The sequence below is a fragment of the Wolffia australiana genome, chromosome 2 (genome assembly GCF_029677425.1).
Source record: "Wolffia australiana isolate 7733 chromosome 2, ASM2967742v1".
NCBI lineage: Eukaryota > Viridiplantae > Streptophyta > Magnoliopsida > Alismatales > Araceae > Wolffia > Wolffia australiana.
Window position 1 is genome coordinate 11,690,648 of NC_135836.1, and position 141,401 is coordinate 11,832,048.

General features: G+C 40.1%; 13 protein-coding genes and 3 long non-coding RNA genes across 24 annotated transcripts; 6 read left to right on the forward strand and 10 right to left on the reverse strand.

Moving 5' to 3' along the window:
* Positions 1-23,958: 23,958 nt before the first annotated feature.
* Positions 23,959-25,450, reverse strand: LOC144716849 (NEP1-interacting protein 1-like). 2 transcript variants are annotated; one of them, XM_078592107.1, is made up of 5 exons: positions 25,169-25,447; positions 24,896-25,074; positions 24,686-24,769; positions 24,440-24,607; positions 23,959-24,315 (listed from the first exon to the last, which is right to left on the reverse strand). In XM_078592107.1, the coding sequence occupies exons 1-5, from the start codon at positions 25,380-25,382 to the stop codon at positions 24,193-24,195; spliced, it is 768 nt and encodes a 255-aa protein (XP_078448233.1). In that variant the 5' UTR covers positions 25,383-25,447; the 3' UTR covers positions 23,959-24,192. The 2 variants fall into 2 exon arrangements, with proteins under 2 accessions (XP_078448233.1, XP_078448232.1); XM_078592106.1 differs by having other exon boundaries at positions 24,440-24,769; positions 25,169-25,450.
* A 1,216-nt stretch (positions 25,451-26,666) lies between these two features.
* LOC144716848 (putative prolyl 4-hydroxylase 3) lies at positions 26,667-31,163 on the reverse strand. Of its 2 annotated transcripts, XM_078592104.1 has the most exons (8): positions 30,982-31,163; positions 30,816-30,897; positions 30,230-30,327; positions 28,992-29,089; positions 28,200-28,341; positions 27,922-28,109; positions 27,432-27,509; positions 26,667-26,878 (listed from the first exon to the last, which is right to left on the reverse strand). In XM_078592104.1, exons 1-7 carry the CDS (start codon positions 31,161-31,163, stop codon positions 27,436-27,438), a joined length of 864 nt encoding a protein of 287 aa, XP_078448230.1. In that variant the 3' UTR covers positions 26,667-26,878; positions 27,432-27,435. The 2 variants fall into 2 exon arrangements, with proteins under 2 accessions (XP_078448230.1, XP_078448231.1); XM_078592105.1 differs by lacking the exon at positions 26,667-26,878 and having other exon boundaries at positions 27,331-27,509; positions 28,200-28,329.
* A 93-nt stretch (positions 31,164-31,256) lies between these two features.
* Positions 31,257-33,231, reverse strand: LOC144716847 (Pentatricopeptide repeat (PPR) superfamily protein). Of its 2 annotated transcripts, none has more exons than XM_078592103.1 (2): positions 31,577-33,231; positions 31,257-31,396 (listed from the first exon to the last, which is right to left on the reverse strand). In XM_078592103.1, the coding sequence occupies exon 1, from the start codon at positions 33,180-33,182 to the stop codon at positions 31,611-31,613; it is 1,572 nt and encodes a 523-aa protein (XP_078448229.1). In that variant the 5' UTR covers positions 33,183-33,231; the 3' UTR covers positions 31,257-31,396; positions 31,577-31,610. The 2 variants fall into 2 exon arrangements, with proteins under 2 accessions (XP_078448229.1, XP_078448228.1); XM_078592102.1 differs by having other exon boundaries at positions 31,299-31,438.
* A 4,984-nt stretch (positions 33,232-38,215) lies between these two features.
* On the reverse strand, positions 38,216-40,907 carry LOC144716851 (putative mitochondrial-processing peptidase subunit beta, mitochondrial). Of its 4 annotated transcripts, none has more exons than XR_013585011.1 (5): positions 40,394-40,907; positions 39,443-39,538; positions 38,797-38,961; positions 38,456-38,722; positions 38,216-38,390 (listed from the first exon to the last, which is right to left on the reverse strand). XR_013585011.1 is itself a non-coding variant. In XM_078592109.1 (3 exons), the coding sequence occupies exons 1-3, from the start codon at positions 39,482-39,484 to the stop codon at positions 38,546-38,548; spliced, it is 384 nt and encodes a 127-aa protein (XP_078448235.1). In that variant the 5' UTR covers positions 39,485-40,906; the 3' UTR covers positions 38,216-38,545. The 4 variants fall into 4 exon arrangements, 1 of the variants encoding a protein (XP_078448235.1); XR_013585010.1 differs by having other exon boundaries at positions 39,443-39,986; positions 40,394-40,906; XR_013585012.1 differs by having other exon boundaries at positions 38,836-38,961; positions 39,443-40,895.
* A 349-nt stretch (positions 40,908-41,256) lies between these two features.
* Positions 41,257-42,377, forward strand: LOC144716850 (Big1). The gene is made up of 3 exons (XM_078592108.1): positions 41,257-41,552; positions 41,843-41,928; positions 42,174-42,377. The coding sequence occupies exons 1-3, from the start codon at positions 41,322-41,324 to the stop codon at positions 42,259-42,261; spliced, it is 405 nt and encodes a 134-aa protein (XP_078448234.1). The 5' UTR covers positions 41,257-41,321; the 3' UTR covers positions 42,262-42,377.
* A 391-nt stretch (positions 42,378-42,768) lies between these two features.
* Positions 42,769-43,562, reverse strand: LOC144716852 (methionine-S-oxide reductase). Its single transcript, XM_078592110.1, has 2 exons — positions 43,449-43,562; positions 42,769-43,370 (listed from the first exon to the last, which is right to left on the reverse strand). Exons 1-2 carry the CDS (start codon positions 43,463-43,465, stop codon positions 43,016-43,018), a joined length of 372 nt encoding a protein of 123 aa, XP_078448236.1. The 5' UTR covers positions 43,466-43,562; the 3' UTR covers positions 42,769-43,015.
* A 342-nt stretch (positions 43,563-43,904) lies between these two features.
* On the forward strand, positions 43,905-44,991 carry LOC144716856 (uncharacterized). Its single transcript, XR_013585014.1, has 2 exons — positions 43,905-43,954; positions 44,025-44,991. It is a non-coding gene; the product is annotated as an uncharacterized LOC144716856 (long non-coding RNA).
* On the reverse strand, positions 44,090-44,557 carry LOC144716853 (LYR family of Fe/S cluster biogenesis protein). Its single transcript, XM_078592111.1, has 2 exons — positions 44,417-44,557; positions 44,090-44,345 (listed from the first exon to the last, which is right to left on the reverse strand). Exons 1-2 carry the CDS (start codon positions 44,520-44,522, stop codon positions 44,203-44,205), a joined length of 249 nt encoding a protein of 82 aa, XP_078448237.1. The 5' UTR covers positions 44,523-44,557; the 3' UTR covers positions 44,090-44,202.
* Positions 44,992-49,512: 4,521 nt separating the features above from the next.
* On the forward strand, positions 49,513-50,792 carry LOC144716855 (uncharacterized). Its single transcript, XR_013585013.1, has 2 exons — positions 49,513-50,431; positions 50,525-50,792. It is a non-coding gene; the product is annotated as an uncharacterized LOC144716855 (long non-coding RNA).
* A 22,524-nt stretch (positions 50,793-73,316) lies between these two features.
* Positions 73,317-74,462, reverse strand: CDSP32 (chloroplastic drought-induced stress protein of 32 kD). The gene has a single exon (XM_078592113.1). It carries the CDS (start codon positions 74,307-74,309, stop codon positions 73,419-73,421), a length of 891 nt encoding a protein of 296 aa, XP_078448239.1. The 5' UTR covers positions 74,310-74,462; the 3' UTR covers positions 73,317-73,418.
* A 150-nt stretch (positions 74,463-74,612) lies between these two features.
* Positions 74,613-75,931, forward strand: SMT3 (sterol methyltransferase 3). Its single transcript, XM_078592112.1, has one exon. It carries the CDS (start codon positions 74,767-74,769, stop codon positions 75,844-75,846), a length of 1,080 nt encoding a protein of 359 aa, XP_078448238.1. The 5' UTR covers positions 74,613-74,766; the 3' UTR covers positions 75,847-75,931.
* Positions 75,932-89,754: 13,823 nt separating this feature from the next.
* On the reverse strand, positions 89,755-92,511 carry LOC144716859 (early-responsive to dehydration stress protein (ERD4)). Its single transcript, XM_078592114.1, has one exon. The coding sequence runs from the start codon at positions 92,297-92,299 to the stop codon at positions 89,906-89,908; it is 2,394 nt and encodes a 797-aa protein (XP_078448240.1). The 5' UTR covers positions 92,300-92,511; the 3' UTR covers positions 89,755-89,905.
* Positions 92,512-117,227: 24,716 nt separating this feature from the next.
* On the forward strand, positions 117,228-119,995 carry LOC144716861 (putative protein phosphatase 2C 60). Of its 3 annotated transcripts, XM_078592118.1 has the most exons (6): positions 117,228-117,533; positions 117,677-117,740; positions 117,835-118,168; positions 118,854-119,221; positions 119,283-119,519; positions 119,667-119,995. In XM_078592118.1, the coding sequence occupies exons 3-6, from the start codon at positions 117,850-117,852 to the stop codon at positions 119,922-119,924; spliced, it is 1,182 nt and encodes a 393-aa protein (XP_078448244.1). In that variant the 5' UTR covers positions 117,228-117,533; positions 117,677-117,740; positions 117,835-117,849; the 3' UTR covers positions 119,925-119,995. The 3 variants fall into 3 exon arrangements, with proteins under 3 accessions (XP_078448244.1, XP_078448243.1, XP_078448242.1); XM_078592117.1 differs by lacking the exon at positions 117,677-117,740 and having other exon boundaries at positions 117,229-117,533; positions 117,798-118,168; XM_078592116.1 differs by lacking the exon at positions 117,677-117,740 and having other exon boundaries at positions 117,229-117,533.
* A 125-nt stretch (positions 119,996-120,120) lies between these two features.
* LOC144716860 (protein ALTERED PHOSPHATE STARVATION RESPONSE 1-like) lies at positions 120,121-123,815 on the forward strand. The gene is made up of 4 exons (XM_078592115.1): positions 120,121-121,195; positions 121,294-121,526; positions 121,593-121,816; positions 122,993-123,815. The coding sequence occupies exons 1-4, from the start codon at positions 120,355-120,357 to the stop codon at positions 123,741-123,743; spliced, it is 2,049 nt and encodes a 682-aa protein (XP_078448241.1). The 5' UTR covers positions 120,121-120,354; the 3' UTR covers positions 123,744-123,815.
* LOC144716863 (chaperone (DUF3353)) lies at positions 123,790-126,188 on the reverse strand. The gene is made up of 3 exons (XM_078592119.1): positions 125,748-126,188; positions 124,542-124,896; positions 123,790-124,071 (listed from the first exon to the last, which is right to left on the reverse strand). The coding sequence occupies exons 1-3, from the start codon at positions 126,108-126,110 to the stop codon at positions 123,896-123,898; spliced, it is 894 nt and encodes a 297-aa protein (XP_078448245.1). The 5' UTR covers positions 126,111-126,188; the 3' UTR covers positions 123,790-123,895.
* A 12,752-nt stretch (positions 126,189-138,940) lies between these two features.
* Positions 138,941-139,933, reverse strand: LOC144715276 (uncharacterized). The gene is made up of 2 exons (XR_013584568.1): positions 139,789-139,933; positions 138,941-139,063 (listed from the first exon to the last, which is right to left on the reverse strand). It is a non-coding gene; the product is annotated as an uncharacterized LOC144715276 (long non-coding RNA).
* Between the last annotated feature and the right edge of the window lie 1,468 nt (positions 139,934-141,401).

Genomic DNA, 141,401 nt, shown 5'->3' on the forward strand with positions numbered 1-141,401 from the left:
TATATTTCAAGAGTTACGATCATATATTAAGGAAGTGGATTTCAGCAAATTTGGGTGAGAAATATACATATATACAGAGATTAAAGGTAGTACGATATTAGAAACACTCAAACATGGAAAATCCAGATGCAAGGTGGATAACTTTAATGCATTAATTAATATCCTAGAATAAATAAATACGTTTTATCCACAAAGTTCAAGATTTTCTTCTCCATCATTAATGCACTACTTTTTGAAGATCAACATACTTAAACATAAAAATTAATTGACTCAATGTGATTACATTGTTTATATTTGAATAAATCACATGGGGCTTTAAATAATTTCTAAATTGAGAGGATAGAGACTGTGTTAGAATATGTCAGAGCATAAGTGAACTTGCTCTGATTACATTGTCTAAAAAAACTTAAACTTGTTATAGTAAATAGTTCAATTTATAATATGATTTGAGATGTTGCTTTCTTTATTAAGTTCATATTTCAATATTTATTACAGATTTTTACTAAATAAATTTTCATGAATTACCACCAAAATAAATTACAAAATAAATAATTATAAGTGTGATCAAATAACTGTTTTCATTCTTCATTTTGAAAATTTTAATTTCATTTGTTATGAAGTAACAACGAGGATAGTATAAATAAAATTTTAGTCACTGACTTTAGGTATAAGTTTCTATGTTATATAATTTTATTATGTTTTTTCATTCAATCATTAATGTTTAAATACCCTATTTTTTACATTTCTCAACCATAATACCGTATTTTTGAGGTGACTACCAAAATCTCATGAATTAAATTTGTTTGGATCTCTCTCAATTGGAATGTTGTGGGAATGTGAATTTTGGGCTAATGTAATGTATTTGTGTTTTTTTGTTTTTTTTTACCTTCTTGTGTCACTGTTTTTTTATTAGAATGGGAAAATTGAAACAGTAGTGATACATTACTAAAAGTATCCAATTGTTTGTTCATCATACATCACTTATACATAAAATTTGGGATGAAGCATTATCAAGAGCCACCTATTTCATAATTTACATAGTTTATCATCTTCTCAATTTTGAAATACATTTGAATCATTTAGTGGCATGCTCCTGATTATTTATTTTTGAATTTTAGTATGTTTGTAATTTTCCAACAAACATGCATAAATTCCAAATGTACTTACTCATCTTTTAGAAGATTGTACTGTCCTCATTTATGCTAACAGCCATGTTGGGTTTCGGGGTCTATGGTTCCTTTCAGAAAAGAAATATACATATCCCATTCCGTGATATTCGATGAACAGTAGTTTTGTGATCTTCCCTAAATAACATTGTCAGCTCCCCTACTTTTACTTCCTTCCATGGCACTTTGGGGTTAAATCAATTTGCTTCCGTATGATCTCCTACAACCAAGACTTGTTCACCTCTAACCACACAGATTAAATTATTTTGCCCCTAATGCAATAACACATTCTACATAATGCTCAAAATTCATTAATAAAAATAATATTCATTCTAATTTAGGTGCAATGTTTTATGTGAAATTGTGAATGAATTAAGATGATGTCATAATATGTTGATTGATCATCTTTTATTGTGTATCCTATCCATTCATATACATGTGATGGCAGAAGAAATCCTTATAGAATATCATTATCTACTCTTTATAATATGATGACGATGGTTGATCCTATAGCCCTTTGTATGAAGACATTTAGTACAAAGAGTGGGTTCTCTTGAGCGAAAGAGTTCATTGAATTCATCTGTATGTATATCTGAATGTTTTAGATGTAATAGACAGCTAGATCAATCCATGCCATAGCTGTTATAGTAAACCTTAGACCTCAAACACCAAAGATATATTTTGGATGAAATATTGCGCTTTGACTCTGATCTAAGAGTTCCTAATCATGTGATGCGAAACAATCCTAGTTCTGATGCCAAATCAAGATCATGAAGTTGATTAAGATGATACAACACAATGGATATAATGCAATGGAGTACTTGGACAAGGTAATGTAAATGTCAAAAAATAAGGTTTTTTAAGATTCTCCCAAACGCATCATCACCAACTCTGACATGCTACTAGAGTTTGACTGTTGAACATGCCCTAAGTTCTATGTGTCATGAATATTAGGGGAAAATAAGTATAGGGGAACTGATGACAAACATGTTCCATGAAAGAGTAGATGAATCCCTTTGTGCCTAATAGCACAGAGTAAATTAGGTGAATATTGTATTGCGAATCATGTTAGATAACCTAATAAAAATTATTTTTATTTAACTTTCTCAGAGAAGGCCCCCCACCAGTTTTGGTGTTCCAAGATGGAAGACCCCTAAAATTCATGAAGAAACTCATTTAAAGGCCTGGGATAACCCTCTATCAATAGTTGATGGCATAAGCTGCCTGACAACACTTTTCTTAGTGATGTTGGATCACTAGCTGCTCTTCCCTTGTAAGAATCCATTGTTCAGCTGCAGGGTCAATGTCTAGGAGTAGATAAGGATGGCTTTACCCATGACCATTCAGTCTCCCTAACAGGAGGAGACAATGGCTACAATTAAAATTCAGCCATGGACCCTATCTTCTCAGTGCTCCTTTGTCCTCGGTAGCATCCATTGTGGGCTTCTGATTTGTCAATCGTGTGGGCCCGACTATCATCGTCAGTGGCTGGCACCAAATCACCAGCCTGCAAAGAAAAGTGAAATGACGTAAATTAGATACTTTTAATTTTTGTATCTAATATTTCTTTAAAATATCAGATGGCTGAGATTTCAATGCTCCAATTTAAAATTGGCATGTTATGATGCCTACTATGTTTTGGGTCAGATCAAAGCTAGTATTTACCTTTTGTCTTGTCTCATCAATGTTGCAGCCAAATGAGCCACAATCGTGGATTATTATATTCCTTGTCCTGACCCATTCTAAGGAAAAAAGTTTTGGTTAATCCCACATATGATAAAAAGTATAATTTGGTCACTCTATAAATATATCTCATCACACAAAATTGAATTTGAGACTCTTCTTGTTCATGAGCGGTCTCCATTCTCGGCCTCTTAGATCTTTGAGGAACTTTCGTGCTATGCGAGTGCCGTGATGATCACTTGATGCCACGCATGATTGAGCTCATGACTGGCTTGACTTGATTCTTAAGGGCATCTGGACGTACTGAAGCACTGTATTTGTTGGCTGATGTGCCCTTGTTGCTCCTATTTATTTGTCATACCATTTTTCAATGTCTCCCATGTGTACTACATTTTAAGTTTGTATATATTGAAGCATGATTGTAAATTGAAGTTTCTTTGGGTATTGGGAGGTGTTAACTATTTCTCTAATTTTATTTTATAAAATTATGTTTTGTTACATGTTAAATTTGTATATTTTTTGTACTACATTCTAAGTTTGTATATATTGTCTTAATGAATAATGAAACTGTTAGAATATGCTTGGTCTTAAAAGACCTAATACCTTACCAAAAAATATTTTACATAGAAATAATTTTACATGCCTAAACTTTTATCACTAGCTCAAGAACCCAAAGAAGATTCCCAGGTCTGAATAGTTAGCAAATGACCTTAGAATGATGCTCATGATGAGCCAACATTGGATGGTGCTAATGGGATGTGATTAAGTGTCAGAAGTGAAAGCCTTTCTATGATATGGTTCAATGCTTTACATTATCCTAAACTAGGAATGGGCTACTAAGTTAATGTGAATACATAAAACCAAAGATCATGAAACATCACATAATAAAGGTGATGAGCAGAGTGGGAATCAAATATATGAAGTAGCAAAAAGTATATTTAACGCTCACAAGGCTAATAGGTTTTAGTATAAGATAATGTACTAAAGATGATTTAATGGACTAGGAAGCTGCAGATGCTTAGAAAAATAATATTTAATTCAACAAAACCTTAACCGTGACATTTGCCTTTTCCTAACTCATGAATAATTCATTGTTAATTTTAACATGTACAAGATTTAGGTCACCCTAGATGAAGTACTTAACATGCTGATTGAGTAAAATTAGATCAAGAAAATTATGCTTGTAAACTTCTTTTTTACCACATATTTTTAGATTTGCACTAGCATTATTCACCATTTAAGGATACAATGAGAAATGTACGATTTATTTTCATAAGCTCTATTTTTTATTTTTTATTGATTTTATGGACCAACCCCACTTGACTCTCTAGGGTAAAGTGGATTTCTCACATCTTCTTAGAGTTTATTTGAAAAACAGGACTTAGTTGAATACAAAAGTGAATTTGAGATACAAATGAGAGGAAAGTAGAAACCTAATCCATGTAAGAGATAATAAAGGAGGCCCAATACACAAGAACCCCATTCTAGGACTCCATTCAAACTTCTTAAAGACCGGGTCAACTAAAAGCAAGAATTTGAATTTGAAATGTCTATTTTCACATCTGAGAAGGAGGGCATGTGGGTGCAGGCTGAAAATCAAAAAATCCTAGCCCTCCAAGCCCTTGGACTTAAATCCAATGGCTGGGCGAGTTAGGGCACTTCTATTTATTCTCTTCTCCCCTGTCTTTGTATCTCATCTTGGATTTCTGCTCCTAACTTGTTGTTGGAGGCCTAGTGCATCATATTTCTTTAATCCATTATTTTTGTATGAGAGTGTGGGAGAGAGAGTAGAAGGGTGATCAAGATTCCTGAAGAAAGAGTTAGGTATATATCACAATCATTAATTTTATTCCTACCTAATGAATGTGGTAGAAGACAAGTCTGAATGTAGGTTAGTTTAGAAGATCTGTTCAACCCTTTGTCTATAAGAAACACCTACCCAATGAACTTAGAGTCCACAATTGATACTAAGCTGATCAACTTGGATGCCACAATTGACACCAACCCAATCAACCCTTGACTAAGGTGCAGATTTATCTTGTCACATTTTTTTTTACCATGTTCAACCCAGAATCCACTACAACCTATGACCATGGTCATTGATTTGATCTTGAATGCTCAGGCCAACACCATTAAGTCAACTACGGCTTGTTAGGCCAATGTTAACACAGCTGATGAAGTTAAGGACGACACCACAAATCTCTCCATAGTATTGACTGTTGTGATATCTTTGGACCACAGTCTAAGAAATTGATGCTTCCATGTCCAACAGTTCTACGTGCTAAAAATACTCACCATGCATTAACTCAATACAAGTATGACTTTACTGAGAATGATTGCATGAGAATTGTTTCATTCAGATGTAAGAAAGTCTCATACATGGCTGTGCCCTTCAAACTTACCCCAGATGGATGATTTTTTATCAAATATACTCAGAAGAAGACATGAAAACACATATCATATGCCAAGAAACTTCAAGGGCCAGGAGGTTATCAATGCCCTTGATTTTTCAGGTGTCGATCCGGTTTGAAATTGAAAAGAACAATGCAATTATGAACCCCATATTGATGCATGACTAAGATACTTGGGGAGCTATTAGATCACAAATGATACCTGTATGGATATAACCCCTATTTGAAACCCTTATCGATGCTTGCATGCCCAAAACACATTAGTGGGACACAACTACGGTTTTGTTCTTTTTTAAAGAATATTGGCACCAACAGATGGATGCACCAACTTTGTTTCCCCCATCTCCTACAATCAAAACATTCTAGATATGAAGAACATAGCCCAAGGCCTTAGGCCTGATTAGACATGCTCATGTCAGGATTCATGGAGATTGGTCATACTTATCACACGAGAGAGACTAGATAGTGCAACTCTATTTGGAAACTTTAATGTCATTCTAGAGTATCCTTCAAAGAGGGATATTTTGAACACATGATTAAAGACTAAGTTATGTCCATATTATGACCTCATCATGATTCACTAAGGTAGATCATGTATTCATGGACTTCATTTTAAGCATTACACGTGCACTGTAATTAACACATCATATTAATGAACACTTTCTTGTCAGCCACATAATATCCATCACCTTCTTCATTTTTTGGTTAAAGCAATAAGTTACATAATAGTCTAGATGTCTAGAAATGAATTGAAGTTGGTTGAAAAAGCAGGGCAGCTGGCTGGTTTGGGTGCTACACCATTAGTAGTCTTTGAGTTAGTGTGTGTTGAGCACTATAAGGATGGATAATGGATGATGTTTAGATAAAAGTGTTCAGTGAATTGGTCCCCATGAATCCCAAAATGATATTACACCAAACTTTTGATCAGTTTGATTCATGCCATTGTTGTATAACGGGTCCTTAGACTTGAGACACCAAAGACACCTTGTAGCCTGACAATTGCACTTTGACTATAACCTACAAGTCCCTATTCATGGAATTCCAAATTGTCTCAGCTGAAGTGCATCAAGAAGTTTATGAAGATGATTTAATGGTCAATATGGGATTGTTTTATCTTGGCTTAAGAAGAGGCAGCTAACGGAAGATGTCATGATAACTTTTGTAATTTTTTATTTAAAAAAATTAGTTATCTGATGATTTCCCAAATGTATAGGACTAACTAAGATGATCGATAAGCATTTGATAGTTGACCATAGAGGTAGAATAACATGGTTCATCAAGATCAAGGAGGATATTCTAAGCAACAAGGATCGTGCGGATACATCTTGAGGATGGAAAAATGAGTAGGTCAACTATCTAACTCGAGAAACTGAGAAATCACATATCTGATCTGTGTCTTTGGGATTATTAGTGTTGTTACAATTCTGTTTTTCATCTCCCATTTTTTAATTCATTAAGTTTCATCTCAAGCAAGGCCCTAGTATCCAACAGATAGGAAACTTAACATATTGGATAATGTCAATTGATCCTTAACTAATATATATGCTGATAAAATTAATTAATAAGGTGCACAAAAAATGTTATTGAAATATTGAAGTTGTTAAATACACTGATACATGGGCGTAGAAGATCAGATGAAAGGATTTTGAAAATTTGAAGGATATATTATAATGTCGGGAACTTTTATTAATTGCGCCAAAACGTGGGAACTTATCCAAAAAATTTCCCCGGATTTTTATTATAATTTCCCCAAAGATTATAAATAAAAGGGCGTGCCGTAATTATATACCCATTCCAGTCATTTTAGACTGCTCCCACTTTTGAATCTAGAAGCATCTCTGTTTTTCTTGGAAAACTAGGTGGGAATTCTCTTCCAAGGGTGCTAAAATCTGGATGGCTGTAGGATGAAAAGACAAGACTTCCTTCAAAATTCAGACCCAATTTCATAGTTGGATCTCCAGATATCCCAATTTTAAATCCAGTACTGTGGCACAATTTTATGCAGAGCAGATTCCATTTCTCATTAGGTAATGATTCTAATCATAGTTGACTTCCGAAGAGAAATTGACTTTGATAAATTTTACTCTAATCATATTGTAATTTATCATCTCAATTTAAAAGAAGAAATCCATTGTGATTAGTCTTTGGCTCTGATCATATTGTTTTGATTAGAAATTGGATCTAACATTAATTTATGATCAGAGTTTATTTCTAGTTTGAAATTCTGATTGTATTCTTTTTTTTTTGAAAAAAAAGTTTGAAATCAACTCTGATCAAAGTTTTATTGATTATCACACATGGAAGCTAATTTATGATTGCACATTTTATCAACATCAAACATAAAGTAATCCAATCAGAGATTTACCTTGGGATGACGCAATGACTCCATCTTCACCACTTGACTCTCTAATAATGATGATGTTCCTGTTGGGATTTTACTTGGCCTTAATTAATCATTTAAATAATAAATGCATCATAATAATTCTAAATCATATCAGATTCAAGCACCTTGCGTGGTACTAGTTTCACTCTCACTTTGTTCCTTGGAAGAGTCTCTTCAAGGCATTCATGTGCTCAACTCTTGAAGTATCCTCACGATCAATGCAATGTTGAATCTCCACTTCAACTCATCCTACTCTTTGTGAAGATAATGTAGATATTCTCAATAGTGGAATGAATAGTTTTAGAGGAAGGGAAGATACATGTTTCCAAGGTCTGCAAGCATGGGATCTTAAAATGGGTGCCCCACATTATTAAAACTAATTTTTGGAACATTTCTCACAAGGCCTTGTAACTTTAGCGTATCCACTAATGTCATTAGATCTTATGTGTATGACCTTCTAGACCCATATATCAGTTTATTTATTAACTCTACTGCTCCAATAAGCCTTATGAGCCAACATTATTAATTAGCTATGTCAACATGTAGATTAAATCATGGATCAATTTGACCCAATCGATAGGTTTATATTCCAGCCCATGGGTGCCCTAAGCTACACCTTGTGCACTATTAGATACGAACTAGTAAATAAAATATCTACGGAAATATTTTATCATCAGTTATTAAAAAGAATTATAATATTTCATCAATGAAAAACTCCAAAATGACTTATAAGACACAAATTATTGGTTGAATTTTATGATATACACATACTTTTATGCATTGAAATGATAAAATGTGTGTGCATCAAGCTTTAGAGGTCTAAATCTAATTTTAGACTGATATTCTAATTTTTGTGTATTTAAATGATTTTTAAGGATTTTTTTGACATTGTATTTGTACAGATCTTAATTTCAGGATTCAGAATATTTTTTAAAAAAAAATTTGAACTTATATTTATGGAGATATGAATTTGTTAAGCCTAAATGTATATATTTATTATATTTTTATGAATTTGTATTTATTTTATAATAATTTATTAATCAAATTTTCAGATTTAAAATGCACCTGCCACGTGATGCCATTTGATTTGATGAATGGCAACCAAACACACTCTTACAAAATGATTAGCACAGTTAATCATTGGGAAAATGTGCAATTATGGCATCACAATGCCATAATGCACCAATCATCAGCTGACATTCGATGTACATTTTTGCAGGAGGTGACGTGGACCAGTTATAAAAAATAAGTCATTTAAATTGCAATAAATGTGATTGAGAATAGAGAAAAAAAAGAATAAAAAGAAAAGTCAAACATTGATGCGGTACCCGCCGCACCCACGTACCACCGCAAATGATTAAAAAAGAAAAACTGCAAATGCGGCATGCAGAAACATGTGACTCATCAGACACTAACAAGGGAATATCCCCTTTTCTGTAACATGAATGATGTGTGTCAGTGCGTCATTCACTAAAAAAAAGAAAGAAAAAGGAGAATATTCCAGAATGTGGTGCATGGCAACGCTACACCACATCATGCAATAACTAATAAATAAATAAGTATTTGTTTTCCTTTTCCCCTACAAGTAGACATGGTGGGTTTAAAGTGTGTGGACGTAGAAGATGAGGCGACATGGAATCTTTCACGATTTGACTGCTCAACCGAGGTGGAAAAAGAGGAAGCGTCAGCTGCAATGATGATGAGAGAGAAAAATCAAGGTCTATGATTGCTCCAAATTCATATCGCAATTTGTGACGACCCACACGTCTGATTGAGCTGAAATTTTCAGGGTTGCTTCATCTCCCCTCCTCTTTCCATCCATGTCTCCTGATCTACAAATAGAGGCCTGGACCACTGTGAAAATCATCCTTAGAATTACTTCATAATTATGTGGGATGATTCAAAGATAGTGAGTTTTTGGGATCCATCAAGTGTGTTATTGGTAAGCTTACCGGCATTAGAGAAGAGGGGGAGCTTACCGACAGTCACAAGTGTCGTTATCCTAGCGTAACACAAGGATCTATGGTAAGCGTATTCTCCTCATGTGGCTCTTTCTCGATATTACTAATAGCGTAGTTTGATTCCACGATCATCTTTCACCATCAGACCACTTCCATATGTCCGCATAATATCATTTCACAATCATCATTCCATTCACTTACTTGGTCATTATCATATATGACGTACTCTCTACCCTACTCATGTCACGCCTCTCGTCATTATAATTTCATTTCCACTTTTTGTTCATTTTAAGTTTGTAATATACTTTTTATGATCCTTGACTCTATATCATCATCTCACCTAATATTTTCTCATCATTTCACTTCACATTAAGAATTATATCTTCTCATCCTGATAATCACCATAGTAAGCATACTAATTCCTTAATCATCGTTGCATGTGGAGACAATCCGTTCACATCACTAGCTAAAAATTACTAAGTACTGGTTTAAATATTTATTTAACTATCTCAATTACCGACGATGAATTAAAACCCAAAATTTGAGATTATCAATGACTTTGGGGATGGTTAATTGTAAAACTCTAAATTGTCATTCTAGTCAGTACTAGTGTCTAATAGAGATCATTAGATAGCCTATTCTCTAATATCTCTACTACCCTCCCCATGAAATTTAGTGCATCTTCTTCCTATAATAAATATCCCCTTATACCGAGGGAGGACTATCTAATCTTGACCACTCCATCACCTTTGTGTACTATCTGATATATCCTAGCTAAGACTTGGTTTAATCCCATGATAAGGATGTTTTAAGTCATAGTCAAATCATAACTTCCTATCCATAGACTATCCTTGGTTTGTCTTATCAACAGACCACTCATAAAAACATAACAGAAGCCAACTTGATTAACTTTTAGATGGAATACCGTTCAGGATTAATATGGATCACTTTTGTGAACTCTTTCGCTAGGGATAAGTAATAACTAGTCCTTAGTGTCTCAACACTAGTGACAACATGATAAACCATACTTATCGTATAATAAGATTGATAGTTATATTCTATACTGATAACTCAATGTTAATCTCAAGTATCCACCATATTAAAATATTTAGATTACACTCTTGAAGACTAATAACTACTTTATCACGATGTCATCATAATTCACTATGGTATTTCACGTACTTCAGGACATCATAATAAACATCACACGAGAATCATAAGGAATAATATTAACTAATAATTCTTGGAAGTGTGATTAGCTTGACAACCACATACTATCTATCATTAAGGTGAGCCTTGTACTTTGACTGTCATCTTATTCTCAACGCATCCATATAGTTAGATCCATTCATCTCGTCCATCAAAATGTAATATACATCTGATTTACCCCAGTACATTTTATCCATCCCATCCTTCCAAATCCATTTTATCAATCTCATCCATCCAAATCTATTTTATCCATTTCATCATAATATATATCATTCATTCACAGATATACTTCTTATACCTTAATAAACAACTATTTACACATAGTTCATCATTCATATTCTCATCTATCCACCATTCATACACTCTCTTTCACATTCTTCTTTCGTGTACTTCTACCTACCCACAATTATTTGTCTTCCATTGCTACATTTAATACCCCATATCCTCTCTATAATTAGTTAATTAATGACACTTGGGTCATCACATAAGACAAGGTTTTTTCATAAATGAACTCCATACTCTTTTAACTGATTTCTTTTCACAAAGCTTGAGAAACACATAATCCATTTTCATTGTATTCTTCCGCTTCAGTCGATAAAGCAATTGTGCATTATATTTTAAAAACTCAAGGAAATTAGACATCCTCCAAAGAATATTGATGAGCTATTGGATATTTTCCTTTACATACTCTATCCAGATAAATTAGCATCACAATATCCTAATAAATTCTTATGAGATTTAATTCAGATACCTTGAACTATCGATTTTATTTCTTGTAAGATAATTTGTTTCTTAGATGTGATTAAAATAGCTTCTTTATGGTTATTTTGAAATATCTTACAACATGATATCAGGCCAACTTAAAGTAAGGTGAAGAAGTGATCTAATCAGTCCTCGAACATTTTCTGATCCACATCTTTTGTCCCATTTTCCAAATCCAATTTTACCCCATTAGATGTTAGATTAAGTTAGCTTTTAAATATTTCACGACACTTCTTTTCTATGGTATATTTCTCTTGATAAACAAACAATCATCTTGATGTTTTTTTATAGTGAGACCTAAATCATACATTTAGGGTTTACCCTTTTGATCCTTTCCTCTAAAATCTTGGGAGTAGGCTACTTGATGTAATATTTCCCTTTTGGTCCATGTCTTCTTTTTGTATCCAACTTATCACACTTCTATTGTGACATTCCACCTTTCTCTTCTCTCTTTTACCTATTATCGGCGTTGTTTATCCTCATCATACATTTTGTTTCGTGGTACACATTTGATATTGGTGTAAAATAATGACCTCATTCGACTTTTAGGTGAGATGATAGCTAGTGGAGATTTGTAGACTTTGAGTTAGCCACACCCAGTGAGATAGAGACCTTGCAAGTAAGAGATAAGAGTTTCACTTTTGGTTGAGAGGGTGTAATCTTTTCATGATGAGAGTATCAAACCTAGCGAGTAAGTAAGCTTCCGTCCTCATGACCACTAGCTCTTTCACACACCACAAGGACAATGGTCATTAGTGCTTTAGTATTTCATGGGTGTAATCATACTTAGAGGTGCTGTTGATATTTCTGACACTCCATTTGTGTTTATTTTTAGTTCAAGGATAGATTTATGACTCAAGGATAGATTTATGACTCAAGGAGACCATGAGGGCATTGCTAAGGGAGTAGCAATGAATTAAGTTGGGGTGTTGATAACAACATTAAAATGTCTATAACTACACACATTTTATATGAATTTAATCATTTAAATATTTAATTTTTCATTTAATTTTCTAGATTATTTGAATATTTTGAAATTTCACCATAAGTACCACTTTATGCATATTTTGGACATTTAACTAATCTTGTGTAACTTTCGTGCCAAGAATGTTTTTATTACTGATGAATATTTTCAAGTTCCATGTGTTCAAAGACTTATATATAGTAAATTGAATGTTGACCAATGGGCTAGAACATCCTTGATGATTTTTAGAGCCATTTATTCGGGCTATTAGGCCAAATTGGAGAAACTACAATTTTGGGCTTCAAAGGAGAAGTTAGAGAGGTGTGGGCCACATCCTGGATCCCTCCACAATACTCTCTAAATCTCTAACTTTTCTTTTAAAGAGGATCATGAATTTCACATGAAAGAGTTCCATAGTTCAAATTCAGCCAATGGGAAAAGAGGAAGGAATGGCAAAGAGAAAATAAGCAAAAAATATAAGGGCATTTTACATCATGCCTACTGTATAAATATTATCTTCCTATCTCTCTCTCTACCTCATTCTGGAAGCTCCCAAGAAATGGCTAGCCATGAGGACTAGGATCTCCAGGATCCTAGTTGTTCAACCTGGTTGAACAAAGTGTTTTGAAGTGTTCTTCATTTGCTCATCCTTTTCCTGCATAGAAAAATGGCTGATCCTGGATAAATAAAAAAATACATGTCTAAAAAAGGCATTGGTCTCAAGACACAAGCACCAACACTTTAGGATCCTGGATCTAACGTTTCATCATCGCCACCATCCATTTCCCTTACATTTCCTTCATTTTATACCACTTTCTCGCTCTATACTCCCATTTTCTATAATTTTCTCTCTCTAAAATCAAAATGTTTATCTCTCTAAACCTTAAACAGTATCTCTAATTTATTTTCTCATAATTACATATGAGAAAAATTCCATTTACCTTAACAAAATTGCATTTTATTTCATACATATTCAAATCTTGTTCAAATCCCATTCTATTTATAGTCTGTTTTAGGGGTTTCCCCTTCCAGATTTTTATCCCACCTTGGCCAAAATTTGGTCAAGTCTGGGTCTCTTTGGTGGATCCCTATGACCAAGGTAACCCTATGACTGAGAGCCCACATCTGCGGGTCAACCTAAAATTATAAATAAATATATATATTGTTCCTAGGCCTTTTATTATTAAATAAACTCTATAAAAATATTTAAAATTAGTATTTACCATTTTTAGTCGTTTCACCTTTGAATGTAATTCTACAAAATTATAAATTCAAAAAATCTGTACTTCTCTTTTACAAAATTAAATAAATTTATGATAAATTATATTTAACTATTTTTCATTATTTTCTTACCTTTCTGCTTGAAACTTAATTCTATAAAATCTGAGAAAGAAATTAAAATATCATTTTGGGTAGCTAGCTTATTTCTTAAATTTTATATATTAGAAAAAATCTGTTTAATTACTGCTTCCCTATGGATTGACCCCTTACTTAGCCTACATTATTTAGATTTTTAAGTGGAAAATCATTATAACTAACAGTACTCAAGTCTAAATTAGAAAATTGACATAAAACCCTAATTTTGGCTGCAAAGGGAAATATTTTATAATATTGTTGATAATTAAATGACAGGAATTTAAAAGTTCAAGGAGCTAAGTTACTGTAATTTTTTTTTGCAATAAGATAGTTACTTTCAGTGCTTGTTGATAAGAGAGAGAGAGAGAGAGCAAGGGAGGGCAAGGGAGAGTGAGAGAAAAAGGGAGTCTAAGAGAGCAAGTGAGAGAGAGAGAGGTCGAGGGAGAGCGAGAGAAAGAGGGAGTCTAAGAGAGCAAGTGAGAGATAGAGAGAGAGAGAGAGAGAGAAAGAAGGATATTGATAGCGAGAGGGAGTGTGAGAGAGGGAGAGGGAGAGAAGGATATTGATAGAGAGAGGGAGTATGAGAGAGGGAGAGGGAGAGAAGGATATTGATAGAGAGAGGGAGCATGAGAGTGGGATAGGGAGAGAAGGATATTGATAGAGAGAGGGAGTATGAGAGAGGGAGAAGGAGAGAAGGATATTGATAGAGAGAGGGAGTATGAGAGAGGGAGAGGGAGAGAAGGATATTGATAGAGAGAGGGAGTATGAGAGAGGGAGAGGGAGAGAAGGATATTGATAGAGAGAGGGAGTATGAGAGAGGGAGAGGGAGAGAAGGATATTGACAGAGAGAGGCAGTATGAGAGAGGGATAGGGAGAGAAGGATATTGATAGAGAGAGGGAGAGGGACAGAAGGATATTGATAGAGAGAGGGAGTATGAAAGAGGGAGAGGGAGACAGATAGAGAGAGGGAGCACAAGAGAGGGAGAGGGAGTCTGAGAGGGAGAGGAGACTGAGAGAGAGGGAGAGAGACAAAATGTTTGAAATATTTAGAAGTAAACAATGAAAACATTTAATTGTGTATGTGTCCTTTCTTCTTTTTTGACAGGGACGGCGTCTAGTGACAGGACGAGGACGGGATGACAGCTCAAGTGACCGTGATGAAAATTTGACAGAATTTTTAGAAATCTTGGGACCCATGACAGGATGGAAGATGTGATTAACTCTACATCATACTCTTTTATTTCACCAGTCATCATTTGTCCCGTCATGTGCGAGCTATCATGTCCCAGTGGTGTCGTTCCCTAGTATGAAGATACAGAAAACAGTAGTGTCCAATAAATTTTAGTATTTATTTTTGAATGAAATGACTTCAGTAAATGCTTGAACAAATATTCTATGATTGGATGAACTATTCAGAAATAAAGATAGAGAGAGAGAGATACCAAGTACCCTGAATGGCATTCAGATAGAGCTGGAGGATGGATGACGAAACGTCATCCATCCGTTCAAAAAAAGTCATCTGTCATCGTCCAGAGCGTCGGACGGATGACTGAACAGAGAGCTTTTAGTCATCCGTCATCTGTGACGAATGATAGATGATGGAAATGACAATCGGATGGCAGAACGGATGGATGACTTTTGGTGGTGACAGAAATATTTCTATCTCGCTCTCTCTCTCTCTCTCATCTCGAGTCTCGAGTCTCGATCACTCCCTCTCCCTCTCCCTCTCTCTCTCTCTCTCATCTCGAGTCTCGATCGCTCCCTCTCCCTCTCCCTCTCACTCTTTCTCTTGATAACTCCCTCTCCCTCTCTCAATCGCTCCCTCTCCTTCTCCATCACTTTCTCTTAATCGCTCCTTCTCCTTCTCTCTCTCTCAATCGCTCCCTCTCCTTCTCCCTCACTCTCTTAATCGCTCCTTCTCCTTCTCCCTCTCTCTCCCCCTCTCCCTCATCCTCTCTATCTCTCTCGATGGCTCCCTCTCTCTTCCTCTCTCTCTCTCTCTCTTTCTTTTTCTGTCGATCGCTACCTCTCCTTCTCCCTCCCTTTCAATAGATCACTCCCTCATCCTCTCTCTCTCTCTCAATCATTCCCTCTTCCTCTCTCTCATTATTTTTCTCTCGATCGCTGACAAAGCAAAAATAGGGGTGTTAATTTTTTCATTGTTATTTTTTTCACTTTAATCAAATAAAATTTATATATATAATCTTACTCAGATATGATTAAGGTTGTCGCCTCAGGGATTGACTGTTAGAGTGGAATTAACTAATGAGTATGAGAGCAAACAAACACCACTAGGTGTTTGTTGTAATGTCTAAGAGAGAACAAGAAACAAGTTCACAGTGATTTATAAACGAAGTCCTCTCAAAAGATTTTATTTAAACCTCAACTTTTATATATTTTTCTTAGAGGTATATTAGTGATTTTAGGAATTTTTAAAGAAGTTTTAGAAATCGTTTGGTAGGAGAATTTCGAGAATGAAATCTTGCACATAAGCTGTTCGATAAAATGCCTAGTGTGGATTTATATGTATTTTTTATAAGGAACGAGAGTAAATTTTACTGTATTTTATCTTAAGATGCATATAGAATAGGAAGTATATCTTCCTAGATTTTATTATATTTTTTTTATTTTTAATTGGTTTAAAAATATTAAAAATGATTTTTAAAAGATCAATTTGAGGATTTGCATGAAGGGTGTTCGTAGAAAGGCCTTAATGGAGATTTTTTATAGCTGGGCTTTTGCTCAAAATTGAATCATTTTGGTTTTGATTTCGAGGAGATGGATTGAGAATGACTCCTCAATCCTCGGTTAATGTTCTCTTGATACTATTAACTAGAAAATTTTATTACTTACCAGATTATGCAGCAGCTCGGGGTCGCTAATGGCTCTAGATCCCGTTCCGGCCACATCGTCCTTCAGGTAAGTCTTCTTCTCCATCTTCCACTCTTCTCCCTCGATAATCCCCTGTCGGATCATGGCTCTATCAGCGTCGTTGACTGAGAGACCGAGGAGAAAGGAGAAGAACACGGAGGTTCTTCCCCTCCATCGTTTTTATTTCAAAAGGTTAATTCAGAGTTTCGGCGGCAAAAGATGCCTTCTCTGGTGATCTAAAGCGGTTTTATAGGTGAGGAACGGTCCAATGACCTTTCTGACTAGTATGGAACCATTCTGCTGCCGTCTCTGGTAATGAATCAGCAGAAATACCTATTCTTCCGGAATAATGGCTCCGGTGATAGAGCCGGTGGGAGGAGGAAAATGTCGATGATGCCCATGGACCGTTAGATCCAAGTGTTGGGGATTCAACGGCTATGATTAAATCATAGTCATGGACCCTTCTAAGTTTGATAGTCCTCTCCCAGTCAGCACCGTCCTCGTCAGCTCCACCCGCCACATGCTCACGCATTATTTGTCCATGTCTGTGTTCCTAGCTGAGCTGTCGCCTGAAAAGAAAATAAAATAAAAGAAGAAAATCAGAACCTGATCTTGACCATTCGATCTTCAAAAAGAGGATCAACGGTCAAGATTATGTTGTTTCCATATTTAAATTGTACATCCAGTGGCTCACGGGCTTTGCGAAGACTTATCAATCCTGATCTGGCCCGACCCAATCCTCTCTGAAAAGCAGAGAGTACTAATCCCATATTGCTTTTTCTAGAAACTATAAGTGGTATATAAATTCTGAAATAGATAATGATATGAATTAAAATCACATGCACAAACTCACCTTGGGCGCAGGCAGGCGCAGACTTACCTGTTGGGCCTCTTTGAGTAGCTGCGACCTGGCTATGACTATGGGTGGTGCCTGCGGTGCGGCCTTGGCTGTGCTCCTGGCGGCTAAATTTCCACCTTTTATTTATTTTAATATTGGTTTATATATATATATATAAATATATATATATATATTCTTTTATTTTCTTCCTACTTGATCAACACGTATCATAATATTTTTAGTAATGCAAAAACTCATTACAAATAGGACATTTTACATAATGAATGATTGCATAAATATGGAATTTAACATAAAAGACATCTTCATTTCATTATATCATTTCATAAACCCTTAAAAAATGTTGACTTGCAAGCATGATTTGTGGTTCATCAATTGCTCCCTCTCCTTCTCCCTCTCTCCCTCTCCCTCTATTTCTTTCTCTCGATCGCTCCCTCTCCCTCTATTTCTTTCTCTTGATGGCTTCCTCTCCTTCTCCCTCTCTCCCTCTCCCTCTGTTTCTTTCACTCGATTGCTCTCTCTCTCTCTCTCCACTTCGTCATCCATTCGTCCATTATCCATTCTGTTTTCTGTAACGGACAAATAAAGGAATGGGACTGATGGCAGACTTGTGACAATGACAAAACCCAGATGAATATTGAATCAGACGAACCAAAAGGCCCCCGACGGATAACTGAACGGAAGTCCGTTCAGTCGCGTTCTGTCCGGCCAAGATCGTCATCAGTTTACATCCAACAGCTCTACATTCAGAAATAGTTAGAAAGCTCTTCTATAATATTGCACTAACTTGGTTTAGAACTTCATCAAATTGCTTCCTTGAGCTATTTCCTCTGATACCAACGATCCCGTATTAACCACTCAATCATCTTCTTCAACTTCTTGGTGCACCCAAGCTGTGATGGTTTGTAATTCCATGAATAGAAACCCACAGGTCATCAACAACATTGAGTGACTGTAAGAGAGCTAGGCTTTGAATTAACACGAGAGGTTGATGATAGAGAGATATGTAACGTCGTTACAGTACTAGAGAGAAATGTGGTGAACTTAAATGAAACATAAAAGAGGCAATTATGATATATATTATCTATGGAGAGATTCAAACCGTCGCTCTATCCCCATTTTTGGAGCCTAGGCCAGGTGATCTCACTCCAATGATGATCCTCTCCTTGATCTTACTCCCACAATGAGCTTTAACACTAGACAACTTCGAACTTGAGTCAGAACCTCTCAGTTTCTGTATGGTATCTCTATGCTACGAGAGATAAAAAGTCAAATCATTTTTACTCCCAGAAATTTTTTTCCTGGAATTAAGCATCCTTTTGATTTCCACCAGATGAAAAGAGGACATTAAATCTAGGAGTCACAGCTGCACCACCTAAATGATGATGTGTTCATTTCCTTCATTTTCTTCTTTTAGTTTCCCTCCATGCTCTCATAAAATTTTTTGATTCCAAATCCTTGCATCCACATAAACTCAAGAAGATGTAAAAAGCTCACCATTTGACTTAAAAGAAGCCAAATTGGTTAGCTACATGAAATTAAGCATAGATAGTCTAAAATGATGCATGGTAGGATGAAAATGGCAAAATCATGTTCATACCGTATTCAGTCATAAGAGAATGGTATTTAAATGATTTAGGTAAAATTTAATATCTAAATTTAGAAATTTGTTGCGAGGATGCAACTCTTAATACTTGTTTATCATGGCCATAACATGTTTATGGGGAGCCCTTATCGACCATATGAGATATTTCAATAGGGAGCGAATAGTAGCCATAAACAGATTAGAGGATTCATCAAAATTAGCATATTGAAGATTGAAGGATAAGGAGTTTTACCTGAAGTGCCAATCTCGGTTTTTATATGAATGTTCAAAATGCCTAAACTCTTAAATAGACAGTTCAGTTTGACCTGGGCCAACTTGTGTTAAAATTTTCAAATAATCTAATAAATGCGAACAATAAAGAAACAAATGAACTCAGATTCTGAGTTCATTTGTTTATTCATGAAGAAAGCTTACCCTTCAGGAAATTAAGAGCAGTATGTTTTGTATCAGGCGCAAGAGGGATATTTTACAAGGTTTAATAAAATAAAATAATATCACGCTCGCAACAGGTACTGTCTCATACTCTCAGGCACAAAACACCAGACTGTCTATCGAATAATTTCCTGTTAGTTTATTCAGCAGAGGTTTTAAAACATACAAAAGAGAATTGATCGAATTCTGGGGATTGATTTCAAAGGTGAGATGTTAAAATTTTATCGGTGAAAAGGATCAACAGATGGAAGGCCGATACCTTGCAGCCTCTAAGGTTTGGCGATTGACCCAAGTTGATAGATCCGATGACAGTTTGGGTAATCTTATGGGTCAAAGATCTTGTTGGAAGATCGAATTAATCAAACTGATGATGAGTCGACTAAGTATATTTGTCACAATCCGGCCTTTAACCTTGACAACTATGTTTTCCTTTATTCTTTTTAAAATTGAGCTCGTTGGCCTATTAAATGAAAGTGGACTTATCACCAACTAGGATAAAAGGATAGGTGGAACTAAAATGGTCAAAGAGATACAACAGTAATTCATCGAAAATCTTCGTCATATTCATAAAATATATTCCTTACGTTCGACGGTACACAAATATAGAATTGAGTATTAAGTTTATGAGAGAAGAATACTCGACCTAGTCAAGTATAAGACTGGTAGTCTTTGACTGGACCACGACAACATCAACCAATTTAATGATGGTTGGCCCAAACTACCGTTTTGCAGAATCTCTATCCCTCTACTGATTTATAGAATATAAAATCCACCAAAAATTTCTTCTCGACAGAGAACAACGAAACCCATGATCAGAAAGGTAAAATAGGACCAAGAAAAATCAAAACGGTGCAGGCATTAAGATTTTGATCTTGCAATGCCCAAAAACTGCATGATTTTTTTTTTCCTGCTAGACTGATTTCTAAATGACGAGAACACAACAAACAATTTTTATCCCGGGAAATAGTCCAGTATCTTTAAAAAGACTCCTCGGGTCATTTTTCATGCGTCTGACCAACTTGAAATATCGTCTTTAGTTCAGTGAAGAACACAGTCTCCTTATCTACAACTTCTTTCATTATGATACCAGATGGGCGGAAAAAAAGATGCCTACGCACATAATCTTTTCTTTTAAGGCAAGTCTTTTCCAGGAAGCTGCGGATGGAAAATCTGTCGGCAGAAACTTGTGGAGAACGAGAAGTGCCACAATCGTAGTCTTCAGATTTTTTGAAATCTTCCTCCTCCACGCAATGATCAGTCGGAAAGTTAATCTCTCTGTATCTGTCCGGCTTATTGATTCAGCTTTCGTGGGGTCAAGATAGATCTAAACATGTCACAGGCACAAATATCTCCATCATGCTAAATGCTGAATGTCATTCGCGTGAACTATCTGGACAAGACAGGTTCGTAGATCTTTCTTGAAAATTTACCCGTATTCTAGTTTTTTTACTGCGTGAACTTTTCTGTATCTCAATTTACTCTCAGAAAATACGTTTCGTTCCATCGTTGATAATAAAAAAGATATGTCATTAATACCTTACTATTCAGATTCCTTGAGTTCAACATGATTTTAAAAATTTTATAAAAGAGAAATCCATGTTAGATGCATTCTAATGGTGTTTAACTATCCAAATCACGAATTTCTACAACGTTTTTAGAATGTAATGTATAATCTCATCATGAGTCAAATTAGAAAAGTGGAACAATAATTTCTAAAACGTACGGAGGAAGAGGAAAAATTCCATTCAGTTATCTTAGTCATATATTTTTGTCCTTCATCAGTTTGGAAAAATCTGAAAAGTTATTAAAATGCAAAAAGATATTTCTCTAGTTACAAGAGTTTAATTAATTGATAAAGTGGTTCTTGAGGATTAAAAAGTTCATAAAATAGCATGTATATGAAATTATGAGAATTTGAGGGACCCATATATTTTTGGCATTTACATTACAAGTAAATAGATACTCGAATTCCATATTGTTTTTATACATAAAAAATAGACTCAAATAGCTTTTGCAGTTGTGGTGACATTTTTTAGTCATAACCTAGTGAAGTGAAATAGTCAGAATATATCTAATAATCATGTTAAAAAATATTACTTTTTATTGATTCATATGCATGATGCTACTGTGATTATTAAAATTGTAAATCCAAAAAATAAAATAATTCATATTTTAAAAGGTATTCGTATTCTTTAAAAAGAAATGTCATCAAATGAAATAAACATATATATATATATGTTTAACTTCTTATGCCAAATTCGAAAGTAGAATTTTGGTTCTTAAAAATTGGTATATTATGATGCCTAGCTCAAGCAGGGATTTTCAATAATAGAATACATCATAGTAAGTATTCACCGGCACAAACGTTTAATCCGAATACAACATGAGTATAAGTTATCTTAATATATTACTCAAAACTAAATTGAATGCGACACTGAATAAAAACAATAAAAAACAAAGGCAAAAAATATATATGTGAGTGATATATTCAAACATGCAAATGTCAAAATATATATGCATATGTTACAGAATATTTTGATTCAAGATACTGAAATTTAATGGCCTAGGAACTGGAGCTATGAACGAACTGGAACATTTGGAATTCAATGGATATTTTTGAATGCAAATTTTAGCATACTTATCTATAAGAAAATATTAACAAATTTTTTTCTTATATTTCAAAGTAAATTGTTTTCCATATCGATCAGAAAATTGCTGACATCATTAACATGATTAGTACACCTAAGAAAAAGTATATCTAATAAATGTTTGTTGCAATCAGATTTCAATGACAAAACGAAGAGAGAAAAAAGGGTTTGTGATGTCGTAAGCATTCAATTTGGCCAGCGATGAAGATGTTTGGAAACATTAAAGTAATTGAATGGTTATCAATACCCGTGGTACAAATTGCTGAATGATGCCAGAAACCATTGAACACTTCTGTTAAATGCAATGTCCCGCATACTGTTGATGTTCCGCGCACTGCCAGTTGAGGGTCAAGAAACGACTACACCGCAAGAATACCATCCTGCCAATGGGTAGAGAATTTTCGGATAATACTGCAGTGAAGTTGTTGGCATTTATGGAGAACTGCCAGACGTTAGCGCAAAAGCCACTTAGGTAAGAATCTTGACCCAACCCCGTCCTAAGAGTTTAATTCAAGAGGGGGGGATCTTCTCTTCCTAGTGCAACAGAAAGCGCTTCCCCTACACACTTTTTCCACCATCTTCTTTGAAATCTCATAGTGGATTTCTTCAAACTCACATTTCTCAACATCAATTTGTATTTCCATACATCTATCTCAGATCCCTCTCTTCATTCTATGATTTAGCTCCTATTTTAATAGTCAATATTCACTTCAAATTCAGATTAAAAATAGGGGTCTTACTCGAATTTCTTCTATCTTTGGTGTCTCTCGCATTCCTACTCCTTCCGTTGCGAACGGCGCATGCTCAAGAGTCACGACGAATGCTGTCATCTTCCGCTTCCTTTCACACTAAACTTATCATTCATTTTGTCTCTAGAGCGACAAATGAGGATCCAACGCAGAGTCCGCATAGATGACCGGTCATCTCTCTCTCTTTAAGGCCAATGTACTTTAGCCTCAGATGGGAACGACGAGGAGCCAGAGAGGAGTCCACATAGATGATCCTTCATCTCTCTCTCTACAAGACTCATGTAATTCAGCGTCAAGTAGCAACGATGAGGAGACAGACAGGAGTCCCCATAGATGGCCGTTCATCTCTGTACGAGGCCCAAGTAATTTTGCGTAGGGTAAGAACGACGTGGGGCCAGAGTAGAGTTGACATAGATGCCCGTTCATATCTTACTCGCAGTTCTTTGAAAGCGGACGGCAAATTATGTGGGTCTTGTAGAGAGAGAAACGGAGATCCAGCGAAGAGTCCCGTGAGATGCCAACTCTCTCTCTCTCTCTCTCTAACTCTCTCTCGCTCTTTCTAGCTCTATCTAGCTCTATCCAGCCCTATCTAGTTTTCTCTCTCCCTCTCTCTCTCTCTCTCTCTCTCTCTCTCTCTCTCTCTCTCTCTCTCTCTCTCTCTCTCTCTCTCTCTCTCTCTCTCTCTCTCTCTCTCTCTCTCTCTCTCTCTCTCTCTCTCTCTCTCTCTCACACACAATCTTACCACGCCCTCATGAAGAGACTCAAAAAATATCTCGGCAAACTTACCCTCCCCACGCTGACGAGGACAGTTTTACTCGCGTCTCGGATTGGAATATGACGCGCAGAGGGGCCGGCGATCTGCAGAAGTGCAGAGTTTGACCACCCATCAGAACCCTCCTGGTGAAAACAACTTTCCCAGTTTATAAATTTTCATCTCTCCCGTGACGAGGGCCTGCTATCATCCATGCGACGAAGCAACGTGCTCCTTTCCAGATTGTCCATCCATTCAATGCCCCGAACAAATTTACACTTCCTTTCTCTCTCCATGGTGGGTGGTCCAACCATAAATTATCGAACCCAAGGAAGACCCCCGCGTTATCGTCGTATTCATCGTCGTCCGAGGGAGCTCGCCGCCCTACAAATCGCGACGGCAGAGCGGGCAGGAGCCATGCCTGATGAGCCAGTCATCAATGCACGGCAGGTGGAACATGTGCCCGCAGTGGGGCAAGCTCCGCACCGTCTCCCCGTATTGAAGATCCTGCAAATTTACCGGCGTCTCGTAAGGGAGAAGAAGAACCCCATAATAATGGCGGCAAAACAAGAAGAAACTTAATAAGAAAACAAAAAAAAAGAAAAATAATAATGGCCACGACGTCGGTCACCTGGAGACACACCGAGCAGCTCTTCTTCTCCCCCGACGCGTCAACGAGCTTCTCCGCGGTCAATCTCACCTTGCAGATCTTCTCCACGGCGACTCTCGCCATGCCCTTCGTCCCCCCCGTCTCGAATATGTCCGTCGCCTCGCGAAACGGCGCGTTCATCGCGCTCATCTGATCGGACAAACAACCGAATGAACGATCGAGCCAAGACACGTAACGAAGAAGAGCGGAAGAGTTTGTAGGATTTACCTGGCTCTGCACAGCGCTCTGGACAGCCGGGCCGACCTCGTCTCTCACCACTCTCCCCGTGAACAGACCCGCGATCACATCGATCTGAGATAATCGCGATGGTGAGGACGGCGAGCGAGATAGAGTGAGAGACAGAGACAGAGATAGAGATAGAGATAGAGATAGAGATAGAGATAGAGATAGAGATAGAGATAGAGAGAAAGGGCGAACCAGGAAGAGGAGGCTGCGGATGCCGGAGCCGCGGGAGCGCCAGATGGCGAGACATGATTCGACGACGTCCATGGAGAAGACGGCCCCGGAGACGGCGCCGATCCCGGCGCCGCAGAAGAAGCCGCTCTCCGACGCGAGCCCCAGAATCGCGCCCGTTATCGCTCCGATCAAGGACCCGACTGCAGCACGAAGAAGAACACCAAGCCTTCTCTTCTTCAGCCTTTGAAGAGAGAAAGAAAGAAAGAAAGATAGATAGATAGAGAGAAGACGGACCGATGGCGAAGACGCAGGTGAGAAGCCCGTAAGCGAAGCTCCGGGCCAATTCAGACAAGGCGGAGCCGCTCCTCCGCCGCTCGCCCCCCACCGCCTCGCCATCGCGCATGGGCAACAACGACGACGAAGAAGAAGAAGAGGAGGAAGAAGAAGAGAGAAGAGAAAGCGTGGGGGGGCTCGCGCAGCCGGCTCGCAGTGAGTGGACAAACTCCATCTTCTCAGGATATTTTCTCCGGCACAAAAGAGAAGGCAGGCTCGTTAGAGGGAGATAGAAAATCTTTCGGTAGCTCCGTAGAGCGCTATTTATAGATCAATCAATATACAGAGAGAGAGAGAGAGAGAGAGAGAGAGAGAGAGAGAGAGAGAGAGAGAGAGAGAGAGAGTGAGAGAGAGTGAGAGAGCAAAGTGGGCAACTACCACACGAGGATGAAGTTAGTGCAGTGGGCCGCGAGTAGCATTAAACAGCGGTACAGACAGGGAGAGGTGATGAAGGTTGGAAGGAAGCTCATCGGTCGGACCATGGCTGGTCCGTAGACGAGGCAAGAATAACGGCGAAGACGACCCGCAGGGCCACTCGGCGAGCCCAGGGCGTGCCGTGTGTCCGAGCCGCCGCGCAGCCGGTCCGAGCCCAGGCAGACCCACCTGTCCCCATTAACTCCGCGCCACACCGCGTGTCGTGGCGCGCGGCTGCGCCTTCCGTGGCGCGGCATCTTGAGGCTGACCTGACCATTAAAGACCCGCTTCCTTCCACAACAAGACGTCAATGATTTGGATAGAAAAATACACCGCATATGATAGTATACTGAGTATATAGATTGAATTTAGAAGTCAAGTTAAAATTCGGGCCATGACTGTACGAAAACCGTCCCGTCCACTCCTTCCGGGACGATTTTTCATCTTGTCCGGGGAAAAACCGTCCCGTCCCTCGTCCCTGCACTGACTCCGGACGTCAGACGGGATGAAATCCGTCCCGTTCCATCCATCATCCTAGTCCGGGACGAAAAAAACCAATTTTATTTTTTAAAATTAAATAGAAAGAAGAAACCTCTCCCGTCCCGTGGATAAGTGGTTATCTGGCCCTCCCCCTCGTCATCCGCTTACGGTGCCACCTCTCCTGGCTCCTACTTTCTTCCCTCTCCTATGCCACCTCGCTTCCCCTACGGACACCATACCTCCTTCCCCTCCGGTGCCACCTCTCCCGTCCTCGTCCCCGGCATACGCTTCCCCGACGTCCACCACGCCCGTCCTCATCGTCAGAGATCGCGTGGCTAGCGAGGCCGCGTGGCTACATCTCAACCATCAGATGTGAATCCGGCGGTTTTTCGCCCAGATTCGTCAGTCCATTGTCCGAGACCTCCGGACAGATGTGGGACAAAAACCGTCCCGTCCGATCGTCCCCGGGAAGAATTTTTGTCCCGAATTTCGTACAAACCGTTCTGACAGGATATTTTTTTGTCCCGGGACGAAAAAACCGTTCTGTCCGTGTCCATGCACTATATAGGTGGAGCAAGGTTTCATTCATGGAAAGATAATTTAACAAAAACAGGATGCCCAAGTATTTTTAAAATATTTTTTTTTGTATCAATAGTCAACAACAGCTAGTTATAGTATCCGTAGCTCTCCTCTATGTCAGCGCGCGGAGACGGGATGCAGAGATGGATGATGACTTGAAGGGTTTCCTTGAGTTGTAAGACTGTCTGTCCCCGGAATCTGTTCAGAAGTTAATTATAATTACGCCTGAGAGTTGGTGGAAATTAGTACGACTATAATGGTTTGATTAAATTTCGGTTAATATGTGATGGCCCACCAACTTGGTTGTAATGAAGTGAGGGGTTTTGACTTGCCAACAGTTTCTAGAATAATATTATCGGACGTTTATTTGTAAACTAGTAACGGAATTCCAGCCAAGTTTGTTGAAAATGCCTAAACTATGAGAACATCAGGTGATTAAATGAGCCAGCGAAGAGAAAACGATTAGCTGTACAGATTGCTAAAGAACATGGAGTTGTTAGGGACACTAAATGTTAAAGATTTTCAGATCATTATGGGCCCAACTCAAAACTTAAGTCTAAGATACAGCTTCACTGCGCTAATATCCGATTTAAAATTTGAGCTATATATTGTTTTACCGATATTCTCTACCTAAAATTGGACAAAGGAAGTGTTTAAATTTTTAATGAACTAATCAAACGCTTTTAGTGCAAAACACCAAGTGGGAAAACGTTCATTTACAGCAGAGAAAACGATGGTTACGTCTTCTGACCAGATTAAGCTGCATATTCGTGAATGCGCATCCACTTCGTGCATGACCACTTGATACCCTTGATGACCGGGCATGCTTCTACAGAAGAAAGTGGAGTAGTTGAAAAAAAAGGTAGTCCGAACATAGACAAGAAATTTAATAGTGAAAACTAACTACACGAGGATTGTCCAAACCTCAGTCCGAGGAAACCGTGAATAGACAAAACGACATAAGAAGGAGCTGATTTTTTAGATTAAAAAGGGAAATGTAAAGCCAATGTTAAAAAAAAAAATAGACGGATGAAAAGTGCTGAGGATCGAGCAAAAAGGAAAAAAAAAAAAAAAACTGCCACACGACCTTTCACGAGAACAGGAAGAACTAAATATATAAGTTATTACAGAGGCTATTTAGAGAGCAAGTACGACTGTTTGATCCGCGACGAGCGAATATGATTAAAGATTCTTCAATCAGGCTCCATAAAAAAAAAAAAAAGTAGGCAGAGACTTCTCACCGTGCAAGCTGAGAGGGTCAAGAGATGCGTCTGGCTTCATGCTGAAGAAAAGCAAGGCATCCCCCTTCCTCGGTTTTACAGCAAGGCCCTTCCTCCCACACTCGGAAAGTTCGTTGTACTTTGACTGAGAGGTGATGTTGACTTTGACCGAGGGGAAGACAGTCTCACCGCCCTCTTCGATATCCGAGCTGCAAAAATCACAGATAATTATTCTTATGATTTTATCCTTTCCAAAGAATAGATCATGACATCAGAACATGAGGATCTAAAGGACCTACAGGTACATGAGAAGAGTGGCCATCCGTTGACCGCCGTTCTTTGTGTTGACTTCATCGTTGAAGTAGTCAAAGTGCGCATCATACTTTTGCCCAACATCATACTGAAGAACATGCAGGCCCTCTCCATGATCTGTCAACGTGGCTATGATCATTTTTTTTTGAAACATGGATATGATCAATTTTAATTTGACGGCAGAATGGAGGTAACACGAGGGGAAACATTATCCAAACGGGCTTTGCTCATTAAGTTTGAAGAAGATAAAATCCGAGAGAAAATGAAGAAAGAGCGTTTTGGCTTTAGCCAATTTGAAAAGAAAATAAATGCTCGTCTGTCAGCCGTTTAATGTTAATGAAAAGGCTTAAGTGAATATATTTTCATTTGACGCAAACGAGTGATTCCGTCAAAAAGGAAGAGTAGGAAATCTCGAAACATCTTTGAAGGGAGAATGATTGTTGTACGATTGGCGCCTGACAATGGACAGATGGATTGAGGGATAAAAGTTTATCGATATATTTTTCGTGTTTTAATGAATTGAAAACGAAGGCAGTTGCTTTTGAGTTTGCGAAAAAACTAATGGTGTTTGCCTGTGCCCATCAAATTACGGCAGTGTTACCTAGTGGCCAAACGCAGATAAAACTACCCAATGGACATAAACAAAGACCAAGGCGTGCGGCATAAATCAAAGGATATTGCCTATATAATGTTAAAATTACGGAATAAAGACGCGACTTGGGAGATTTAGTAATGTTACAAATGAAAAAGATGCCATATACAGTTGTCTCAGGGTTTACCGGCAGGAATGAAGGTGAAATCTGCAATTCTCTTTTCAATCGCACGTATAACCCTATCTTGACCCCTACTCAAGAATGCCCCAGAGCTGGTGCGAACACTGGCAAATGAAGAGTCTCATAACTTGTCAGTAATTAATCCTAAACTCAAATTTTAAATAATTTTAATTCAAGATGTTTTGAAGGAAAAATATTTTATTTTAAAAATACTTTTGAAATACTTCTCTTTTTTAATTTAAAATATGGCTTAAATTTAACACGTCATAAATTTAAAGTTCTCAAATCCTCAATCACTGCCTGGACGTTCTGATATCTAACCCCAAGTAGAAATTGGACTACTTGAACGGATAGAATTGCAGATGGATCCATCATTGAACCCCCCCCTATCGATCTGATCAGCTCATGATCAGGATTCCCGGACCGTGTAATCTTTTTTATCAGATTTTTAATAGGACCGATGGACTTATTGAATCTTTGGATCGTATTTGATCCGGTCGAAACCCTAGTTGGGCCAAGGTTCGACGATTCAATTCAATCTGATAGGCCGGATCAAGATTTGAACAACAAATTGATCCACCGACCCGGTCAATCCAGTCTGACCGAAAGAAACCGTCTAATTCAATCTGATCGGCCCAATTTGGGACAGACTGGCAAGTCCAATTTGAGCACTGCCACGGGTAACCCCTGGAAGTAAAAAACTAATCTTTCAATCTTTTGCCGTTAACCTAGAATTTGTTGGCAATGAGTGACTGACACAGGTACATATATGAACCTGACCGAGTCAGACGGAGAGCGTGAGACTATTGAGACAGACTGAGATAGAGAGGTAGGGTTTGTTGCCCCATCGATTTACATGCCTGATCAAGGATTGGATCAATCCTCAATTGATACAGAAGATCGATCCTCTATGCCCCATTGATGATATAGGCTGATTGAAAATTGGATCGGATGTCAATGAAATTGATTATTTGATCTCGATTACTGATCTAGAAATCTTAGTTGAGCCTATCGTATGGGCCTGATAGGCAGGCCAAATAGCTACGCCCTTATCAGATCCCCCCCAAGCATGAAATTCAATAATTTAATAGGCGGATTCGAATGCAAAACTAAAAAGTGTAACAGACATCAAGAATTGAGTTTTAGAAAGCCGCATAGAACACTAGGAACAACACAGGAAGAAGGGCACTAAAAGGAGAACAGGCTCAAAAACGAAACAGCCTCAAGAAAAGGGAAATGAGAACCTGCTATCCACGCTGTTTCCAGTTTTGCTGTCGACAACCATCGACTTCACCATGTGAGGCTTCGCTGTCTCAATTAGATAGTCACACTCCTCCGCCGACTGCATAGAAACAGATCCAAGATCATCCGATCTATTTGGTTATACTTGACACGCGGAAAAAGAAACTTGATAACAACTATCAGCCCACTCAGAGTAAATCAAATATTGTTGATATTTGTTGATATGATTATTACGTTTCTTTATTTTTTCTCTCTCCTGTTAGCCCATTAAGGGCCCTATCTCTAGTCAGCCCATTAGGGCTCCCTATAAAACCCTGTAATCTCTTTCATTTCATGATAGAGAAGTATTGTTTTCTTGTTCACAATATTAAATTGTGATCGACGGCAACAAATTGGAATTCCAGTATATAACCAGCATACCAATTGTTACCGTCGAAAAGAAATAAGAATCTAATGGCCGAGAATTTTTTTTTAAGGAAAAGAGGGAAGATCACCCAAAAATGGGGATCAACCCATTACTGTCAAAAAATTTACAGAAGATTTTGCCTAAATTAAGATGCAAGTGAAATCCACATACGGAGGACAAACCAGAAAGTTGTGAAAGACGAACGCTCTCGGCTCCCACGAAACGATTTCCGTCCACTGTCTCCCTCTCTTACTCAATCCGGCACTGAAACAGAAGAGCCACATTAGATTTAATTTCAACAGCAAAGTACTTAATCTGTTATTCCTAGAAGAACACCCCCTGGCTTACCTCTCGACCACGCGACTGTGCTTGGGAAGCTTCCGATCAACTGGGAGGGAGAAAATGCTGATGGCGAGACGAAGCACGAGGACGACGGTCATCAGCAGGAGCAGCGCCGTCAGGCTATGAAGCGGCGACGATGACTTCCGGGACGTAAACACCCGAGCCTTCCGCATCAGATCCTTAGACATTTCTCTAGCCACTGAAGAGCAGATCGTTGCATAGAACAGAAGAAGATGAACAGCTCTTATCGGACAAGTTCCAGATAAATAGCAAGAACAGGAGGTTGACAGAGTGGGAGCGGGAAGAAGCTGTTCATGCTGTGGGCGCTTGCTGTATGAAAGTGAAATGACCGAACACCCAGTCACCCATTCGCAACGGTTCCCCACAGCACTCGCCAGAAGTCAACGGTCCGGGTGTAAATCTGTCATTGTACACATTTCAATTCCCGGACCGCGTAGAGAAACTGGAGGCAGAACAAGGTTTAGACCAAAACTGCTTCAGAAAAGTCTTCCCCGAATACAAAGAGATCATAAACACCCATCTCGCTGAGAATTCTAGCCCGAGAAAGAATCAAAATAGGAAAATAAGATTCGATTTTTACCTGACCCAGATGAGAATAAGGATGAAGAATTCGATTAGGGGGCGTTTAGGCGGAAGCCCCGGTGGGCGAGCTTGGCGGCGAGCTCGTCGTGCTTGGTGAGCTGCCCGGCCCTGCGCAGCAACGAGAGGACGGAGTCCGCCACGGCGGGGGAGGGCTCAATCCCCTTCTCCTCCGTCATCTCTCTGAACAGCCGGTACGCCCTGTTCCAGTGACCCATACCGCAGAAAACGGAAATAAGCACCTTGTAAGTGTTCACGTTCGCCTCCACCCCTTCCTCCTCCATCTCCCTCCTCATCCTCAGCACCATGTCCGTAGACCTCGCCTTCCCAAACAACTGCATCAGCAAGTTATAAGTGACGGTGTTCCCCCGGCAGCCCACCTCCTTCATTCTATCGAACAGCTTGTGCGCAGCATTCACATCGCCCAGGCCCATAACGGAACGGAGGATGAGATTGAAGGTCGCGGCGTTCGGCTTGCACCCCGTCCGAACCATCTGGTTGAGAAGCCTGATCGCGCCGTCGAGGTCTTCCCCGCCCCGGCAATGGACCTCGATCAGATAGTTGAAGGTGAGCTCGTCGGCGGGGCAGCCCAGCCGCTTCATCTGGTTGTAGACCTCCAAAGCCTTGTGCTTTCTCCCGGCCTTGGCGTGGACCCTCATCAGGCTGTTGAAGGTGGCCGCGTTGGGCGAACACCCGCCGTCGATCATCTCGATCAGGAGCTCCTGCGCGCCGTTGATCCGCCCCGCCCTGCACAGCGCGTCGATCATCACGCTGTAGGTGTACACGTTGGGGGGGACTCCTTTGGCCTTCATCTCCTTCACCAGCTTCTCCGCCGCGTCGAGCCGCCCGGCCCGGCACCAGGCGTGGACCAGGCTCGTGTAGGCGACCACGTCGGGCTCGAACCGGTGGCTCGCCGCGTCGAACAAGGCCTGCGCGTCGGCGGCGCGGCGCTTCTTCGAGAGGACGGCGACGACGACGGAGAACGCGACCAGGTCGGGCTCACAGCCGTAGTCTTCCATCCTGTGGAAGGCGTGGGCGGCCTCGGCGGCGAGGCCGGCTCTGGCGTAGCGCCGGATGACGGACGAGAAGGTGCGGAGGCTGGGCGGGACGCCGCGCGACCGCATTGCGTCCAGGAGTCGCCAGACCAGATCGAACCGCCGGAGCTTCCCGGCGAGGTCGATCATGGCGTCGAACGGCTCCGCCGCGGGGGGATCGGCCGCGGAGGAGAGCCACCAGTTGAAGAGGGTGATGATCTGCGGGAAGGGGACGCCGTGGCGCGGCCCGGCGCAGAGACGGATGACGCGGTGGATTAGGGCCGGGGAGACGGCCGCGGGGGCGGAGATTTGGGTCAGGCTCGCGGACAATGACGGGATGACGAAATCGAGAGGGATCGCGGTCGCCGGCGCCATGGCGTTGTTCCTCGCGTGGTCGTTGATCAGCGCGTGGAATCTGATCGCCAAGGAATAGTCGTCGGCGGAGATGGCGGAGACGGCGGATGGCTCCGCCGAGGACGGCGAGGAAGCGGAGAACGATCGGAGGAGAGGAATCTTCGAGAAATTAGGATCGAAGAAGGAGATGCGACGTGGAAAGGCTCGGCGCGACGCCATGGCTGATCTCCGAGGTCTCTTCTTCGTCGTCGTGGGGTTTTACCTCGAACTAGGGTTCGTCCGCCGGGTCGAGTCGGTCGGTTAAGACGAGCCGACCAAGGATCGGGTCGTCCGGTCCGTTTTTTTTTCCTTAGGCTGATGAAGATGGGAAGAGAGAAAAATTAAGGAGAAAGGTCAAATGTCAAAGGTATGGTGACCAGGGATGACTTTTTTAGTTTTACTTAAAAAATTTATGAATATATTAATAATTTGCTTCTGGTCCAGGTCTAGTTTGACCCTTGGATGACCGGTATGGATAGGGCTGGACATTTAGGACCGAGGACTGGTCAGACTGGATGTAGGGTGGAGCAGTTGGTCTGGCAGGTTTATGTCCAAGGGTCAAACCGCATCGTGACCAGAACCGGGCTTAAAATATTAAACATTTATTTAATATTTTTTATCTAAAATTATAAAAAAACTAAACCCAACTTGCCGGATAGGCTTCTATTCCGCCATATATTTGCCCATCTACGACACCCACTTGATGTAGAGGAACTCTTCTTTAAAAGTGGTCTTCAAGAACCCATCACATCTTATTTTCCTATTGAACCTCTTTCTCAATTCACCTAGAGTGGGAAAAAGACCTAGAGAGGGAGATTCATAGAGAAATAGGAAAATAAGGGAAGGGAGGAGGAAGGCATTAATTACGAGTGGCTCTAATGCTCTAGGTAAGATTTAGGTATTTGCTAAAAACCTGACCAGACCCAGACCATCAAACCCTAAGTATGGAGATGACGAGAGAGAAATGGAGAAAGAAAGCGACATGGGAGAGAAAGATGAGATAGAGATGAAGAGAGAGAGTGATGCCGGACGTCGTGGAGACGTCATCCGGTCGATACCGAGGGTAGCGGCTCGGTACCGAATTCGAGATTTCAATCGGACAACAAGGATCAGCGTCGTCCGATGATGCTAGTGAACATGTATAAATGATGACGTGCAATGTGAGAGGTCCTACGTGTCGTACTTGCGTGCGCCGACGGGCGGAAATGCCGTTCCAGAGATTGACGGGATCGCTCTAAGTGAGGTCAGACGGACCCCCTGAATCTCGCCCGAGAGGGTCGAGGGCGAGTACGTCGCCCAACGGGGACAACTTGCTACTGTGCTCACACGCGTCGGGAGGACTTGACTCGTACCGGGCAGGTAAGACTCTCGAAGAACATCCGTCGTTTTCTCAACCTGTCTCGCTCTCACCTTTCTAACCCAAGCACGGAGGAGGCAATACGAAAGTATACTGAAGAAAGTAAGAGACGTAAAGGGTGCAGGGTAAGGGGAGTACCTTCGTCGCGCTGGCGACGGATAATTGGTTGCTAGCGTTCAGGAGATAATAGGACCCGATGGCGTCGTCAGCTGCAAGCGTGGGAGCGTGGGATGTTGACGGTGGTGGCAGTGCTGCGAGAGGCATCCCGGTACGGTGCTGAGGGGTGAGACACGCGAGGGCGTGGGCGCTCCACTGCGAGCGCGGTGCGCGGGCGAGCGCAACGCGCATGAGCACGTGCGCAGGAGGCGCTACGCGCAGGTGAGGCGCCCAGATAGACATGGTCGTTCTGTTCTGTTCGTTTGAAACAAACACAAATTTCGAACAAAAGAACCGCACAGGCCCTTGTCCTTTGTTCTGTTCTTTTTCTTTTTCAAAAACGAACAAAATTCGCACATTCGCACAAATTCGCACATTCGCACAAATTTAGACTAAAATTTGCACAAAGCGAACAGAAGAACAGAACACGGGTCTGTTCGATGTTCTGTTTGAATTCGTTTTTGTTCTGTTCGGAAAACCGAACAGAACGAACAATTCGCACAAATTCGCACCAAAAGAACAGAACGACCATGTCTACGCCCAGGTAGCGCGCGCGGCGTGTGGACGTCAAAGGCGCGAAGGCGAGCTGACGGTGTTCGAGCAGGCGGGTAGCGACGCAGACGGTCGGCGGGCGGCAGAGATGCCGACGGTCGGCGTCGACGTGGGAGGATGGCTGCCGGCTGAGTGGACGACGGCGGGAGCGTGGGCAGAACCCAGCGATCGGTGGAGCCGTCGCGCGCAGTCTCCGCACGCGCGACACGTGCGGGCGTCGTTTCTTGCTGCGCCCGGCAGCGGCGGCCGCTCAGCAAAGGGACCCGCCGGACAGAGACGTGCGCGGGCTGACGGTAACATGTTCCGACGGGTGGGACGATGCGCGAGCGTCGGCAGGACGGCAGTTCGACGAGCGGCGGCGCGAAGACGTCGAGCCGACGGAGCTGTCGACGGCGGCCCGGACGGCGAATGATGGCGGGTCGGCGGTTGGCGTGAACGGCGGCGGTGTCGGCTTGGCAGCGACGGCAATGCCCTCTTCCTCTTTCTCTCCTTCTTCTTCCTCTCCTCCTTCCGCTTCTTCTTCCTCCTTATTCCTTCTTCTTCTTTTTCTTCTTTCTTCTTCCTTCTTCTTTCTTCTTCCTTCTCCTCTCACGGTCGTGACTCTTGGTCTTCCCACAAAATGATAACTTTCAAAATGGAAATTCAAGAGTAAGAGTCTTGGGCGCCCACCCCTCCTTATATAGGATGGATGAAGATGGGCCCCCTTTAAGCAACAAAGAGAAATAGAAGATAAGGGGAAAATAAGGCTTGTTAGGCCCATGGGAGGGGAAGATGTCCTCATATGAGCTCTTCCCCTCACTACAATTGGCTCCTGGTATTATTAAAAAAATATTATGATTCAGAAATTAAATTTATGATTATTTGATTCCACCGTCAACTAGATAATAATTATAATTTTATTCAAACTTATGGTCATATGTTAAATATTTAAGAACATTAGGTGTTACGTGGGTTCCTGGTATTATAAGAAAATATAATGATTCAGAGATTAAATTTATGATTATTCATTCCACCTATAACTAGATGATAATTATAATCTTGTTCAAACTTAGGGTATTATGTTCAATATTTCTAGGAACATTAGGTGTTACGTGGGCTCTTGGTATAATAAAAATATATTATAATTCAGAGATTAAATTTATGATTATTCAATTCCACCTCTAACTAGATGATAATTATAATCTTGTGCAAACTTAGGGCATTATGTTCTATATTTTAGTAACATTAGGTGTTATGTGGTCTCTTTGTATTATAAAAAGGATTATGATTCATAAATTAAAATTCATGATTATTTGATTCCACCTCTAACTACATAATAAATATAATGTTGTTAAAACTTAGGGCATTATGTTCAATATCTTAGGAACATTAGGTGTTACATGGGCTCTTTGTATTATGAAAAATATTATGGTTCAGAGATTAAATTTATGATTATTTGATTCCACGTCTGATCAGATAATGGTTATAGTGTTGGTAAAACTTAGGGCATTCTATAATATACTATGGAGAAAAAATTCAATAATCCCATGCGAGTTGAATGAATTAAAGAATTCCATAATGGCCAACCAATGAAGTGAGTGAGACGGAGAGAGAAAAAGCAAGTTTTGCAAAGTTGAGGATATCTATATGGAAATAGATGGAGTTTAAGCAACCAAATGTACTGAAGAGAAGATAAGAGAAGAACAGAGCAGAGAAGAGGAGGATAAGGAAAGAGAATCTCGGGAGAGAAGAGAAGAGAAGCTTGTGAGAGAAGATAAGAGAAGAAAAGAGAATAGAAGGAAGAGAAGAGAAGCTTGTGAGAGAAGAGAAGAGAATAGAAGCTCGTAAGAGAAGACAAGACAAGAAAAGAGAAGCTTGGGAGAGAAGAGAAGATAATGTAAGCTCGTAAGAGAAGACAAGACAAGAAAAGAGAAGCTCATAGGAGAAAAGAGAAGAAAAGAGAACATAAGAGCATAGGATGACATTAATGAATTCCAAAAACTGCTAGAGCATAACATAACTGAAACTGAAGCTATGGATACTTGAAAGAGAAAAGAGGCCATTCTTGAATGTAATAAGATTAATGTATTCCATTTATCCTGATACAGTCCAGAGATTTGACATTAGCCATCTTGTTGGATGAAATTAGCCATCTTGTTGCAGTTAAGAGATCTGATTAAAATCAGATCTCTTGACTGTAATAGTATTTATAGATTCCATTGATGTTGTTTCAGTCCAGAGATCTGATTTTAATCAGATCTTTGGACTGCAACATGATAAATGAGGCATTGGTTATAAGACAAGTACATCAAAAAATTTGAAGCATTGGTTAAGAAAAAAACCATTTTAGACTGAAATAATTCCAGGAGGGTAAAAGCTCTTACTGATATAAATTAAACACAGAATGAGCCATGAAAAATTCTATGAAAAATGCATATTAAGCGCACCATACTAGACCAATAGAGCTTATCTACTGATCACTGAAATTGCTTTGAAATATTCAGCTGAAGTGCAAAAAAAATCATATACATTCAGTTTGACAATAATAGAAGCACATCTACAGCAGAACTATCAGGACATACTTCTTTAAAAGGTCCCAACCAGGGCATATTTGGAAGGTTATAGAAAGATAAAAACAAGGACAACCCGAATCATTCCCTTATCTCAACCAATCTAAATTCTACAAGCTGGACGAAGTAGAGGATTGAGAGCAATATATTTTATTCTTTTCTTCTTAATTGACACCATTTTTGTTGCATTATGTTATTCGATTTTAGAATTTTCTGCCCAGCAGGATAGAAAGGACAATTAAGCAGACAATCGAACATAATGCCATTATTCAAAACGACACAAAAAATTAATCATCAATGTAACGTGAAAATGGCAGCAATAATCAAACCTGGTTCAATCGGCGGAAGAAGAGGCTTAGGGATTAGTCAGTGTAGTACACTTCGCGAGGCTGTTCAGTCTGCACAATCGCACAAAGTTGCACAATCCCACCGCACATGGCCATGCTCGATGTGCGGAAAGAGAGGAGAAAATCTCGGAACTGGTTTCTCTTTTGGGGGTTACTTTTCTTTACTGTATGCCTATTTTTTTTAGACATACTAGTTCTAGTTCTGACCATATTGCACTATGTATCATTTGATCACCCAAGAAAAGATTCCTATCTCTTGTTCAACTATAAATTTCCACACAATAATTCAAAGGATATTTACAAAAAGGTGGATTGAAACAACAACAATTGCTATATCCGCTTCTCTTTCAAGAGTACTAGTGGGGCCCGCTCGCAATGCTCGCCTGGGCTAGAGAGAGAAGAGAGAGAAAGCAGGGACATTCTCATCCTGGGAGAGAAGGAAATTAGTATCTCGAATTCTTTCAATCAGAAATGTTAACAATAAATCATCACCATATTTTGAAAAACTTCAAAAATCCGTCGGAGGAAAGTGGATTGCTCCTCCGCTCCACCCTTACAAAACGCCGCCGGACATTTCCTCCATCAGCTGCAATCGTGGTCAATAAAAAATCCCATCTTCAAACACTCAGAGAAACCACTCAGAGCAATCGTGGTCAAAAAATCCCATGCTATCGTGGGATTATCAGAATGTTTGGTAAATAGCTTCTCCACTTGAGCCACAATGTCTTGATGTTTGGCAGCGCCCACCGCAGAGATGACCTGAAGATGGAAAATTGAATTATAAAAAAACATGTTCATGTCTTCGTAATTTTAATTGAAGGAATTAAAAATACAATTCTAGGGGCGGTGTAATGAGTTGCTATGTAGTCCACCAGATGTTGTTGAGTAATGGTCTTGAAATTCTGGGCTGAGCCCAGTATTGTCCGGCCCAATGGTGTGTATTGGAAAGCCGTCGCGTGTAAATGGTCAATGATAACTTCCTCAGCCTGACCTTCCACCTGAAAGGAAGGAAAGAACAACGAATTATTAGGATGAAATTGAATAAAAATTGTTCAGTTGCCTTTAAAAACTGTATTATTTCAATCAAATCGTGTGATGTGGCTGTTTTGAAAGAAATACAGGTTTCAAAAAAGCAACCGAAGATCAGGAAAGAATCGCATAAAAAATATAAACTTTGCCTCGATTTTGACATCAAAAAATGAGATGAGTTGTCTGAGTCGACTGAATTGGGAGAAATACTGATTTCAGAAAGAAAAAGAAGCAAGATCAAGATGACATTGATTTAAAAATGTGATTTTCGAGCAACTCCTAGCTAAAAAAAATGAAATTAAGACAGTTTGATTTCAATCAGACAGTTTTTAATCAAAATACTGGAATAGAAGAGAAGTGTCACCTACCGGGAGACAATTTGAGAGCCAAAAGAAGACATAAATCCCAAAAAATGAGCAGAATTAGAAGCGGAAAATAAGAAGATTCAACCTCCTCCATCTCGCGGAGAATGACGTCGCGCTCCCGATTCATGCGGGCTTAGCTGAACCTCGAATTCTGAAGAATATCTGCAAGAATCTCCATCGCCTTGGGCACATCCTCGGAATTAGAAGCAAAAAGACGATGAATACATCTACTTGACTACAGCGATAGGGTGGAATGGACAATAAAGTTGTTGTCAAGAATGAGAAAAAAGATAAAAACTTCTGCTTGATCAAAATGGCAGGGTGGACTGAAAATTTATACGTGATCACAATAGCAGGGTGGAATGAAAATTTATACTGGATCACAATGGATGGGTGGAATAAAAAAATCATAGTTAATGCCCAGAATAAGCGGCAAGACGATGGAAAAAAAGTGTCTACTTGATCAGAAGACGGGACAGATTGAAAGAAAAAGTTCTTCGGTCACCGTTGATTAGCAAAAGAAAATTGGGTCTTGATGAATCACAGCTATTCTCCAGGCCGGAGTGATCTTCTTATGATGCAGTGCCATTCAGGGGAAGAGAACCGCTGCACGGTTTGTGGATTCCTCTCTTCATAGAAATGATATAATAAATCAAACTCTGGGTTTTCTTCTTGTTTTATTCGGAAAATATCTAACAATAGCAAGAAAATGGAAACTATGGCGCGCCACTGATGTTGATTCTTTGCCATTATCGAGCGAGCCGATGACGAATGTACTGGCAACGGGAAAGATGAACTGGGTCGCTGGAACCCTAGTTCTCATTTTTTACAAAACCATATCCGTGAACGATTCAACCGGCTAAAATCTCTGCATCATTTGCCCCGATGATCCCCCATCTTCTACCAACATCTTAAGCCATGATTTTTCCTTCGCATATCACCACTGCAATTTTTCCTTCCAGTGGAAATGGATAATCATAGAGAAATTAGATAGATGGATGGGATGATGATGGGTGTGCACATCCCCAGAAGCAACCTTGGCATAATACGTTGTCTGCTCCCTAGAAGTGTAAGCATTCAAATGCCCACCCATGTTCTCAATCTCCTCTTTCAGCTGCCTCGCGGTCCGATTCTCAGTCCTCTTGAATATCATATGCTCCAAGAAATGGGCAGTCCTGTTGCTCTCGTCACTCTCAAGCCGGCTTCTGGTGTTGATCCAGACCCCGACGGTGGCCGTCCAGGAAGCGAGAGTCAACTCCGTGGCGGCGCTCAATCCATCGCTGAGAGTGGCGACCTGCGTTTCTGGCACAGAGAGGATGGTGGAGTGATCGATCAGAGCGGGGTGGGGAGATCCGTAGCAGAGAAATCAGGGGTCGGGATCTGCCAATCGCTTGATCTTGGAGCTGAGGGTCTCTGCCAGGCGATCATAGGGCAGGAGAACGCGGCGGGGAGCAGGAGAAAAGGAGATTTGGGGATCGTAGAGCAGGACAAATGGTTCTCGGTCTCTCTTCTCTCTCACTCTCTTTTCAGCCAATCAGAGGCCAGAAGGGTACACCAATTCATATTATAGTAGTATAGATATTTATGCAAAATCAAATCGGACCACACCTGTCTCAACCCAATCAAATCGAAAGGACCATCCCTCAACCCAATCAAATCGATAGTGTGGGAACATGCTCAGAAAAAGCAGGTGGGACATCAATCAATAATGTCGGCGAAAAAGACAATGCAAACATTCGCTTCCAGCATAATTGCAAACAGGCCAGGCCCGTCAGCCCCGACCCAACTCCCCGAATCCGAAACCCGAACTACTCCGGAGGTCACACTCATAGACTCTCCCACAGTAGGCCAAGGTAACGTGAGAGCGGCGAGTCTCTGAGAGAATATAAGATAAGAGTGGAAGGGTAGGAGAAAGATAGATTCGTCAGAAATAGGACTGGTAGGTTTTGCGCTTTGCAGCGATCATGTCAAAGAGAAGGCACGAGACGTCGGAGACGAAGCCGATCCACTCTTGGAAGATGAAGACGGAGAGAGCGAAATCCGCTCTGCCATGGCCGCCCCCGAGAAAAACACAAGTCACCAGCGTGACAAGGGCCGAGATTGAAAGCTTCTGGCGGAGGAAGAAGATGGAAGAAGAAGACCATCTTCTCGCCGCCCTCAAGGCCGCCGCCAGGATCAGAGCTCGCAACCTCAAGGTCACTCAAAACTATCTAAACTTTCCTCAGCTATAATCGAGAATTTTAATTTCCAAACTCCCCGTAAAACCCGCTTAAGATCGAGCTAAAAAGATGTAGTTATCTTCTTCTTTCTTTTGTTTTTGTATATCTTTTTGTGTATCTGATCCAAGATCTCTTTGGCTTAGCATTTGTTTTTTTTCTTGTTGGTTCTGATTCTCTAATTCAAGATATTATTTTTTATTAGATCGTAGATTAAGATCATTTCCGTTGATGTTTATAACGCCTTCGTTCTTCGATGGTTATCGCAGAAGGAGGATTACGAGCTCTTCGAGAAGTCCCTGGCCGGGATTATCTCCGATCGCGAACCAGAGCCCGGAGCGAATTCCAGAACTTGGTAAGTTGTTCTTCTCAAAGGAGCCGTCTTCCCTCCCACTTCCTCAGTCTTTCGCTGCTTCAAGCAATACTACCGATCACGATAACGACGTAAACGTCGATTATTTAAATAATTTCCGTTTACGTCATCGCCAACGTCTACGGCAGTGACCAACGTAAATAATTAAGTTTAGTTTGTCAACGTTACCGTCGTCCAAACTTCGGCTTCGTCAACGATTATGATGGGTGTTGGTGGAGATGACGCAGGTGGACGAAGAGCAAGTACGCGTACTTGAACCAGCCACCAGCGGCGGCGGGGCCGCCAAGGAGGGCCCGTCTTCTCGGAGTTTCGTGAGTTGATTACGCTTATCTCTTCGTTTGTAGCGTGGCTGAATTATCATTCAGAATAAGTTGTACAGAATTGCAAGGTTTTCAGGCAAAGTATGGAAGTGAGTTACTAGGGATGGGAAATTCCTTGTTCGGCATCTGAACGAATTTGGTAGGGAACGGTTCGGCTTTTCGCATGTTTGTGTTTGTGTTTGCATGTTCCCGAACGAACGAAATTTTTTTCCATCCCCAGAGAGTATCTGGGGCACGGGGGATAACCTGGTTGGGGCCAAAGCCAAATTGGCCGGTGCCGTGCATCGGCAGCGGGCTGCCGTGTTTACATGTTTGCGATCGTGAACAAACGAAACTTTTTTTCCCATCCCTAGAGAGGTCGGAGAGCTTTGGTCTTGAAGCGGTATCTGGAGGCGCGGGGATGGCCTGGCCGGGGCCGCAGCCGAAATGGCCGGTGCCGTACATCAGCAGCGGGCCGTAGTGTTTGCATGTTCGCAATCCTGTTCGGGGACATGCAAACACGTTTAGAAAAATCCCTGTTCCCAATCCCATTTGGATGGGAATTTTAAAATTCGTGTTTGCATGTTCGCGAATGAACGAAACTTTTTTACCCATCCCTAGAGAGGTTGGAGAGCTTTGGTCTTGAAGCGGTATCTCGGGGCGCGGGGATGACCTGGCTAGGGCCGAAGCTGAATTGGCCGGTGCCGTACAGCAGCGGCATGCCGTCATGTTTGCATGTTCGCGAACGAACTAAACATTTTTTCCCATCCCTAGAGGAGACGGAGAGCTTTGGTCTTGAAGCGGTATCTCGGGGCACGGGGGATAACCTGGCTGGGGCCAAAGCCCAACTGGCCGGTGCCGTGCATCAGCGGCGGGCCGTCGTCGTAGATGTGCCCGAGGACGGCGGCACAGGCGGCGCACTGCAGGCATGTCCGCCGGCGTTGGATTCCCCAGTAGTTGACGGTCTCGAAGAAGGGACGTAGCTTGTCCTCCACCGTCATCCGTAGCTTCGATTCGTCAACCCATGAGAAGGACGTCGTCCCCTTGTCCCCCGCCTCGAAGTACGTCCCCGGCGGATAGATGTAGGCCGCGCTTAGATTCAGATCCGCCCCGCACGCTGCGCACCTGCTCCCAAAAATTTCCATTTCGCAATTATAATCTTATTGAAACGATTAAAACTATGCTCAATATAAGAGAAATTACCCGTAGGCTACGGCCATGGCAGTATCTTCTTCTTCTCCTTCTTTTCCTTCTCTTTCTCCTCCTCCTCCCTTGCCCGGTTGAAGGCGGTAATATAAAACTAAGACAACGCGGTTTGACGGCCTGCGTGGCAGAAGATTGAGCAGATTTGGAAATTTCCACGAAAGTGTTAAGATATTAAGAAGAGAACTTCAGGAAAAAGGCAGGACCTTTCTAAGAATATGCACATCTAATTCTTTTTAGACAGGTACTTCAACCAAAATATCAAAATCTGCGGAGAAAAACTGAAACTTTAATTGCCTGTCGTTAAGCTACAATTTACCGATCCCAATGATATAATCCCAGTGATGGGATTAACATTGACTGAGTATTGTCCAAGTCCATATTAATTATAATGATGGGATAAATTAATATTAGAATAAAGAGGATAAAGTATATCATCTTCTTATTAGTGGGTCATAAGCTTGTTGAATGTTCTCCTGGGCATCCCATTACCCAGACGAACAGAGGTATAAATTCTTTAATCCTTCCGAATTGGCACAATTACTCCTTTTATGTTCTAACCTTAAGTCTTTTCAGACATCTAATTACCACGAAAATAGCGATATCTATTTCTGATCAGACATCAAATTTCCACGAAGGTGAGCAAAACGGCAAGAGTTTTCAAAAGAATAAGATCACCTAATTGTTGTAAGACATCAAAGATTGGGAGCGCCAAACTCGCAAGATATCAATCTTTATTCGGATATCGTCGAATTCAGGCGTGGCCCTGCATCTCCAGCATCTCCTTCAGGCCTTTTAGCCTCTGTTTCCCCTCGCTGAGCAAGAAACGGATCTTTTGCGGGTCGTCGAGTCGCCGATTACACTCCATCTCTTCCCTGATCGTGCTAGCAAGTTCAGCTGAAATCACAAAATTAGGCGTCTTCTCCACGAGTAAGAAGAAATCAAGCGAAATCGGAGATGTTGTTCACCTCTGGCGTGCGGAGGAGCCATGCGGGCTGCTCGAAGGGCTTCTCTGTACAACTTCAGAACCTTTGCGCGCAGAAGAAAGTGTCGCAGATCCAAGGCGACAACCATTGACAAAGAAAAACCCTAATTTGGTTTCCTAGGCATCAATCTCACTGAGATTTAACCGTATCAACTCCGGAATCATAGAGGGAAATGGTGCTAGGGTACGCTTTGGACAACAATTTTAAAGTAGAAGCGGCGTAATGGGATTTTGAATGAGAACGGATTGCCATTTAACACATGGCCGAGAGATAGGGGGCGTGCTGAACCAGATCATGGAAATTAGCTCTGTGCCGATACTCAGATACCAGATGATGACGTCGGGTTGGATGTCCAGATATCAATATACGGGTCGGATATAGGTTTTTTGATGTCAGACATATGGATAGATATATATTTTACAATAAAATTTGTCGTGTAATTAAAGTATTGGGAGCCATATATAATGGTTTTTTTAAGCATTTTTTTCAATCTTAAAGGTTTGCAATTATTATTTCGCTTGTTAATTAGATCTTAGTCCGGCCTAAAACAAAATGGGTCAAGTTGCTCGCATTGTGGGGCCCAATATGAGCCCATCTCACAATCAGTGATTTCTATGTGTAGAGAGCAAAGGTTTTTCAACCATTGAAATAATCAAAGGTATTTATACGGGACAATATAAGCTCGTTTTTAAACGGGCATCCGGATGTAGGATATAATTATCCAGATACCGGAGTTTGATAACGAATTTGACATCCGGCATCAGCATCCGTGACGATGAGTGAATAATGATTTTTGTGATTACATCCGTCACAATGTGTACAATATCTGTTCCGATATCCAGCATCGGATGGATATTTGACATCTGTTTGATATCCGGGATCATAAACCGCCTCGATTACTACCAGATATCAGATATCGGTTGTCCAATATCAGATAACGGACGGATATCGGACGGGCAAAGCCTAGCTCCCATCTCCATTGATTTAGTTAGATCCCTCTTGAGAGCTGTATTATTATAACTTAGGGGCACACAAATGTAATCATCCAAGTTTTAAGAATGTGAGTAAATAGTGCATAGCTCATTTTTTCTCCAAGGTACATACTCTTAATAGTTTTATGTCCTATGGCACAAATATCCCTTACTGATGGAAGCAAAAAGGTTCAATGTGTGTGCAACATATGGACTCCAACAGCTTCATACAAGCTTTATAGTTGTTATAATACCTTCAGCGTATGAAACCCTAGTGTGAATCACCTAAGCCAACGTGATTTGACCTAATAAAAATAATAATAACATCTGATATTACCAAAAACATAACCTAGGCCATAGTCCATCAGAACTTCAGTTTCAAAAGAGAAACAAGAAAATAAGATCAAATATAGATTGAAACTCAACTAAGTAGCTAGGGGTACATAACGTCAAATGTTTTAAATTTTACGTTATCGTCAAATGTCTCTACAATAGGCAAGATTCTACTCAGATAAGTAATCAAAGATTCATGCTTATTGGAGGTCATGTTTTTGTCAATATTAAAACCCTTTATTTAGTATAATCTTTGATAAAGTTATTAGAATCTTTGTTTAGTAGACTCTTTTGACATGACTAGAATCACTTATTATGGTTCCACATTTTAGTATTCCTTAAGTTATTTCTAGGAGTGTTGTGCATACGAGGGATTATTTGTACATTACAACTTATGGCAAACCACTCCCATGAAACATTTGATGAACTCCTTCTGTACCTTTTGGAGCACATTGTTGGTTTCTCGAGGCCTAGATCTGGATAAAGAATTCAAGATGATTTGTGGCAGAAGTCTCTAAAAAAATTTTAATGACATCATTAAAAACATTAAAACACAAAACTTGTGCACAGATCACATCTGTGATTTCTTGGATCTTGAAGCGAGACGAGTCGAGCTACTCAAGTGTGCAGCTTCTAGATGTATCCATGCGATCCTTGGCATGTCAAATCTTCTCTTTCACCTTGATGAGCTCTGTTCACTCTTTGTTATTGTCGTTACAATGTCCGATCACATCGCGAGTGGAAAGGAGGTGTGGGAGTAGAGAGAAGAAGGGGAAGGCCCCTAAACAATTCTAGCATGGGTAATTTTTGTTCAAGCCCTTCCCCTATTTACACTAAGTTAGTGTTTTTCATAAAACCCCCTCAAACTTAAGTATATCTTCCAACGTCCAAAGACTATTTGGGTGTGACCCTCTAAGATCATGTATCAGTCTAGTTAACGACTCGAGTGACCCAATAACCTTTATTGACCTTCCAAATTAATTAAATATATCAACATATAAATTAAGCAGGATCAATTAAACCCAATTGCTAGGTTGAGTCTCCAACATGTGGGGCGCCAAGCTAAACCTCGTGCTCGAGAACATATAAAGGATTGTGTGTCTACTCACTCATGGAACCTATTATTTATTGTGATTGTATAGTCCTTCATTCATTTGATGCCCCAAGGATGACTTAAGATTTGGTCAGCTTTCAAACCATCGGACTTAAGATTCCCTCATTCATCGGTCATTCAAGTTAGTACTGATGCATTCTAAAATCATCGGAGAACTCTTCTTTGATATTTCATTGTCTTGGCCAAGGACTTCATTGCATCATCTTCCTTGAGCTGTAACCTCTTATACCGAGAGTGGACGATCCCATCTTGACCACTCAATCATCTTCGTGAACTTCTTGATGTACCCGAACTAGACTATTTAGAATCCAATGATTAGAGACTCGTATGTCATAGTCAAAGTACAATTGTCCATCCACAAAATGTCGTTGGTGTCTTAGGTCTAAGGACCACTTACACAACCTTGACGGGAATCAACATGATTGACTTTTTGGTACAATACCATTCATGGATTCATATAGATCAATTCAGTGAACTCTGTCCACTAAAGAGCACCACTTACACAACCTTGACGTGAATCAACTTGATTGATTCTTTGGGTATAATACCATTCAAGGATTCATACGGCTCAATTCAGTGAACTCTTTCCACTAAAGAACACCCACTATCTATCCTTAGTGTCTCAACACTAATGGCCATGGGAACAACCATACTCATTATATGAGTGAGGCTAAACAATGCTATTCTATTTAGATACTTCGATGCCCTTCTTGAGTATCCTTCGAATAGGAATGCTCAGAACACATGTTGGAAAGAACTAGTGATCTTCGTATTATGATCTCATCATAATTCACTAAGTTCATGGACTTTATTATAAGCATGACACGTTCTTTATAATGAATATGTTCTATTAATGATCATGGAATAAGATATGAGATGTATGATTGGCTTGCGGGCCACATATATTTTCATCACACAGTGTAACTTGACACCTCATATGTTTGAAACTTGACCTATTGATTGGGCTAAAATTTCAATGTATTAAGTTTGATGGTCATTTAGTATAAAGTAATTGAGATCGTGGATGGATTAACTAGATTGGTGCAAGGGCGTATAAGGTGACATGACTAATGCTTCATTAATTATATGAACAATAAAATTAAGTCTCAAAGAATACAAACTATTAAATCAGAAACAACCATGTAAGTTTCTCTTTGGGCGTGTGTTGGCCCCCCCCCCCCCCCCACCCCCCACTTGGAAAATCCTAATAGATATATGGTGGGCCTTATTAACTTAAAAGACAAGAAAATTAGACATGTCTAGAATCATTTGGATATGTCTAGAGGGTGGGTATTTATGATGTTTGAGATGAACCAAATGGGAGTATATTTGATTTCATTTAAGGTGATTCAAACCTCAATATGATATAATTAATTGATTAGATTATCAATAAAAAGTTATAAAGCTAATGAAGCTGGAAAATAGCCTTTCATTGGCCTAGTTGGTCACACCTTTAAGATTAATTGGACGTAGGAGGATATACTTAAGGTGTATGGGTTTTTATAAAAAATTATATATAGTATGAACATACCATAATTCCTAAGTGAGAGATGCCTATGAAAGTCTTTCCTGTGGTGCCCCCTTAATCTCTCTCCTGCCTAGTGTAACTAGAACGGTGAGATAATCCTCAAGGATCTCTGGTGGCAATGGTTGATAAGGAGAAGAGAAGATTAAACACGCCAATGATTTCATTGATACATCTAGGTATTATACACTTGTTTTGCTAAAGATGACTCGTTTGTGGAACCAAATGGTACTACATTTAAATCCACACAATGTGATTTGATAAGCAATGTGTTTTTATTTTATTTATAAAATTATAATTTGAGGATTTTTTCATCTTGCATCATTGATTGTGTTAGAAACTTACATACATATATAATCTTTTTATCATATAATAAATGAAAATTTGATTCCAAACATGCATTACTTAATTTTCTACTTAGTTAAATACACATATGTATACAAAGAAAAGATTATCTTAATTGGCTTCCTCTAATATTGTATATAAATACCTCTGATTATGTGACTACCGTTGACTAAACCTCTTAAAAACTACTGACTCTTCAAACTGTAGTCACTCTAATCTATTTAACTGTGAGATGTATGGTGTGCCTATCTATGGAATGCGATAGATGACAGGGTAGAATCAGTATATCTTGTATACAGCTTAGGCTTGTCCTTAATTCTGTTCAAGGTAATCCAGACTGAGATGATGATGAGTCATTATCAAGTTTGTGAGAATGCTCCCAAGCAAACCAGATGGAGGACCAACCAGCTGATCGCGTCAAGACTCGTCGCCAGCCGTTACGCGGAGCCAGAGCCGACGTGAAGAACCAACACTTCCACTATCAAGCTTGAAGAAACAGTCGCGTCATCTTGGAGAGTGCCGAGACGTCTTCCTGTACTTCCGTTTTTCATCATTTTTGCATTGTTGGAGACCCCTCCTGCGTGAGTACCGTCCTCCCCCCCCCTGTTGTTCGTGTTTATTTTAGTCGTGTTTAAGTGTCATCTTTAGGGGGGAAGAAATCCATAATGGGCTTCTTCTCCCCCTAAAGAATCCCTTTTAAGGGGAGGCCCAATTGGCCTTCCCCTAAAAGGGGGCCCAATTTGGGCTTTCCATAACTGCCACTTCCCCCACCTTTTAAGAAGGGGAGAAGTGGAAGTTAAGGAAGAAGTCAATGGTGAAAAAGAAATTCAGATCTCGTTCATGGTACTTTGGCAGTTATTTTTTTTTCTTCTTTCCTTTGTTCATCCTTTGTTCTCTGAAAAAAGAAGAAGAAGAAATCAGAAGATCGTCAAAGAAGAAGAGAAGCATCGTTGTTGTTACTCTTGATTTCTAAAGAACCCTTTCCCTCTCCCTTGGAGAGATTTTCTTGCGCCTTGGAGTCCCAATCGACACGATTCTCATTCGACGAGGCAAATTCTCGCCGTGGCCGTAGATTTCTCCGCGGCGAAGGAGCGGGAATTCCCAGTCTTCTCTTTTCCTGTTTAATTCGAGCCTGCCCGCGGAGCAGATTCCTCAAGAAGGAGACAGCGGGGTCGACCCGAACAGAATAAACTTTCACGGACCGCGCCCCTCCATTTCCCTTGTTCTTCTGGATGGCTGAAATAATCTGCGCCGAGGAATTTTTTTTTTGAAGTCCGAACACCCTTGTGAAGCGGCAAGAGAGGGTGGATTTGGATTGCTCGGGCCCTCCACCGTCTACACGACGAGGAAGAAATCGAAAGTGCCATTCCGACAACGTTTACATTCTGCTGAACCATTTGATTTTGGCGCCATCTTTTGATCTACGTTGGTCGGTGGATTCTGAGCGATCTTGGCCGATTGGCCCGGATTATCCTCCAGGGAGTAACGCCAGTCGTCAGGAGTGATCACACCAGTGCATCGATCTTCAAGATCTTCTCACTTGACCCCCTCAGCCTGCTACACGAGTCTGGCAAGAGTACTCCTCTAGTTACGATTTGACCACTATTTGCAGTCAAGCGCATTCGGTTAACACGTTCTGAACCATCGAGTTTCGGATTTCCTGCTCGACCTGTCGTGAAACAACTCAGGATCTTCCTCCGTCAAGCCAGGTCGGCTCCTCTTCCCTTTCCTCCTAAAGTGTTATTTTATCTCTTTCAATACCGATCTCCAGATTGCTTATGGCCTTTAAATGTGAATTTTAGGAATAGCCACCATACTTGTGTTAGCGATCTTATTGAAGGTGTCGGATCTTATCGATTACGTTGGTGGTGTGGACGCTCTTGGACGAGAACATCCCCCACCACGTCGGTCTCTTCTATCTGGTTACGTGGATCATTGGGAGCTCGATCGTGACTAATCCGTCTTGTGTCGTATAGTTGATCTGTGTCTCGGATCATTCGATGATCAACGTACTTCTCGTTATTATTTTCTCGAATCATCTTAATATTCCATGTCATTAACATTGCATTTTGTGTTTGTCAATTCCGATCATCGTGTTACATCAAAACCACTTGAAAATAAGACAACAAGGATACCAATAAAATCAAATATCGAGGAAGCTTTGCCCTCCATGACCCCAAAGTCTTCCATGAAGGGATGGTGCTTGACCTCCTCCAACTCAGCCCCCCAAAACCTTCAACTGGTTGATCCCCAAAGTCGACTAGGATTCATTCAAATTTTATATATTTATTTAATATAAATACTGAGACATATGCATATAATTTCAACCAAAAGATTTTTAAGGATATTCAATAAGAAGTACTCACTGAATTTTTTGAAAATGAAATACTTTGAATATTCATTCAATTATAACAAGATGGTCCAGTTATAAATTTATTTTGCATATATCCATATGCAAAATTATAACCTTCTCTTCTTTTTATCTCTGTCTCTTTCTGTATTTAATGTATATTTAATATTTCTCAGGATAAATTCACCACCAGTGGAAGATATGTGGAAATTAGGATTCTTTGGTTGAAATCTCTTTAGAGAACTTTTGGATGTTTCCTCCTCTTTCTAGTAACAATCAAAATTTTGGATTTTTTTTTTGAATAGACTATCCGAAGAAAACCTGAGGAATCATCATAAATTTATTTTTTAATGACCCTTTTAGTGAATCTCCCATAAATTATCTCAAAATTTGGTTATTTCCTTTTCTCTACATCTTTTATTTAATTCTGAATCAAAGGTGACAGTTCTGGATGATATCGATATTTATAACTGTAATAAGAAACCCTTATTTTTAATAAAGCTACAAAAAATAGCAGAAATCTCCAAGGGATGATCTTTAATCACTGAAAATATGAATCTTGGGTCACAATATTGTCTTCGTGATTGCTCCAATCATACATCAAATGGTGCATGATTCCAAATTATTGTCTTCAGACTGTTATTGATGATGCATATTCTAGGGCATATTCATGTTATCCTTCTAACTTCTTAAAAAAGGAACCAAAAAGTGATATTCCAAATCTTATGGACCTGGCAGGATGTGAAAAATACTCATTTTTAGAAAAATTAGCGAAAAAGCCCATAAATTTCTCCAAAAGGCCAGATCTGATGCTTGCTCTCTACATTGGGATTTTTCATTGGGAGATAAAGAAAATGTATTTCTAAATGAGGGTCAGATCTTTCTATATGGACCTCAAAAGTGAAAGGGGAAGTATGTCAATTTCATAAATCTAATAATAAAATTCATAAAATATGGGATTTAGAATAAGACACAATAGATGCTTTAATTTGAATTAGCATAATTAAAAATTTTCCATTCACTTCATTAACCATAAAAGGTAAAAAAATTACATTTCCTCCCTCAATTTAACATCAAACTTTTTAAAAGAAATCAGAATTTTGTAATCATCTTCTTCAAAATATTATAAATACTTCAGTTTACTTGTCTATATTTAAGGTCTTATAAAATAATCCATTTAGCTGACATATAAACATATAAGTCCATGCTGATCATTCTTTTTCAAACAAAATTTGGTGTCTCACTAAGAAAAAAATCTAGAGTCCTAATTTGATGACTTGTGTTGTAGACCCGATGGTCTAACTATGTCTTCATGTACATGAAGGTAGTTGTCCAATGCATGTGTGAGTTGCATGGTTTAAACCATATGAAACATGTTATCTTCATATGCATAATTTCTGATCTCAATAAATATGTTTGAACTGATGTAAACCCATTTACTTAAGATTGACTTGGCATAATCCACTTTGAACATTCATCAAAACACATGCTTAGGCATTTTACTAAAATCTACTGAGCCCTAATCCTCATTTATCCTCTAACTATTAGTCAAAAAAGTGATTGGCTTAAGTGGGGTCAATTTATGCAGATTTAAGGTTATGGACTTTAAGTCCATGTGTGAATTTTGATGAATTTGTAAATATAATTTAGTCAACTCATTAATTGAATGCATGTGTGATCTTAGATCCACGGAGATGCAATGAGCTGTTGAATTTGCAGGCAAGGTCAATGAGTCAAAATCTAGAATGAAGGTTTGACCAAATTCCAGAATTTTGTATTAAGTCAAAAAATTTTGGCTGGTAAAACACATTAACCAATCTCTGGTTTCTGGTTTCAGGTAAACTATGTTTGATTTAATAATTATTTTCTGCAGATGAATATAAATCAAACTAATGTCTGAACTTGGAGTTAATTTTTCTATATTTTTAATGAAGTCCCAGAGAAAATTTATCTCTAAATTTCATGACCAGTAATTTGATAAGTAGTGATGCTGAAAGTGTCGATTGACCTTGCAGTCCTGTTGTCGATTGAAAGTGTAAAGTAACTATTTAAATGAGTAGGTTTCATAGGAAACTACAAAGAGTGATTATTTTAAAATTTAAATTCTATATTTAAAATATTTCCAAAAAAATATGTTGTATGACTTTCTGATTCTTACAGTGGTTTAGAGGAGATGAAACAATAGATGATGATACACACATTACCGCTTTGTCATGAGACTTCACACAGATTATGTTAAATATTTCTTTATAATATATTTATTGCTGATATGGACAGCATGAAATTATCTGGGGAACTTCAGAAGTCTTCTAAGGCTATCATAATGGCCCTCATTAATTTTGAATTTGATGAGGAGAAAAATGGTTAGAATCATAAGCATATCGTTTAATTCAAATTTCTTTCATTAAATGCTTGCCATCTACCTGTATCATTAAAAGAGCACCTGACTCACTCTCATAATGGTATTCACATTTTTGAACCATTTAAGAAATTATTTAATGATTATTTATGCAGATTAAATCAGGGACGTCCTCCAAAAGGATGATTTTGATTGAAATTAATCTTGTAGCATCCTTAATGATGTTCTCATCTGAATATTTCTCTGCCACACCAAATGCCATATTTAAGGAGCTTCTTTGGATGTCCTATGTCATCCAGTCTTATTCTGATCATTGAGCTGAAGGTTCCTCCATCTATAAGATAAAGGAAAATCCCATTGTGTACTTCCAAAGCTTCTCTTTCATTCTCTCACTCGAGCATTCCTCAAGAGGAGAAACAAGATCTGGGATCATCTTCCAAGATCCATTCCTCTTTCTGTTACATTTTCTTTTCTTTGTTTTTAGCATCTACTGCAGTTCATCCACAAGATAGCTGGCCGTGAGAAAAACTGAAGGACAGATGATCATTCATCAAAGGAAAGGGAGAAGGAGAAGGTAAGGTTTCAACACACATACAATGTGCACCACTCGTACTCATTCATCGCTTAACGCATAGATTGAGTCACCTGTTGGGATAGAATCATTGATGAAGAATTCAGAGGGTTTGATTTAGAAGATTTGAGTTCATTGAAGACTTGAGAATTGAGAGTCAGCATTAAAGTGAACCTACATAGAGGAACTTCATTTCAGATTTGAAGATTGAGAGTAAGCATTAAAGTGAACCTAAAGAGAGTAAATTTTGTGCACCTAGAGAGAGAGGAAACTTCAGTGATTGAGATTGAGTTTAAGTGTGAATCTAGAAAGAATGAAGGGCAAGGCATTACATGCATTGATTGATTTTTGGTGATTGAGATTCTGGATTTGAGTAGGATCAAAGGAGAAGGTAAGAGGGCACTATTTTAAATTCTATTGTGCTAAATCTGAAATAATTTTTGGGAACTTATTGGGCTTAATTCACAGAGGATTTTTGGTGGATTGATTAAAGGTTGTATTCTGGCATTTTGAGGAAATATTATCACATTAATTTGAGGAGTCATATAGGGGTCAATTTAAGGGACATTGAAATATAATCTGGATTAATTTTAAGGAATACTATTGATTAATTGTATGTCATTGTTATTAGATTAGGCTGATTGGAGCTTGGTGAGTCACTCTTAGATCCTAATGGGGTCGAGTTGGCAAATCAAGTGGAATCTTGGTGAGTGATTAGATTTGAGAAAGCAAGGGGTACATTGACTTATAGAACAAAAGTAAAACATCTCAAAATGATCTTATATTTTTATCTGAACTCTTACTATTTTTATTTGATTAAACTATCTCAAGTAGTTTAGGAAATTGAGAAAATATTCCAAATAGGTTAAGGGGTTGATCTAGTGAGCTGTGGTGTCAACACTAAGGTTCCGGTAACCTCTCTCACTATGACTAAAGGGGCCAAGTTAAGTGATTTGTGTGGTCCAAAGAGAAGGAGATGGAATATATGCGCATCCTATATAGCAAAGGGGACAAAAGGAGTGGCAGAGTCTTCATCAATTATTTCTTTATTTGATATCCATATATAACCCCATTTTCAAGCATTTACTTGGGGGCTTTGAACTGGGGTTAGGTTTTTGTTGGACCCCGGACAAGGATAACATATAGACAAGAGCAAGTAACTAGCCCTAACCAATATAAAAACATTGTGTCAAGCCTTCATCTCCATTCCACGAGATTGACAAACAATCCTCTAGGAATTAAATTACAAAACTAAAAAGAAAATGTTAAAATATCTAATTCATCTTCCCTCTTAGGTATAAACCTATCCCTATAAACTAACAACTAATAATGGAAATAAGCACCTCTCATGATGTGACACACATTGACTAAACCTCTATACAATTTTATTTCAGATTTCCTCTCATTAGAAAAGTTGAAAATGTAGAGCATCCATGACCCCTATCTCATTTTAGTTATAAATAATAGGAGCATATACAATGAAACACTATATGCGAAGGTAATATATGTGGCCGACAAGCCAATCACATATTCCATATCTCATTCCATGTTCATTAATTTATTATAGTACACGTGTGATTCTTATAATGAAGTCCATGAATACATGATCCGACTTAGTCAATTACGATAAGCCTCTAATATGAAGATTATTAATCTTCAAGCAAGTATTCTAAATATTCCTATTCCAAGGATCTTATGAGAACATCAAAGTATCTGGAAAGAATACCATATCTAACCTCACTCATATGATGAGTATGGCCAGTTACGTAGCCATAAGAGTGGAGACATTAAAGATAGAAATTGGGTGCTCACTAGTTGAAAGAGTTCACTAAATTGATCCATCCAAATCCTTGAATGATGTTATACTAGAATGTCAATCAGATTTATTCACATCATGGTTGTATAAGTGGTCCTTAGACTTGAGACACCAAACACGTCTTGTGGATGTACAATTGTACTTTGTCTATGGCCTACAAGTTCTAAATAGTCTTCATTCGGATGTAGCAAGAAGATCACAAACATGATTGAGTGGGCAACATGAGATTTTCTGCCCTCCTTATAAGAGGAGAAAATTCAAGGCATATGATGGGATAGACTCCATGGCCAAGGTAGTGGAATGTAAGATAGGAGTTCTCTAATAGTTTTTGAATAGATTAGTACTACTTTGAATGACCTTGTAGAGTTTGATGGTAGACCATACAATAAGTAATCTTAAGAGTAATAAGCAGAAAATGACTACACAGTAATGACACCACACAGGTTTTATGAGTGATGGGGGACCATCTCACCAACCAGGCCATGAACGCCAACAACCTCACCGTGCAGCTCGAGCCGTCGTCTGCAACCCCGACTTCAAGTACTTGGCATAACAATGGATGTGAGCAATCAATCTTATTTTCTTGTACTTTGATTTTCGAAACGATTGGGATGGGCCATTGATGTTGGACGCCGTCGATGGCATCGTCCGACGGGTAATTCACTAAGTGAATATAACTACGTGATGCAAATCACCTAGCTGAAGTGTACGTTCAGGGCCGACGAGTGGGGATTCACCAAGTTTCGAGCTCCGGAGCTGGCGACCGATGACGATGACGGTGACCTTCTGACCCTCGTCAGAGCGATGATGGCGACTATGGCGCCGAACAAAACAATTCTATAGGGCTCGCACGTTACGTGCGGGCTCGGCCTGTACCTAGAAGATGCTCAAATTGTAGTTTTCTCAATAATTTTATCTCACCCAATCTAACCTGGCACGGTGGAGCACAGTCAAAAATATACTGAAAGGCATAATGTAACTGACGAGCAAGGGAATGATATACCTCATCGGGAGCGGCGTTCGTCATCGGCGTCTTCATCGGTGCAAAGGGGCTGGTGCGGGCAGGTCAGTGGAAGTGCCGAGGATGGACATGGCTTAGCTCGACTGGCGGTGGTGTAGTGGCGCATGAGCGATAACCATAGCGGAGGCATGGCCGAAGACTATATAGATCCGATGATGTGGTAGCACAAATGAATACCCGACCCTGGCGATGCATCCGGAAGGTAGTCGACGCTAGCAGGGGGGAGAATCAATGTTGTTTGTGGAGCCACACCATCAGATAGTGTCGAGGCCTAGAGATGATGCGATCTCAGAGCCTAGGGAGGCATGCGTGAGCTTGCATAGGAGCGCAGATGTAGCGGCCGCGGCGCAAGAGCAATGGGAGCGGTGCACAATCGCAACGCGAATGAGAGCAGGAATGTGCTAATCGGCGTGTTGAGCAACGAGCCCACGGTCGAGCACGGGCGTAAATCAGGAGCGGTGGCTTCGGTGCAGTCGAGGACCAAAAGGCCACTCTATGATGCAACAAGTCGGCAACGATGATCGCGTTGAGTGGTGCTAACACAGGCGGTCCATGGTTCGTTTGGCTCTCCGATACGATGATTAATTTCAGATGTCCTCTACCGCTTGGGCTTGAGCGTCCCTCGGCCAACGGGTCATTGGATGGGCGGGAGAACACCAGTGTGGCAGCCGTTCACTCAGCTTTGCGAGTCAAGGTGTCTAGAGACGCCAGCCAAATCACATCGCTGGAAGACTGCAGCGAGCTGACCGCATGAAATACACACGAGGCACACGACTCATCAACAAGTGTGTAGAGTCGTGGGTCTCTTACCAAGTGCAAGAACGAGACGCGCGTACGACGTGACAGTTTGGTCACACAAGGCAAGATGTTGATCGTGCTGCAACCACGGCTGGGTGCGGATGTTCGCACGATGCCTGACGTCCATGGCGACGGCCAACCGTTACATGACAGTGGCTCCCGATCTTCCTCCTCTTCCCCTTCCCCTTCCCCTTCTCCTTTTTTTTCCCTTCTTCTTCCTCCTCCCTTCTCTTCTCCTTGGGTGAGATCTGAAAATGTAGAATAACTGAAACAAAACACTTCCAAATCTGGGGAGAACGTGGGGCTCATCATGGCCTTATATAGGGCCATGATGGGCCCCTTACAAGGAGTCCACTAGGGAGGCCCATTAGATGACCCCCCCCTTTTACACAAAGACAAAACTAGAGAATTCAAACGATGAGAAAATGATACAGATTGACATGGAAAAACATAACGATACGGACAGGTCAAAGCAAGTACAATGTGCTCACCATGAAGAACACGAAACATGAAATCGAAAGAACGAAAAGTGGAGAATTAAAACATGAGCACGTGCGCAGACGTGCATTACCCGGGGTATTTAAACCCGGGCATCTTCACGGATGCCTTGGCATGTCTGTTGGCTGGGCATGATGATGGGAAATCGTCGACGGTGACGGCGGTTCGGATGACGGCTTTGACAGTTCCAGATGGCGTGCACCATCTTCTGTCGTGCTTGGGCCTCGTCCCTTGTTATTTTTTTTATTTGCTTGATGTATGTTTAAGGGGAAATCACTTGTCTTGAGATGGTTTCCCCTAATTCGGCCCAATTGGGCATCCTCCCAACTCTATATAAAGGGATGGCATGCCCAAGGAAAGCCCTGGAGTTCATTTTGAAAATTTGAGTTGAAGTTTCTTCATCTTAGGCTCCCGCCTTCCTTCCCTTTGGGAGTTATCATTTACCTCTTTCTAGCTAGAATGTGGGGAGCCACCATCAACACGTCGCTAGTTCACCACGTTGAGATCTCTCCGTGGAAGAACCGTCAGTCATCGCCGCTACCACCACATTAGACATCCCATCTTGGAGCACAGCCAAAAAGCGACTTCTTGATTGGCCCCCCCCAGCAAGAAGACTTGTGCTCACGCTCTTCTTGATAGTCGCCTTGGAGTCGTCAACCCCAGATATCGGCCTTCTCGACTTGCCTTGTCAAGAATCAGATTCATTAGTCTTTAACACCCAAGATTGTTGTTCTTGGGTGGATTATTGGCGTTACTTGCAAAGATCGTGTGCCGCCGCCAGCCAGCGCCCCTCCACTTGCAGCGTGCACGCACGCCACTCTGCCCCCGGAGCGCTGAGCATCGCTAGCCACCCTTTGGCCTTGGGCGTGCAAGCGTTCCGCACATCCATTCTTGCCCGTGCCATACACGCTAGTGCAGCGCGCGTCCATGCCCAGCACTATGCGCTAGCTGCGCGGTCCTGTGCCTAGTACCGCGCGCTACCGCTTTACATTCGTCAGCCGCCACCGGTCGCCAAACATGTTACCCAGGATGAGCGCTATACATGCTCTGTTGTATCTGCCCTATCAGGTTCTTCCGAATTTTCCCTCTTTTAATTGCAGTATTATTACCTCTTTCACTGTCATCTTGAATTGCTACACTGCCACGTGAAACATACGTTAATAGGAATAGCCGTTATTCGTCGAGTGGTAGGATTTTCTTGTGATAACAACTAGGTCTCCTAGTAGTAGAGGGCGTGGACGACTCTGGACACATCGTGTCCCTCACTTCCTAGATCATTTTGTTAGTCTAATTGGGTCATTGGAGTTTCACTGTGAAACGTCCACTCTGGATTCTCTAATTGATCACCCGTTTAGTCAGCATTTGGCACTCCTTTCTCATTTATTTATTAATGAGACTCATTTAGTATATCCATCATAATAGTTGCATCTCATCTAGCGTCTTCCTTGTGTTGTAACATGAGCCGACCAATCCCGGCGCTCTTTGTGTTATATCAATGAGTGAGTTGATACATATTCTTTTTTTTCTTCTAGAGCACGAGGTGTAGCTTGGCACCCTACGAGTTGGAGACTCTACCTATTTATTGGGTTAAATAAATTCAACATTAACTAATCTATATGATGACATAGTTAATTAATTTGGAATTTCAATAAAGGTCATTAACTAGACTGATACATGGGCGGCCTAGAGGACCACATGCAAATAATATTTTGAATGTTGGAAGATATACTTAAAGATTGTGAGTTTTATGAAATATACCCATTTAGTATAAATACCTGAAGGCCTGAAACAAAATTTACCTAATCTTTATAGGCCTTCTCCTTCTTCTCTCTTCTCCTTGTAGCTCTTCTTCATTCCCAATGTGATCAAGGCGTCGTAACGACGATGATGGAGGGTGAACAGAGCTCATCAAGGAGAAGGAGGAGATTCAACATGCCATGGAACATGTGGATATGTCTATTCAATTTATGTTGTTCATAGTCACCTCAATGGGATTGAAATCGATCAATCACTTTTTTCACAAATTCCCATAAATCAACTGATAAAGTTATTAATTTTATAAATTTTAATCATTTCATATATTTTCTTAAACTCCACATCTGAAATGATTTCAAATCATATAGTTTTGGGACCTCATCACACAAATTTCATAAACACCACACATATTATTCTTTATTAATTATAGAGAAAATTAACAAAATAAAATTGAAAAATCAATTCATGAAACCATTACTATAAAGAACTTAAAACTCTGAAAGAGTTGTCTATGGGCATAAATTTTGACATAGAAAATGGAAGATGTATTTTCGAGTCAACTTCCATATGAATTGGTTGTAAACTATATAAATATTGGGTCATGAGGAGATACCTCAAAGAAAATTCTTAGGTCAAGTCCCACATGTGCAGAAATTTAAGAGGAATTGAGTTGGACGATGATCAATGGGCCGGAACATTGAGATACGGTTTTGAATGATCAATAAGAAGGGTGTGTGATGGCGTGACGCAGCCCGAGCCCCCAGGATCGTCTTCGGAGACATCAACCTCATCACCGACATCACCGCCAGTTCGCGTCCAGCCCGCACGGCAAGCTAAAGCAACGACGCACACGCCCGATTTTAAATATCACAGGTAATGGGCTCGTTATCTTTTCTTTTCCTTCGTTGTTTCGTTCGGACTTCATCCGTACTTCTTTCCGTTCCATCATTTTTATCTCTCGTTCCCCGTCTCTTTATCTCGCCTTACTCGTTGTAGTGAGGGGAATCCAGCCTATAAGAATTTCCCCTCCACCACCACTAAAGGGGTAGACAATTCCCTCTTCTCCCCCTTTTCTTTCTATTCCTTTCTTTTTCTTTCCCTTATCTCTTCCTTTTTCTTCTTTTTCCTTTTATTTTTTGGTATTGGGCGTGTTGTGTTAAGGCCCATCCAACCCCCCTATAAAAGGGACAGGATCGAGGAGGAGAAGTTTGTTCAGAGAAAGTTTGTTTAGTGTTTTCTTTCAAAGAAAGTTTGTTCAGAAACGAGAGGGCCACCGCTCACGATCGAGGAGGAGAAGAAGAAAGGAGAAGAAGGAAGGAGAAGGGAAGAGGAGAGAAGGAGGGAGAAGGGAGAAGAGAAGAAGGGAAAGGGGGGAGTTCGCACTTGCACTGGACGGGCGGAGCTGCCTTCCCGCCGCCGAACGAACCGCTCGTGCGCCGGCGCTAGCAACCTGCGTGCGCCGCCGCTGCAGGAGTACACGCGGTTGCCGTTTGCACCTGACGTCCCCGCGCGCCGCTGCGCCGCTCTCGCGCAGGCCAATGCCACTTGTGTGCGCGCGGTTTTCTTGCACCTGCCATTTTCCCTGTCCGCACTCATCACCGACCGCACGCGTCGACACCCTCTGTCCGCCCTTGTAGCGTGCAGGCACCACCCTTGCGCGTGTTTGACCGCCCACAGAAACCCTTTGGTGGTCGCTGTCCTTGGCGTGCTTGCACCGTTGTCCATCATGTGTGCCAACCACCGTTGCGCCGCACTTGCGCCGAGTCAAGTCCGCTCGCGCAGCACTACTCGCACCCGCCGCCCGAGGACACCACTCCTTGCCGTTCGGGCCGACGCGGCAGCACCGGGTTGCAACATGCCGTCGCGTCCGTAGAAGCTTACCATGCCTTCCCCTCGTTCCCGTGAGCCGTCGGGTGCTCGACCCGTCATCTCAGCTGCCCCTTGCACTCGCCGCCACCGTCGTCTCTGCGCCCGACACCCGCCGGCCCGTGCGTGGTACCCGGCGCCCGCCGCGTCCATCCCACCGCTCGGTTTGCCACATGCCTGTGCTTTCCGCGAGACCGCCGGCGCCAGCAACCATCGCTCCCATGATCGTCAGCCCGGCCACTGCCCTCTTTTGTGTCCGGCGACGTCGGCGTCACTGCCGCTCGAATGCATCACCGACCACTCACTGAGTTCCTGCTCGATTGCGTGCCAGCTACCCCATCACCCCATTACCGTGCCAGGCCGAATGCACAAAGCCAAGGACGACGGACAGTGGATACTGACGAGGTATGCCTACTCTTCCCCGTCTCTTATTTATTTCAATGCATAATCGTGTTGCCTCCACCGCGCTCGGGTTAGACGTAGGTGAGCGGGACAGGACGAGTGAAAACAAGCGAAGTCTTGAGTCTCTTACCTGTTTGGTGCGAGTCGGGCTTGCCCGTCCCGAGCGAGCAACACCCGGCGGAGAATACCCCGTTCGGCGCCGTAGCATCCTCGACCCCTCGGACGAGGCTCAGGAGGTCTAATCACCCACCACCGGGCGACTCCGTCGATTTCCTGGGAATCAGACTTCATTGTTTGTCGGCACTTGCACGTATCATAATTAGACACACTTCGCATTTCACCCTAGTTCTTAGCCGTTAGAATTCACTGTCGGACGATGCCCCGGTCGTAGTCCGATACCGTCTTCTTACTGACACCGAGTCAACACGCTCGGTGGCGACCGGACGACGTCATGACAACGTCCTGCATCAGTGTGGGTCACATCCTACATCCCTCTGCAATTTCCTCTAACACACATTCTGAAAAGTAGAATAAAATTCAAATGTAGGAGCTTGAAAAATTCAACCAATGAGAAAAGAGGAAGGAATATCAAAGAGAGCCAAGAGAAAAATTAGAATGGTATTTTAAATCATGCTCTATGTAAAAGTATTTTATTTCTCTCTTTAGTTTGGTCATACTAGATGTGCTATAACAGTGGCCAGCTGATAACATTCTAATTGCTAAATTAATATCATGATTTTTTTATAATTAATTTTATTTGAATGATTATACAGAAATTTATCAATATTAAATGATTAAATCTATTTTTAGACTGATATTCTGTGTTTTCTGGATTTTTTGGTAATTCGTATTTAATTTAATGATATCATATTTGTATATTAAATATTTTCTAAGTTTGATATTTTTAAGAGTATATTTTATGAAATATAATATAATTTTCAAGAATTTTTAAAACGGGTTTATGAGTTCTTCTAGATTTTATTTCAAGTCTGCCACTTGTTGCCATCTGATATATTAGATGTGACCAATAAGTATTTTTTGAAATAAAATTTAATATAATTTTCCAGAGTTTCATGTGCCACAGCCAAGAAATTTACCAATTTGAATCATTATATTGCAGTTTTGAAGCCCTGAAAAATACATACAACTATATGTTTATCTGTTGAAGGAGAATCAACATAGAGAATGAAGCTCATATTTTGCTGAGGTTGCACTTGTAGTCAACATACACACGTCAAATCAGCATTCTAAAGAAAAATCCAATGGCAGAATCATTGACGAACTTGAACATTTTTTACAGGCTAGCAATCTGAAATGTAGACCTATCAAGAGAGGTATAAATCCAACAGTTGAGAATGATCTATCTTTACAATATGATATCTGAAAATCCAAAAAGGAGATTTTGGGTGAAATATAAAAGACATCTTCATCTCTATCTGTCTTATCTCTATCCACTCATACCCTCTCATCTATAATAGGCCCCTCAATCCATGCGGAAATCATCTTGGAATTGATCTTAAACCCATAATATGTTCCCTACGTAGATGACCCTTGCTCATCACTGTCTTATCATTTTGTTGTAGAGAAACATTCATGATCATGGATAAATTAAAGGACACAATTTATCAAGAGGTATTTGGGGATCAAGAAAATTATTGTAACTATAGAAAGCTAGATTCAAAATCTCGCCATCATTCCCATCCTTTTTCTCAACATTTCCTTGATTTTATGTCACTTTCTCTATCCATTTTCTACCACTTTATCTCCCTAAAATCCATATTTTTAACTCTCGAAAAATTAAAATTTATCTCTATTTTATCCACCTAAATATTCATAAAAACAGTCACCCATTTAGCTTTCCAAGTTCTTATCCAGTCTTGTCTTTGTTGAAAAATTTGTCTATTCTTATTGGATCCCATTTCAATCATTTCTCAAGTCTTAAACCTATTTTATTTTAAATCAAACTTCCTCATAGGTGATGCATGACCTGCTCAGGTCACCTTGACCCAGGCGCCCACAACTATGTCAATGTGCCTGAATCTGCTGCCTGCCATCACCAACTGCCACCACCAACTGTTGGAAGGTATTATTACATTTTTAACATTTAAAATTTTTAAAAATATTGGAAAATTTATAAAGTTCACTTTTAATATTTCTATTCATTTAACCTTTAAATAATCTCTGTACAAATTCTAAAAATAGTCGTATCATTTCTGGTCATTTTTTCTTTGAATTTATTTTTAAAATAATTGAAATACGAATTTATCCTTAATAATATAAAGTAAAATTTGGATAAATTATTTTAAAATTTTCTTACCTTTGTGCTCAAATATAAATTTTAAAAACTTTTATAAAAACTCCTTAAGGTCTATTTTTTGTACTCGTTAACTTATTTATTTCATTTCTAAGTTTAGAAAATTTCCAAATGTGAATTTCTGTCTCCCCAAATATCGATCCCTTACTTCCCCGATATTATTTATATAGTATAATATCTAAAGTTATTATAAATATTTCTGAAACAAATACATAAGACCCATAAATATGTTATTATCAGATATGAGATTGAAACTCAGATAGATAGTCACACCGACTTTGGGCACCATTACAAGTGCTATCATTTGATGTGATGAGGATGTAGTGCATTCAATACAGTCAATGTCAACACAACACACTAGACATAGGCTCATGTTGATGTGGTGAACATTAACGGGTAGCATTAGAGACACTTTACACCATGCTGTTTTTCCTTCATTTCTTGTTGCATGTGCTTGTGTGAACTTCACAAGTGCCAGAAAATAAGCATGCACATCCCTTCACCCCCATGTCCATCCAAGGATCAAAAGGGTGTCTGCCAGTCCAAAGGGAGCATCCTTTTAGAGTTACCAAAATTTTATTGAGTACAAAACCAGGTGAATCAGTTGAACTTGGCTAAACTGGTTCAATCAGATTGAACCATACCAGCTAACTGAAATGCTCAAGTCCTCATGCCAACTGTCACCACCACTATGGACCGCCAAAGAGGCATAAGAATTTTAAATTTCAAATTTTTTAAATAAATGAAGACAAAATCCTTAAAAATAGTATTCATTCTAGTCTTTTCGCCTACTTTTCATGCATTTCAAGGTTTTATATTCATTAAATTTAAGTATCGTCTAGGTGAGAATGGACTTCAAGGCAGAATAAGTAGGAAGGGAGAGTATGCTCACCTCTTTGGAGGCTTGAGTGGTGTAGGTGAAGGTGAGGTTAATTGCAAAGACATGAGAAGTGGTTGCCTAGCTGAGGTCACCCGTTTCCCCTTTTTTAAAGAGAGAAGAGTTATGTTTTGGATTAGTTTTAGAATAGGGCAATATGGAAAAGCAAGATTTGCTGTTGTTCTGGACTTGAAAGCAGAAATCTGTTTAAAGTTAAGGATGCATGAATCTTTTTTCTTTTTCATATTTGGATTTGGGGTGACTCTTATTCAAAGAAAATTTTTTCTTCCCCACGAGAGGGATTTAGGGGGTCGCGTCTATCTGTCTTCTCTTTATTTTCTGTTTTATAGATTTTTAGATCATTTAGTTGGAAGGTAACTCATTTAATGGACACAAAGCTTCTCTCAAAGCTGGATTTTTTATGCAAATTTATGAGCATAAGTGACGTGCTACTTTAGGAGCAAGAGCAAAAGTGATTTCAGGAGTGAAAGTTATCCAGCAGCTAAATACAGGTAGTACCTTTCAAAGAATGACTAAAAACCATTGTAGGACTGGTGATGAAAAAACGTTTTGTTCTATCGAAATGATTCAAACATGAGATATAATTTCATCATGGTTCCTAGGACACATTCTGAAATAAAGATATGGAAATGCTAAATTTGTGAAGAATGGCCCCTATAGGAAGCACACTGAAAGAAAACTCTAGTGGCCGTGCACTTTCAATGATTTTATGGTAAGATACATATCTAGTATTAAATATAAGCTTTATTGCGCACACCCTCAAATAAAATAAAAATGTTATGAGCTGGGTTTTTTATGCTCCACAGGCATCAGTGTCAAAAAATGAATGTTAAACAAACTTTCTTCGATCATTCATTTGATAGGAACCCTAAGACAGGGCACATGAAATGCACTTGGCCTATTCCACCATACGTGACAAAAATCAATTTGTTTATGAGTGCTCTATAAAACTCAGGGCTAAAAAAGTGATGTTTACCTGAAGTTGAAACCATATAAGCCATTTGAGCTGAGGATCTGCGAGATGATGCAAGGACCACTTTCTTCAACCTTGGTTCGATACCAAGGGCATGTTAAAATTTTTAATTTATTTTACTAAGGTTTTAGGTGTACATAACTAAGAAATACAATTCAATCTCTTGTCTCAATATATATTAACGAATTATTGATATTAAATTGCAAATGAATAGGATCAATATCAATCAATAAGCTTTCAATAATCAATTTCAAATAAGATAAACTTATCTTATATTAAGTAACAGATATATCATATGAACACAATATTCCAATTACGACAATGACATCACTTGATATAAGTTATCTCTTCATTGTGATATTCTCAAATTATCAATTATAAATACACACACATATATCAGTCAACAAATATGTCTCAAGGAAAAAATATTAGTGATTTAAATCAGCCCCAAATATTTAGAGTAATCAAAGCTAATATTATTAATACATGATCAATCAATAATCAATTCAATGGATAAAAATAAATTTCTGTAATATGATTTATGTAAATTATAATGTGATAATTGAAAATATTGATCATGTCAAATTTAGTTCGTCCAATAAAAATGCGAGCGATTTTTCTAAATAGGAAGATAAGTTATAAATTAGCCGGTGCCAGTTTTATTTGATTGACAATCGATTTTTTTCTTCACACTTATAGTTGATTTAACAAATTAATTAATTGTATGGATCAAATATCAGTAACTTCATTTTTATTCACCTAATTTCAGAGTACTGATTTATTTCACTTAAATTCCAAACTCAAATAATTTGGGAGTTTTATACATTGTGTATTAGAAAGTACCCTAAAAATGATGATCAATTACAAAACGTTAAAATATTATTATTCTACCAAATTTTTTTTTAATGTTTAATATTCCAAGATAAATTTAATGAGGATAATCTAGTTTAAACTTCAAACATTATGATTATTTTTTCACTATGGATCATTGCTTCTTGAAAAAGGAAAAATAATTTTGTTGAAAATATTTGAAGATAGTCGATGAAACTTAAGTACTCCTTCAAATAAAGCTTTACAGACAAACTTTCAGAAATTCATTTTTAAAATTTTCATGAATTAGGATAAAACATAAGATAGTGTGATTTAATATTTGACGACATAAGTTGTTTACCTATTCAAAAAGAGAAATACTTTTCTGAGAGTCACACGAAATTCCAAAGTGTTCATGAAGAATTTATGATTAGTGAATTTTATGAAAAACAGAAACTTGGGATCCAAATTATTTTTATTCAATTATCAAATATTTTTTATTTTAATATTATGAATTTTTGCAGATTCTAGCAATTAGATATTCAATAATTCACATCATTATGTTTACCAATCATTAACAAAGTTAGATTTATGAAATAAATGTTTTAAAAAATCACAAATTTTACATACAGTCCTTTGGTAGGAGAATACAAAATATTAATAAGTTCTTAAAGGTTTTAATTATTCTTAATTTAATTGTAGTGATCAAAACACTCATTGAGTATTTAGAACACAGGTTTCACTAGAAAAATAGAAATTTTGGTTGTGGTGAATCTGAGGCCAGACTCAGATTAATTGGCCAAGTTTTGTATTTATTATTCTTTCACATATGACTTTTGTCTCAATACAGTTGGGAAAAAAACCAATGAATTAAACAAAATCTAATCATCAAAGGTCTTTCAATCATCTCAAATCCATAAATTTTGTAATGATTAAAATCTGAATTTTTTTATTTTAAATCTTATCTATTTTCTTATAGATAAATTATACATATCATAAGTGTGGTAAGAATAAATTATTGAACTAGTTATTGTTTAAAGAGTGATAGATTTTTTTCGTGGCATGACTTCTCACTAATTTCTCTCTACAATTCAGCCCTTGATTCATGGTTATATTTTATATGTAACTGGAATCCATCAAATTATCTTGTCTTTTAAACGAATCCAAAAGCACACTTTAACATGATGTAAAATTTTGAGGTTAACATGACAGTGTGAGGAGAGAGATACTTTAATATGATGTATTACAGTTACTTGGGAGAATTTTCAAGCAAATGTGCATTTGCCACGTTTTTGGATCAAATAGACAAAACATGCTTTTTATCTTTTGATATCTCTGAAATGATGAATCTAATTTTTAGGGTTGGGTGGGTAGATACTCGAAATTTGAGAATGTTGGTTCTGAGTAGGAGGAGACAAAAGAAAGAGAGAAAACAAGGAAAGAAAAAGGAAAATGAACATATAGGAATATCAGAAACTTGGGATAGCATTATATTTGCTCAAGCAATAAGGGGTTCGATGTTAGTAACCCAATAAATTCTTAGAAAATACATTTTATTGCCTTCATTGATAATAGCTAAAAATAATTCAATTGAAAAAAACTTGCGATCTGTCAAAAAAAATATTTTATGTCATGATCTTGGAAATTAAATCAATGCATTCAAAAACATATTGTGGAAATTAACAGAAGTCTAACATGCATAGAAAGCAGATATGGTGGCTGGGAGACATCAAGAGCCAAACTACCCAAGATGGGAGCACCACCATGGGAAAATCCTAGGGATAATAGGGACGAGACAACACAAAGGAATAGACTATATTGATAAAAATGAGACTTTACATACCCTTATGTAGGCAAAGGTATAAAATAGATAGAGATATCCCATTTGTGATATATATATATATATATATATATATATATATATATATCGGCCCAAGTGGATGCATTAGGCTTGTTAAGAATTCTCACGCATTAAAGAAATTTAATAAATATTTCATTGAATTCCATAAAAGACACATCGAGTCATATAAAAACCACCCAATTAACATTATTAACCATCAAGACATACCCATTCTCTAACAGAGAGAGAATATAGACTGCCCACATAGGCCAAAACCCATACAAATGAACTTACATAACATAGTTGTCAAATGGTTCCAAATATCATATACCATTGTATTGATCTAATTCATTGGCTAGGAGGGAGCTAGATCTCTCACTTATCATTAATGTTAATAGGGAATTTGAGGATACTCTGGGGTCATGTGACCTTATAATTGGATTGAAGTCACATGATATTTGTAGAACATCATTGTCAGGGAAACAACTTCTTTTTTGGGTGAAAGGTTGCTTATGACCTATTTGATTGCGACTAAGCAATTTGGTGATGAAACTTTGAGTCATAATTCGATGATGTACTTTTTTGCACAAGGCTCGATTTGTGCAATTAGAGTCATTTAGTGGTTGTGTGAATTCAGATCACCTACTCAACCCCGAGGACATGGAGAATTGCTTTTAAATTATCATGTATGAACTGAAGTTTGTGTTGTTTGCCTCTAGCCTCTTGTCATCTGTGTGTATTATGTCATACTTGTTGGATATTTCTGAACACCATGAGGATAGGTTTTTATGACAAGAAAAATCTGACTGCTTCATACATGAGCCATGTAACTGCTACAACATGTCCTGATTTTGATAGAATCCAGGAAAATGAGTCTCAGCTATCTTATTCTTCTGCCAATCATGGCTGATAGATCTTTGTATAAAACCATTAAACTAATATTAAAAAATATAATAAAATAAAATAAAATAAATAAATAAATTTTAATTTAAGAAATTATAAACAAGTGATATCTTGCTACAATGTAAATTCATAATTAATGTAAATGTGTATGAAGTGTGCTATTGAAAGAAAATATATGTAGACACCACTTGAATGATTTACTCGATGGAAAAAACTGTTAAAATTTTATCAAGAGATTAATTTTTTTTGTTTGATGGTGTATTATTGATTGGAAAGTTTGAAAAGTATGTTTTCACAATTTCTAAATGCAAACATTCTAAATATTGAAATATTAAATATTATGGTTGTTCAATTACATAATTTAGCTTCACACATCCTGACAACTGAAAGAAAAGTTCTAAAATTTTAATTTATGATTAATATCTAATCAATAATTTTCATACATAAAATAATGACATAGGGACCGGTTATGAATTTATGAATTTTATTTGACAAAAAGTTTAATATCCTTGTGTAAAGTGATCGTTAATGATTGAACTCTTGCATGGTGAAGGGTGAGATGTTCCAGTATGATATATCTCCCTTATGCGATGTCGGACAACTGATAACCGATATCCTGATGAAATCACCATGGTTTCGGATAACAATTATCTAAAGAAAAATATTGAATATCAATCAGATGTCAGATATTAGGATGGATGTCGTAGGATTCAGGGTGTGGTGGATGCTGGTACCAGATATAGGATTCTAATATTTGGATATGAGATATCAAAATACACACAAAAAATTGGGATATGTGAATCAATATCTAATATTCAGACATATCTATAAATTTTAATGGATAAAATTTTTTCACAATGATTAATAAGCCTTCTATCGCTTTACGTGTTAGGCCCCTAACTAGGCAATATTCCCTACCCAGAGTCCTACGTGCTTATTGGGAGGGCGTGTTCGCATTGAGACTCACGATACTTAATGACTGAGTCATCTATGGGTAGAGATGCCCAAACCTGATCTTTTAGGCCATCGCCCCCGCATGTGGTGATACACCGTGGATGGTGCGCGTGCCCGTTCCCGCCTAAGGCGGAAAGGATTAGGTAAAGTCCGCGCGTGCTGGGCACATGGGCCGACATGCGTGAGTGTGCGCGCGCCAGTGCCAAGCACTACGCGCGGACGCCAACACCTCGCGTGAGCGCCAAGCACTGCGTGGAAGCAGAAAGCGTTGCGCGCGAGCGCAGGATGCGCAAGCTAGGCGACGAGCCGCAGGTGCAGCGCGCGGAGTCGTGCCGCGCAGCGGCTGCGGAGGCAGCGCGCACATTGCATTTGGAGACATCCTGCCAGGAGACTAAGACATGTGGCGCACTGGGAGCGCCAAGGTGGCATGGGGCGTGTGGCGTTCCTGCGGGAAGTGTTGGGCGTGTAGCGCCCAACTTGAGGCACTGAATGCGGCGGCATCGCGCAGGCTGCGCACGCGTGCTGGTGGCGTGTTCGATCGTCAAGGCAGGGGTGGTGTGTGTGATCACCACGCCTGCGGGCACGCGGCGCCGGGCTCGGGGTCACATGAGTAGCGGCAGAGCGGGCACGCGCGTGGAGCGGCAGCCTCGAGGCGGAGTGGCGACACTACCCTGGCACAAGGCGCCTCGTCTCGTTCGTTGTATCACCCCTCGTCTTCCCCCATGTTATTGTCCAAACTACGATGTAATCTTTTATGATATGAATGCAATGACCCTATTTCCCGACGGGGCTGCATCCCTACCATCTCCTCTAACCCTTTCTATGCGATCTTAAGCAATTGCCAAGACTTCCGCCGCAAGAGATCAAGGCTGCTCAGTGTTTTGCTCCGAGCACTGGGGCCGGTACACGTCAGACTCGAGCAAGAGACCTAGCTCAGGATTTGACCGTGTGACTTAAGTACACAAAAAACCAGATATTCAAGTCCAACCTCAGATATAGGCATAATGGCCTCCATCCCGTGTTGGGCTGGGGACGGGGGAAAACTAGTCAAGATGATGATAAAAGCCAGGAGAATAGTCAGTGTTAGTTTGTACAGTAGTTGGATGAGAAGGGGAAGAGTCAAAATTGGAATTATGAATGTTGTTGGCCACCCCCCCATTCCTCATCAACCCAGATCAAGCGCAAGAATAACATCTTAAGTTCAAATAGACTCTCCACGCAAAGGAATTTTTCTCTTGGGAAGGTTCTCTGTATCTAACCCAGATCTGTAACGCGCACCACGGATTCCAGGAATCCGGTTTCGGTGGCGGCGGATGAAGTTAAAGAATTCATGTGGCGGAAGAGGAAGAACATGGGTCTAGTCTGTTGGGCACGTGACCACGTAAGTGTCTCATGCCCCACATTTCCTTATGCGAGAATGTGCATTTAGATCGTCTAGCCTTCCTTTATCTACAGACTTATTAGATGAATTTTTCAGCAAAAACAACAGCTAGAGGCCAATACCTACGAGAAGAGGACGCTGGCTACTCCCAGAACCTACCCAAAGCTCTAAAGTGCTCAATAACCCATCCTTATTAGTTATTACCTTATTGCTTTGCAAGAACAAAGTGCTTGTAAAGGGGACATCTTTGGCCCTCTCAATGGTAAACAGAAGCGATTAAGGCATCGATATCCAGGCCATGCAGAATTATCGGAAAGAAGCACGAGGAGAGGATATATCTTGGGCACCTAATCTCTTCAGAAGATCAAGAACAGCATTGTCTTGGGCTTAGATCACATTGATCTCCGGTTTATTTCAGCGTTGAAGTCAGTTCGCTTCTAATTGAATCTATAACTCGGTATTCTGTAATGCAACTACGAAACTGAGATCCGTTTTGGTTGGTGAGACGTAGAAGAGACTCTAGTCACTACTCATTTACAGAGTGAAGCGCGTCGACAGAGCTGAGCGCCGGGGTTTTCGTCAAGCCCTTCGTCGCCATGGCGGCCCTCGTCTTCTCGACCTCGTCCCATCTCCCTTGTCTGGCCAGCGCGTTGGAGATCTCCACTGAGAACTCGCCTTCTTCCAGCAAAACTTCACACCCCCGTCCGCGCTATCGAGCGGCGACCGGCGAAGAGCAGCGAGAACGACTCGGTTCGGGGCAAGTCTGTATATAAAGGAAGCGGCGTCTGATGGCCGCCTGCTGGCCGCGTACATGTGCAAGAGCGACGTCTGGACGTGAAGATCTCGGCCGAGGCCATGCCTTAGAAGCAGATAGTGAAGCCGCGCGCCGTCGCCGGCGTCGTTTCTCGCGGCGAGATAGAGCACGCCGGCGGTGGCGCAGAAACTGATCGCCCCCGCCGCGACGAACTCGTCCCTCCACAAGCCCGTCGTCTCCGCAAGCGCGAGTACCTTCCTAAACTCGGCCAACCCCGCATCCCTCTCTCTCTCTCTCTCTCTCAAGCTCGCTCTCTCCTTCTCGCATCATGTGAGAGTCACTACGTGACGAGTTTTTCTTTCACACGGATCGATCAGCACCGTAATCTATGGTAGCGCACGTAGCGAACGGCAAGGAGGAGGAGGAAAAGAATTTAGGTGATTCTGACGCCCTGGTATCTGAGGATTTCGCCGACGAGCTCGCCCTTGCCGGAGCCGACATATCTCCCGGCGATCTTGCCGTCGCGGATGAAGAGGAAGGTGGGCACCTGCACCACGTCCATGTCCTTGAGGAACTGCATGCAGCTCTCGTTCTCGTCGCCGTTCATGCGGGCGAAGACGACGACGTCGGACATGGACCTCGAGAGCCGGACCACGGTGGGATAGACCTTGACGCAAGGGCCGCAGTGCTTGAGACCCACGTCGAGGACCAGCAGCTTGCCTTCTTCCTTGCTCCGCGCCATTAGCGCCTCGACGTCCTCGCGGCTGTGGAGCTGCTCCACCAGCGAGTGGCTGTCCCCGTAGTAGAGCACGTCGCCAATGAGCTCGTCCGGGCCTATTCCCTCCTCCTCGTGGATCTTCTCCATGGCCTTGTAGAAGTTGAAGTGCGGGACCTTGTCGATCCCCTCGCGGCGTAAGAGGTCTCTCATCTCCTCCGACTCGTCCCCCATCACCAGGATGAAGACCACGTCCCCGCACTTGTAGCTCAGATCCACCATCGCCGGGTAGATCTGACGGCTCTGGTCGCTGTTGCTCTCCGCGAACTCCACCACCACCAGCTTGTTCTTCGCGGCCTGCAAAGCCGCTTCGAACTCCGCGATAGTGTGCACCTTCTGGACCAGCTCGTCGCTCCGCAGGCCGCCCGCGGCGGGCGTGGCCGCCATTGCCGGGCGGACGCGCCGCCGGTCCGGCGCGGACCGGAGCAGCGGCAGGGCGGGGTTGGCCGTGGGCGGCATCCGGCCGCTGAGGAAGCCCGCCGCGCGGGCCGGGGTGGAAGGAAGGGACTGCGTCAAAGGGCAGAGCAAGGACCCGGAAAGGGCGGCCATGTCGAGGAGAGTCTCCTCCTTCCTTCCTTCCTCCGCGGCCTTGGCGGGGTCAAAGAGCGGCGAGCTCGTGGGGGGGTTGAACTGGTGAAGAAGACGTAGGAGATATCCCCGGCCTGGATATCCATCCACCCACTCGTTATCCTTTGGCTGTCGTCTTCGTCCGCTCCGATTTTTCAGACCCCCCCACCTCGGAAAGATCTCGGCTTTCCTATTTGGGCCTGCCCATTCTCCCTAGTCCCGCTCTCCCAGCCCAGAAAACCCCGGAGAAATTAAGAATTTATGAGGTCAAAGAGGAGGCTGGCGTCGACAACTCAGCCCCCCACCCAAAGTCATTAAAGCAGTGCTTCTCTTGCCTTAAGACCCGCGATCCACATCTCTCCGGGCTCCCTCTCGCTATCTTTCCTTGTTTCTCTCGTTCCGGCTGTGTCTCTCTCGGTGGGTGGAGGAGGGTAGGGCGATGGAGCCGGCGGCGATGTTGTGCACGGCGGCGGTGGCGGGGCTGGGGCTGTACTGGTTCGTGTGGGTGATGGGGTCGGCGGAGCAGAAGGGGAAGCGGGCGGTGGAGCTGAAGATGGGTTCCATCTCGAGAGACAAGGTGCAGGACAAGTACCGGCAGTACTGGTCCTTCTTCCAGCGGCCCCAGGAGATCAGCGAGACGGCGGACAAGGAGAAGGTGCCGGCCTTCGTGGACACCTTCTACAACCTCGTGACGGACATCTACGAGTGGGGCTGGGGCCAGTCCTTCCACTTCTCCCCCGCCATACCGGGCCGCTCGCACCGCGACGCGACCCGGATCCACGAGGAGCGCGCGGCGGACCTCATCGGCGCCGCGCCGGGGCAGCGCATCCTCGACGCGGGCTGCGGCGTGGGCGGGCCGATGCGCGCCATCGCCGCGCACTCGCGCGCCAACGTGGTGGGCATCACCATCAACGAGTACCAGGTGAGCCGCGCGCGCGCGCACAACCGCAAGGCCGGGCTCGACGGGCTCTGCGAGGTGGTCTGCGGCAACTTCCTGGACATGCCCTTCGAGGACGCGTCCTTCGACGGCGCCTACTCGATCGAGGCCACCTGCCACGCGCCCAAGCTGGAGGACGTCTACGCCGAGATCTTCCGCGTGCTCAAGCCCGGCGCGCTCTACGTCTCCTACGAGTGGGTGACCACGGCGCTCTACCGCCCCGATGACCCGGAACAGGTCGAGGTGATCCAGGGCATCGAGCGCGGCGACGCGCTCCCCGGGCTGCGCCGCCAGGACGAGATCGCCGCCATCGCGCGCCGGGTCGGGTTCGAGGTGGTTCGGGAGGAGGACCTGGCGCGGGCCCCTGCTGGGCCCTGGTGGGCTCGCCTCAAGATGGGCCGCCTCGCCTACTGGCGCAACCACCTGGTCATCAAGGCTCTCTCTCTTCTCGGCATCGCCCCCAAGGGCGTCGCCGACGTCCACGAGATGCTCTACTCCACCGCCGGCCATCTCAGCCGCGGCGGCGAGACCGGCATCTTCACCCCCATGCACATGATCCTCTGCCGCAAACCCGCCGCCTGAGAGAGACCCCCCCCCCTTCGCTTCTCAATTTTCTTTCTTCTTCTTCTTCTTTTCTTTCTCTGTTAGGGTTTGCTTGATTTGCTTCTGTTCTCCTGTTTCGCCTTCTTTCTCTGGTTTAGGGTTTCTTTCGACGCAGCGGGCAGCGGTTTCCCGTGACGCTCCTGCGCCAAAGCGCGAGAGGTCGGGTGCGTGTCCGCTTGTGGCCCGATGCTCTTGTCGCGTCCCCTCCTTCCTGTTTACGCGCTGGCATACCCAAAGCTACGATCTTTGCGGCCATTTCTTTACCCTCTCTTTCGCTCCATGTCCCTACACATCTCTCCCTCTCTATCTGTCTGTCTATCTCTCTATCTCTCCGTCTGTCTCTCTTTCTGCCTATCTACTTACGCGCTGGCATGGCCAAAGCTATGACCTTTCCGGCCATTTCTTTACCCTCTGTTTCTCTCTATCTCCCTATCTATCTCTCTCTCTCTATATATATCTCTCTCTATCTGTCTATCTATCTCTCTATATCTTCATCTGTCTTTCTTTCTACCTCTCTATCTGTTTATCTATCTATGCTCTCTATATAGTATTCACTGTTCGCAGAGGTTTGGCCTGCGGTCCACATGCACGGCGTGCCGAGTGTGGGCTGCGTCAGCGGGCTATCGTTATCGGAAATTCTGATTGTGTGGTTCGCGTGATCCCTTCAAGTGAGCTGTGTTTTTTTGTTTTCGACTGCCTTCCTGGCCGCGAAATGATTTTTAAAATATTTTAATAATACGACGAAGTAGAGTTCTGTAAGCAGTATAAGTTTATTATTCAAGTAGTATTATGTTATGCCTTGGAAATATCATGAAGATTTTAATAACTTAAACTATTCATGTCAGAGTGTACAGTGGAGAATTGAGTCCAGGCTGGTATTTGTTCATGCCATGAGGCATACATGTGGGCCAAAGAGGTGTGCCTGAATCTAGCGTTACTATAACACATTTTTTCGTGTATCAATCCTTTGCTACTCAAATATCCAGATATTGACATTAAATACCCAAATTCACATCCGCCGCCGTTTACGTGATGGTGATATCTGAGGACAAACACTAGGCCAAACCCCACAGAGTCATTCAAAGGCTACCACTCGTGAACATTTCACAAATTATCAATTTCTACAAGAAAACTGCAAAAAACCTATTTTCATTCCCAAGGAAGAGGATGATGATACATTGTCATAAATGTTCACAACCAAATTAGAACTTATTTTTTCTCCTCAAAATAGTATAACAATGTTCCTAATGACGAAATTAGATTCGACTGGTTAGCCATAAGAGCGAGTACTGCTGAGACGGCTAAACTCATAAGAAGACGGCTAAACTCATAAGTTTATTATTCAAGTAGGAAAGAGGATGAAACTCGATCAACTGTACCGCAGATATATTTTGTACTATCGGCTGCTACTTGATGCATAGAATACATCCACTTGTCTGTAATGGACAGGTCTCGGGATCAGGACCCTTTGAGTTGTCATGATGGAGATTCGGAAGTGAAGAATAGATACTTAAAAACACAATTTAATAATCAATTGAACTATGATTTTACTGCAATAACTGTGATAAATGCTTCTACTTCAATATACGAACACACGCGATGTCTTCAATGTTCGAACATTGAGTTGGTGGCCCAGCAGCGGCCAGTGCCGCCCAGCGGCCACCAACTCAGCCCAGCAGCGGCCTGTGCTGCCCAGCGGCCGCCCAGCGGCCGCTAGCGCCCATCGCCCCCCAGCGCCGACCAGCGGCCGCCCAGCGTCGGCCAGCGGTGCCCAGCGCCGCCCAGCGGCCACCAGCTCCGGCCAGCGCCGCCCAGTGCCGGCAAGCACCACCAAGTGCTGGTCAGCGACGCCCAACGCCGGCCAGCGGCTCTCAGTCCCATCCAGCGGCTGCCAACGCCGGCCAGTGGCCGCCAGCTCCGGCCAGCGTCGCCCAGTGCCGCCCAGCGACCACCAGCAGCCGCCAGAGAGAAAGTTGCAGGCGGTCGCTAGCGCTGCTGGCCATTTGATTGAACTTGTTCGAACAAATGGCAGTCGAACACGAACGAACCAAATTGTTCGTTCGAAAGTTGAACAAAGGGTCTGTTCGATCGAAAGATTCGAACAGATTGTTCAAATAGGCATTTGTTCATTTGAATCTTTCGATCAAGATTCGAACGATCGGATCCGATCCGATCCCCGATGCCTAGAGACAAAGAGAGAGGGAGAGAGAGAGAAAGAGAGAATCACAGAGAGAAAGAAAGCAAGAGAGAGAAAGAGAGGATGACAGAGAGAGAGAGAAAGAAAGCAAGAGAGAGAAAGAGAGAATCACAGAGAGAGAAAGAGAGAATGACAGAGAGAGAGAAAGAAATAGAGGGAGAGAGAGGAAGAGAGAATGACAGAGAGAGAGAGAGAAAGAAATAGAGGGAGAGAGAGGAAGAGAGAATGACAGAGAGAGAGAAAGAAATAGAGGGAGAGAGAGGAAGAGAGAATGACAGAGAGAGAGAAAGAAATAGAGGGAGAGAGAGGACGAGAGAATGACAGAGAGAGAGAGAAAGAAATAGAGGGAGAGAGAGGAAGAGAGAATGACAGAGAGAGAGAGAAAGAAATAGAGGGAGAGAGAGGAAGAGAGAATGACAGAGAGAGAGAAAGAGAGCGAGAGAAAGAGAATGACAGAGCGAGAGAGAGAGAATGACAGAGAGAGAGAGAGAAAACGAGAGAAAGAGAAATAAAGAGAGAGAGAGAGAATATGTGAGAAAGAGGGGGAGAGGGATAAAGAGAGAGGGAGAAAGAGAAAGAAAGATAGAGACAGAGAAAGAGAGAGGGAGTAAGAGAAACAAAGAGGAAGACAGAGAAAGAGAGGGAGAAACAGAAAGAAAGGGAGAGACAGAGAAAGAGAGGGAGAGACAGAAAGAAAGGGAGAGACTGAAAAAGAGGGAGAAAGATAAAGAAAGAGATAGAAAAAGATAGAGCGAAGAAAGAGAAATATATAGAGACAGAGAAATGGAGAAGGAGAAAGAAAGAGAGAGACAGAGACAGGGAGAGGGAGAAAGAGAGATGGAAAATGAGAAAGAAAGAAAGAGACAGAGAAAGGGAGAAAGAAAGAGAGAGATAGAGAAAGAAAGATAGACAGAGAAAGGGAGAGGGAAAATGTGAAAGAAAGACAAAGAGACAGAGAAAGGGAGAAAGAGAGAGAGGGAGGGAAAAAGAGAGAGGCAGAAAGAGAGAGGGAGAAAGAAAGAGAGACAGAGAAAGGGAGAAAGAGAGAGACAGAGAAAAAGAGAGAGGGAGAAAGAGAGAGGGAGAAAGAGAAAGAGAGAGAGAGAGAAAGAGAAAGATAGAGAAAGAAAGACGAAGAGAGAAAGAGAGAGGAGAAGAGACAGGGAGAGAAAGAGAGGGAGAAGGAGAAAGAGAGAGAGAGAAAGATAGAGAAAGAAAGACGAAGAGAGAAAGAGAGAGGAGAAGACACAGGGAGAGAAAGAGAGGGAGAAGGTGAAGGAGAGAGAGAGAGAGAGAGAGAAAGAGAGAGGATAAGAGACAGGGAGAGAAAGAGAGGGAGAAGGTGAAGGAGAGAGAGAGAGAGAGAGAGAGAAAGAGAAAGATAGAGAAAGAAAGACGAAGAGAGAAAGAGAGAGGAGAAGAGACATGGAGAGAAAGAGAGAGGAGAAGAGACAGGGAGAGAAAGAGAGGGAGAAGGAGAAAGAGAGAGAGAGAGAGAGAGAGAGAGAGAGAGAGAGAGAGAGAGAAAGATAGAGAAAGAAAGACGAAGAGAGAAAGAGAGAGGAGAAGAGACAGGGAGAGAAAGAGAGGAGAAAGAGAGATTGAGAGAAAGAGAGAAGGAGAAAGAGAGAGAGAGAGAGAGAGAGAGAGAGAGAGAGAGAGAAAGAGAAAGATAGAGAAAGAAAGACGAAGAGAGAAAGAGAGAGGAGAAGAGACAGGGAGAGAAAGAGAGGAGAAAGAGAGATTGAGAGGAAGAGAGAAGGAGAAAGAGAGAGAGAGAGAGAGAGAGAGAGAGAGATAAAGAGAGAGAATGAGAAAGATAGAGTCAGAGAGAGACTGAGAGGGATAGAGATAGGGAGAGAAAGAGATAAAGAGGGAGAATGAGAGAGATGGAGATAGAGAGAGAAAGAGACAAAGAAAAAGATAAAGAGAGAGAGAGGAGAGATAGAGAGAAAGAGGGGAGAGAGAAAAGAGAGAATGAGAGTTAGAGAGGGAAGAGAATGAGAGGGAAGGAGAATGAGAGAGAAAGAGACAGAGAGGGATAGAGAAAGAGAGAGAGAGAGAGGGAAAGGGAAAGAGAGATAGAGAATGAATAAACATATGAGAGCGAGGGAGAGGGAAAGAAAGAGAAAGAGAGAGGAAGAGAGAGAGAATGAGAAGTGAAAAGAAAGAGAGAGAGAGAGAGAGAGGAAGAGAGAGAAATAACGATCTATTTCTGTGTAGAAATCACTTTTCGTTGCCATGCAGGAACTTTTTGCGGTTACGAGGCTTATAGCATTGTCGCCCGAAATCAGGGAGAAATTGAAAGATTCATTCCAACAGGATAATGAGCCCCACTTCGCCGCCGGTTTCTCCTGAGAAACCCGACTGTCGTATGTGGCATTTGATCCTAAGAAGTATCCATCCTATCCCATAATCCATCTTCATTCGATTTCAGTACTTGCATGTTCATCTATATTCGTTCCTATATTCGTTCATCTACATACCATTTCACCTATTTTCGTTTCTAATTATGAGAATTTTAGGGCTGGTATGAATAGTAGGATCGGCAGGGGTTGACAAGAGTTTCGAAAACCTTTCTTAAATTTTCCTAGGTCAAGTGTTGATGCACTGTTGACATTAATAATGTCATGTGACGACTGGAGCGGAATATGAGACATGACATGACGGGACGTTTTGAGTGCTGTTCCTGATGGATTATTTTAAATATTATAAAACGGGGAGATAAGGTAATGATGGTTTTAATAATAAACATCATAAATACCTTAACATATTATATTTAATTATTTATTGGTTTCACAAAGATAGTGGATAGTGTAGCATCATATATGAAATAAGGGATTGATTTTTATCCAAAGATGTGCTCATCGATCATGACATTTTCAAAAATAGAATGGATAAAAAAGTTTTATTAAATTATATTCAATACATGTATTTATTAATTCGTTCAATTCACAGAAATATTATGATAGAAAACTGTGAAGATTATCATTATTAGAGACACTAATTGAATTAAATGATACAAATCCCTGGCATCAATTATCAAATATCTTTTTCGAAGCTCCTGCTGCTTTAATAGTTAGAAGCTATGCATTGAGTTTATAAAAAATAGTATTTATTTATGTTTGTGATATATGCACATATCGTTGACATTTTCTTCCAAATTGAAAAGGATGAAGAGCTTGGGGAGATAATATCAATATATGTATTCGTTAATTTATTTGTTATTGTGAAAATTATGCTATGATATAAAAACTTAAGTATGAATGATGAGGAGATCTAGCATTTATGATCAAAAATAGTTTCAGAAATAAAAATAGTATATTAATGCAAAAGGCAGTTTAACATCAAGTCTAGTCTGTTATGAAGAATTTATAAATACAGTAATTAGCTGTTAAATATAGTTTCATAAATGAATAAGAAATTATACTTAAAAAGACATCAAAAAGTGAGTATAGTTTTTTGAAATATTTATAAATGGGGAATTTACTATTGATCATCAATTAAGTATTTTCAACACCAATGGGGCAAAAGTATTTATCAACTTTGTTCTATAAAGTGCAAGTGAAGTCATTGTTCAACGACATCAACCTATTGTATATGAGAAAGAGGTTCATCTCACCTTAGAGAGCTTAATTAGACAACTTTAAACATATGTCTACTTTAATTTTTTTAGGTTGACTAGTGCAAGAGAGATACCTAAGAGGGGTAAATTGTCTATATCAAACAATGACTCTTCATTATAAAAATAATAAATATTAGCTTCTGAGTACCGAGGATAGGAATAAAACCATGAAAATAGGTGTGAAGCAGTCTTACTAGGCATCCTTGCCACATCAGCCAATTGTTTGGCCAATAATATTAGACGAGTAATCAACAAACAAGTATCCCTTATGCGCACTATGAGAAACTATAATATATTATATATGATAGTAGCTAGGATACAGTATAGATAGGATTAAAGGTAGAAGGTATGATTTAATCTAGACATGAAATACTTCAAAGGCTAGGATCACCTCTCAGGCTAGTCGTTATAGAATTTTATACCAGCTAGGATAAAATCTACAATACTTTATATTTCTATTACTTTTATATACACTATAAATAAAAACACACATTTTCCTTGATTACTGGGGAACAATGATCCAATTACTGAACGTGTCCAACATGTCAATATCCTCCCTATCTCTTCGTATCCTTCTTATATCTCTCATTCTCTTATGCTTCTTCTTTCTCTCTTATGATAATGTGGCACACTACAAGAAAATTAACACCAGTAACAAGCTATTTCCTAATAATGTCTTGGCACGATACTTTCCCTCAAGGTTCACTCGTGCATTATGATTCTCTAATTTTATGCTCTGGAAGACTCAAATAACTAATGAGAGGAAGGTAACATTAGATATAGCTCATTGGGAAATATTTCAAATGGATAAGAAGAGATAGGGAGTTTTTGAAGTAAATGATGATTAGATATTTATAACATCAAAATTTATAACTAGTGGAGTTTAATATGATATACTTATATATCAGACATAAACTTTTAATATATTATGTGACACAAATAATTATTTATGATTTTAAAATACGGTAGTTTGGTAAAAGATATATTTATTATCAAGTGCAGTTTATTATGGAATATTCAAAAATATAGTTTCTTGAATACAGTTTATTAGTTTATAAACCTATTTAAATGTAATGTGTGACTAAGATTGATTATTATCAAACATAGTATATATCTTTCAGAGTAAATGATAATGTAACATTTATACATGTAGTCAATTTACAATTGAGAGGGGATTACCAAATACATTCTTATGTATTGTATAATATGTTATTATTATAAATGGAAATTAATATATAGAATTAAGGTGGTTTGAGTTGTTTAGAAAGAAGTAATATTTCATCAACTATATGTTCTAAGGAAAATACTATTTGATATTTATAGAGATGGAAATTGATAAATTGATAGAGGAATAACAAGACAAAGAGAATTAATATCAAATATGATTTATTGTGAAATACTTATAATTAAGGGATTTTTCTTTTCACATTTTGTCACATTGTCACTGCAAAAAACATTCCTAAATGTCCTTCCTCCCAGGAGGCTGTACCCTAGCCTTGATGATTCTTTCCTCACATCATAACCTACAAAGAATGTCAGCCCATTAATGCCACTTAAATACCTTCATTGTAAATATGGTAAAAATGACAAAGAAAGTTAAAGACCTTGAACCACTCCTTGTTTTATGATGCTTCCATGTCAACATCATTGTTTCAGTTGTGAAGATGATTTTTGTTGCTCAGCCACCACTTCATGTCGCGAAATGCTCAACATTACATGTAGTGGACCACTTCACATCACAGTAGTAAGAATTACTTGTTGAGTGTAAGAACTGAAGGTCATGTGGAGAATAAGCACTAAAATGGGGTGCTCATAAAACAAAACTAGAATAAACCCCATCCAAGAGACAAGAGAATAGGGTAGTATTGTGTACCAACACACATCTGCCATCTGAATATTATCTCATTATTATTGTTTGTTCCCTTGATTTAGCTTTCTAATTCTACATATGGTAAGGTGAATCAATGTAGCTTATCAGTAGGGTCATCATTCTCAAAGCTTTTTCTGAGTTGATCATTGTCATCTTAGCCTGATGTGTCACAAATAGAAGCCTCATCCTAGAGGGATAGGACACATCGCACAAAAGCAATTGCATCACAACTCATGCTTGATAGAGTGATGTCCTCCATGTAGAAGCAGTGGAGAATGGCAGTCATAATAGCCTGGTTATGCATAATTAGTACCTTGAATTTTTGGAATTTTTTTTCCCCCTACTCATCTATGCGCCTTGGACTGATGAAAGTTGTATCTATCCCAATCTTCTCCTCATAGTTAAGAGTGTGGATGGCCAGAGCTATTATATAACTGAATCTAGGTGCTTTGATGAATCCCTTTATGCTGCAGATGACTTTTGTGACTCTCACTGTCCTCCTGTCCTTGCATGTTTGCTGGAATTATTTCAAATGTCAGAGAATTATTTTAGCATCTTGTACTCATCACAAGTGACTCTCATGTCCTTGTCTTTCATGGTCAATGACCTTTACATTCTGAGTGTACTGAATAATATATTATATGTACTATTCCACAATGTGAGATACAACTCCCCACATATATGGGTATATTTTTTAGGGTCTGGTTTTGGTCTAGAAATTCCAACTCCCTACATATATGGGCTATATTTTGGATCCCATTGGGTGACCTTTGTCAGTTTAGGTGGCCAAGGAATAATCTAAGAGAAGGCGAGGTGCATTAGGTTCTCTTTTTATATTTTATTTCTAATTAACCTAGGATTTTTCTACCTAAGAAATGAGGTAAGGGAAATGGGAGACACAACTATTTTTTTTAGACAGGCTAGGCTAATCCTTAATGTTGTTTGAGAGTATCCATCCCGATGTGATGATGTGTGATAAGCCAAAAATAGGGGTAAATTTTATGCAATTTTAAACCCTTGTCGTTGTCAATTTTAGCTTATACAATAAAATTTATAAAAACTCTACTTAAGATGTGTAGTGATAAGTACAAGTGTCGTCCAAGGGAAGCTAGTAAGGAATCCAATTGATGTTATTATTGAATAATTTGAACCTAATTGGGGTTAATTTAATCTTCAACAGAGATTAAATCACCCTAATTAGATGAGAAATTTGGAAAGGGGGGTAGAATAAATGAGAGAAGTAGAAGAAATAAGGGTTCTAAATTGAATTAATTGATCCAATTGAAAGGATCAAAGAAGTCAATTAGAGAGATTAAGAAGAAGATTTAGATGTGTTTTGGTTGATTCTATAGATTTGATAATTCGGGAACAACTACTCTATTGAATAATGGAATGGGAAATTCAATCTCCTAGAAAGTTAACCCTTTTTATGTTTTTTTTATAGTTTTCTTGAAATGCACTTGAATAGCCAGGTAAATCTCTCAATTTCTCGTCTCAATCCTAGTCAGGGCTTGTACATGCCGCACAAGCCAAGCGATTTATAAGTTCAGACAGAAATCAAGAAGAATGATTAAGAGATTCAACTAGGTCGTCCATACCCTAAGTCATCCAAGGAGCATCAAGTGGATGAGGGATTATACATACACAATAACTGATGATGAACAGGTTCCATGAGTGAGTCGATACACACTCCTTTGTATCTTCTAGGACACGAGGTATAGCATGGCACCCCACGCTAGACTGATACATGATGATATAGTTAATTAACTTGGAAGGCCAATAAAGGTTATTGGGCTGCTGGAGACATTAACTAGACTGATACATGGGCCTAGAGGGTCACACGCAAATGGTCATTTGGCTCTCGGGGCCTTTCCACTTCCCCTTCTTCTCCCTTCACCCCACACTCCCTCTCCATCCCCGATGTGATCGGAACGACGTAACGAAGCCGATGGTGAAAGAATGGGGCTCGTCAACGATGAGGAGATCCAACGTGCTGAGGATCACGTGGATACATCTAGAGGCTACACATTTGATTAGCTCGACTCGGCTCGCTCTAGGATCCAATAAATCACTTATGAGATATGTGGAAAGGTACTCCATTTAATGTTTTGTTGATGACGTTCGATTCGTTCAAGTCTTTCGCTGCGAATCATTTTCATTTATTCATCCATGTCAAGGCCTCTAGAACCCAACACATCTGAGGTGATCGATTTGCTCTTCTGCTTCTGGAACCCTCCATGAAGTTCTGGTATGTATGCTAGAAATATATGTGGCCTACAAGCCAATCGCACATTCAACGTCTTTTTCATCAGAATGCACATATGATGCTCATAGTTGAAGTCCATGAATACATGTAATGATGAGATCATAATATAATGATCATTAGTCTTAAGCATGTGTACTATATATTCTTATTCAAAGAACTCAATAAAGACTTCAAAATATCCAGAAATAATAGCATTGTATAGTCCCACTCATATAATAAGTATGGCAGAATCTTAGCCATTATAGTTGAGGCAATTGGGAAATAGTGGGTGCTTTAGGATAAAGATTTTATGAATCTCTAAATAGTATTATACCTAGCGTCAATCAGGTTGATTCATTTCACAGTTTTGTAAGTGGTCCTTAGACGTGAGACACCAAAGACACCTTGTGGATGGATGATTATGTTTTGATTATGACCTACGAGTGTCTAATCAAGGGATTCCAAATCATCTTCCCTCAATAATAGAGGATATAAAATCAAAGAGTATATAATTAAATCCCTAGACGGGGAAGCAAAAATATTAGATTTCTTTGATAATTTCTCCATATATAAATAGTAACCAGAATGATTGATTAGGGTTTGACCATAGAACATGCCACAAGTCATTTTGGAGTCTCACGAGATGAAGGATTATACATACATGGAACTAATGATGGTAAAGGTTCCATGAGAGACTTGACATATTTATATCTTCTAGAGCATGAGGTGTAGCTTGGCACCTTATGAGCTGTCAACTTAACTAATCGATTGGATTTAATTTTACATGTGATATAGATAATTAATAAGGTCTATACGGTCACACACACCAGGTTTTTAGACATTGGTCGATATTCTTTACGTTTGGGGATTTATATTAATTATTCCCTAGGATGGAGACTGGTGAAATTTTCGTAAGGAATTTAGTGAAAATTTCCCCACAGTGTATATGGAGGGGAACCCCCATTTGATATCCATGCAAGTCAATTTGAGTGTTCTCCCTCTTTCTTCTCTTCCTCTTTTTGAGTATTGCTTCTAGTGGAGATTAGATAGAGAGGAAGTCAGACTTCTGGCAGCCCAATTTTCAGAAAAACAGGAGATCTAGTGCTCTAAAGATTGTATGGATACATCTAAAGACCCAACATCTTGCTAACTTGAAGATGCTCACTCAAGGTCAAACAAATTACGGATCTGTTACATGAAATCATCTAAAACGTGACAATTTTGGTTTCTATGTTTTTTTAATTTTTTAGATCCATGTTAGATTTGATATTTTTCTGCACAATGGAGTTCGGATCATGTTGATTGAGGCCCTCGAAAGCCCTACAGGATCTTCTCACCACGTAGTCACAATGACAGGAATGGGGTTTTAAGAAGTGGAGAAGAAAGGGGGGGCATCCATGTGTGTCTGGCATAGTCACCTAGAATGGTTTCCCCCTTAATTATGATTATTTCATAATTTCCTTAAAAGTATATACACCAACATCTAAAGATCTTGTGTGCATGACCCTCAAGGTCTATGTATAAGTCTACTTAATAACTTTGACAGTCTAATAAAACTAATTAACCAGCCTTATAATGAGCTATATTGGTATACAAACTAATAAACCATGGATTTATTTTTACCAATCCTTAGGTACAGTTTTAGTGGTGTGGTTCCAAGAAATAAATCATACTCTAGAAGATATGAAGTAGAAAATAAATTCTCTCATACAACATTTACCATCATCAGTTACCATATATGTATAATCCTTCATCCAGGAAAGACTCCATTATGACTTAAGATATGGTTTACCATCAAACTTTAATTTGTCATTCTCGTTAGTAATGTTGTGTAATGAGGATTATTGGAAAACGTCTTCTTCAATATATTTGCTACCCTGGCCATGGACTTCTTCCTCGTGTCAATCTCATTTTAAACTGAGGGCATATGATCTCATCTTGAGAACTCAATCACCTTGATGTACTTCTTAATATATCCAAGCCAAGACTTGTTTAAATCTTAAGATCACAAACTCATAAATCATGGACAAATTATAGTCCTCTATCCACAATATGTTCTTGGTTTCTTAAGTCAGCGAACCACTTATAAGATCATGACTTGAATAAACTTAATTGACATTTACGCATAATACCCATTAGGGATTCCTACATATCCACTCAGTGAACTCTTTCTCTAAAGAACACCCAGTGTTTGTGCTTAGTGTCTCCTCACTAATGGCCACATAGTCAACCATACTTATCCATATGTAGAATTAGACATTGATATTCTTTCTACATAGTACAATGTACTTCTAGAGCACCATTCCAATATAAATATTTAGAATGCATGAATAGTGAATAGTTACTGTATTATGATCTCATCATAATTCACTAACTCATTGGATATATTCAACGACTTCATTATAAACAACAGAAGTTAATTATAATGAAAACAATAAATTGATTAACTCATATATGACATATACATTTGATTGCTTGATCGCCACATAATATCCATGAACATCATGATGTTCAGTAGCCAGAAAAAATAACATAGCATTTTAGAACAATCATGTCTGGGTTGTAGGATGCTTTGATGGCATATAGGGAAATATAGCATAATGTATTTGTTGTATTCATGGTGCACTTAACAGCAAAAGCAATGGTGCATAGAGGAGCAAGAACAATGGAGGTAGATGGCAAGACAGACAGAGCGGGAAACAAGTGGATTCAAGAAGTAGAATGCTAAATCATGTATTTATCAACAAAAACACCCATCTCATATAGTAAAATTATCAGACCATTCATTGAAGGGATGACATGTACCAAATATTCATTACAGCGATAAAATGAAATACTGATCAAAAAGGAAAAAGCAGAAACCTGGTAAACGTAGATTCTCTACAAAATCTTATGAAAAGCTTATCACTGATATCTCATACAGACATGCCTACTGTAGGAGAAAGAAATATCGAGGAAAGAAATTTTAGATTCTTTATTAGGTTCATTTGTTTGAAATTTTCCTCCGACAACCACAGGCCACATTGCATAATTAGGTAATGGTCAATAACATACAAACATTTAAATTGGGCGTCAGGTTTCATTTCAATCATCAGCCTATAGCACATTCAAATGACTAGATTGACTTTCTTGTCATAACTAAATCCTTTTGTCGAGAATGTTCATATGCATTTATTGTGTGGCTACAGAAGAAATACCATACATCATCACACTTATTCATTAAGTATAGATCACACTTATAAATCTTATAAATTTGGATAAGTAATTACAATTACTCTTGAAGTATGACCTAAAATTTCCATAAAAATTACGAGAAAACAATACATTGACCTTCAATCTCGTATTAAGGAATAAAACTTTCCCCTCTGCATGTTCTCTGCAAAAAAAGTTTATTAAATATGATAGATAAGGACTATCCATGGATATGACTTGTGATCTTGTCATTTGAATGGCCCAAGCTGATCTGATCTAATATTTTGACCCTCATTATTTATTCATATCTGTACCCTGAAAAATTCAGGTTCAAAATCGTCATTTTTAACAGTCAACTATCTACTTAATCATGAAGGTATATAAGTATAAATTTATTACATTTGATTCCAACTGTATCCAAGTTCGACCTCTCTTACCCTCATATGTTATATGTGGTCCTCTAATAGGTTCTTTATGTTTCTTATTTCTCACGTGGTATAATTACGTCGGCCTTGGCCATTTACTTATGAGTGGTATTTAAACTGAGTCTTGTCATTCAAATGACTGGATGGGCCAGGAGGAGGTAGCGACCTTTTGATGCGGTATCCGAGCAAGTTGTAACATGGTAAGGTCTTCAAATGCATATCCTGACACGTTCTAAATAATACCTTGCAATGGATAATTTCCAGCAAGTGCTGACGTTGTTTGGTCAGACATTTTAAGTTCAACACATTTCAAGGAAGTGGAGCACAAAAGAATTAAAAAATGTAGAATCCACTATGGAAATCATAACGTTTGGAGGAAAAAAAATACATCTTCACATGAATTTACAGCAGTATAGACGTTGACATTGAGTACATCGTTTGAGGTGAGTTCAAAAAATCAAAGAGAACTCGAGTTCATCCCTTTTCATATCTGGTATGCATTCCAGTCAAAAGTGGGTTGCGAGAAAACCTCATAATCCGTGAGACCATCAACAAAGCTATCAGCACCCTGTGATCCTTCCAAAACAGTTGGCTGAAAGAAATCAACTCTCGATGGAATCAGCTTGTAGAAGATTAATAACCCAAGAGTGAATATAGCCTGCAGCTTTGTAGAGTCCCCGTGGATGGCGAAGAACAACAGCATCGATGCAAGGAACATGACCACACAAAAATGCATTACACAAAGCACCCTGCCCATCAACTTCCCATCATTACCAGGAGGAAAGCCCCGAACTCTGTACACAAATAAGAAGTTATACTTGTCCACCAGGTAGCGGTACCCAAAATAAGCAGCCCCAACAGGAACCACAAGCGGCGCAAACAATGAATAAATCATGGTCAATGCAAATATTGTTAAGTTGAAAGCATAGTACTGCGCAAAATCAAACTTCTGCTTAGGCATATGAAAGCTCCTGTTAATGGGGTAGACAGAGAGGTCTTGCCCTTGCCACTCAACCCCATTCAACGCAGGAGCGCCTTCTCTTTCTGGAATTAGAGGCGTTCTGATCTGGTCTTCTCCCTGGCTGTGTTCTAAAGGGTACTCTTCATTCTGCTCGGGAACTAGCAGAAGCATGTCGTTCTTCCTGAATTTCTTAAGGGCCTTCTTAATCCAAGGAACCGGGGCTAACAAGTCAAACGATATCCCCAAGAAAGTGCTGGTGATGAGGAAAGCCAGAGCCGAGAGACAGGACCTAGTCAAGAATGAAGGGCTCATGTACTCTTCAATCCTCTTGCAATCCCCACCGTCCACGTAGCACTTGCCCATCTGAAGAATCCAACCCTCCAACGATGATTCCACCATGGCACGCAGAAGAATGATGTTGACCAGAAAGAAGCATACCATCTTCACTAACGCAGCTCTCTGCTCCCCAGAAACTGTCAAATGCTTCTCAAACTTTGAAAGGTAGGAAAGAGCTGATGGAATGAGAATGTACATGCTGATGAATATCAGAACATTGGGCAGGAACTGAAGAATTACTGTGCCAAACCAGGTGGAACCTTCAAACCATGTAAACCATACTTGGGCATGGTCTAATGCTTCTGCATTAATTATGCGAGCGGCGCTTTTCATCGCGTTGATGAGAGCGAGAGGAGAGCTGCAGAAGAGAAGCATCAGAAGAAGGCATGAATTAACGGCCACCCTCCTTAGTCTCACAAACAGCTTCTTTGATCCGAGATTGTTCCAGTAAATATCGGCCGCCGGAGGGGCACGCTTCACTCTCCACCGGCTTCGTTCAAGCTGGAGCTCCATCAAGGGGAAGAACTGGCCAATGGGTCTGTTCTTCCTCTCGCTTCTAAAGTCTCTTACTGCCTTATTAGCCGTGCACAGATCTTTGAAGATCACAAAGGCAATCCCTCCCCCCTCAGCCCTGCCTTCCTTGTAATCCAACAGCCTTCCCCTCAAATCCACCTGTAAATTCCTCAATTTCCTCAGCCTCTCTTCATCAGTGAAGCCAAATTTAACCGCAACCGCAGCCCAAGCCGACCGAAAATTCCAGCTGCTCTCCCCACCATCGTGAATAATTTCACCGTCTGCAAGTCTAGATTCAAGCTTTGAAATTTTCTCTTGAACATCGCCCCATCTCGCGATGAGGCTATCCAGGGTGGAGAGGTTGAAGGGGACGACGACCCTGTAGACTTTACCCGGGTACCGATGATGGAAGTACTCCTCTAAGGCGCTCTTCTCTGCAGCGAGAAACTCGGGCACGCCTTGCACCATGAGAGTGAAAATCGCGATGGAATTACCGTTGGGATCGCTGGAATTTCGAGTAATCCGGAGATTATCTTCAATCTTGGAAATCCCCAAATGGGCAAGCGCGACGACGACGATCATCAGCAAGAAGTGCACCCAAAGGATCAAAGACCCGCGAGACACGTGATTGATGGTAGTCTGCGAGAATCGATCGTCGATGGAGGCGTTGCCGCCGTAGAGATTGAGAGGGAGGGCGGCGAGGACGGCGACGAGGGAGACGGCGAGGAGAACAGCGAAGCTGCCGCGCTCCGTGTGGAGAAATTGAGAGGCGTCTGCGCCGCAGTGAAGGGCGATTTGCACAGCGGTGGCGTGGTAGACGGCGAGAAGCTTGGCGAGGAGCGCGGTCGGACCGGGGATGCGGCGGTGGTCGCTGCGGAGCTTCACGAAGAGGAAGAGAAGAACGCAGACAGCGGCCCCGACGGCGGATATGTTGAGGAGGTATTGAATGTTGCCATACCAGGTGAAATCTGAGGGATCGGGAAGAGGGGAAGGAGGAGGGACGGAAGAGAAATTGTGGGTTTGATCGGATGATGGAGGAGAAGCCATGCGGGATGGAAAAATCGTCATCTTGGGCACCGCGAGCAAGAACTTGGGTTGTTCTTCATGAGAAAAAACTACCCGGAAGAGCGTATAGTTACCTTGACGCAGAGTCAAACCCACCAGAGCGGGGAAGAGGAAGAAGATGCCGAGAAGACGCTGCAATCTCCACGCCGCCCACCCCCCCTCTTGAAAACCGAAACGGGGGTTGCCCGACCCTCGTCTGCAGAGAATTCCGGAGTTTTGCGTCATATTTGGATTCTTTTGTAATTCGTAGAATGCATCTTAATTTTGTTTCCCTCTAGAAAATGGAAATGAAGTCATAATTGGAGAAAGAGAGAGACAAGGGCAGAAACGGATGGCAAAGAAGCATGGGTAGAGAAGAGAGTAGACATGGTTGTTCGGTTCCTTATGTGCGACTTTGTGAGAATTGTTAGTTTTGTTTGGTTTTCCAACCATACTAATATCAAATTCGAACAGATCATCTCACAGACCCGTGTGCGGCTATATTGTTCGCTTTGTGCGAATTTCGTTCTAATTTTGTTCGAATGTGCGAATTTTGTTTGTTTTTGCACAAAAAAAGAACAGAACAAAGAACAAGGCCAGGTGCGGTTCTTTTGAGCGAACTTTTTGTTCGTTTCAAACGAACAGAACAGAACCATGTCTAGAAGAGAGTGAGAGAAGTGGACGTCCAGCATAGAAAAAATACAATGAGATTTAAGCTGTACTTTGGACAGTTATGTACATGTAGTTATAATAGAGAAAGGAAGGTTGTGAGTGTTAGATGAGATCTAGAAGTTAGATTGTGTTAAGCTCAATGTTGTTGTATGTTGTTGGTCAATGGAAAGAGGTGTCATGACATTATCCTTCAAGCTCAAACTCCGTGTGATGTTGCTCGTTGGCAAATCTTTGATACGGATATCTGCAAGCGATTTTTGGCTGGTTGTGAGTGGAATGAGCTTGACTGGATGAAATATGTGAAGTTCTGGAGCAAAGTAGAATATATTGGTAATGTTTAATTCTAGCATTAAAATGGGGTTGGTTGTTAAGTAGGTTGCTCCAATAGTGTCACATCAGAGTGTTACAGGTAGTGAAGGTGCAATTTGATGGAAATATATGCATCAGGAAAGCCGATCACGCATTCCATATCTCCTACATGTTCCTTATTACAATGTATTCATTATAGTATATATGTGCTGCTTATAATGAAGTCCATGAATACATGATGGGACTTAGTGAATTATGATGAGATCATAATACGGAGATCACTAGTCTTTTAGCATGCATTCTAAATATTCTTATTGGAAGTATACTTGAGAACGACATTGAAGCATCTGAATATAATAACACTATCTAGTCTCACTCATTTGATGATTATGGCTGGTGCCATAGGCATAAGTGTGGAGACATTAAGGATAGATAGTGGGTTTTCTTAAGCAGAAATATTTCATTGAATTTATCTGTAAAAATTTCTGAATGGTATCATTCCAAAATGTCAAATTGCCCATAAGGTCATACTCAAATGATCTTTTGGATGTTGGAAGATACACTTAGAGTTTGGGGGCTTTTATCAAAAATACCCACGTAGTATAAATAGAGGAAGACCCTGAATGAAATTTTCCTAGGCCAGAATTGGTCAGGGCTCTTCCTCTTCTTCTTCCATCTCCCCTTAGGTTATCTCCATTCCCGATGCGATCAGGATGGTATAATGACAAAGATAACAGGTGAATGGAGCTCGTCAAGGTAAAGGAAGAGATCTAATGCGCCGAGGATTGTGTGGACACATCTAAAGGTAGCACACATTTTCAGGTCGACTCATCTCACTTGAGGATCTAAGAAATCACTAATGTGATTCGTGCCCCAAGTGATTCAATGTTTTTGTTGATGTTGTTTTGATTTTGTTTCATTCTTATGCTAAAAATCGTACTTAGTTTCCATCCAGATCAAGGCCATAGAACCCAATACAGTTTTCATATTCAAAAATAAAGATTGATTCAACAATAGTTATGTTGAAATATTGGAGAGGTGTTTGTATTTCCCTCAATACTAGATACACACTACATTGTAAGAAAATGAGTTGGAGCTGAGGAAGATGAGATGATCACTTTAATCATAATGATCATCGAGGTCACCATACCATAGGAATAACTGCATATATTGAGGGAAATATTAGGGATGTGATGAGTAAAAAAAATTGACTGATGGTCCCTTAGAGAAGTGAAGTAAAATGCATTACATTCACCCAATGTAGGTGATAGGGTTAATTCATAAATTGGAATGTGTGATAGACTACAAATGAAATATGCGGGGTGTAATATCAAGGTACTAGAGAACAACCACAGTACTGTGATACACAGGTTCTCACAAGTAGATGGAAATGATGAGCAAGAAGAGTCACTATATGGACTAATACTGGATTTTCAAGAGCCCATGTTTAACATGTTGTAGAAAGGGGATGATATATTTTTCTTGAGACAGGATGACATTTTCAATTAGGGTAATGAGTTACAATGTTGAAGGTAAAATGAACTAGGTTGACATAAGATATGGTAAATTTACTATAAATGGTAAATAACTTGGAGGATGTTGCTTTTTGTGAAGGTTAGTAAAATTTTACATATTTATATGGGAGTGAAGCTTTCACTAGTGTACGTGGATTTAAAGTAAAGTGAAGATTGATTTTACACTCACACAACCCAAGAAGATGGGGGTGGAAAATACTTTATTTAAGCCTATAGAGAACTGAATGAAGGGTGCATACATTATTAGGGAATCAGGGAAGTCTAAATATCAAGTCAAATTGATTAAATGATTTTGGATAAAAATACATATGAATAAACATATTGGATAATGGAGACATCCGCTCAATGGATTTTCCATGTCTCAAATTCTAAGGGAGATCATTATTCTGGTGATCATATTATTTTTTAGGTAAGCTGTTTGAGAATAAAAACAAATCAATTAAAATAAATTTTAATGCTCAAAATGATTGAGTTAGATACAACTTTATCTAAGAATGGTTATTGAGGAATATCCATTTATAGCAGACTAACTATTTTTTGTCTACTGAAGTTATCCATTTGTAGAAAAGTACTTATTATCATGGATTTAAAAGAAAATTATCCAATTTTATCCTAGATGCAACATAATGATAATTTTATTAAGATGATGGAGTATTTGGTTTAAAAATTATTTATTTCAAAACAATTACCAAGATGTGGACCTCTAAATAACAAGAGTCATACTCCAAAACAACAATCAGTTTCCAATGGTCCAAATTATTTTGGTATATCTTTCACATGTATCCTTCTACTTCAAGTTTGAGCTCAATCTACATTTCTACAATCTACCCACCCGCAATTTTGACTCAACTCCCTTTACTCACATGACTAAGACCACTTTGATGTCTGTGACAAATGTGGTAATTCCATTTTAATAGAATAATAAAATCTTATTTTCATAAAATAAACATTTTTAGATAAGTTGAAAGTATTAGAAACGTGGGATAGCACTTTGATCGAGTATCATGGGGTCCAATGTTACTAATTGACAACATGATACATGTGGTAGTAATAGATATTTATTTAAACATATAAATACTTAATTTATCATGTTGTTAAATAAATTTTTAAAATATCACGTAATGCATATTTGGGGAATTTTTAATTATCTATGCTTGAATTCAATGTCAAGAAGTATTGTTGTTGATGAATGTTTGATTCCCATGCATGAAAAAAATACCACGAATAAAATGGGATGATGATCAATGGGCTGGATCATTCCATGTCAATTTTGAAGTTTTTTCTTTGGGCTATTAGGCCAAATTAGAGATATTTTGGTTTTATGCTTCAAAAGAGCAGTTAGAGGGTTGCGGCCCATGACCTTCATCACTCTAAAAATACCTCTATTTTCTTTCTTGAATAGGAGGGATAAATTAAAATGATAGAAAAAAGGAAAAGAGAAAGGAATGGCAAGGCAAAAAAATAAGAGTTAATAGATGGGCATTTCAGATCATCCCCTACGTATAAATATTCTTTTCCTCACTCTCTTTAACTCATTATTGACAGTCTCTAACCGTGTCCAGCCACCAGGACAGAAATTTAATTAATACTATCAAAATCTAATTTGTTTGTTATCACATTGGCTAGCCATCAGGACAAGGATCTCTGGGATCATGGTTGTTCAACCTAGTTGATGCTAATGTTTTGGGTTGTTCATCATTTTCTCATAGAAAAAAATGTCTTATCTTGGGATATAGAAGGATCCAATGCAAGAAAAAGGCATTGGGGACTCAAGACATCAGAATCAGCACTAGATAAACACATATCCAAAAATTTCATTATCATCCCCATCCTTTTCTTCCACTTTTGTTCATTTTACTTCATTTTCTCTCTATATCCTCCATTTTCCTCCACTTTCTCTCCCTCAAATCCAATTTTTATCTCTCCAAACCTTATGTAATATCTATAGTTTCTAAACCTAGAAGTTTTTAAAAAATATCATCCAATTGTTCTTTTGATTTCTCATCGTATTTTTCTCAATTCAAATTATCTAATTTTGTTAAAAATTGGTCTATTCCCTTTTCATCACATTCCCTATGGGTACTATTTAAATGATCTGAAATTTTCACTGATCCCCTTGATCCAAGTGCCTGCAATAGTGCGGGTACACTTGAACCCACAACCCGCTACTACTATTCGGCACGGCCAACTGCCAAAAAGGTTATATAAAATTTAGAAATATATAAAAATTAGATTTATCATGTATATTAATTTTAGCCTTAAGATAAATTTTATAAAAAATATTAATCATTTCTCATTTCCAATATTCAGTAAAATTAGGATAAATCCTATTAAATTTTATAAATTCTGTAAAAGTTCCTATAAAATATTTGTTCACTTCTAAAATTATTTTCTTCATTCTAAAAATTATAAAAATTAACTTCCATCTTTTGCTGGATTGATCCCTAACTTATTTTGTTTTATATAGAGAGTGCTCAGTGGAAATATCATTATAGATATTTTAACTTGTCTTAACTGAAACAATTGATGGATATTATGTGGTCGTCAAGCCAATCACACTACCATGTTTATTTAAGTTCATTGAATAAAATATTTGCCTACATTATTATTCTGTGTGATGTTTATAATGAAGTCCATGAATACATGAAATGACTTAGTGAATTATGATGAGATCATAATACAGTGATCCCTATTCTTTAAAAATGTATTCTAAATATTCCTATTTGATGGATAGTTGAGACGGACATCGAATTATCCGGATAGAATAGCACTCGTTGATCCTACTTATACGATAAGTATAGCTGATCCTATGACTATTTGTGTGGCAACAATAAGGACAGATAGTGGGTGCTCTTTGGAGAAAGTGTTCATTGAATTGATCCGTACGAATCCTTGAATGGTATTATACCTAAACATCAATCAGGTTGAGTCCAGTCACGGTTGTATTAGTGATCCACTGGCCTGAGACACCAAGGATATCTCGTGAGTGGATGACTACGTTTTGACTATGAATTACGAGCCTCTAGTCATGGGATTCAAATAAGTTATAGATCGGATGTAGTAAGAAGCTTACGGAGATGATTGAGTGGTCAAGATGGGATCATCTGCCCTCACTTTAAGAGGATATTGACTCAAGGAAGACGATGCAGAAAAATCCCTGGCCAGGGTAGTGAGGATATTAGAGAAGGTGTTCTCCAATGATCCCCGTTACGCATCAGTACTAATCGAATGACGGATTAGGGTTTGACGATAAACCATACCCTCAGTCGTTCGAGAGTTTTGCGCGGATGATGGATTATACATATATGGTAATCGATGAAGATAAAGGCTCCATGAGAGAGTTCAACACTTCTTTGTATCTTCTTGAGAGCGAGGTGTAGCTTAGCACCCCACTGGCTAGAAACTGAACCTATCGATTAGGTTAACTCAATCCTTATTTAATTAATTTATATTTTGATATAGTTAAGTAAAAAGGTTGGTCAATAATTGTTTTTGGGTCACTAAATTTATTAACTAGAATGATACATGGGCCTAGAGGGTCACACGCATAAGGTCATAAGGGCATTGGTGGATATATTTTATTTTTAGGGTTTTTGAGAAAAAACTTAAGTGAAATATAAAGAGGGAAAGGGCTCTCATTTCAAGCACCCATGAAAGCCAGATTTGAGAGCCCCTCCCTTTCTCCATTCTCTTCTCCACTCATCCAAAGAGAGTGTCTTCATGGTGAGAAGATCTTGTAGATTTTCAAGAAGAGTTGAAGAAGGTGTGGAGATCCAAGCGTCGAGTGATCGCGTGGACACTTCTAGAGGCCGGACGTGTGAACGGCTTCAGAACGATCTCAGAGCGGCAAAGTCAACGGTGGAACGAGTTCCCCAAAAGGTAAAATCAATGTATGTTTTAAAGATTCATTATAAATCGATCAACACGCTTCCGCATCCATGGAAACGTGTTTTCCATGGACGATCCAAGGCACCGAACCCAACACACATTTGAGGGGTCTAATCAAGATAACTTGATCAAAATCATTGACCTATGAAGATGGCTTGATTGACATCATCAACCCATATTTTAGGTTTGACCAAACAGACTTGACCAATGTCACCAACCTATATGAAGGGTTTGACTGAATTAATTTTGCCAACTTCACTTATCTATATGAGATATTCAATTCAATCTGTGGGATAAGTTGAGTGATGTCACCAATGTTATCAATGGGTCCTATTGAGCCAACTTGAGTAATATCATCTACCAACCAAGTGAATCTATTGAGATGACTTGACCAACCTCATTAACCCGACGTACTAAATCAAGCGAGACGACTTGATTGACATCATTGACACATATGAGGGATTCAATCAATATGAGTTGATTAATGATATCTACCCATATGAGGAGTTTGATCTAGATGATTTTACCAACCTCACCAACCCATATCAGGGGTATGATCAAGATGATTTTAATAACTTCATTAAACCATATGACTAGTGCAACTAGGACAAGTTGACCAATGCCACAAACTCATATGAGTGATGATGAACCAAAAATAAGATCTAACGTCATCATTCAAGGCTTCTGGTTTATGCAAAAATATTTTTAATTTTCCTTATCAATACAGGGAGATCAAGGGTTGAATTTTCATGTACCAAGTATTGAATAAGTGAAATTTAGGTTTGATTTATTTTTGAACTTTGATATTTTTTGTAGTTATTAAACCTAATTTAATGAAAGACAACTAGTAAAAATATGTCTAAGAAGTACGATAAACCCATTCATTTCTTATAAACTACATGTATTTCTATTTATGGATACCAGATAATGAAGTTCGCGGTATGTTAATTATCATTTTTGGAAAATCTTAGAACTATATAAATAAAAATGCTTTTTTTACAATGAAGGCTAAAAATTCAAACAAATCTTTATATTAACTTAAAGAGTAGTTTGCCCTTGAATATCCAACTGACAAATTAAATTAATATAATGTACTCTATTTTCCTTGTAAAATACACCAGAAACCAATGACATTTTCCCACGACTGTTTGTAAGCCCCTCTGACATAAATTTTTTTTTGATGAAACCCTAAATGGGAAATAAGTCTTCATATCTTTTGGTGAAACTGACAACTTGAAATTAGCTCCTGTGAAATGATTGAGATAAATTTATTTTACAATAGAAAGAGTTTTACATCTTATATTTCATTGATCAGAAAATATTTTACCTCATGCTGCAGTGTGAATCTTGAAAGATATGAACGAAATCACCCTAAGCATGCACATACATTTGGTTAAACAAATTTACAACTCCGGTTGAATCAGGGCACAAATGTGTGGGAATGAAATAGTGGACTTGTCTGCAGATAAGTGCTCCTCGTGTGCCTGGCCCATTGGGTTTGCCTGTTCTAGACCCAAGTGCTGGATTGGGAACCCACTTGTCCTAGAGGTTCGTGTGTAGGTGTTCCACTTATCTTTTCACATGCTTCTTTTTTTGTTTTATTTTGTGTCTTGTTAATTTCAATTCTGGGAAAAAAATTATATCATTTTTTTATAAATAATAGAACTATGAACAAGACATATAAAATTACACAATACTATTCATTGTGTAGCATCCTTAATGTCTTAACATAATAATATGTTTGAATATGAAACAAAATAATTATTTATGAATAATATACATTTGATTAAATGATAAATTTAGTTTTGATCCTCGATTTTGATTTTGATGCTTTAAATAGTGCTAAACATAACACAAATGCATGATTAGATGCTTCTTATTAATGCTATGCATTATGGGGTTAGAGTTTTTGTAAAATTATTGACCAATTGGTTTGGCTGTCCTTAGTGTCTTTGGCATTGTACTTGGTAAGATGTTCACATGATAAGGCAAGGAAATAATTATTTAGTGGGGTTTAGTATTAGTTTACTATATTCATCTTTCATGGTGGTTCCAAACATTATGGATGATTAATAAAAACATGCAGATTCAATAGTGGGGAATAGTGATGATGAAGAGGTTATGTGTGGATTATAGTAATTGTGAATGGAAAAAATTTTGCATGGATGATAGACAGTCAGAATGCTGAATGGAATTGTGATTAGCTTTAATATATAATGGGTGAACAAAGAATAAAAGTCTGGTGGGATGAGAAGGGATAGAAAATAAAAATATGGAGCATAAGATACATACAAAATGGAAATAACACACAAGTTGGAAATGAATCATAAGATACATCGGCAACTTGTGGGATTGGTGACATAGGAGTGTTTATGCATCACCAAGAATATGTATAGATGAAGGCAGAGAGGGCGATTTTGAGGAATGAATGATGGATGATGAGTAAGGGCAGATGGTTTCAAGTAAAAGATATCATGTGAAAGAGATATTTTACCTGAGCAGAGAGACACACAACAATAATTGTTGTGAATAGAGAAGATGCTGAGGAAGAAATCTTATTTGAAACAGTCAATGTAATTTTGTTTTGCGTATGCCCTAAATTCACAATTAAGTGATAAGTCCATTTTTAGGAATTGCATGTGGTATGATGGAATTATAAAGCATCAATTCAATCTAATTACACATTTACATATCATTCAAAATTCATTAACATAAACCATATTAATTGTAATTCATATTTGATGCTTAACTGCTTATCATTAAACCATATTAATCCATGGATATTTCATATGATGATATCATTCTAAGGTAACTACTTATCATTAAATAGGTATCCTTCAAGAAAGACATCAAAGTTTATGGACATAGTAGCACTATCAACTCCTGCACATACGATAAATATGGTTGTTCACATAACAATTTGGATCCACGAAGTTGGCTGTATGGTCCATATGAGATCATCTGACATTGGTATAAGAAGATAAAAACTCGAGGGAAAAAAGCAATGAAATCATTGTCTAAGTTAGTATAAATATCCAAAAAGAGATTTTACATTGATGTCCCAATGGATCCATCCTAACAGGGATGACTAATTATGGTTTGATAGTGATGAAGTAAAACTAAATGCATTAATTTTTCATTTTAATTAATTTATTTGTTATAAAAAATTGTTATAATGTTTAATATAACTCATATTTTTTATAAGAGAGTGAAGTTTTGTCCACAAGGGACTGATGTTTTAGACATAAACCTGATTTAGAGTTGATGATGAAGAAAATAGATATTAAGATAATAGTAAGAACATATAGAGACGTTTATGCTAACATACATAAAAATACTACGTAAGTATAACAGAAGAAGGTACGTCTTCATGAGAAAAATGATGAGCCTAGTTAGGCATGCTATAAGTCATATGAACTGTATGGTTCTAATATCAATAAAAATTTTAAGTAACCTAAATTTTTTGATAATATCATTAAAATTATCATTCTTATTTTCTCAAAGATTATCCTTGAATCGTGCTTCACTTTATTATTTAGCCCAACGTAGAATTTCTAGCCTTGATAATTCTCTTGAGAATGAGGAACTGTTGAAAACATTTTTTATTTATCATCAAGAGGACACAAATTATAAATATTCTAAATCAATTCAATTTTTTAAAATATGGTGTTTTAAGCTAACCCTAAAATCAGTATTTATCCAAAATAATTTATTTCATAGTTTTTTAACATAAAGTAGGATTTATTTCTAGATGTATTTAAGAAATCCCTTAATTTGGAGACATTATATTTTGAAATAAATATGAGGATTATGCACAATGGATTATATTTTAATGTGAAACTTTATAACGTAAAATAATGCAGAGACAAAAAAGTAAGCTGCATAAATTTTATCCAAAAGCATGACCAGTTGAGTAAAGAGAGATATCATAGAGATTTCACACGCTCCTCTATGTGCTATACTGATGATCTTGTAGATGAAGAATGTCCAATTTCACATATTGAAAAATCTAATGATAGTGATTCTCAATATGATTATCATAAACTCTATACTACTTTGATTCCAATGAAGTAAAGAAAATGAGAAGTAAAAGTGAAATTGGACTACCTTAAAGAAGTAAAAGTGAATAAGTATAAATTCAACATTGAAAACCAGAAGAAGTAATACATTATAGGTCAGTCCTAGACTCACCCTATTGTTAATCCTGACTATTTATCTCATGTCAAGATACCTGCATTATCGTCCATTTTGCCAATTGATGAGAAAAAAGAGGAATACATTGACATGCCTACAGTTGATGTTTAACAACATATTTTATTGACTATGCATGATATCATTGAAAGGCGCATGAATTTTGTTTTGAACGGAATGATTTCTGTAAGGAAACAAAGCCTGACTAATTTTACTGTGTCTACCCTTAAAGATAAAAATATAATTTATTTAGCCTTTCCCTCAACAAATAATTTTGAAAAAAATCTACATAAAGATACGCATGATGATCTATTTGATCTTAAAATTCATTGGTCTTAATGCTTCTCTAAAAATTCCATGTTCATTGGACCAAATTTAATTTAGTAGCATCTTAAAAGGACAATTGTATTTTCAATGGAGGATATTGTGTTAAATATATCTGTTTAAAATCATAAATCACTATAACATGTTGATCAGGTCAAAGATAAATGAAGGATATATTTAAAATTATAAATTTTCCTTTGAAAATGGTTTGTGCCTGAATAATAATTTTTAATTATGTTATGTTATTTTATCTAAGGATAATCTTATGCAATTCAAAAATACATGAGAAATGGCCTTGAAACAAACATTAAAATATAAGCTCGTTCACTTGGATATTGTCCATCTCACACATAAACCATGACATCGACCTTTTAGGAATAATCCCAACTATCAATAGTTTAATTTTCTCTAATTTCTTTTATTTCCTTTTATGGCTGTTCAAGGACCTACTGCGAGCATATGAAGCGGAGCAGCGGGCGTCGACAAGTTCAGGTGGTGGGGGTGTGTTAGGCCCCTAACTAAGCGGCATTCCTTGCCCAGAGGCCTGCATCCTTATTGGAAGGGCGGGTTCGCGTAGAGACTCACGATATTTAATGACTGAGTCATCTATGGGTAGCGATGCCCAAACCTGATCTTTCAGGCCATCGCCCCCGTATGTGGTGATACACTATGGATGGTGCGCGTACCCATTCGTGCCTAAGGTGGGACGGATCAGGTGAAGTCGCGCGTGCTGGGCGTGCGTGCCGACAGGCGTGAGCGCGCGCGTGCCAAGCGCTGTGCACCAGTGCCAAGCGCCATGCGCGGGCGCCAATGCTATGCACGAGCGCCAACGCTATGCACGAGCGCCCAGCGCCGCGCACGAGCGGGAAGTGCCGCGCGCAGGCGCAGGATGTGCAGGTCGGGCAGCACGCCACGAGCGCAGCGCATGGAGTTGTGCGGGGTGCCGGGCAGCGGCCGCGCAGGCAGTGCACACATTGCGTGTGCCGGGCACGCAGTTGGGAGGCATCGCGCCAAGAGACTAAGGCAAGTGGCGCACTGAGAGCGCCGAGGCAGCATGGGGGCACACGGCGTCCCCGTGGGTAGTGTTGGGCACCGAATGTGGCGGCGTCGCGCAGACTGTGTGCGAAGGTGTCAGCGCAGGTGCTGGTGGCGTGTGTGATCGCCAAGGCAGGGGTGGCATGTGTGATTTCCACGCCCGCGAGCGCCCGGCTCGGGGGCACATGTGTAGTGGCAGAGCGAGTGCACGTGTAGAGCGACGGCCTCGAGGCAGAGAGGTGACACTACCCTGGCGCGTAGCACCTCATCTCGTTCATTGTATCACCCCTCGTCTTCCCCTATGTAATTGTCCCAACTATGATGTAACCTTTCTACAATATTAATGCAATGACCCCATTCCTCGACAGGGCTGCATCTCCACTATCCCCTCTAACCCATTTCTATGTGATCTTAAGCAATTACAAAGACTTCCGCTGCAAGATGATCAAGGTTGGTCAGTGTTTTGCTCAGAGTACTGAGGCCGACACACGCCAGATTCGAGCACGAAACCTAGCTTGGGATTTGACCGTGTGACACTACTTCATAAGTAGGGTACAGGTATGCACATCTTCAAGTCCAAAGAAATGAATCTCCTTTCTTCTAGCCAACTTTAGCCCTTTTATTTCCCTTTCTTACCTGTATTTAGCATAGTCACACCTTCATCCTGGTGTAATTAACATCACTTCACCCATGTTACTTATCCCTATATGAATGTATCTTGTCCTTTTTCCTTCATAATGATACACTTTACTCCCAATTTTATCTATCTCTCATATTTTGAAAATTATATCACAATGATATCTTCTTCTTCTTTTTCCTTTTTCCAATTTTACGCTAAATCTTATCAACCTCATGTGTATGCATGATCCTCCTTTGAGGGCATTATTTTCTCCTAAGAAGAAGAGTTTGGCCTTTGATGTTGTTATACTTCTATCAGATATACATGTCCAAGAGCACTTTCAATATCATGAGTTTTGGTAGGTATTTAACATTACATGCGTTTTTATATTTATTTTAAAAGTTTATAAGGCAGTTCATAATTAGATTTTTATTTAAATTTTTGAACATTTAATGTTCTCTCCCTTCACAAAACATTAGGTTTTCTCTTTTAACTGTTTATTTTTCCTATATTGGTAACTACACACCACTATTCTTTTCATTAAGTGCCCACATGGTTACAGATTTGCTTCCCTCGACATGGATAATTCTCTTGAGGATCATCTTTGGCTATTTTCTATCTTTATCCTTTCTTCTAAAATCTCAAGAGTTAGCTATATATATAAATTTAATACCTCTGCACCACCATCTGCCCACACCTTTAGCACTTATTTTTTTTATCTATCCATCTTATATTTTATTTATTCACCCGTAATGCATAAATCCTTTAAAGAGAGTGATATTATTGTGGCGTGATGTGAGACCCCCTTTTTCAATGAGAGATGCGAGGACAAAATTTTTCATAGGGTCAAACCCACAAATAAGTAGGTATCTCTTCTCATCTTCATTAAACTGTGGTGTTGCTAAGAGGAATTGAGTTACATGTCCTTTACAGAAAAAAAACCAAAATTTTCATCAAAGGTATTCCTTTTGTATTGTGATTGATATTCATCAAAACACTTCACTCTCAATACACTATCGTATGAAGGATGCATGGAAAATTTGAGGAGAAGTAAATGACATTTCTTAGGGGATTGGAATGATTTGAGTTAGGGGTATTTTGATAGCATCAAATATATAGTGACAAGTATGTGTGATTACATTTTATGTAATAGTAAATTTTAGTTCTAGATAAATATTGTCCATAGTTTTCCATTAAAAATAGAAAAAAATGAATTTAGTATTGAGACCTAGTTTAGTGAATTTATTGGTTTATGAGACTAACTCTACTTAATTCTCATGAATCAAAATGATTATTATAAGTATTTGATTGGATTTTTTTGGATCTTTAAACTTTTGTAATTACATAATTAATTAATCATAGATTTTTTTGGACCAATTTTGGATCTAGAGACTTCTAACTGACTTCAACATATTTGAGGAAGATATCTAGGGTACCATTTGACTTATTATTGGCCACTTATTCTAGGTTTCTCACACTAAGAAACCAGAATCCTTATTTAAAATCTCTCCCCCCATATTTGAATATTCTCCCTGACTGTCCCAACTCTCTGTTAGAGGTCTAGTGGAGGATATTTTCTTGGATACATTCTCTCTTTATAGTGTTAAATTGAGTGAACAACAACCCATATCTGGTGATATGGAGGAGGAAGATCACCAGCTTTGGCCCTAAATGATGTTAAAAAGAGGTTTGGTGCTCTTTTTTATTCTTTGCATTTCTCCCTTGTCTTTCTGGCCACATTAAAGATGAAGATATCCACAGCACGCATGCAACCAATTTTTTCGCTCATAGATTTCACCAACCACATCTTCCCATACAATTAGCAGAGAAACTAACACATTTTTTCATAACAAAGTTTACTTGGTCCACAACTGAGTTAACAAGGTGTGGCTCAAAGTCCACTCGTTCCATCAATCAATACTGATCATAGTCAGGACTCCGCTCTCATGACCAATGCCCAGCTATTTTCAGCTAGTTTAATTATTTTATTGCCCTAAAAATTCCCATAAATTCCTTAAATATAAAATTTTAACATAATTTATTAAAAATAACGTAAATAATAATCATTCAATTTTATTTTAATTATTTATCATTTTTATTTAAACTCCTTAAAAATTATACAAATCTAATTTTGTAAACAATAATTCACTATTTCAATACATACTCTTTGTGGTTAAATCCTTGTCTCTTTATTTCTTTAAAAAAAAAACCCTTGTCTCTGAGAAGAGTAAGACTAATGAATTTTATATACTTTGAGAAGAGTAAGAATTACAAACTATTCAATCCCATTTTATGATTTATCATATAATTTCTCTATCCATCTCTACACTACTTATGCTGCAGCATAAATCCACTAAGGCTTTAGTCCCATATTGGATACAATGTGAAACTCACAGCATACATAATAGTTAACTGAGAAATAATAATGAATCAGTTAAAACAATCACTTGGGCATAGGAGATGGCCCAGTAGTACATGTTCCCCTTCACACTGGGCTAGTTCATTACCAACCTTTTGCACATATTTCTAATTAGACTTGAACCCTGTGTGCGTTCTTTCTTCACCCTATAAGTAGCTGAAATTCCACTAACACCTGCCTTCATCGGCAACCTTGATCCCCTTCCCCCTTTTTTCCAATCTTAGTTTTAACATCAATCCCTTAAAATTAATATCATCTCAAAAAACCAAATAAATTTTGTTTTACCAAAGGAGTTGAAACATTCTAAACTCATGCAATGAAAACATTAAAACCCAAATAGTATTTTTACCCTTCATGCATAAATTATAAAAAATTAGGAAATATTACATCATATGTGAACTAATACATGAAATGGAATTCTTAATTAAGAAACAACCAATATGCATCATAAATGTGCACGCATAAAATTTTATATGTCAACAGTTGACCATTCCCTAAGCCATTATAGGAGTGGCACATAGATAAGGGACTATGATTACACAATAACTATGGATAGAAAAGGTTGATTGAATCCATTGTACCTTATGAAACATTTAATGTAGCTTGGAACCTCACATGTTTGATATACGCAAGTAATTGATGATGTCGTTATACATATATTTTATTAAAATGATAATAATTTCATTTTACAATGCATGAAAATAATAAAATTAATCTTATAACAATTTAATGATTTTATAGATTTTCTGGTACTTCTAAGAATTTTTTGACATCATACTCATGAGGAAATTAAAATTTCAAGCCATAATTTTTTTTATGATTTGTATAAATTTTAATTGATTTCCAGAAATGTTAGTTTGAAATGTAACGTTACTCCGCCAAGTTTCTCAAGTATATTTGCTCCATTTTCTGTCAATGATGGCTATTCAAGTATTTGCTAAAAGGTATCATTATGGCACCACAATTTTTAAACTCTTATTGAGCCAACATACGAAATTGTCAAGTCATTTGAAGCATGCATGAAAATGTGGTAAGAGTAGTAAATACGTCAATTTCAATTATAATAAATGTGATGAGACATGCATATATGTAGTGAAGGGAGATTTACATCACCCTGTCATGGATTAATTAATGGACAAAACCTTAGTATTTTAATGATGTTATAAAGGCATGTGTCGGCGCAGGATTAATGCGCAAAAATCCAATGCAGACACATAGAAATTCATCCCAATCATCGTGTAGTTCTTGAAGGGAATGAGGATAGGAAACCCAAAGCTAATTGTATGGCAGTGTGGAGGATAGGGGTCAGTTAACCAGATTTTCCCAGAATCAAATCATAATATATGGCAACCCATGATTTTTCAGGCTGAAATTTTGAGGCCATATTTTTATTTTTCCCATCTATCCATGTGTTCCTAGATTCTATTATGAGAGTGTCGAAACCTGACAAAAACTATATTTCAGACTTGGTTCCAACTTAGTTTTCCTGCAGGAAATAAGGCATCTTGAGATCTTGGTGTGTGTTCAAACTTTGATTCTAGTGAGTTTTTCTTCTTGGTTAACTAGTTATTACTTTTATGATGCAAATTTTTGGGCTCGTGTGTAACTTATAACTCATTGTTTATTTTTTTCATCTGGAGCATCTCTAGGATCTTCTAGTGGTTTAATATTGAGTTTTTTGTAACATCGCCACCTTACATATCCTCTACTTATCTGATCATGAATTTCCTGATATTTGAAAGAAGATCTTCTATATAATCCCACCCTCTTCACTTGTATATTCTTGTCACCTATTCCCCTCTCTAATTCTACCCCAATTTTTCTCTTTTTTTACCAAAACTACAGTTCAGATTTATAAATATTTCTCTTTGGAGTCAGACCCCTCAATCCATTCTATTCATTGCCTGTCACATTTTAATACGACCTTTTTGGCCCTTAAAATTGACTTATAAATAAAGTTATTCAGTAAAGAGTTATTCATTGCTTTTTATGGTATCATCAGCACCGAATAAGTCTAGTCTATCAAGAAAATATTCATAAATAAAGTATGTAAAATAAATGGATATCCACTTTCCTTAAACTTATCCGTAAAGTAGGTAATTCTGTTAATTTTTTATATTTTTGACCTATCCTTTCTAATTTATGCTAAATTTTTTATCTAAAATTATTACAAAATGACCTTGGAATTTCCTAGATAGCCTCATCTCTCCCGATGAGTTTGGTTTTATCAAGGGTCCATAAACCCAGGCCAATATCATCCTATATGATGAACTAGTACAATGATTGGACTACCACATATTTGAATGAAACATCATCATCAAACTTGACATGGTATGGCCTTTGATAGAGTTGTAAGGACTTTCCTTAAGTATTGAGACACTTCAGTTTCACAACCAAGTTCATTGCCATTGTCGACACGTGTCAGGGAATATCGTTTTTCTCTCATGGTGGATGGCTCCACTCAAGACTACATGACTACATGACTACGTGACTTTAGAGTAGGGTGATCCTATTTCATGAAATCTTTATATCTTGGTGCAATAACTCTTCCTTGATATTAATAAATTATCCATTAATGGACTCAGCGTCATACAAAAAAATCTCACATTATCCAACTCTACATGCAGTACTCAAGAAGATGCTTACTCTTCAACTATCTTGGATGTCTCATCTTTTGTGGTCCACCACATCATCATTAATTTGATGCCTTAATGGAAATGTTGAAAAATAAACTCAAGGGATATATGATCCATTTTTTATCCCCCATGGGGCACAACCAACTGACAAACTTACATAACAGTATACGTTTACATTTATAAAAAAAATTCACGGTGGTGCCCAAGGCACAGCTAGATCGATTTATGAGTATGATCCTCGGGTTGGTAATACCCTGCGCCATCTATATTGTAACTAAAAAATATAGATTATAGTAAATAAACATTAAATAACCTACTTTATCACCCCTCTTGCATCATACCTATGCCACATATACTAACACTACTAATTGGGGACTGATAAACTAAATATTAGGGTTTTAATTCCTCGTCAATGCTTTTGAATTTAATCAATATAAATATAACATATACTCATAATAAAGTATAGCCAGTGATGAGTATGGATCCTCTCCACATGAAACACTAATTAGAGATTTAATACTATTTAAATATTGATTAAAAATAGAAGGGATGATACATATAAAGTATGGGATAGTGAGATGAGGAAAATATTAGATGATGAGGTAATAGCTATTAGTAATATTAAGATGATTAGTATGAATTATAGTAGATAATACATAGTGATGTGAGAAAGAAAGATTGAGTGACATGGATAATGAAGAGATGCTAATGAGATAAGAAGATAGATTTGAGGGCATGGATGGAAAGAGGGGAGAGAGACAAAGTCACCCTCAAGTTCAGCTCAATGGACCTTTTGGATCGTCAAATAGGGAATTCTGAAAGTGGAAAAATCATAGCCGTCCATTCGATTAGATATTCTCTCTCCTTGTCAACCAAATTTAAAATTAATTATTTTCTGTTAACAGTTTTGTAATCCCGTCATATGCCCTTTGATGGGAACCATTTAGCATCGAAGACCCGGTCTCAACCAGCACAAGGAGGTAGTGCAAAGGTGAAAGACCTGGCCTTCAAGAAGTTGTCTTAGTCAAAGGCCCCCAGAGGTTGAGGTTATCCTCATTCGTATTTTTAGCATGTATTCTCGTGCTGCAGGCCTACGTATTTGGGCCCAAGCCTTATGTCTATATTGTGAATGTGGATCTCAAGTATGGGCCTTCTAGAAGCCCATTAGTACCTCTATGTAAGGGGGGTACCCCCTCACTTATTAGAGAAGAAAAAGAAGAAAAAGTTGTGCTTTATTTTATTTTTAGTGTTATTAGATTTTATTTCTTATTTACAATTTTGCCACTACAAATTTGGGCTTGCTTGGGAAATCCTAATTGGCCGCCGATGCCTGCTGCCGCACCGGCCACCACTACAACCGAGCCGCCTGTAGCGCTGCTTGCCCGCACCATCTGCAACAACCCGCCAACTCCGCCCACGGTTGCCCTGCGCGCCGCCCCGCGCACTGTTGTGCCATCCTCTCGCGTCGCTGCGCTATCTTGCGCCTCCCTATCTCACGCTGCCTCTACGCCATCCCGTGTCGCTGCATTGCCTCTACACCACCGCGTTGCCTCCACACAGCCACGCCTTCCTCACACCGCCACGCTGCTCTTGCACTGCCTTCATTAACATTGTTGTCGATCGCGCCGATGCCGCAACGCCTACACTGCTCACCCACTACCTACGCTAATGCTGCCATCCATCGTGCCGGTGTCACGACGCATGCGCCACTCCATTGTCAACTGCACCGGGATGCTGCCGTCATGCCACGTCGGCCCACTGCCACGCCTTGCCACCACCGTACGCGTTGTATGATAAGCCTAAAAGTGCACGTAAATATGTCGTTGATTTTGGATTTAGACTTATAAAATAAAATTTATAATTTCCCTTAATCACTAAATATGGAATATAGAGCAAGTAAGGGGTTGAACGACAGGGAGGCAGCAAGTGAGAATTTTAACCAATTTCAATGAATTAATTCAAAGATGAATTAATTTTGCAATTAATAATCTTAATTATACTTAATAATATTCTTTAATTAATCAAAATTAAGTAAGACTTAATTTCTATTTTTAATATTTCGGTCAGAAAATTCAAGATAGGAATATATTAATTTTAAGATTAGATTAATTCAGATTATTAATTAAAATTGGGAATTAAATAATCAAGAAAGGGATTTTTTAAATTGGACTTCAAGATGGATGAATTTTCTATTCAAATTTTATTTTTAGGTTTTTTATATATTGAATTAAATTCCTAAATAATAAAAATCAAAATATAGAGAGATAAACTAGACAAATTAACTAGAGAGAGAAAGTGAAGAATTTTGGGAAAAGATGAAATCCGACCCTAAATTAAAAATCTAATGAAGCAGAAATGTTTTAACTTGATGTAGAATTAAGGATAAAAAATCAGATCTTGAATCAGAATCAAAATGAAGTGCTGATTTCATTCAAAACAAACTTCTAGGGCATGTACATTTCGCCCATGCCGTGGCGTATTAGAATCGTTCAAGAAGATGATTGAAATACAAATCAGAGACTTGCAAATTTGAGTTCAGAACCAAGATCTATCGACTTCAAGAATCCCTCATGTGTCCTTCCTGGCCAATTGCTTGGGGAGAGCCTCCAAAAGTCACTTTCGCCCATTTCCAGACCTCCATTTAAAGATCCAACCGTCTGGATTGTAGAGGGAGAAAAGACGAACCTACCCTCAAAATTTCAGCCCAATTGGACGTCTAGATCTCAAGATATCAAGGTTTTTGTGAAGATAAATCTAGGCCGTTGGATCATCCTGATTGGCTGACGCATTCTTTCTCGTTTTCTGCTTTATCGTATCACGTGTCAACACATCGTTGTTCGCGTCGGCCACCCGTAATGATTGGAGATTGATTAGCCTTTTTCAATGGCTATAGAGAAGCCACGTCGACCTGTATATATAAAAAATAAAAAACAAACAAGTCCAGCCGCAATATTTGACCACGTACCTTGTCAGCGCCTAAAAAATCAATAAAATATTTTTTAACGCACGTGTGTCGGTGATAGCCGCAATTTTTGACTGTTATTTCAAAGAAGGGCGGTGAGCTTACCGGCGCTGTTTCTCTTTTTTAAAACGCGGCGTTGATTTCTGCGTGCATTTTAATGCACGTGGCGAATCGATGCCGCATAAATAATAAAAAAAAGATTACACGTGCTTGTCGGTTGCCGCGTGCGTTAAATGCACGCGACAACTTGACGCCGCATGGATGCGCTGTGCGCGTGCATGTCGGTGGCGTAAAAGAAATAATCTCTCTCTCTCCTTATTATTTATCAATAATTATCCAATCATTCACTCGAATTTTGGGAAGATGACGTGGATGCCCTTAAGTATATATAAAAATGCCCAATAAATTAAATATGTATTATTTAAATATATAAAAATCATTTCTTGGCTATATAGAGGTCGAAAAATTACATAAAAATATACCTCGTCGATTCGCCCTTACCAACCTTTAGCCAAATATTTAAGGTCCTGCAAAAAAATATTTCTTCACTGAAATGAGGTTAAATTCCATGTAAAAATGATTAAAAAATCAGAAATAATAGTAAAATGAAAGTGTAAGTATTTATCTTTATTTTAATATGATAACATGCAAATATAGTCATTAAAACACATCAATATAATGTAATATTCATTAATTAATCATGTTAATTTGCAAGTTATCATTGCGCCACTACCACCATGTTATGTTGTACCAACCGCATACCGATACACGTGCCATCACCCACGCTGTTGCCATCAGCTCTGCTTGCGCCGCTTGCGCTGTCGCTGCACACCGTCCATGTCATTGAAGGGTCACCCGTTTGCTCCCATTATCACTGACACAAAGAACAAGGTCACAACTAATCTGCTACGCTCCGCACCTCTACCCATTTACGCGTACATTATTTCTTTGAGTACCTCTTGAGTGTGTCTCCACTGTCAGGGTTAGGATAGGTATATAGGATTAACGTTCTGAGGGATAGAATTTCTATCAGTACGCCCTTGGTTGGACCTGGCGAGGGCGTGCCTACTAGCGGCAATAGCCGTGCTCACTCCGTTGGCCTTCAACCGAATGTCCGGGTCATTGGGAGTCTCGTGGCAGACACAGGACCCTCTTACCGTGATTTATTGGTCATCGGTGTCTTTCAACACCGAGTCTATACTTCTCATTGAATTTTAACGTCGCATGAGCATTGATTCCCACTTGCATTTCATTCGCCCAATTGATGCTAGAACAGACAATCAATCCGGTCCTATCGTTCTGCATCACCCTTTTTAATAATTGGTGCATTTTCCCATTATCCACAAGTCACGGTGTTGAATAATAAAAACAAGCGTACATTACATAAATAACTAATATGTGACATAGTGATGCTTCTCTATACGCCAAATAAAACAATTTTGTTTTTGTTTAATGACACGATGCTGTGTGCCATTATCTTCATTTATAAATTATGATTACAGGACATGGCGACACAAATTGCCTTTTGTTGACTTTTTATCTTCAAGGAACGTATAAAAATAATTATTTGTTCTCAGTCTTTACACATGCATTTACTAGAAATTTAATCGCTTCTTTTTTATATTGGTCCATGTCAACTTGCGAAAATAAAATTGTCAGTTAATCATTAGACATTATGGCATCACGCTTTATGATGCCATAATGGCACCTTTTTTAAATGATGAGATACAATAATAATTGCTAAAAATCCTGAATGGTAACCCTTTGACCAAATTAAGTAGCACCACGTAGTAGGACAAGAGTTTAAGACCAAAAATCACTAGATAAATTTGATTTAAATAAAATACGTCATAAACTATATAAATTATTAGTTATTTGTGGGAAATTAATATATCTTTAAATATAAAGTAAAAAATTCGTAAATATATATATATATATATATTCCAACTCTGAAAATTATTTTTTAAAAGAATACTACGTGAGAAAATAGCTTAACATAGCAATAAATTCTAATGATAACATGCATGTATAACATTTTTAATGCAGAAACGAATAAATTTCATAGCATTAACCTAATAATTTGCATGTTATTAGGACTATGGGCTAGGCTAAAACAAGACATAAACCATCAAATTTATCATGAATATTCTTAGAATAAATAAACATAAATAATTATCTAAATACATACAAATTATAAAATGACTGTCTGTTGGATTAAAACTTGAAAATACAAGTTTGTAAATGGTGTTATGATAAAATGATATCTAAAAGAAGACAATTTAGTATTCTCAGATGATTACTTTTGAACTTATACATTTCTTACTATCTCTCTCCTCAGGGAATTTTGATATATTATCCTTAGTTTATGAATTTATATTATTGTATTTATAATATTGAATCCAGGGTTGATCGCTAAATTCGTTTATTGAATATTATTGATATATCAAATTGAAAGTCATCACGATAAAGTCTAATTTTAGAAATTATGAAGAGATACTTTAAAATATTTTCGATTTATTATTCTAAATAAAATTTTAAATTATATCTTAATAAATTTCATTAGAATTTGTGTTCATTGATTATAACCAATTTTAAAGTTTATCCTTGTTCTGATAAATTAATGATAATACATCAAACTGGGGGTACTTGAAATTGCATATATTGCTTGGCACCTCTCTCCTAGAGACAGTTTTGAGATATTATTTCAATTTAATGTGTAGGTAATTTTAATTTAATTTCAGAATTTTATTCTAAATATTGATTATTTAAAATCGATAATTTTAAAGTTGTAACGACAACTTTATAATGAGAAGTCACAAAGGTTTCACTCAAAATTATATATTTAATAAATAAAAACATTTTATGAGACAGTAAGTTAAACCAATAACCACGAGTTTATTTCAAAATGCATTAATACAATGTTATCAATTATAAAATTTATACTTGTCGTAGCAGCTTTATCAGGGAAAATCACAAATAACTATTTTCCTGATTATACACTAATTTCTATCATCATTCCATAAAGACTTTTGATAGATCATCCTAGTTAATAGTTATGCATGATAAGTTTAATCCTACAATTTTCAACCAGTGATTATTAACAAATGTAGAGAGGGGGAGAGGAGAGGGAGAGTGTGTGAGAGAGAGAGAGAGGGAAAGGAGAGGAGAGAGAGGGAGAGGGAGAGGGAGAGAGTGAGGTAGAGAGGGAGAGGGAGAGAGGGAGAGGGGAGAGAGAGGGAGAGTGAGAGAGAGAGGGAGAGAGAGGGAGAGAGAGGAAGAGAGAGAGGTAGAGAAGAGAGAGGGAGAGTGTGAGAGAGGGAGAGAAGAGAGAGGGAGAGTGTGAGAGAGGGAGAGAGAGAGAGAGGGAGAGAGAGAGAAAGGGAGAGAGAGGAAAAGAGAGAGAAAGGGAGAGAGAGAGAGAGAGAGAGAGAGAGAGAGAGAGAGAGAGAGAGAGAGAGAGAGAGAGAGAGAGAGAGAGAGAGAGAGAGAGAGAGAGAGAGAGAGAGAGAGAGAGAGAGAGAGAGAGAGAGAGGGAGAGAGAGAGAGAGGGAGAGAGAGAGGGAGAGAGAGAGAGAGAGAGAGAGAGAGAGAGAGAGAGAGAGAGAGAGGGAGAGAGAGAGAGAGAGAGAGAGAGAGAGAGAGAGAGGGGGAGAGAGAGAGAGAGAGAGAGAGAGAGAGAGAGAGAGAGAGAGAGAGAGAGAGAGAGAGAGAGAGAGAGAGAGAGAGAGAGAGAGAGAGAGAGAGAGAGAGAGAGAGAGAGAGAGAGAGAGAGAGAGAGAGAGAGAGAGAGAGAGAGAGAGAGAGAGAGAGAGAGAGAGAGAGAGAGAGAGAGAGAGAGAGAGAGAGAGAGAGAGAGAGAGAGAGAGAGAGAGAGAGAGAGAGAGAGAGAGAGAGGGAGAGAGAGAGTCAGAGAGACCGGCCAACCCGACCAGACCACCGGACTCCGACCCTGGTCATACCGAACCCAATAGCGTCACGCGGCGCAGCGCTGGCGCACGTGTGATATCTCTGCCTCGCTGGCCACGCCGGCTGCCCCCCTCCACTCTTATTTCTTTCCACTTCTGCTCCCAAAACCCCACGACTCCTCTCTCGATATTCTCACCCCCCCACCCCCAACATTGTTCCCGACTTGCTTTCCGTTAACTCCCCGTCAGGGTACGTGACGGACGTTACCTCCGTACGACAATACCCTTAAAAAAATCAATTTGCGCGCAGACTCTCTCCTCGGCTGACTTGACGCATCTCATGACATAAGTACGATCCTTGATTTTTTCAGGTTTAAAATATAAAATTGCCCGCCAGTATACGCCTGTTTAATTTTTTTAAGTTACGGTCTTCTTCTTCATCTTCTCAACTGGACCAATCGGGTGTCTGTCACCTTCTCTTTCCAGAGGGGAACGCATAAAAGCCTGGGTTTCTGCTGTTTCTTCTCTTCGTCTCTCTAATTCGGCAGGCAGGGCATCTCGCGTCCTGCCATAGCTCCGCCTGCTCTACTATTCTCCCCCCCCCCTTCTTCAGTCATCATCGTGTTCTGTCCATTTGGCAAGGCAGTTGGCTGGATCTGAGCCTACCTTCGTCTTTCGCCTCGGTTTGGCCGCTGCCCAACAAAGCCGCGCTGGAAATCGGCCAAGGAGATTCAATTGCCCCGGAATTTCTCTCCGCGAACTGGTATGGCTTCCTATTCCCTGCCGAAATCGTTTTTTCCCGGAAAAGATTACCCGTGTTTTGGGTTTTCTCCCTCCCCCCGCCTTCCCTTTAAGACCAAATCTCTCGTTCAATCGGATTTCGATCGATTTCTCGTCCTCCGACAGCTGCCTCTGCTATTCCCGTGTCGGATGAGGGCGGGGAGTTCGATCGCGGAACCCTAGCGAGGGGGTGGGTCGTCGCGGAGAGATTCTATCTTTGAATTTTCCCTGATTTTCTGATTCCCAGGAGTTTTTATACTTCAACGTGATCCCCGGGTGGGCAGGGATGAGATGAAGGGATGTTGGCGGCGTTGATCAACTTCGGGCGGGCCTGCTGGCAGCCGGCGCCGAGCAGCTATGGCCGCTCCGGCGGCGACGCCGGCGGCCGGCAAGACGGCCTCCTCTGGTACAAAGACCTGGGGAGCCACTTCAACGGCGAATTCTCCATGGCCGTCGTCCAAGCTAACAGCTTGCTGGAGGATCAGAGCCAGGTCGAGTCTGGCCCTCTCAGCTCCATAGAGACGGGTCCTCAGGGGACCTTCGTCGGCGTCTACGATGGCCATGGCGGCCCAGAGACATCTCTCTACGTCAACGACAATCTCTTCCAGAACCTCAAGCGTAAGCTTCCCCTTAGTTCCTATCCCTTGTTGTACGCTATTATAGTGCAGGGACGTGGACGGGACGATTTTTCGTCCGGGGACAAAACAATCGTCCCGTCCGATGATACTGACGAATTTCGGGACGAAAATTCATCCCGCGGACCACCGGACGGGATGGTTTTCGTCACGTGGGATGAAAAGACCATCCGTCCGGAGGTCAAGGTCTCGGACGACGGACTAAACTAGACGGAAAACCGCCAGATTCACATCGGATGGTTGAGATGTTGCCATGTGGACTCTTAATGACGATTTGCATCAGTGTCCATGTATTTTTTCATGATGCAAATTGATGCCATTTAAAAATAATTGTAGATATGTCCATTTGCGTTCTATCTCCTCAGTAATTCCCTAAAAAACTTGAAGAAATCCATATTAATATATTAAAAATCTAAAATGGGTAATTTTTGTCTGGAATGAATTTAGGGACGAAAATTCGTCCCGGGAGGACTGGACAGGGTGAAAAACTGTCCCGAGATTATTGGATGGGACTTTTTTTTTTGTTGGTGGACGAAACTCCGTCCCGTCCTTTGTCCCTGAGCTAACATCGGACGTAGGACGGGACAAATTCGTCCCGTCCCATCCTTCATCCACGTCCGGGACGATCCAGAACTATGTCCGCCATGGCCAACTCTCGGTTCTTGCAGGGTTCTCGGCGGAGCAGCAGTCCATGTCCGCGGACGCGCTAAGGAAGGCATTCCAGGCCACAGAGGAGGGCTTCCTCTCTCTGGTGGCAAGGCAGTGGGCGATCAAGCCACAGATCGCAGCCGTCGGCTCGTGCTGCTTGGTCGGCGTCATCTGCAATGGAACCCTCTTCCTGGCCAACCTCGGCGACTCCCGCGCTGTGCTCGGTCGGCGGGTCAAGGCCACCGGCGAGGTCCTTGCCGTTCAGCTCTCTGCCGAGCACAACGCCAGCATCGAATCGGTGCGCCAGGAGCTCTTCTCCCTCCACCCCGACGACCCTCAGATCGTCGTCTTGAAGCACAACGTCTGGCGTGTCAAGGGCATAATTCAGGTTAAACGAGTGTCTCTCTCTGCCGATTATACTGCGGGTTGTGCCTGAATCGCCGTTGCAGGTGTCTAGGTCAATCGGAGACTTTTACCTAAAGAAGGCGGAGTTCAACAGGGAGCCACTGTTCTCGAAATTCCGGCTAAAGCAGCCGCTGAAGAGGCCGATCCTCAGCGGGGAGCCGTCGATCCTTGTGCAGCCTTTGCAGCCGCAGGATCAGTTCCTTATCTTCGCATCGGACGGTCTCTGGGAGCACCTCAGCAACCAGGAAGCCGTCGACATCGTCCGCACCCATCCCCGCAGCGTAAGTCTTATTCTATCAATTGTCCTGAACACCACCTAGATGGTTTTTATTTATTAAGTGAATTGTTCATCAGCGTTTATATGGGTGCCTGACACCACCCACATGAATTGTTCATTGTTGGAGCTTATCCCACGGTTTACTCCACAGGGCAGCGCACGGAGGCTGGTGAAGGCGGCGCTGAGGGCAGCAGCGAAGAAGAGGGAGATGAGGTTCTCGGACTTGAACAAGATAGACCGCGGCGTGAGGCGGCACTTCCACGACGATATCACCGTCGTCGTCGTCTTCATCGACCTGGACAACGATGCCGCCGCCGCGTGCTGCCCGCCGGTTTCTGTGAGAGGCGGCGGCGTAAGCGTCCGCCCGAGCTCCCTCGCCCCTTACTCTTCTCTCCCCGAACTCACCTGAGGAAGACGAATAACTCTCTGTTCCCGGTCTTTCCGTTCCCCTCGTATTGAATTGAATATTCCTTTGTCAAATGTCAACACAGTCAACCCGCTGACTCGCCCTGCCCCAGCCCGTGTGTGAACGATTCCCGACGCGCCTGAGTTGACATGCATGACTCGGGGGGCCAGTTCACAGTACGACCGCTGCCCCTTCATTAATTACATCTTTTTTAAAAATTTTCCTACGTCTTGTCGGCCGGCGAGCCTCGGCGCTACCTGACAACGAACCCAAACCAGAGCCCGCACCGCCACTTTTTCCCTCTTTCGCTCTATCAATCTTTTTCTCTGTCTATCCTTCTCCCCCGTTCTAGGTATTTACGAACGAAGCTACAAGGGTTTCTCTTCGAGTTCGAGAGGAGAGGAAGGAAAGAGGGAGAGAGAGAGAGAGAGAGATGGGGGGGTGCGCCGCCTCCAAGCTGGGAGTAGGGGACGAAGACGAAGCCGTGGCCACTTGTAGAGAACGGAAGCGGCTGATCAAGTCCGCCGTCGAGCGGCGGTGCGCGCTGGCCGACGCCCACAGCCGTTACGTTCACTCGCTCTACTCCGTCGCCGGCGCCGTCAGCCTCTTCGTCGCTAGACACTCCTCGCCAGCCCATTTCCTCATCACGCTGCCGTCGTCCTCCGCCGTCTCCGAACCGTCCTTCCTCCGCCAGACCCCGTCCGAGCCCAAAACGGAGACCGCCGTCTTCCGCTGGTCCCGTTCTCCCTCTTCTTCTTCTTCCTCTTCCTCCGCCGAAGAAGCGGCCGCCGTTCCGTCCAAAGCCGTAGACTACGGCTGCTTCTACGCCGATAACCCGCCCCCGGCGCCGTCCCCCATGAGGAGCTTCGGCTGGGACTTCTTCGACCCGTTCGACGGAGTCATGACGGAAACGGCCCCCCCGTCGGGGACCCTTCACCAGAGCTCCGAGGAGGACCTAAGGGCCGTACGCGAGGAAGAGGGGATACCGGAGCTTGAAGAGGAGGGTCTGCAGGGCGACGGAGAATGCCTCGCCGAACGTATCAAACGGGGGAAGAAGCTGGTGAACTGCGAGAAGAAGCCTGTCGAAGAGACCGCCGAGAATGGGCTGGCCGTAGTGGAAGAGACAGACAAGGGGAGAGAGCTTCTCGACGCGTTGAAGGACGTCGTCGATCTCTTCATCAAGGCTTACGATTCCGGCCGGGAGGTCTCCAGGATGCTCGAGGCCAACACCCTCGACCCCCACGCAGGCGTCGTCGAGGAGAATAACAAGAAAGGCGAGATTTTTCTCCTCGGACTGCTGCAAAGATCCTTGCTTTTTTTATTTTTTTATTTTTTATTTTGTTTTAATCTCGTGCTCGATCTCGGTCTGCAGAGAACTCGTCGAAGCTGGTGCAAGCCATTACATGGCACCGGTCTCCTTCCTCGCAGTCGTCTTCTTCATCGTTCAAGAGCCTTATCGCGTCGAGCTCGAGGGACGTGTCGTCGGTAGACGGGAGAGCGAGCTCCTGCCTCTTCGACGACTACGGAGGGATGGCGTCGGGCAGCCATTCCCTGACTCTGCAGAGACTGTACGCGTGGGAGAAGAAGCTCTACGAGGAAGTTAAGGTGACGGGTCGATCCCGAATCCTTAACTTGTTTCCGAAAATGATCGGCTAAAGATCGAATTTGCAGGCGGGGGATCGCGTCCGTCGGATCTACGAGCGCAAGTGCACTCAGCTTACTACGAACAACGCCAAGGGGGTGGATTCTCGCGCTGCCGACAAGACCAAGTCCGCGGCCAAGGACCTGTACACGAGAATTCTCGTCACCCTCCGCAGCGTGGAGACCATGTCCGAGAGGATTCAGAAGCTGCGGGACGAAGAGCTCGAGCCCCAGCTCGTCGAGCTCATCAAAGGGTTTCTATCTATCTATCAAATCTATCTATCTCATCTATCTATCTCTATATCGCTATCTATCTATCTATGCATCTATCTATCTATGTCTATATCGCTATCTATCTATCTATGTATCTATCTATCTATGTCTATATCGCTATCTATCTATCTATGTCTATATCGCTATCTATCTATCTATCTATCTATCTATCTATTTATCTATCTATGTCTATACCGCTATCTATCTATCTATGTCTATATCGCTATGTATGTATCTATCTATCTATCTATGTCTATACCGCTATCTATCTATCTATGTCTATCTATCTATCTATCTATGTCTATATCGCTATCTATCTATCTATGTCTATATCGCTATCTATCTATCTATCTATGTCTATGTCTATGTCGCTATCTATCAATCTATCTATGTCTATATCGCTATCTATCTATCTATCTATGTCTATACCGCTATCTATCTATCTATGTATCTATCTCTCTATCTATCTCTCTTTCTCTCTCTCTATCCATCTATCTATCTATTTATCTCTCTATCTGTTTATCTATCTATATCTCTCTTTCTATCTCTCTATATCTCTATCAATCTATCTATCTCTCTCTATCTAACTCTCTATCTGTCTATCTATCTCTCTATGTATCTTACTATTTATCTATCACTCTATCTATCTACATATCTAACTCTCTATCTGTCTATCTATCTCTCTCTCTATCTTACTATTTATCTATCACTCTATCTATCTATATATCTAACTCTCTATCTGTCTATCTATCTATCTCTCTATCTATCTTACTATTTATCTATCACTCTATCTATCTATATATCTAACTCTCTATCTGTCTATCTATCTCTCTTACTATTTATCTATCACTCTTATCTATATATCCATCTCTCTATATCTATCTCTCTATATATCTATCACTTTCTCCATCCATCTCTCTATATATCTGTCACTCTATCTATCTCTGTCTATCTATCTAACTCTCTCTCTCTCTATCTATCTGTATATCTCTCTATCTATCTCTCTTTATCTAACTGTATCTATCTATCTCTCTCTCTATCTATCTGTATATCTCTCTATCTATATCTCTTTCTCTCTATCTATCTCTATGTCTATCTCTCTATCTATCTATCCTTAGCCCGTCTTAAAAGCGTTGATTTTGGATCTCTGCACGTAGGTTGACGGAGACGTGGAGGACGATGGTGGAAGCACATGAGAGCCAGAACCGGATCATGGTCCAAGTGAAGGCCTTCACGTCGCCGGCCTACGGCAAATTCAGCACGCACCTGCACCGAAACGCGACGGTCCAGCTGCTCGCCGAGGTGCAGAGCTGGCGAGCGTGCTTCCAGTGTTACCTCGTGGCGCAGAGGGAGTACGTGGAGGCGGTCCACGGCTGGCTAGCCAAGTTCCTGGGCCCCGAGCTGGGGCTCGCGCCCGGGCTCGTCGTCCTCTGCCGGGACTGGCTCGCCGCGGTGCAGAGGCTGCCGGAGGCTCAGGTCGGTGATGCGATGAAGTCCTTGGCCCGCGACCTGCGGGCACTCTGCAGGAAGCAGGAGGAAGAGCAGAACCAGAAGCGGCGGGTCGATGCGCAGGCGAAGGAGCTCGACAAGACCGAGGTTTCTCTCCAGCGTGCCGAGAACCGCATCCTCGAGCCCAAGCTCTCGGAGGCCAAGGCCGAGACTGACGTCTGGCACCGCGTCGAGGGCCTGGCCGAGAAGAAGGAGCGGATCCAGGCGGCTCGGGACCGGCTCGAGGCCGAGAAGTGGAAGCACCGCGAGTGCATGCAGGCCACCCAGCGCGCCGCGCTCGACGGACTCAGGACCGGGCTCGCCAACGTCTTCCACTCCCTCGCCGACTTCTCCCGGGACTCGCTGGAGCTCTACTCCTCCCTCGCCTCCGTCGTCAAGGAAGACATCCCCTGTAGATGACCCGCTTACTTATCCTGTACATTGATCTGTTCTTTGCACGATCGGATCCGTTCCAGAGATAATTTACTTTCGCACGCTGAGTAACAAAAGGATTAGGGTCTAATTACAGCGGTGGCAGGGGGTTTATGGTATTTTGATTAGATCACCCCCCCCTACCGGAGATAAAGAGAGAAAAGGAACTGGGAGAGGAGGATGAACTCGCTTACAATCACTGCAGGAGAGCGGATACCCATGAACGGGACGATGTCAACCTGCAGCCACTGCTCGACGGCTGATCCCACCACCGCCCCCGCCACGAGGCCTCCGGCTGTGATCAGCGTCGCCTTTCCTTGAATATCAAAAGAAGCTGGTTTTCAGAATGGAGAAACGAAAGATTGAACGTAATTCCAAATATTGAAAGCGTTTGACACTTCTCTGCAGGTTGAAAGTTGAATGTCGGATGTCATTTCTATGCAGACAAATCCAACGAACATGCGAGGAAAAGCAGGCTATTAAAGCGTTGGAATAAAAACAGGCAGCGACTTAAATGTTAAGTCTGATTTGTGTGCAGAAAAAACTATACCACACCTACATCCAACTTGCCGTGGGCCCATTTCCTTTTCTTTTAAACTGAGAAACGTTAAACAATTAAAATATGAAGCATAGGAACTATCTCACATCCTACGTTTCCAGGAACTTGAATAATTATTTAAAGATTATGGGCAAGGAACCTGATGCTTTGGGAAAAGATGATTGATTGGATGATAGATTTGAGGAGCAAATGATCATCCCTGATTATCATGAGAATCTTGCTCTTACCCAGTTTGATGTTCTTCTTTGACAAAAAGTAGAGGGAGGCGCCGAATCCGGTGGCGAGAAGCAACCCTGGAACATCAGCTCCAGTATACGGCCCAGTCGACGAAGAGCCAGTCACAAAGGTACACACCATCAGTGCACCATACACTCCCCCCTGGATTCCCAAGCTACGGCTGGATGGTGATTCAACAGCCACTGGAGGGTTCTTGGCCGTCGATTGCAGCCACTGAGGCATTGATCCAGTGCTTGAAGCCCTCTCAGGCTTCACGTCAGCATAGCGGATGCCGCTGTTCACCACCTTTCCAGCTCTCCTCTGCATGAGACTTTGCATTAGCAGCATGTCATATGCAGCCTCCACCTGCATCACACCAACATGAAATCATTATAATTGTTAGAATTTGTGCGTTTACCATTGCGATAAAAGCTATAGCTTGTAGCAAGGGCGCTAATGATATTAATATTTAGCCAGGATATTAGTCTCCAACACTACCCAACAACACCTGTTGCCACGGAAGGTCCACTCATTGCGCAATTGCCAATGCCCTTCGCACAGCCCGCTGAGAATCCACTATATTGTTGTTGAATAAACGACTCATGCATTGAAAATCGAGTATAAGAATGATTAAGGATCGGTTAGTTTGATTAGATCAAGGGTTCAAAACCTGTTAACACGATATTTTCTGACTGAGTTTTGATTAGGTCGCTTGCAACCCTGCAAGATTATAGTCCTTTGGTCAGGCCTATAAGGGGCAGTGGGCGGTTTGGATTTCCACCCCAAAACTACCCTTTTCACCGGCTAAGGGGTTTAGGAAAGTCAGAAATTCACCCAATTTGGGCAAATTTCCACATCACACAGTTCAACCATCCCAACCTACCAATGGCCTAAACATGGCTGAGACGCAAACAATGTGTCGGTGTTGGGATTTTAACCTGCAACCTTGGCTTTGATCATATGTTAGAATTTGAGATATAACCATAGTACCAAAAGCTATGGCTGATGCCTATATTCCTAACGTAGAGACCGGATGTTGATCTCACAACAGTCCCCCCCCACACACAATGTGTTGATTTTGTGATGGAACCTCCAGGAATTTGAGCGTTTACTACTAAGCTAAAATTCTAAACATTTAGGCAGGATGTTGATCTCCCACAACAATAATAGGTTATGCGGATCACAAAATTCAAAGAAAAGATGAAAAAAGGTAAGACCTTGGCGACAGCTTCTGGATCTTCCTTGCAGGCCGCAAGGGTGGTGTTCTTGGCGCGGAGGATCTCATCAAAAGAGGAGCCCTCGGCGACGCCCAGCAGCTTCAACGCGCTCTCCAAAGACATCTCGGAGGGCGTGGACGAGTCATCCGCTCTGAATCCAGCAGAAGACGATACAATTCGGCTTCCAGGGTAGGTTCTCGAAGGGGGCGTGAAGCGAGTAGAGAACCCCCAGCGCCTTTGATTCCTTATCGTGGTCCAGCACAATCGATCGGAGATCCCAGCGACGGAGGACTTGGGATTGGACGAAGATCGGATCCGATTGGGGAGGATGATGGCGCGATTGAGCGTGAGAGCGGCCGCCATAGCTTCTTCTCTCCGTCTCTCGTCCTCTTTCTGTGATAGTCTGCTTGGAAGACGAGATTTTTGTTCGTGGGTGAACTATGGAGAACGGGGATGCGTGTGTGACTGAGAGAGAGGGAGAGAGAAGTCAGCCTATTGGGCCGACTATTGGGCCGGACACAACGATTCGGCCCAAAGTTTTAAGTGGGGGAGGAAATATACTTTCGCATCAAATGAAAAATGAATATTCAACTTCATGACCTAACAAAAATTACTTCCTGATAATTTTTTGTATCAAATTTAACTTATTTTGCTCATATGTTCTTGTTGAGATCTGATGAAGTTGTTTAGTAAGAGTCCTACCACCAGAAAAGTATCTTATTTTACGAAGGTGTACATCCAAAGAGAGGAAGTGTAAGTCCTTGTCACGAAATTATATTGGTTCCCCAGAAAAAGAATACAATAATTTTATTCATACTTTATCTTTATCCCCAAAAAAATAAATTTTTTTATTATTAGAATTTCTTATATCAATTGATTTTATTATCTGCCAATGATATTTTTGAAAGAGGGGGCATGAATTATTCCAAAATGATAACTTATTTTATTTATCTATTTTTTTATTTTTCTTATATCTATGTACTCTCACTACACTATAAATGGTGTCAAAGATACTAGATGTTATTGCTTAATCACATTACAGTCATACATCAATATCTGTGCGTTATATTATGGCAAAATGCCAAATCTTAAACTTATTTAGAGATGCACCAGAAATAATGCCCGACACAAAATAAATCAACATTATATCACCATTGTAATAGTAGAAAAATCACATATATTTTTATGTCCATATACAATTTTCAAACGTATTTTTTGAAAAATTGTATTTTTAATCTCTCCTATGGTCATACTTTCACATTAGTTTTACATAAATTAAAATTGATAAACATGTGATTAAAATTTGAAAATTATATACGGTAGTTTCGTACCTTTATCACATGATTCAGATATTATTTCATACATTGAATATAAATCATGACAAAAAAATGATTCAGATACTATTTCATACATTGAATATAAATGTTTATTTCATTTATAATATGTCAATAACCTTATATGAAGATGATAGTACCAAGTGATGTCGGACGTCGTCTAGGACGTCATCCGGTCGACACTGAATATGATGGTTCAGTGCCGATAAGGGATGCTGGTACCGGACTACGGCAGTGTCATCGTCCGACGGATGAAACCCTAACAGGTTATGCGACTACGATGCTCTAAATGACCTACGTGTCGTACGTGCAGGCTCCGACTCGATGGAGGCGCCGAGCTCCAAGCTTGGACGGGGCCGTAGGGTGACGGCTACTATGGCCTCTCGAACCTGGTCGGAGCGACGAAGGCGTCTACAGCCAAATGGAATCTATCCGTAGGGCTCGCACGTAACGGACGTACTCGTCTGTACTGGTAGGACACTCAGTTGATCGTAGTTCTCTCAATTCGTCCTCTCTCACCTACCTAGCCCGAGCGCAGTGGAGTCAAGACGATGATATACTGCAAGTGATAAATAAACGAGAGACGAGAGAGGATGGCGTACCTCATCGGCGGTGGCTCATAGTGTAGTGTCGTCGACGGTCAGCGGTGATTCGGAGCAGACGGGCCGGAGAGATCGTGGCGGCTCAACAGGCGGAGTAGCACTGGAGCCCTTCGTAGAGGTCAGCGGAAGACTCGTTGAGGATGTCCTGCGCTTGGGGCGACAACCACTTCGGGGCGGTGAGGAATGGCGCCCCGGGGCGTCTTTCGTCGAGACGTCGCGGGTCAGCAATGATCGACGGGGCGCAGGGCACGGTGGAGGAGCCCAGTGACGGCGCCCAGTGAGGTAGCGGCGCGGGGCAACGGCATGCCCGGTGGCGGCGTCCGGCGTCAACGCTTGCAGCCGCCCTAGCGACTGCGGCTGCTCCGGTGGTTGTGGCGGCGCTCGGCGGCTGCACCGCTTTGACGATTGCAGTCGGTCCGGCAGCTGTGACGGCACCCGCTGCTGGGGGCGGTGCCCTTGGCTGGCGGCGGCGCCCATGGCTGGCGACGGCGCCTGCTGCTTGTGGCAACACCCGCTGCTAGTGGCGGTGCCAGTGGCTGGGCGGTGCCCGCTGGTTGCAGCGGCACTGGCTGCGGCGGCGGCACTCGCGCGCGGGCGGTGACGCGCCGGGCGGCGATGGCTACGGCTTGCGGCGCGGCCGCAACTGGGGCGGCGCCCGCGGGTCTTGGGCAGCCCGGCGGCGGCGCAGAGGTGGCGCGCCCACGGCGGCGGCTGCCTAGGGCTCCAAACGGAGCCCTAGAACGGGCGTGCAAGCGGGACAGAATGGGCGCGAACCCGTCCCCGTTCCGTTCTGCCCATTCTCTCTCCTCTTTCTTTTTCTTTTTTTCTTCCTTTTCTCCCGTTTTTTTGTATTTTCTAAAGGTGAGACCAAGCTTGAACGAGAAACTCTCTCTGAAAATTAAACCTGGTCTACCCCTTCAGGGTGTCCATCTCTTCCCTTATAAAGGGGAAGGGAAATGGGCCTCCAAATTGGGCCTACGAGGGAGTCCATTAGGGGAGCCTTATAAATGGGCTCCCCCCATCACAAACAAGGAAAGAACATAATAAAAACAAAGGGGAAGATGAGGGAGAGAGAGAGAGAGAGAGAGAGAGAGAGAGAGAGAGAGAGAGAGAGAGAGAGAGAGAGAGAGAGAGAGAGAGAGAGAGAGAGAGAGAGAGAGAGAGAGAGAGAGAGAGAGAGAGAGAGAGAGAGAGAGAGAGAGAGAGAGACACGAGAGAGAGAGAGAGAGAGAGAGAGAGAGAGAGAGAGAGAGAGAGAGAGAGAGAGAGAGAGAGAGAGACGAAAAAACAGAAATGATAACTCGAGCATCTTGACCCGATCTTCAACGTCGATGGCGCGAGGCACTGGTGACATCATTGATGATCATTGATGGTGTGCACCATCACTAAGGAATAGCTAGTACTTATATTAAAATTATTTAGAAGTAGGGCATTGAATTGTTTCATGAGGTATAGTTTATTATAATCGTAAGTAGACGTTTCTAGGTTGAGAGTAGCCATGGTATCTAGTTTGTTTACGACTTCGTGAAATGACACAAAAGAAATTTTTTGTGGCACTGAATTGTAGGGATTCCTATATTAAAATTATCTCCCTTCTTGTTTCAGTGCACAACATGATTACTGATGACAAAAAATCTGCCTGTAAATCCAAGCATTTTATAAGAGCTTAATCATTTAAATATTTACTATGGTTTAACTAAATTTTGAACTAACTATGGTTGACTCCTATGTCGATAAGTTTTATTACATATATATATTTTCAAGTCCCATGTGTGTAAAAATTTGCAATATCAGAATGGGATGTTGATAAATATGGTGGAGCATTTATGTGTCTAGAAATTGTTAACAATTTAAAGATATTTTATAGAATTTATTTCGTGGCTTACGTGACGATAAATAATAAACATAAGTTTTTTTATTTTTTATCTTTTTTGTTTTTTCAATTTTCAAATGCTGAAAAAATATTTTTCTATGACCGACGATGGCAACTGCCAACTGATAAACTCAAGTGGAGGAATGTAACCATGGGCCTCAGTTCAAGGGAATCCATGCAAGTCACCCGTCATTATAGATGGATCAAGAATAAGCCAAAGTTTGGCCAAGTCTGGAGAACCAAATCCTACCATATGCAATATTTGGCTCTTTGAGCTTGATTGATAATCTGAAAATGATTTTTTGGGGTGAAATTTATAAAAAGTGAATTATATTAAAACTATAAACTAGGATATGATCATATCAACTTGTATTAAACTGATTCCACTGTCGCATAGTTCCACAAAATACCTTCAAAAGTGCACATGTCCCATCTCTAACAATATCCAAAGGATCACTAAACTAATTGATATCCTCTTAAACTTTTTCCTTTCTCCTTGACGATATTGTTAATTTTCTCATAATCTAGTGCTAGTAGACAAAGATAGAATTTTGATAAGGTAGAAGATAAGGGCACCCAAAGCTGGCTGGGAAGGTCACTTGAAATGGGTTTCCCCCTTATGAATACTTATGTTGGACATTTATGTCCAAAATAATTAATTATAACTTTTTAAGTTCATTGTAATAAATATTTACTCATTTTACTCATGTGATGTTATAATGAAATCTTTGAATATATGCAATGAGATAATGTATTACGATTATATTGTAATTCAATAATTACTTGTTTTTAAACATGTATTATAAATATTACTAATGGATGAATAATTAAGCTAGACATCAAAATATATGGAAAGAGGAACACTATTCAATCCAACTTATACAATACTAGTGTGGCCCGCTCGTAATGCTTGCTTGGGGTGGAGAGAAACTTCGAAATTATTTACCAACGCAATGCTCGCAATTTCAAAAACTAAATTTGAATTCCGCTTCTGACCGAATTCTTAAAAGGGAAATTTGAATTGTGCGTCTGATCAGATATTCAAAAACTAACTTAAAATTGAGCTTCTGAGAGCAGTTTCAAAAATGAAATTTAAATTATGTCCGATTGAAATTTCAAAACTAGATTAGAATTGCGCCTCTGATCGAATTATCGGAAAGAAAATTTGAATTGCTTCCCAGATCGCATTCAAAAACAAAACTTGAATTGCGCTTCTGATCGAATTCTTAAAAGGGAAATTTGAATTGTGTGTCCGATTGGATCTTGGAAGACTAACTTGAAATTCTGCTTTTGAGAGCATTTTCAAAAGTGAAATTTAAATTATGTCCGATAGAAATTTCAAAAAATAAATGTGAATTGCGCTTCTGATCGAATTCTTGAAAAGAAAATTTGAATTGTGTGTCTGCTCGGATCTTCGAAAACGAACTTAAAATTGCGCTTCTGAGAGCATTATCAAAAATGAAATTTAAATTATGTCCGATCAAAATTTCAGAAACTAACTTTGAATTGCGCCTCTGATTGAATTATCGAAATTAAAATTTGAATTGCTACTCTGATCGCATTTGAAAACAACTTGAAACCGTAAGGAAATTGAGAGCGTGCCGGAGGAGGAGCCCTGAGCAATTAGAAGGGTGCGGTCTCGTCGCTAACCCTAAACTGTAGATAGAGCGAGGAAAAATGGGTGGGGGAGAAGAAGGAAGCGGCGGTTGATTTGAGGATGATGAAGACCGTGGTTGAATTCTTCAAAGGCTTCTCCGAAGTTCAAAACAAATAGTTGATTTGCGAATAGTTGAAAACGTAATTTGAATTGCGCTTCTGATCGAATCCTCGATAACAAAATTAAAATGCGCTTGTGATCAAAATCATAAAAAAACAAAATTTTGGAATTGTGTTTCTGATCAAATCGTCGAAAACTAACTTCGAATTGCGCTTCTGATCGAAATCTCGAAAACTAAATTTGAATTGTGCTTCTGATCGAACTATATACAACATGAAACATGAAATGTATGTTTAATCGAATTACTGAGAACAAAATCTGAGCACTCTCACCAGCCATTGAAGGCTCGAAGAAGAAAAGGAAGAAGAAGATCTCGATATTGGTCTCTCCTTTGTGATCTTCTTCTTTGATCTGAGAGAGTTTTTGTTGGTGGCCAGCGAAAATGAACAGTCGCTATCTCAGAATGTCTTTCAAGAAGCGACAGCAGAGAGAGCATCGGTGGATCGTTGGCCTTTCGCCTCCGGTGGCTATCTCCGTGATCGTGTTCTTCTTGTTCTTGATCTTTGCGTTGTATCTTTCTTCGGCCCTCTGCTCGTCGATCAGACCGCCTTCCGTGGTAGGCTCCGTTACGGTTTCAAATAAACTTATTCAAGATAGAATGCTTTATATTTATTTCATCAGCGTGCCCCGGTTAAAAATGAAAATATTGTGTTCTTTGATCTCAGAACACCAAAGTTGGCTTAACTATTTAAATATTTCTGTATGCGAAAGGCTAATGAATAGGAAATAATTATTGAACAATATTTTATATTATTTAGATAAACAATAAATGCATAAAGCTGCAATGCATTTGGCCATTAATCTTCCGACTATTGTACATTAAATCTATTATATGATTTAAAAATTTTCATATTAATGTTAATTTCCGACTTCAGATAAACCCATTTCAAAAAGAATGCTTTATACTCAATGCATTCGGTCATTAATGTTCCAATTATTGTACATTAAATCAGTTATATGATTTGAATTTTTTCATATTAATGTTAATGTCTGATTTCACATAAACCTATTTCAAGAAGCATGCTTTATAACTAAATCGTTAGATAAATCATATATGCATAATGCTGTGATGCTTTCGATCACTAATGTTCCAATTATTGTGAATTAAATCGGTTATATGAATTGCAATTATTCGTATTAATGTGAAAATCTCATTTCAAATAAACTCATTCAAGATAGAATGCTTTATATTTATTGTAAATATTGTATTCTTTGATCTGATAACATCTAAGTTTGCTTAACCAATTAAATATTTTTGTTCGTGAAAGACAGAATATTATAAAGCAATTATTGGATATAAAGTTGTTATGCATTCGATCATTAATATTCCAATTATTGTCAACTAAATCAATCCATGGTGAAACCAATCTCTCTCTCCGCCTTCCATGGCCGATGATGGACGGCGTCGAAAACGACCATCGGCGGCTTCTCCACCGCCCCCGGAAGAGACCATTTGCGGCGTCTCCCCTCTGGCGGATTGCTTCTCCCAACCTTCACAGTAACCGGGAGGGGGCGTGGGCGACGTGGAGGGGGCACGGGCGGCGGGGAGGGGGCGCGGGGGGCGGGGGGAGGGGGGCGGCGGCGGGGGGGAGGGGGCGCGAGCGGCCGGGAGGAGTGCTGGCCAGTGGTGGGGAGGGGCAGGGACGGTGGGGGGCAAGGACGGTGGGGAAGGGGGTGGGGCGCTGGGAGGGGGCGCGGGCGCTGGGAGGGGCGCGGGCGCCGGGAGGGGCGCGGGCGGCCGGGGAGGAGGGCAGGGTGGCGGCGAGGAGGGGCGAGGCGGCCGGCGGAGGGGTGGGGCAGCGGGAGGGTGCGGGTGGCGGGGAAAGAGGGTGGTGGCGGCGGGGATGGGGTGCGGGCGGCGGGGAAGGAGGGTGGCAGCGGCATGGAGGGGCCGCGCGCGGCGGAGAAGGGGGTGGCGGCGACGGGGAGGGGGTGGCGGCGACGGGGAGGGGGCGCGGTAGGCCGGGGGAGGAGGGCGGGACGACGGCGGGGAGGGGGCGTGGGAGGCCGGGGGAGGAGGACAAGATGGCGACGGGGAGGGGCTCTCTCACTCTCTCTCTCTCTCTTCTCCCGCACTCTTTTGTCAGCCAATCAGAGGCCAGAAGCGCACATGTATTCCTATTATAGTAGTATAGATGTATGGCTGATCACGTGGCCATTTATGTGGAGACAGTAAGGACATATATTGGATTCTCTTTAGGGAAAGAGTTCAATGAATGAACTAAGACTAATAACTAAATGGTTTATACCTAAGATTCAAACAGGTTGATTCATGTCATGTTAGTATAAGCGGTCCATCAACTTGAGACACTAAAGACATCTTGTGGATGAATGGCTCTGTTTGGACTACGATTAACTTATGCCTAATCATGGGGTTCAAATTAGCCTTAGCTTGGATATAGCAAATATATGAAGGTTTTTGAGTGGTTTGAGATGGGGTTGTCTGCCCTCAATATAAGAGGACATTGACTCAAAGGAGAAGGACTAAATCCATGGCTAGCGTAGTAGAGATATTAGTGAAGAAGTTCTCTAATGATGTATGTTATGCATCAGCATTAATTGCAATGATCAATTTGTTGGGTTCTATAGGCCTTGATATGGATGAAAAAGTCATAATATTATGCAGCAGAAGACTTGAATGAAATCCAACAACATCGATAAAACCATGAAACAAAGTACCTTTGCAGGGATCGCAGTCCATGATTTCTTAGATCCTAGAGCGAGACGAGTCTGGCTTCTCAAGTGTGCGGCCTCTAGACGTATCCACGTGATCCTGGGCACGTTGAACTTCCTCCTTCTCAACAAGCCCCATTCAATCTCCGTCGTTATCATTATATCATCCCGATCACATCGGGGATGGAGAGGGGTTGTGGGAAGATAGGAGAAGAAGGGAAAATGCCCCTGATTGAATCTCAGAGGCATTCTTATCATTTGGTAGATCCAAGTCCATGTTTCAGGCTTGAGTGAATTTCATTCAGGGCATTCCCCTATTTATACTAAGTGGGTATTTTTTATAAAAATCCTCAAAAGTTAAGTATATTTTCTGATGTCCAAAAGACCATTTGCGTGTGACATTCTAGGCCCATGTATTAGTCTAGTTAATGACTCCAGTGGCCTAATAACCTTTATTGGCCTTCCAAATTAATTAACTATATCACCATATAGACTAATTAATGTCGAATTGATTTAACCCAATCGATAGGTCGAGTCTCCAACACGTGGGTGCAAAAGTACACATCGTGTTCTTGAAGATATAAAGGAGTTTGTATCGACTCACTTATGGAACCTGTTCGTCATTGGTTACCATGTATGTATAGTCTCTCATCCACTTGATGCTTCTTGGATTGCTTAGGGTATGGTCAACTATCAAACCCTAATCGGTCATCCGAGTTAGTACTGATGTATTCGAAAATCATCAGAGAACTCTTCTCCGATATTTCTGCCTTGGCCAAGGACTTCATTGCATCATTTTCCTTGAGTTGTCACCTCTTATATCGAGGGAGAACGATTCCATCTTGACCTCTCAATCATTTTTGTTAACTTCTTGATACACCCAAACTAAGACCGTTTAGAATCCCATGATCAGAGACTTGCTGTCCATAGTCAAAGTACAACCGTCCATCTACAAGACATCTTTGGTGTCTCAGGTCTAAGGACCACTTACACAACTGTGACGTGAATCACCTGATTGACAGTTCGGTATAATACCATTCAGGGTTTCGTATGGATCAATTTAATGAAGTCTTTCCACTAAAGAGCACCCACTATCTATCTTTAGTGTCTCCACACTAATGGCTATACTCATCATATGAGTGAGGCTAAATAGTGCTATTCTATTCAGATACTTCGATGTCCTTCTAGCGTATCCTTTGAATAGGAATGTTTAGAACACATGCTTAAAGACTAGTGATCTCCGTATTACGATCTCATCATAATTCACTAAGTCCTATCATGTATTTATGGACTTCATTATAAGCATCACACATGCACTATAATAAATATGTTGTATTAATGAACATGGAACAAGATATGGAATGTGTGATTGGCTTGTCGGCCACATATATTTCCATCAAGATTAATGCTTTATGATTAACCATATCCCAAGTTATTTAGGAGTCTCACATAGTTGAAGGATTATATATATGAAGTAATCGATGAAGACAAATGCTCTATGAGATAGAGTTAAGATAAGAGTATGTATTTAATAGAGTGCGAGGTGTAGCTTGCCACCCCACATGTCAGAAATTGGATTTACTGATTGGATTGAATTTCTCATTATTAATTAATGCATGTCATTTTAATCAATAAGGTTTGAAAATTAATCTTATTGTTCCATTAAATTTATTAACAAGAAGATTGATAACACCCTAATTTCTGTCTTTATTTCGTGTTATTAGCATGATTTTATGCATTTAAAGAGCTTAAAATGGGGTTGTTATCATATATTTACATGAAAATAGTGTTTTCTAATGATTTCTGATTTTACCCTAATTTTCTGTTAATTCTATGAATTTTAAAGGATTTATTGAAGCTCGAAATAATTATTTTTGAATGAAAATGGCATATTTAATATTTTATTTCGAGATTTATCAGCATGGGAATGAATCAGTGAATTTTTTAGAATTTTCTAGAATTTTTTTACGAATTTTTAGGATTTTTCTGAGATTTATTTGAAGAGGAAATGTATTTATTTCAAGGAAAAAAGTATATTTATAATAGAAAAAGAAGTATTTTTATTATTTTCAAACTTTCAAGGGCCTTTTTGTGAACTTTCGTTGCAAAAAGACCCTGAAAATAGCTCTCGGTCGCCACTACAGGCGTAAAGATCCAATTTAAAATTTTACAGGGTTTTATTGCAATTTTTAATATATATTTTTAATGTTTTTAGGAGAAATCGAAGGAGAGAGAGTGCGCTAGGGGCATATACACAATTACTTTCGCGCGGCGTCCAAAAGCAATTCCAGGCTTTTTATGGACTTTTCTGCAAAAAGGAAGATTCAAAATGCGCCAGCCAATGAGAGAGCGACACATCATTGCGTGTTTAAAAACGAAATTAATAAATAAATCAATTTTAAATCCAATGGATTAAATTGGTTTAAAATTGAGTTATTAATAACTTTTGATCCTAAAGTCCGATTGAGATGATTTTTTTATGTATTTGTTCGTCTTGATCCCCTCTTTCTATTTGTATGGTTGGATTATTCAGATCCAGCCTAAATTGATAAATAAATATTAAGTACTAAACGGGGGTAAAATGGTGATTTTTACCATATAACCTAAGTATAAAAGCTAAATTTCGTGAGGGGGAGCTCATTCTTGATGGTTCTCTATCACAGCTGCAAGACAGAGAGGAGCCCCAGCTTGGATCAACCGTTTTGGTACTTTTTCCTTTCATTGTATTTAAACTTTTATGCATTTTGAATGAAATAGGTTAAGTTGTTTGTTTCTTCATCTCTATTCTGATCTGAACTTCTAAATCGCTTGGCTTGAGCGGCATGTACAAGCCCTGATTAGGATTGAGAGGAGAAATTGAGGGATTCACCTGGGCATTCCAAAAGAAAATTCTAAAAAATTTAGTTTTAATTCTTAGGATACTCAATTACCCCATTTTAGTTCTGAATTATCAACTTGCAAAAATCAACCAAAACCAAATTAAAAATTCCTACCAACCTCTCTAATTGAATTCTTTGATCCATCCAATTGGATCAATTAATTCAATCTAGAGCCCACATTTCTTCCATTCTTCTCACCTCTTCTATCCCCCTTTCTCAATTCTCATCTAATTAGGGTGACTTGATCCTCGTTGAAGATCAAATTCACTCTAATTAGGATTGAAACACCAAAAAGATAATCACATTGAACTTCCTACTTGCTTCCCTTGGACGACACTCATACTTATCACTATTCCCTCCATATTATTTGAATCCATATATTCTATGTATATAATAATCTAATCTCTTTGTTCCTAAAATGAATATATACATTAAAATTACACCTATATCTTCTATTCCCTCCATATTATTTGAATCCATACTATCTATACTTATTGCAATATGACCTCTTGGTTCCTCACATTAATATATACATTGCAGTTATACCTTCTACCTTTTAAATCCTTTTTTCTTCTTCCCTTGTCGACTTGAACCTCGTTATACTGTGATAATGAAATCTATAAAAAAATCCATGAACCTGATACTCCTTTCAATATAATTATGCCCGAATCTGGGTCATCAATCTATAGAACTTGAAATTGGAGTTGACTCTGTTCATACTTAGCCAACATGGCTAGTTCTCCTTCATCTTGGCCTTGTCTTGTTACTTGTTTGACATCCTCTGGCTGGCCCGCATTGTGGTCTGATTCTCATGATTCACTCCGATTTTCTCTTATATAAGATAAGTCATAAATATTAAAATATGTATAATATAACATGTTATGTATTGCAATATCCTCTTGCTTCATAATCATTATCCTCCCAAAGTCATACGAACTTTGCGTAGGTCATATTCATCTACGCCACTATAAAATCAATATGAAATACACATTTTCCAATTATAACTTGTACATCTTCTGTTATTCCATCAGGTCATCCATCTTATTAATGAGTTAAAAAAGCTCCATACGTATATATTCTAAATTCATGAATCTAATCTTGTCACGTAATGCTTTAGGCATGATATTCGCACTAGCTCATGTATCTAATAATGACTCAAAAAACACTATGCATACTAATCCACAAGTGATTAAGGGCACCAAATAATTTTTTATTTTCAGGGATAGAGTTCAAAAGAATATAACTAATATTTCCACAAAAGAATAGATTGTTTCCCCACTCAACCAGCTATTAATAGTAAGAATTTATCCATTATTGAATCTGAGTCATGTTCCATTGAATTTGAATAAACCCATGTAGATATCCAAGAAATTTCAAGGTTTATAGATGGAAAAGATCTACCTCATCCTATGAGAAAGTATTGTTGAATTATTATCCTATGAATGGTCTAAGAGGGGGGGGGGTTGAATTAGACTATTCTATTTCAATATCTAGTTTTTGTATTTCTATACTCCTAATTTTATCTACTTAGTTACTATTGATAGTGAAAGAAGAAGAGGATACCCAAGATTTTTATACAGGTTAGATCTAGTTCCTTCCTTCTGTCCCGGGATATCCAACCAGAGTTTTAATATGTCCCTAACCAAGTTTTTTATAGCCACCCAAGCTAAAAACATAAATAACCTCGAGCCCGCTTAGCTTTTGAAGGTATCCACGCTTTCACTTCTTCTTCCAATGGACCACTCAAGTCCCTCTCAGCTGCCTAATCTGCCTTAACTCAATATAGTATCTCTATTCCCACAAGAGCTGAAAGAACTTGTAAAAATATTTAAACCCTTGTCTTCAGTTTTCCTGAAATGCTAGCTTGAGTAAAATTATTCCAATTTCAACATAAAATTTTTCACTTCAATATGGATATTTGTTAATCCTTATTATGTAATTTTTAATCCATAGTCAATGCTTTTCACTCACATATTAAAGAATGCAATATCTATTCTGATAACCACAACAACTAATTTGAATATCAATTTCTTGATTTAATATATGATCCAAGGAAATTATTGAAATATTTCAGATTTAGATTATTTAAGATTTCAGGATATTCAATACTCAATGACGTTCAACACTTCACAATCAGAAATATCAACAGAAGATTTCTATTTCTTCAGAAGTTAAATCCTGCAACAGAAAAGTAAACTAAAAAGTCAGATATATCTCTCTCTCTTTCGATTTGCAATTTCAGCTGGAAATTTTGATTTCTTCAGTTATTGAAAGTCACAATTTCAAAAATCAAATTATGAAAATCACAATTACTGATTTGGATTATGAAAATCACGTTTTCTATTTTAGGATTATGAAAATCACAATTCCTGAATTCGGATTATGAAAATCACGTTTATATTTTCGAAGTATGAAAATCATAAGAATTGAGATATTCAGCTAGTCAATGCTCCAAGAAATTCAGCTTACCAATGTCTTGATTTCAGCTCAAGAATGAGAAGATTTCAGATCACCAAAGTTTCAAGAATTTCAGCTTACCAAAGAGAAGATTTCAGAACGCCAAAGTTTCAATAATTTCAGCAATGAGAAGATTTCAGATCTTCAAATGTTCCACAATTTTTGAAATCAAATTTTGAATAGAACTATTTCAAAACGATGATTCAAATGCCATGATTTTTTAAATAAAATTTTGAATAGAATGATTTCAAAACACTGATTCAAATGCCACGATTTTTGGAATCAAATTTTGAATTGAACGATTTCGAAACACTGATTCAAATGCCACAATTTTTTAAATCAAATTTGGAATAGAACTATTTCAAAACGCTGATTCAAATGCCACGATTTTTGAAATCAAATTTTGAATAGAACGATTTCAAAAGAAAAAGAATGAGATCAGAAGCCTGATCATAGAAGCAGTTTTGTGTTCTTCAATGTTGTACTGCATCTAAGATTTCAGCTCTCCTTTGTCCCAAAAAAACCACGATCACCAAGACTTTGAAGAATGCTTCAACGCCCTTGCTATCTTCCAATCTTCACACGCGTATTTTCTTCGCCCTTATTTTCATGCCTCTTTCTTCCTTTATTTAACATCCTCACTATTGTTTTCATTTTACTAAAATGCCCTTGTAATGCTTTAACATAACATTTACGTCTTATTTATGGTAAACTAGAAATAAAATTGGAACGTATGCATTTTAAAAAGAAACTGTATACTTTTATTTTTCTTTTCACTTACACCTTAATCTTGACTCTTCACAATGTTTGAAATTTCATCAAAACTCATAATTAAAGATTTATGCTTATTCAAATATCTTCAATTATACTGCAAACAGATGGAAAAAAAGAAACGGAAGGGAGGAAGAACTTGTGGTTCAACCTGAAGAACCCCAACCAACAGATAATCAGCCTCTTATTCCATCACCTAATGCTCTCAAGATATTTTCACCTCTTTTAGGAGTACGTGTTTTTAATATAGTTAGCATTAGACGGTATACAACAAATTACAACATCTAGATTGAAGGTAACTAGAGATACCTTAAATGTATCAACCAATCTTTTTCTCATGATCAGTGTAATTTTAGATATTTTGAGAGAATCAGGTAATGGAATGGGATGCCGATAATCTGTTGATTGGGTTTTTTAGGTTGAACAAAAATCTCTTCCCTTTTGTTTTTTTCTTGAATCCCTTTGGTTTCTCATAAGGATGAGACAGCTCCTAGCCATTTTACTAAAATCAAAATGTCATGGATATCTACATGGATGAATTCGAATTTGATGAAGCATGACTCAACTTCAGTAATGGATAAATTCTTAGGATTAATAGCTGGTTGAGTTGGGAAACAAAGTATTTAGGAGTTTATTTCAGCTCTCTTACCTCTATCTTGCTCCCTAAATTTATACTCCTTATTAATCTTCTCAATTCTGTCATGCTTCTTCATCATATCCTGCATCATCTTCTACTGATCGTGCATCATTTGAAAAATTAAATCATTTGACTTAGGGACTGGTTAAAATTGACACAGAAATGAATTTTGGTTGGTTTTTTTGTTGAGGATGTAATGTTGAGTTTTCTGTTGGAATACTCTTGGCTATCTGTTGATTAAAATTTTAAAGTTATTCTTCCCAGATTAAAATGCATTGCATTCACCAATTCCATTTTCTTACATTCTCCAAGTGCATGGTCAGTGCTGTAACATATAGTAAGCTTTCATTTATTCCATGTCATTCTTTATCTATCTCATGTTTTTATTATTAAATTCTTTGTCAATCTCAACAACTATTATTTTGATATTTGTGACTCTTCCATGACTATGACGCAAATTTGTGACATTTTGGTTTCATCCTATCTTTTTCTGATCCATATCCAAAATTCCCTCCAGAAGATCATACCCTTATTAATTATAGATATTAAGAAATGTAATTCCTGGAGGTATGTCTTGTCTGTTCTTGGAAATATCGGCTAGTCCATCATGGTTTTTGTTGCTAAAGTATAGTCAAACCTGTAATGGAGGAA

What these genes read in the sequence shown, in the direction of transcription:
- LOC144716849 (XM_078592106.1), bottom strand. Translation starts at nt 25,382, where the DNA reads ATGGAGTTTGTCCACTCACTGCGAGCCGGCTGCGCGAGCCCCCCCACG. An exon ending in CACCTGCGTCTTCGCCATCG is followed by an intron (nt 25,075 to 25,168) that starts GTCCGTCTTCTC and finishes TTCGTGCTGCAG; the next exon opens with TCGGGTCCTTGATCGGAGCG. An exon ending in TCCGCAGCCTCCTCTTCCTG is followed by an intron (nt 24,770 to 24,895) that starts GTTCGCCCTTTC and finishes CGATTATCTCAG; the next exon opens with ATCGATGTGATCGCGGGTCT.
- LOC144716848 (XM_078592104.1), bottom strand. Translation starts at nt 31,163, where the DNA reads ATGTCTAAGGATCTGATGCGGAAGGCTCGGGTGTTTACGTCCCGGAAG. An exon ending in GCCACTCTTCTCATGTACCT is followed by an intron (nt 28,110 to 28,199) that starts GTAGGTCCTTTA and finishes TGATTTTTGCAG; the next exon opens with CTCGGATATCGAAGAGGGCG. An exon ending in TGACCCTCTCAGCTTGCACG is followed by an intron (nt 27,510 to 27,921) that starts GTGAGAAGTCTC and finishes TTTCTTCTGTAG; the next exon opens with AAGCATGCCCGGTCATCAAG.
- LOC144716847 (XM_078592103.1), bottom strand. Translation starts at nt 33,182, where the DNA reads ATGGCGTCGCGCCGAGCCTTTCCACGTCGCATCTCCTTCTTCGATCCT.
- LOC144716851 (XM_078592109.1), bottom strand. Translation starts at nt 39,484, where the DNA reads ATGAATCGGGAGCGCGACGTCATTCTCCGCGAGATGGAGGAG. An exon ending in TTCTCCGCGAGATGGAGGAG is followed by an intron (nt 38,962 to 39,442) that starts GTTGAATCTTCT and finishes CCTTCCTTTCAG; the next exon opens with GTGGAAGGTCAGGCTGAGGA. An exon ending in ATTACACCGCCCCTAGAATT is followed by an intron (nt 38,723 to 38,796) that starts GTATTTTTAATT and finishes TTCCATCTTCAG; the next exon opens with GTCATCTCTGCGGTGGGCGC.
- LOC144716850 (XM_078592108.1), top strand. Translation starts at nt 41,322, where the DNA reads ATGTCAAAGAGAAGGCACGAGACGTCGGAGACGAAGCCGATCCACTCT. An exon ending in TCAGAGCTCGCAACCTCAAG is followed by an intron (nt 41,553 to 41,842) that starts GTCACTCAAAAC and finishes TGGTTATCGCAG; the next exon opens with AAGGAGGATTACGAGCTCTT. An exon ending in GGAGCGAATTCCAGAACTTG is followed by an intron (nt 41,929 to 42,173) that starts GTAAGTTGTTCT and finishes GAGATGACGCAG; the next exon opens with GTGGACGAAGAGCAAGTACG.
- LOC144716853 (XM_078592111.1), bottom strand. Translation starts at nt 44,522, where the DNA reads ATGGTTGTCGCCTTGGATCTGCGACACTTTCTTCTGCGCGCAAAGGTT. An exon ending in GGCTCCTCCGCACGCCAGAG is followed by an intron (nt 44,346 to 44,416) that starts GTGAACAACATC and finishes TTGTGATTTCAG; the next exon opens with CTGAACTTGCTAGCACGATC.
- CDSP32 (XM_078592113.1), bottom strand. Translation starts at nt 74,309, where the DNA reads ATGGCCGCCCTTTCCGGGTCCTTGCTCTGCCCTTTGACGCAGTCCCTT.
- SMT3 (XM_078592112.1), top strand. Translation starts at nt 74,767, where the DNA reads ATGGAGCCGGCGGCGATGTTGTGCACGGCGGCGGTGGCGGGGCTGGGG.
- LOC144716859 (XM_078592114.1), bottom strand. Translation starts at nt 92,299, where the DNA reads ATGACGATTTTTCCATCCCGCATGGCTTCTCCTCCATCATCCGATCAA.
- LOC144716861 (XM_078592118.1), top strand. Translation starts at nt 117,850, where the DNA reads ATGTTGGCGGCGTTGATCAACTTCGGGCGGGCCTGCTGGCAGCCGGCG. An exon ending in GTGTCAAGGGCATAATTCAG is followed by an intron (nt 119,222 to 119,282) that starts GTTAAACGAGTG and finishes TCGCCGTTGCAG; the next exon opens with GTGTCTAGGTCAATCGGAGA. An exon ending in TCCGCACCCATCCCCGCAGC is followed by an intron (nt 119,520 to 119,666) that starts GTAAGTCTTATT and finishes TTTACTCCACAG; the next exon opens with GGCAGCGCACGGAGGCTGGT.
- LOC144716860 (XM_078592115.1), top strand. Translation starts at nt 120,355, where the DNA reads ATGGGGGGGTGCGCCGCCTCCAAGCTGGGAGTAGGGGACGAAGACGAA. An exon ending in CGAGGAGAATAACAAGAAAG is followed by an intron (nt 121,196 to 121,293) that starts GCGAGATTTTTC and finishes CTCGGTCTGCAG; the next exon opens with AGAACTCGTCGAAGCTGGTG. An exon ending in CTCGTCGAGCTCATCAAAGG is followed by an intron (nt 121,817 to 122,992) that starts GTTTCTATCTAT and finishes CTCTGCACGTAG; the next exon opens with GTTGACGGAGACGTGGAGGA.
- LOC144716863 (XM_078592119.1), bottom strand. Translation starts at nt 126,110, where the DNA reads ATGGCGGCCGCTCTCACGCTCAATCGCGCCATCATCCTCCCCAATCGG. An exon ending in ATCCAGAAGCTGTCGCCAAG is followed by an intron (nt 124,897 to 125,747) that starts GTCTTACCTTTT and finishes GGTGTGATGCAG; the next exon opens with GTGGAGGCTGCATATGACAT. An exon ending in AAAGAAGAACATCAAACTGG is followed by an intron (nt 124,072 to 124,541) that starts GTAAGAGCAAGA and finishes TTGATATTCAAG; the next exon opens with GAAAGGCGACGCTGATCACA.